At 39.4% G+C, this 117,386-nt stretch overlaps 4 protein-coding genes, 1 long non-coding RNA gene and 4 other non-coding genes across 16 annotated transcripts; 1 reads left to right on the top strand and 8 right to left on the bottom strand.

The window, feature by feature from the left end:
* Nucleotides 1-13,088: 13,088 nt before the first annotated feature.
* LOC113463228 lies at nucleotides 13,089-27,194 on the bottom strand. 2 transcript variants are annotated; one of them, XR_003387100.2, is made up of 2 exons: nucleotides 26,784-27,194; nucleotides 13,089-14,810 (listed from the first exon to the last, which is right to left on the bottom strand). It is a non-coding gene; the product is annotated as an uncharacterized LOC113463228 (long non-coding RNA). The 2 variants fall into 2 exon arrangements; XR_005512184.1 differs by lacking the exon at nucleotides 13,089-14,810 and adding an exon at nucleotides 17,991-18,297.
* LOC113463230 lies at nucleotides 26,107-26,186 on the bottom strand. Its single transcript, XR_003387104.1, has one exon. It is a non-coding gene; the product is annotated as a small nucleolar RNA R16 (small nucleolar RNA).
* LOC113463229 lies at nucleotides 26,291-26,376 on the bottom strand. The gene has a single exon (XR_003387103.1). It is a non-coding gene; the product is annotated as a small nucleolar RNA R16 (small nucleolar RNA).
* A 22,056-nt stretch (nucleotides 27,195-49,250) lies between the features above and the next one.
* On the bottom strand, nucleotides 49,251-51,197 carry LOC103714789 (polyol transporter 5-like). Of its 2 annotated transcripts, none has more exons than XM_026807571.2 (2): nucleotides 50,897-51,197; nucleotides 49,251-50,786 (listed from the first exon to the last, which is right to left on the bottom strand). In XM_026807571.2, exons 1-2 carry the CDS (start codon nucleotides 51,039-51,041, stop codon nucleotides 49,357-49,359), a joined length of 1,575 nt encoding a protein of 524 aa, XP_026663372.2. In that variant the 5' UTR covers nucleotides 51,042-51,197; the 3' UTR covers nucleotides 49,251-49,356. The 2 variants fall into 2 exon arrangements, with proteins under 2 accessions (XP_026663372.2, XP_008800420.2); XM_008802198.4 differs by having other exon boundaries at nucleotides 50,891-51,194.
* Nucleotides 51,198-55,929: 4,732 nt separating this feature from the next.
* LOC103714790 lies at nucleotides 55,930-57,484 on the top strand. Of its 5 annotated transcripts, none has more exons than XR_003387102.2 (4): nucleotides 55,966-56,406; nucleotides 56,528-56,715; nucleotides 56,816-56,974; nucleotides 57,057-57,484. XR_003387102.2 is itself a non-coding variant. In XM_039127410.1 (3 exons), exons 1-3 carry the CDS (start codon nucleotides 56,185-56,187, stop codon nucleotides 57,188-57,190), a joined length of 783 nt encoding a protein of 260 aa, XP_038983338.1. In that variant the 5' UTR covers nucleotides 55,930-56,184; the 3' UTR covers nucleotides 57,191-57,484. The 5 variants fall into 5 exon arrangements, 2 of the variants coding, with proteins under 2 accessions (XP_038983338.1, XP_038983337.1); XR_003387101.2 differs by having other exon boundaries at nucleotides 55,975-56,406; nucleotides 56,852-56,974; XM_039127410.1 differs by having other exon boundaries at nucleotides 55,930-56,715; nucleotides 56,857-56,974.
* Nucleotides 57,485-58,397: 913 nt separating this feature from the next.
* Nucleotides 58,398-59,893, bottom strand: LOC120111189 (2-keto-3-deoxy-L-rhamnonate aldolase-like). Its single transcript, XM_039127748.1, has 2 exons — nucleotides 59,625-59,893; nucleotides 58,398-58,476 (listed from the first exon to the last, which is right to left on the bottom strand). The coding sequence occupies exons 1-2, from the start codon at nucleotides 59,891-59,893 to the stop codon at nucleotides 58,398-58,400; spliced, it is 348 nt and encodes a 115-aa protein (XP_038983676.1).
* A 13,524-nt stretch (nucleotides 59,894-73,417) lies between these two features.
* Nucleotides 73,418-73,499, bottom strand: LOC113461037. Its single transcript, XR_003382984.1, has one exon. It is a non-coding gene; the product is annotated as a small nucleolar RNA R16 (small nucleolar RNA).
* Nucleotides 73,500-73,603: 104 nt separating this feature from the next.
* On the bottom strand, nucleotides 73,604-73,690 carry LOC113461038. The gene has a single exon (XR_003382985.1). It is a non-coding gene; the product is annotated as a small nucleolar RNA R16 (small nucleolar RNA).
* Nucleotides 73,691-91,940: 18,250 nt separating this feature from the next.
* Nucleotides 91,941-93,843, bottom strand: LOC103723637 (polyol transporter 5-like). 2 transcript variants are annotated; one of them, XM_039127408.1, is made up of 2 exons: nucleotides 93,593-93,843; nucleotides 91,941-93,482 (listed from the first exon to the last, which is right to left on the bottom strand). In XM_039127408.1, the coding sequence occupies exons 1-2, from the start codon at nucleotides 93,735-93,737 to the stop codon at nucleotides 92,071-92,073; spliced, it is 1,557 nt and encodes a 518-aa protein (XP_038983336.1). In that variant the 5' UTR covers nucleotides 93,738-93,843; the 3' UTR covers nucleotides 91,941-92,070. The 2 variants fall into 2 exon arrangements, with proteins under 2 accessions (XP_038983336.1, XP_038983335.1); XM_039127407.1 differs by having other exon boundaries at nucleotides 93,587-93,842.
* Between the last annotated feature and the right edge of the window lie 23,543 nt (nucleotides 93,844-117,386).

Here is a 117,386-nt window from a genome sequence, read left to right as displayed (position 1 = left end):
AAAAATGTTGCCGACGCAGGTGGGGCTCTTAAGATTTCCCAAAATTGAATGTAGCCCGGCTGGGGTTAGACACGCATCCTTTAATCGAAGCTTGGGTGCTTCGATTCTTATGGTGGATCTTCGCCTATAAATGAAATGAGATTCGCCTTTTAATGGGATCGAAAAGGCATCATAAGCCCATTGGGTCAGCAGTGGGATCGGAAAGCATGTCTCCATGTGCCATGGAGGACAAGGGCAAGGATGCTTGTTCCTTAGGATACGAGTCTTCTACTATCACGGGATTTGAAGTGGTTGAGTCCTCGCTGAAGGACCTAGGTTAGGGACCATCGTGTCGTCCTTCGAGGAAGCTGTGGCGGGAAACAACAGTGGGACTCCTAGATGTTGTAGTCTACAGAAAGTTCGGTCACCATCAGATTGCCCATGCTTTTGTATGGATAACTCGATTTTTCATTCTTGGGTAAAAATGCATTGAGTTGGTTTATAGCTACTGTAGCTAAGAATTGACTGGCCCTAGGCACCGCGGCGAGAAACATGACGACGCTAGAGAGCTCGGTGGTTGGCTTCTTTGGTTGAAATTAGAGAAGGTAAGCGGTGCTCAGTCGCTGCAGTCGAGATCCTCGTCAGATGGCAGCACTCCGACCTAAAATAGCACATACCAAAGAAGTCCTCTGGCTCATACGTATCCGATGGAAGACCCTCCAATGCTTAAGTTAGTATGGTAATCAAGGGATAGGAGGAGGTTTTCTTTTAGACTATTAGGGTGTTCTTCTTGCTTACCTCCTTTGCCCCCTTTTTGTGTATGTCCGGTGGAGGAGCCTACCTACCACTGAAGAATTAGAACATGTGGGTCGACTAGAAGTGACTGGCTTAAGTACGACTTAGACATCGAGCGTAAATACTTTGCACGTGGATGACGTCCTGCTTGTCACATTGGTGAGATCTTGATGTTCACTGGGTCCTCTAATTAGGATGCGGCTGACTGTGGAGAGCTCTTGATATGCAAGCTTGACAGTATGGCGCTGGGCTCGCCTAGTAGCCGCTTTCGATCCACCACGTATTGGCATCGTTGTGTGTTTTAATTAGTTGGACCTTCTGGTGAGCTGTAGCCAGTTTGGAGGAGTATCAATAGCCTCCACTATAACTTGAATAATGAATATAGACTATCTCTTTCACTTCGTCCTCTTTTTTTTTTTTTTGTTTCCGTTCCTGTTTGTGCTTATAGTGCTTCTGTGTATGGCAATTATGCTCACTGTTGATTGGTTCCTAGCCACTTTGATGCGCCTCCCTTGTCAATGAGGACATCAGGTTGGCTAGATAGGAGACCAGTCGTGGGATTGGTGTTGCAATTTTAACAACTTCTCAAGATTTCTCCCATTTTTGACCTTCGGTGCACGAGGCAGCCTTCTGCTTGGGCCGTTTTCGACCTAAAGAGGTCGGTTGGTAGGCCGATCCTTCGGTGCTAGGGTGGATTTTCTGCTTGGGATAATTTTGAACTTGAGAGGTCAGTTGGCACGCCGAGCCTTCGGCGTGGGGGTCAACCTTCTGCTCAAACTATTTTCGACTTATTGAGGTCACTTGGCATGCGGAGCCTTCGATGCAGGGGTCGGCCTTCTGGTTCGGCCATTTTCTACCTAAAGAGGTGGTTGGCATGCCGAGCTTTCGGTGCTGGGGCCAGTCTTCTACTTGGGCCACTTTTGATCTAAAGAGGTTAGTTGACACGTCAAGCCTTCAGGGTAGGAGCCAATCTTCTGCTTGGACCGTTTTCGACCTAGCGAGGTCGGTTGGCACGTCAAACCTTTAGCGTAGGGACCAATCTTCTAGCAACCACCATAGAATGCTTTCTTCAAGAGGGACAGAGCAGGAGATCTTATTAGATAATTTCAACTTATAACATCGCTCTGTCGAGCTTTATTCATGGTACATCTGGAGGTGGCATAATTTTACATCCGAGGAATGGTTGTCCCATCTAAATATTTGAGATGATAAGCTCGAGGTCGGACGACACTGGATATTTTGTATGTCCCTCCAATTAGGTGAGATTTTGCCTCACTCGGTTGGCTGGGAGACTTCAGCCTTCCTTAATACCAGGTTCCTAGGCCGGAAGAGCTTAACTTTCATCCGAGAATTGTAATGTTGGGCTACTCGGTGCTGGTAGGTAGCCATGTAGATCCAAGCTCATTTTCTAGTTCCTTCAACAGGTCAAGGTTGACTTGTAGATGCTCTGAGTTCTCCTGCTCCTCCAGAAAGTCTACCCAGTGCGATGGTAGTCCGATCTCCACTGGGATCATAGCCTTGACCCCACACGTGAGAGCAAAAGGCGTCTCTCCCATCAGAGTTCGAGGTGTGGTTCGGTAGGGCTAGAGGATATTGTAGAGCTCGTCAGCCTAGAGTCTTTTAGCCCTGTCCAGTTGCATCTTCAATCCCTGCAAAAATGTTTGATTGGTTACTTCAGCCTCTCCATTTGATTGGAGATATTCCATCAAGGTGAAGTGGTGCTCAATGTGTAGGTCGGTGCAGAATGCTCTAAAGCGGGTGTTGTTGAATTGCTTCTCGTTGTCAGTGATGATAGCATGGGGAAGACCAAAGTGGCATATGACCTGCTTCCATACAAAGCCCCGAGCCTTCTCCTCGGTGATGTGAGCTAGAGGCTTGGCCTCGACCCATTTGGTGAAGCAGTCGATGGCCACTATCAGAAGCTTTCTCTATCCAGCTGTATGATGGAATGGTCCCCATATGTCCATCCCCCAATGGGTGAACAATTAGGGTGCATTGATTGGGGAGAGGGACACAGACTGTTGTCATTGGATGTTGGCGTGTATCTAGAATCAGTCGCACTTTCTCATAAAGTTCGTGGCATCCTTTTGAACGTTTGGCCAATAGTAGCCTTGACGTAGAATCTTGTAGGCCAGTATTCTGCTGCCTAGGTGGCTTCTGTAGATTCCTTCATGAACTTCGCGCAGTGTATAATTGGCTTCTTATAGAGATTTTTCTTTAGCAGGACATAGCATGCAGGCTAACTCTTCAGCTAATGTGCCCCTCGCCGCTCCTGCGGAAGTTTGCCATCTTTGAGGTAGTCCATGATCATGTCCATCCGGTTGGGCTCGAGATTGGCTTGCAGCATATAAATTGGTTCTCCTCAATGCTTGGGTGATCGAGCACGTCAAGGTAGGTGGCTTGATGGAGGTCGGAGTAGTCTGAGGTAGCCAACATCGACAACAGGTCGGCCCATGCATTTTCTGACCTTGGGATTTGCAAAATCTCAATCGCTTCAAAGGCCGAGGAGGCTTCTCGAACTTTCTGCAAGTATCTTTCCATAATCGGGGACCTTGCTCCGATATCTCCTCAAACCTATCCCACTACTAGTTGGTAATTGGTGAAGACCTTCAAGTGTTGGACCCGAGGTTGATAGCGTATGTGAAATTCTGTAAGTTCCACCGCCTATTTAGCCAACCTCCCTGATAAATCCATCTGCTTTAGGATTTGCCTCAGCAGTTGGTCGAATAGGACGATGAGTGGATAAGCTTGAAAATATGGACGAAGCTTCCTTGTTGAGATGATGAGTGCATACACTACCTTCTCCAATCAGGGATATCTAGTCTCCATGTCTCGAAGGATTCGACTCATATAATATGTAGGAGTCTAATCACCGGCCTCCTCGCGGATGAGCATTGAACTTATGGCCGTCGAGGAAATAGCCAGATAGAGATCGAGTACCTCACCAGGGTTGGTTTGGAGAGGGGCGTTAGGGTGCTGAGATAACTCTATAGTTTTTTAAATGTAGCTTGACATTTGCTCGGCTAATAGAACCCCTATGGTTGCCTCAAAATTTTGAAAAAGGCAGGCTCCTCTTAACTGACCTCATGACAAATCTGCTTAATGCCGCCATTCGTTCGACGAGGCATTGTACCTCCTTGTTCTTTGGGGGCACCATCTGGCATGATCTTCTCAGGATTTGCTTCAATTCCTCGTTGAGACACCATAAACCTGAGGAATTTTTTGGGGGAGACTCTAAATGCACACTTGCTTGGATTGAGCATCATGCGATATCTTCTCAAAGTTAGGAAGGTCTTGTCCAGATCAGCAATATGATATTCGGCCCATCTGCTTTTTACTAGCATATCATCAACATAAACCTCTATATTGCGACCCACCTGGTGCCTAAATATATTATTGATTAGGTGTTGGTAGGTGGCTCTAGCAGTTTTCAATCAAAAGGGCATAACTTTATAGCAATAAAACCCTTTATCTATGACAAACAAGGTTTTCTCCTCATCCTCTCGTGCCATCTGGATCTGATTATAGCCCGAGAAAGGGTCCATAAAGCTGAGGAGTTGATGGTTTGAGGTGGCATTGACCAGTTGGTCAATTTTTGGTATAGAAAAATTATCCTTCGAGCAGGCTTTGTTGAGATCGGTGAAGTCGACGCACATTCACCACATCCTATTCGGCTTCTTGACTAGCACGACATTGGCCAGGCAGTAGGGTAGTCTACGTCTCGAATGAAATCGGGGCGGAGAAGCTTTTCTACCTCCTCCTCAATCATCCTCTGCCTTTTTAGGGTGAAGCTCATTTTCTTTTGCTGAACCAGCCGGTGAGTAGGGTCCACACTCAGCCTATAGGTGATAACCTCCAGGTCTATACCTGACATATTAGAAGCTGACCAGGCAAAGACATTAGCATTACCGTGGAGGAATTCTAGGAGATGCACTCAGATGACATCATCAAGATGGGCTCCAATTTGCACTATTTTGCCCGGCACCACCACATCAAGAGGCACAGAACAAAGGTCTTCGAATGGCTCCCAACGTTGTTGCCCTTGGCTATCTCAAGAATGTATGCTTTTGTTCTCCCTCAACTTCTTTTCCTTGAGCGTAGCCATATAGCATCTTCGAGCAAGTGCTTGGTCACCTCGGGCCTATCCTACACCACTTCTAGTTGAGAACTTTATCAGTATGTGGTAGGTGGAGACCACGACATGCAAGACATTTAAGCCTGATCGTCCCAAAATGGCATTGTAGGCTGATGGAACTTTAATGACCAAAAAATCCATCATGATGTGGTTTATTGTGGGGCTTGTCCCGCTGTGACAGGGAGAGTGTTGACCCCTTCCACGAGAACTAAGTCTACAGAAAAGCCAACTAGGAGGAAGGTGATCCTCCAAAGCCTATCAACTGGTTGATTCATTCTACAAAAGGCCTCGTAAAACAAGATGTCCGTCGAGCTTCTATTATCTACTTGAATTCTTTTTACATCATAATTTGCAATAGTAATGAAAATTATAATGACATCATCATGAGAGATTTATACCCCTTCTCCATCGGCATCCGAGAAGAAAATGACTTCCTCTGCCCTTGGTCTCTTCATCAACAAGCTCCCCATATAAACAGCTCGTGCGTAGGCTCTTTGGACAGACAAATTAGTTTCACCAGCAGTTGTTCTGCTGGCTATGGTGCTAATGACTCCAGTCGACTGTTGGTTATCGGACTTCACCTCAGGAGAGGGTTACTTCCAACCAAGACATCAATCTCATTTTTTAGTTGGAACCTATCCTCGGTGTTATGCCCATAGTCACAGAGGAACTAGCAGTACCACATCAACTCCTTAGGAGCCATAGACTTCATCTTCCACGGCCACTCACATTATTGCTGTTGTGGATTTCCATGAGAATCTCCTGGCATGGAGTGTTCAGAGGTGTATATCTCCCAAACCTCTGAGTAAGGCTTCTCAATCGGCGGGGGGCATCTTCATCCCCTATGGATTTCTTAGCACGGGGCATAAAGTTGTCCCGGGCCCGCTTATTATTATTCTTTTGGTTGGGTCCGCCCCTAGCTAATTCTCGTAGTGTCGTCATGGCCTCCTCGGTGTTGATGTACTCGTTTGCCTAGGCCAATAGCTTGGCGTAGTCTCTTGGGAATCTTTTTTCTAAAGAAAAAGGAAGTGAGAAGTCCTCAGTCCACTTCTTATGGCAGACATTACGATTGAATAATTTAGGCCCCGTACTTCTAAGGTGGATGCATTAAAGTGGCTGACGTAATCTCATAATGACTCATCATTTTACTGTTTGATGGCGAAAAGGGTGTTTGAACTCCTCCTTGGCCTCTTGCTATTCATGAAGTGGGCAGTGAACATCCGATCAAATTGCTCAAATGAATGGACCGAGCCTATCTATAGCCCGATGTACCACAACCGAGCCATCTTTTGAAGGGTAGCTGGGAAAGCTATACACAACACGACACCACATTAGAAGAACCCTAGAGTGTCATGAGATCTTTGAAGCTTACTAAGAACCCTGGAGCATCTTGAAAAGAGGGGGAACAAGCTCCCCCATTATCTTCATCGATAATAGGGGTTCAGTGGTGAACTCCACATCTTGGTCTTGATTAGCCTGATGCTGCCACAGGTCTTCGAGGTGCTAGCACATCTCCTCGATCTTATGGTTAAGGTTGGCCTCTCTTCTAAAAGCCTCATTAGGTCGGTAAGAGGAGGAATGCCTATTGGTTGACTCCTTCCAAGAGGGAGAGTCAGTGGATCGAGATAGGTCCTCTTGCACATGACTCCATGGCTAGTTATTGGGGGCTGCATGGATCCTTGTCGGAGTTGTAACGACGGGAAGGCTGGTTGGGAGGCACCTATCCCCCACTCTAAGGTGAGGAGCGTCGACTCGAGCATTCTAGGTCCTCTCAGTGATCCTGTTTGTGGGCCTTTTGCAGCTGTGGCCGCTGGGGGATGGTTGGCTACTGCATGTGCTAAATCACAGTTGTTGGTGCTTGGATCTATTAAAGAAGTATTTGAAATTGTTCAGATGTCACCACCGGAACTGTCTGTGGCTCTAGCGAGGGTGGAGCCCTCCGCGGGCTCTGTAAGAGCTGTCGGACCCCTCTAGTATGCTTGGCTAGGGATTAAAAGGTGCTGGTTGCGCCCTTCGAGACTTCATAGTGATGGAGCACCAACAAGCCTTATGGCAGGCCTAGTGAGACATTATGTAGTCATCGTCAAACTAGTTTCAGTAAGATAGCTGCGTAGTTTTCATCATGCCACTGTAGAAGATTCAAGAAAGTAGCTATAGAGAAAGCAACCGCTATACTATGGCCACTTTTGGATCGATATACAGGCGAGAAAAGAGTGGATTGATCAAGGATGAGATGTGCATATCAATGAATTTTCAGCTTTGCAAACAAAACGGGTTGAAATACTTATTTTCGTGATTGAAAGCTGATACATTCAGCCATAATATATTTATGCATATCTTATGTAAAAGGAAACTAATCCTATCCTAATGGAGAATGAATTGGTTCTACTTGAAAGTACCATATAAAGAATTAGAATTTGAAGCTTTAGCTCATCAGGAAATAATAGCCGAAGACGATATAATAGAGCCCTGGAATTCATTGACTGAGGCATTATAACAGTGATGCTGGCAAGGTCGCAAGAAACTAAATTATCGAGGGATGTTTCAATCGATACCTGGTCGATGTTTGAGATTGTCGATCCGAGCAAGCTAGAGAAATTGTTAGTGAGGTTGGCAAATACTTGCTGATATTAATTCCTGATCATTTTCGCAAGAGTATAGGGTGAAAATATAATAACTTTATAGAACTAGCCATATTATCACAAGAGTTGGAGGGCAACTTTCTTGAAGCATGCTTTCAAAGTTTTTCTATTTGATTCGTATAGCATATGCCGGGAGACAACATGATAATGCGAGGGCCAATTCAGCTTGGTAACTAGCATTATGAATGATCAAAGATCCTTATGTAGATTATGAATAGAATACGTCTCAATGCTATACAAAAAAAGGGCTAAAAAATCAAAGAAGTGGTGAATTCAATATAAAAATGAAATAACTAATAATATTATATATTATCTAGTAAGAAGTTCCATATGAGTTTCGACCAATAAGCCGATATAGATAATGATATTTCACTATGATGGATTCCATTCTACCAACCTTTTTATAATTTTTTAGTTTTTTCCACTCTTCTTGGAGAACTTTGGATTCTAGTTCACAGGTTTCTCCAAGAATCGTACCTTTCAGCAAATGTCAGTCAACTCTGTGTCGAAGGACTCGATTAGGTTCCTCTGACTAGCATTGAGGATTGTGAGCCTGATCTGCCAAGGGATAGGTAGAATGATGAAGAATGATGGTGCCGAAGCCATTAATATAAAGATAGTCAGAAAATTCTTTGAGTGATATCGATGCAGAAAATTCTTTGAGTGATATGCGAACCGTTTCAGTACACAGGGGTATTCCATGAAAAGAAACATGGAAGAAGTATCAAGCTTGGAAAAAATAGGAAAGATATGAGTAGATTACCAAAGCGATACTTCAATAAAAAGGGAATAATAATCGATCGGCAAATTGGGATTATGACTCCGTAGATACTGATAGTATGATGACAGACATCTCCTTGGCCTCTTGATTATACACCAACAAGATGTCGAAGGCATTATTTACATCTCAACTCAGCAATCCAGCTAGCAGCTAAGAGCAAGCGTCACAAGGATCATGCAGTGGAGGGTTATGTGACTTTTGCTGAATTGGATAGAGTTCTAGCCGTGATAAATTTCATCTAGTGAGAAAGTATAGTTTGAAGGAAGAGGGTTTGGTCATGGTGTTGATAAGCAGGATGAAAGCATAGGACCCGACCATCACACAAGATGAATAGTTGGCAAGAGTAGGTCAAGTGATTTAATCAGTATCCAAGATATTCCTAAAGTATAGAAGACCATATTATAGGCCGAAGTGAAGAAAGACGACCAATGTAAGATATTTGAAAATCTGAAAAAATATGATTATTAGCCTAACAATTGTCGGGCAACCATGCTGGCAAACATGAATAGTGATGGATAACTAGTGTCATATATTAAAACCATCAGAGTGTACAATTATTATCTATTAGTATAAATAAATAGAAATTGTACTTTGTAATAGAACTTCGGCAATCAATTTAATGTATTCTATCTTATTTTAGTCTGTCGTATTTTCTACCTTAGGAGTAAGAGTAACTTAACTTTCAATATGGTAGCCCAACACTATATCCTTATCGTAGCCCGATGCTATGCCCCTCCATTGTAGCCTAACGCTACATCCCTTATCTATCTCCATTGAATGGTGGTGTGAAGGTGGCAAAAATCTACGAAGGTCAAACATCTAGACCTATGCTATTCTCTAGCATCCTAACTTCGATCAATTTTCGGCTGATCCGATATTGGTGGTATGCTTGCATGCACTAACTCGCACTACTTAGCTTGTCACCATTCTTTTCTACTATATCTAGATGGGACTTTTTCGGTGGATCCTGCAACATGTCTAGATAGAACGTAAAGAGCACCAACAGTTATATATATTATATTAACTTTTTGTTATGCATATTATAATAATCATTATGTCAAAACTGTTATTGATTGTATATATAATATAATAACTATTATTTGTCTAACAATGTGTGGCATCAAAGTTTTACTATTAATATAATTTTTACAATGGTAGTGTAATAAAATATGTACATAAAATAATGAAAGAATAATTATGGTAATTTCAAATAACTATTTGTTTAATGTTTTCTCTTTTTTTTCTTAGAAGGTATAAGCTCTAACAGGAAAAAAGTGTTAAAAATTTGAAATTTTAACTAATATTTAATTTAAATATACTATAGCAAAAATGACTTTTTCTCACTCTTAACTTCCGACGCAAAAGAGAAGCGTCAGCAATTTGATCACTGTGCCAAAATTTGCCGACGAATTACACGATGCTTTTGAGTGTCGTGGGAATCCTAAGCCTTTGACGATGCTTATAAGCATTGTCAGAAGCCAAAACTAGCCCAGCTAATACGACACTTTCTAAAAGTGCCGTCGAATGCTTAGGCTATAACGACAACGCTTTCTGAAGCGTTGTTGGCGGCCCACTAAGCTAAGATGACGCTTTCTAAAGAGTCGTTGGAGGCCATTCCACCAATGTAGGCTAAGACGATGCTTTCTAAAGTGTCGTCGGAGGTACCACAGTCATCTACCTGCCCACGGAAGTGCGACGACGTTTTAGAAAGCATCGTCGAAAGCCACTTCCAACCCGTCGTAGAAAGCATCACTAAAAAAGCGTCGCTAAAAACCGACCTCTAGCAATGCTTACAAAAGTGTCAGCAAATATTTTTTTAACCCCTACTTATCCGACGCTTTTGCGATGCTTTAAAAGACATCGGCGGAAAAATTGCCGACGCTTATAAGCATTAGTATAGGATTTAAAAAGTGTCGAAAAAGATAAGATTTTTTATAGTGATAGTATAAATGCAAATAATAAAAGTCGTTTGTGTTATACAAGGACATTGAAATACTAAATATTCCGTTCTACTAGCTATTTTATTTTTCTCTCTTTGAATATGTGATGCAACGGAGGGGGCGAAACCATTGCGGCAGCTTTTTTATTACGGTCATTACTTCAAAACCTTGGTTATTAATAACAGCCAAATAATGCATCGATACTAGTAGCATGTCTGATATTGCCTGTCAAAATTCAGGCCGGGAGTAGTGGACGAGGTGTCAAATAGAATATGGTCAGTAGGACTCGGACGAAAAGATCCATTTGGATGTAGGAGACCGACCTAAAAATAAGAGTGAAAAGATTGAAGGTCGTCTAATTTTATCCGATGAAGAATCTTTCGATATTTAAGTCAGATAAAAATTTAGAGGAACAAGGAAGGCTTAAAAAAAAAAGAAAGGGCATAAAATTGCAAAAGCAAGCATACTTAAGGTTCCCCAAATATAAATTATATATAACGAGAGTCGTGCCTATTAACTGCTCAATATCCATCTGCAAGTTACGCACGCCATTGGGTTTAACCGCATAGAGGGCCCTATGGCAAGCTGCAAACAACAAACGAATCTCCCGGTGCCTTGTCTAATTCCATGTTGTTAATTGAAGAGCTACCAGTCGTAGTGCTTTCTGTCCTTTTCTTTTCCACTCCCACCATTCGTGGAGAAGATGTGGCTTATTTTTGCTTGGACATAAAGCTTGAATGAAAGGCTACCATGCACAGATACACGACCCGTTTTAGATGTCTATTTACATCCAAGTAGGCTGGCAGCTTAGTTTCCAAGAGAGCATATTTCAAAATTCTTTTTCAGAACAGCATATTTTAAATTTTTGTGCTGCCAAGGGAGCATTTATGAAATTCTTATATTTACAACGAATTTTAGTCATGCAATATAACTACGGCTGATTCTCTATAAATTATGTGTCTTGAGGATTTACATATCAGCAATCACATGTTTAGTCCTTGCATTAACCAAAAAGAAGCTTTAATCGGCATAACAATGTGAACCAATCGAGTGCAATATTGGTGGTCCAAAATAGCAGCAGTGGCGGTCCCGTATATCCATTAATTTGGACAACAATATTTTTTCATGTCTAGGTCCCAACATCAATAATGCCATGAGAGCGAGAAGCATTAGCAATGCAGGACATCATTATCTATTTTACTAAGGAGCAGGATTAGGAAAACACTACAATGCCATGCTTGCACCTAGTTATAATAGTCATTTGTTTCTTCTAGAAAACAAAGATTAGAGATGACGAGTCATATGTTTCATTAAAGACCTCGTACCAATCATTTTAGTTATAAGCCACCCAAATAAATTGAACACTTAGCTAATATTCAAATCACAAAGACATGATAAATAAGTCTTATGAATTTTATCCTTATCGCAATAACCGCCCGCACAAGAAAATGCTGAATCATATGTCTATCAGTATATCCTCTCCAAACATGGCTAATGAGCCCTATCTCAGTTAGTTAGCATCAATCTTGTGGTAAATTCAGATAGTAAACTTTCTTATTTTATCTTTCAAAATATAAAATAAAAAATAAATTAAATTTTTTTTTTTGAGATTTATGTTTATTACAATTACATCCAATAATTTATAAAATCTATACTAACATCTAGTTAGATTAAGAAAATTAGTAAAACCGTTGACTTATATAAAAAGTCAAAATTGCCATTGGATGAAAAAGGGATGCATGCATTTTTCTTATATCCTTTAGGTGACTGTTATAACATTTAAGGTTATTTTGGTCATGTTAAATCTTTTTCTGATGTGGTATTTGGATCCTATTTAAAATTAACAGTTTGACTAATATTCTATTAAGTTATAAGTTAAAATATTGCATAAAAAAATAGACTTTAAGAGGATAAGCAAATATTTTTTTAAAACTATTAGATGTATGTGTAATTTATCTCTAATCTCAAAAGAATTTTTGTAGTTTATTCAAATAAAAAAAAGTTTATAGTCTTATGCAATGCTATCTAGATGCTAAGTTATGGCCGTCTTGCGTCACTCTCTACTGCTAAATCCAAGTCTATATTGATGCCAAGTTATGGCCGCATGATAACTCACCTTTATCATGCAAGATTAGGAGAGTACAGGTGCAAGGTTCAGGGATGCATGTGACTTCAAGATGAATACCTAATATTGGTTGGGACCTACAAGGCCTTTAACTCACCTAGAATAAGACAATTAGGGATTTAAGCTAAGGGCTAAAAAAGATGATTAGTAGCTAAACCTCATGTCTAACGTCTACCAAGATCGCTCTAGAATCTATCGAACCTGACATGCAATCCACCATGCATAGAGATAAATATTCAAAGTGCACCCTTAAGGGATTATGCTTTTACTGATTAATATATGGATTACGATGACTTAAAAGTTATAGGTACATTTAGGATATGACACCAACATAGTAGAGGAAACGGAACATTTTGAGTAGTCTTGCATGCTAAAACCAATTTATGTATCTCCAGACTTTTCTAATGGCATTTATGTTGCCAGCCAAACCTAATTATCTGATGGCTATTTAACTCGATATAAGGTGACTCAGAGACAAAGTAGGAGTTCTAGACCAAATTTCCAACCGACAGCATGCTGACTTCTTGTTAGACTCGGCAGCGCTGCCACCGCTTCAATTTGTTATCTTTTTAATTTGAGTTCCAATTGACATGATTGTGGAAAGTTATTTGATACTCAAAGTCTATCTATGACGACTGCTGTTATGATATCTTTGAAATCGACATACACTAGATTATTTTTCTTTCTGCAACTTGACTTAATAGACAAAGTCTATGGATCGGTTGGTTATCACATAGCTCAAGTCATTTGGATGTCAAATAGGTCTCTCATAATGCCTGAGATAACACGATTTTCTGTCTGTCCATTACATCATAAATTTTAATTTTTGGTCTTTTGTCTCATTCATTTGAGACCTTTTGTTACAACTTTGATACAAGATGGATCATGTGTCCAAACTAGCGAGTCCCAGAGCAACATCAAGTAGTTTAAGCTTTTTGTTTTGTAATTTTTGTTTGGCTCTTGTTGTACTGGGCATTGGGGATATAAAGGTCCTATTGCTCCAAATCTGACTATACACCTATTTTCTAGAGATCTGACGTGTTTATGACCAATGTAACCAATATGCTCACTAAGAGGGCTCGTTCCTTTTCTTTTTAGAGTATTTTAGGTTCTTTTACGAGGACCCCTCTCATAAAGATATATACTTCAGTTTCCTTTCCTCCGGTCTTCCAAACCTACCTAACTAGTAATCCCAGAGGATGATATGTCCCCAGCAAAGAAAAAAGCTGTAGGACTTCCCTAGAGGGATTTTTGGTCTCCAGAGATCTTCGTGTCAACTTCATTATATATAGATCAGTCAATATAATAAGTGTTCTGCTGTACACTACTATCCTAACTTTTTTGCTCGTCAATTTGGTCCAGTCCCTCTACTCTCTGAATGCTTCCCTTTCTGATCAGCTTCTTAGATTGCATTAGCGGATTTCTTTTGTGAGTAGTTATGCTTAGACTATCATTTTGTCCCTCTTGACTTTTGGCTTGCTATGATTAGAGAGTTCTCTCTGAATGCTTCGCTTTCTGATCGACTTCTTATCTCTGAATCGCATTAAATTGCATTAGCAGAATTCTTTTCTAAGCAGTTTTACTTGGACTATCATTTTGTCTCTCTTGACCTTTGGCCTACTACAACCAAAGAGTTTATGGGTTGCTGGGATGCTCAAATTACCAATATTCGGCATGAAAATACCATCTCCATCTTAGACTGCATTGATATTGACTGTCCTCTTGACTCGATACATTATGCTCTCTCTAATTCACAAGAGATTGGCAGTAAATCTCTAGCATTTGTAAGAAAATTGTGGTTCTTGCCAAAGGTAAAAGTATTCTTTGGACCAAACTAAGTTGAATTGTTTGAATGGATGGTTGCAATCATTTTTTGATCGATCCCTAACCTATTGACAGTTTCTTTTGTTCGGTTGGTCTCAAAGACTGAAGTTACCGCCTCCCAAAGAATAAAAGTTGTGGTTCACAAAGGGGCCCATAAAGACAGAAGGGGCCACATATTCCAAGTTTGTACTATTGGGTATTAGGAAAAACTTGGAAGATGAATCATTTGACATCACTGCGGACATTATGGACTCGCCGCAGGCCAAATTTTTAGAAGATTGGGCTCTCTCGATCGGATTAACTCTGCGGTCTCCACTGATCTTTTCCTTGAGAGACTCAAGTGTCAAGTACCTTTCGATCTTTGTGATCGATGTTATAGCTGATATTCCAGGGCACGGTGGTATCCCGTACATCCTCGCTCCCATTCCAAGCTTCGGTTTGTACCCTTGCTGCTCCCATTGAACTCGGTAATACTAGCTCACCACGATCTATATACAGCCTCCGCATGAACAACCTTAATGCTTCAACTTCACCATTCCTCGAGAACCTACTCCAGTTGAAGGGCCAATCACATCAATCACTTGAACATCTGATCAAGGCCATCCAAGTGGCTACAAGGTTTAAGATGGGCATTGTGAACCCCAATCCAACAACTATAAACATAACCTTCAACCTGAAGTTTGTAAAATCAGTATTCAAACATCCTAAAAGAAGAAATCACTGGATTGCATCAAAATAGTGTAAAATGGTTTTTTTTTTGTGTAGCTCATTAAAGACAAAACCTACCGAGATATGATCTTGTTCCTATTGAGCCTAAAGCTCAACCTAACTAAAAAACATGAATCAAATGACTCCAACACTTCTCATTGCAAACTTCATGTTAACAATATCAATCTTGCTATGCAAAGCTTCAAACCGCTTTCCCACCCATCCTTAGTAAACATATCTACCAACTAATTATTTATGGAAAGTGGAAACAAATTGATTTCTTCATTTGAGATTGATGAACCTCAATATGATTTGTCCTTGCATGAGATACCGGATCCCTTGCTAATCAGATAGCACTTTCATTATCAAAATAAAGGGGAACAATATAATTGATCTCTCGACCTAAATCCCTAGACAATTTAGTGAGCCAGGCTGACTCCTTAATTGCTGTCATGAAGGCATAATACTTTGCCTCTACAGAAGATAATGCAAAAGTAGACTGTATCTTACGACACCAAAAAGAATTCATCAGCATAATTAGGGATAGACCTACATGTATCCACTTCATCAGCATGATCTCCAACTGTAAAGCTAGTAAACTTGATTGAAGAGTTATTAGTATATAAAATACTATAACCAACAGGCTTAGCAATATACCTCAAGATTCATAAAACTGTATCAAGATGTAGCCATCTAAGACTTCATAAATATTCGCTAACAATGCCACTAACATAAGAAATATCTAGCCACATGATAATTAAACAAATCAAACTGCCCACAACCTGTTTGTTCATGGTAGGATCATCAAGAAGCCTGCCTTGTTCTTTGCTCAACTTTAAATTTGATTCAGTTGATGTCCATATATACTTGCAATTAACCAATCCATACTTCTTTAATAAATCAAGAGCATATTTTCTATGACAAATAAATAGCAATCCTTGAGCTTGACTATTTCAATTCCAATTCTAAGAAAATATTTTAATTCAGCAAGTTCTTTCATCTCAAATTATACAAATACGTTCATGAACAGTATGGACCTCATCAACATCATCACCCGTGCCAATCAAGTCATCAACATAAAAGTAAACTATCACCACACCCTTATTAGTAAACTTCACATATAAACTAAAATCTGCAGAAAATAGAGAATACCTACAAAATAATAAATATTTTCCAATTTTTTTCATACCTTGAGACTACACAAAGATTTCTTAAGATTGCAAAACAACTCAAGACAAAAGGTGTCAACAAAACTAACAGGCTACAATATATAAATATCCTTGTCAAAATCACCATATAAGAAAATACTTTGTAGATCTATCTACTATAAAGACCAAATCTTGCAAGCTACTAAGGAAATAAGTACTTTAATCATAGTTAATTTTACAACTAGACTATAGGTTTCATCAAAATCAACTTATAGTTTTGTCAGAATTCGCTTGCTACAAGCCTAAGTTTGTAATATTCAATAGAGCTATTACTCTTCCTTTTCACCTTATAAACCCACATGTAAGAAATAAAAAAAATACCACTAGGTAAAAAAACTAATCCCATGTCTCATTTTTCCTAAGAGTTGAAATCCCTTCGTTTATGCAACCTCCCAAATGCAAACACTTTGGTCTCATCGTATGAAATGCATTCTATTTGATTAACAATAATAGAAGCATAATAATAAGCAACAGAAGCATAATTTCTATCTCCATGCATGTTAACTGGTTTCTTCTTTCTCTTGCTTCGTAGCAATGGTGATGGATTTTCAGAAGCTTCATGTTTATCTTCAAGTAATTTCATCTCTTCTTTTCTCTAACAATATGTTCCTTTTTTCCCCAGAATTTTAGACATTTATACCAAATTTTCATGGAGTTTTATGATATAGCTACTAGAAATAGGCAAAGATAAAAAAGAATCTGCCTATTGAGTTGGAGAAAAAGAAGCTGGAGAAGAAGAAGGAAGTTGACCACCTCATTTTTCTGAAGCAACATCCTTATGAGATACGTGGTCCTCATCAGCAATTACTTCACTATCTCAAGATTAATGTACTACCAACCTTTCCCAATCTTATCATAACTAAGAAACATACACATGACAAACTTATTATAAAACCTATTTGAGGTTACATCATAATCATGTATAAAGTAAATACATCCAAACACATTAAGATAAGAAATATCAAGGCGCTCCCCGAATAGTTTTTCATAACGGAGTAATATGGTCAATACTTCTTAAAGTTGTCCTATTAATAACATATACTATTGTCTCCATGCACTCCGCTAAAAATTCACATTTTACATTCTTTGTATGAATTATATCAATAGATATATATTCTTCCATTTAGAGTAGTTGGCCAAGTAAACTCTTTACGCATTCCATAACTAAGTAGATAGTTGAAGAATTCTTTTGAAATATATCTACCACCACCATCAGTTCCTAGATAGTCAATTTTTAATTTACAGAGATTTTCAACCATACTTAAATTGATAAAACTTCTCAAACACTTCTAACTTTTCTTCGACAAAAATAGATTTAGGTATATCTAGAGAAATCATCAATAAAGACAATTGCATACCTTATGCTAGTGAAAGATCGAATGCTAATCCTACCAGTGAGATCTGAATGTATCAATTATAGTGGTTGAGATGATCTTATTCAGCTTTTTCTAAAGGGTAGCTTATGCATCTTCCATATTGGCATCAAGTGTAGATAGTGCTAGTATTCACTTTCAGTTTTGGAAGTCTATTTTAACCAGTCCATTGCTTTGCATATCTTGAAGTCTGTCAAAATTGATGAGCGAATCTAGCATACTATAAATCGGTCATATCATGCTTGAGAGTTTGATCCATATAAGAATTGCCAGTAGATATAACATAAGCTTATTTATTTTCCTGCCTTGAGTAATAAGCTTTCTAAAATCTTTAACATTAGCATAAATCTCCATAATACTAGGCCCAAATAAAATAAATACTTTTGTCTATGGTGTATAAAATAGAAATCATTTTTTTTTAATACCAAGTACATAATAAACATTACTTACAAAAAAAAATCCACAAGATTATGTGAGAGATTGATCACCAATACTTTTGATAGGATAAAGTGAATCATCGGTAGTTGCAATAGTCCTATAATCAGTATATTCATATGGAGAATCAAGTATCTCTCTATAGCTAGTAAGATAATTAGAATACCTAAGATCATTAATCCAGTCATTAGCAAAATCAATATCTGTCATATGAGAAGATACAACAATATATACATACTGACTATCAAGACAATTGACATTAACAATAGAAGTACTAAGAACCCAACTATCAGCTCCCTTTTCTCCTCTGCTCCGATGTTGAGGATTAAACCTTAGATTGTTTGAGCTTCACCTGCAAATCTTGAATATCATTACTAAATTTTCTACATCTATGATAATTCTCCTTGAATTTACACTATTTCTTCTATTTAGGATTTTGTCCTCAAATTCTTCAACTAGTCTTTTTTCTAATTTTTTGAATTTGTCATTTTATATTTTATTTTGATTTATGCTATCAGAAAAAAAAATCTCTTCTTTTAGAGGGGATATAGACAAACCATGCATCTGAGTATTAAGTTCTTCCTGATTAATATGTATATTTTTAAGTTATGCTAACGTAGGTTGTTTAGTCCATCAATAAATAGCAAGCATATAAGAACTATATATTTTATTCAAACCATGAACCGATAGTCTATCCCATTTATTTGTTTATCATAGTAAGACTTTTCATCAAGCATTCTAAGCTTATCAAACAATTTCTTCTTTTAAAAAAATACTAGAAGATATTAAGATTACCTTGTTTGAGATCATCAATCTCAATCTCCAAAAACTGAATCCAAACCTCATGAGATATTAAGTGCATAGCTGTAAGAATATTCAATACTTTTTTTGGCACCTCGAAATCTTGAATATGCTGATGATTATTTTTATCCACATTGATTTGGAGAAGATGCATAGCTTTTCTAGCTTAGGCCCTCCACTGTCTCCTTGCTTTTTCATTGCCAAGAGTTTCTAGTGGTATCATTATGTCTTCGTCTTCATGATCTCCTAAAACTCTTGCTCAATCATATAATACTTGATGCAAGACTTTTAATAGTTATAATTAGTGCTATTCAATTTTTTGATCCTTATGAGAGGCATGATAGTAGCATCAGTCATAATGACTCATCTATTGAATTACACCAACAAGAGTTCACACTAATATTGATGCATAGTGAACCACTAGAAGCCCTTTAACTATATCGAGCTACGAATATACAAATCACTAGTCATAAAGGATATGGTTCTAATACCATGTAGAATTTCATACTTTTCGATATAAATCAACATGTCAATCCTAGATCCAAAACAAGGATAAATTAAATCAAGCAACAACGATAGAAGAAAAATATAAAAAATATTGGAGAGAGGAGAAAGACTTTTTTATTCAAGGAAAATATTTGAAAATCTAAATATACTCTCAATTCTCTCTAATACACCTTGCACAAGAAACTTTCCTCAACAAAAAGCCTCATATTACTATCCCCTTACAAAAGTTGAATTTAAAAAAGCTGACATCCAAGAGTCTTCCCATTGTATTTGATTGTGTCTATTGAACCTAAGTATCAACCTAACTAACATGAACCAATACGATCATAAGTTAGAATTATTTAATTAATATCTTGGGAGTTCATGATGCCTTTAACATAATTCGCTATAACATGTTAGAAGAAACTTTGAAACTAGATTGTGTTTTTGAAAGGCACCATATGCAATTTTTACTGCACCACAAAAAGTATCAGAAAGCTACAATCCACCAAAGTTTTTCGTATCATTGCACTTGAAATACTATAACAACCCAGAACCTTACTTAGAAAAGCTAGACAAAATATATTATTTTGATTCTTTGGCCTTGCATAAAGATCTAAAAATTACCAAATGCATAGCCGTTGTGAGAGTAAATACACGACCGCATGGATCCTCATATACTTGCTCCGTTTAAGCTCCAACAACCTTACCAAGCTAAAAGTCAAATTCTATTCACAAGTATCACAAATTCAATCACAAATACAACGATCAACTTATGGCCAGCTCAAATGGGTAGAAACTGAACTGTCAAGACGACAGTGATACTACTGGCCAACCTCGCGAAAGAACGCGGTTGAGTTCATCAAGAGGTGTGCCGATGTCAACACCATTCAAACACCCAATGGCGACCAACGATGCCACTGACGCCGATCAGCACCCCTTGCTTGTTCGCGCGATGGGGGATCGACATCCTCGAACTTTTTTCAGTGGCAACTAGGGAGCGCAAGTTTCTCTTTGTACTGGTGGACTATTTCACCAAATGGGCAGAAGTTGAACCAATGGCTTGGCTTACCGAGGCGAAAGCTCGAGACTTCGTCTCGCAAACTATTATTTGCAGATTCGGGCTCTCTTGAGTAATCATCACAAATAATGGGCATCTGTTCGATAATGCCCGATTCAAAAGATTCTGTACCGAGCTCAAAATTGACTACCGATTCACTTCGGTGGCGCACTCCCAATCTATTGGAGAGGCCGAAGTAACTAACCAAACAATCCTAAAGAGACTGAAGGTGAGACTGGATTGGGCGAAAGGGCCATGGGCTGAAGAGCTCTACAGCGTCTTGTGGGCATACCAGACCGTCTCGAGTCCCTATTAGAGAGACGCCCTTCAACATTGCCTTTGGAACGAAGGTAGTAATCCCACTGGAGTTCAGACCTTCATCGCTTCGGGTGGAAAGCTTCGACGACCAAATAAATTCAGATCAGCTCCAGGCAAACCTCGATATGCTGGAAGAAACTAGAGAACAAGCTTAAATCCACATGATGGCATACCAGCAGAAAGCAGCTCGGTAGTACAACTAAGAATCAAAGGTAAGCTCTTCCAACTTGGTGACCTCGTCTTGACAAAGATTGAAGCATCCCGACCAGAAGAGCTCAGAAAGCTGAGCCCAAATTGGGAAGGCCCATACCGAATAGCCGAAGCTATGCGGCTAGGAGTTTATAGACTGAAGTAGCTCTACAGCATTCTGATCCCATGGACTTGGAAGTCAACATCCTTCACATCTACTATTAGTAAAGTTCATTGCAGTCTGAGCTTATTTCCAATAAAAACCCCCTTGTCTTTTTCTTTCAAATTGAATGACTATGGCAAGCATATTCAACCTGGGACACCCCGGGGATGCTTAGGCCTCGCCAAAGGAGACACCTCGGGGACGTCTAGGGCCTCCTCAAGTCTGAGCCCACTTGAAATTTCTCTAGGACCATAGTCCAGATATGAACTAAAGGGACACCTGGCACTGACTCAGGACGTCCTTCAGCCAAGCCCACTCAAAATTCCTCCAGGACCATAGTCTAGAAATGAGCAACAAAGGAGACACCTTAGGGCGACTTAGGATCTCCTGAAGCCGAGCTCACTCAGAATTCCTTTAAAGCAAGACTCTAGATATGACCAACAAAAGAGCCACCCCGAACCAACTTGGGACCTCTTCAAGTCGAGTTCACTCGGAATCCCTCTGGAGCAAGACTCTAGAGATGACCAACCAAGGAGACACCCCAGGCCGACCTGGGACATCCTCAAGCCAAGCACACTCGAAACTCCTCTAGAGCAAAACTCTAAAGAAGACCAACAAAAGAGACACCTCGAGCTAACTTGAGACCTCAAGCTAAGCTCACTCGGAATCCCTCTGGAGCAAGACTCTAAAGATGACCAAGAAAGAAGACAACCCGGGCCGACCTGGAACCTCCTTAAGCCAAGCTCACTCGAAATTTCTTTGGAATCAAAGTTCAGAGAAGATCAACAGAGGAGACAACCCGAGCCGACCTAGGACCTGCTCAAGTTGGGTTAGCTCGCAATTTCTTGAGAGTCGAACTTTGGGAAGATCAACCGTGAAGCTGAGCTCCACACCGCTCCTTCATAGATGAAATTAAACATAAGGAAAAGAGTTTGGTGCGACGACCCAAACTCAAATCAAGAAATGAACAACAACAAATAAGGGACAAAGTCAGGTACTTTAGAAATTTTCTTTACTTTCATTATCTTTTAGTATATACATTAACCTCGGTAGAAGCCAAGCAAAAAGAGCTACAAGAGAATGTCAAAGCTTGGGGCGACGGCCTAAACTCAAGTAAAGAAAACAAACAACAAGAACAAAAGTCGATGTCAAGTACTTTGGAAAATTCTTTACTTTTATTAGTTTTGAGTTTTTACACTAACCCCAACAGAGGCCAAACAAAAAAAAAGTACATCAAGCTCGGTTTACCTAAGCGAAAAAAAGAAAGAACAAAAGAAATGGAAAAGTTTCGCTCATGGTGGTAAAGAAGATGAAGAGGAAGACGAGGAAGTGAACAAGAAGATAAAGGGAGGAGGCCGAGTAGCCAGGAAACGGATACCAACTAGAAATCGAAGAATGAGAAGGACGCCGAAGTCGAAGACAAGAAACTTTGCCAGAGCACCACTCAAGAAGCTTGGACACTTGAGCGTTCGGGCAAAGAAACAAATAAAGCAAGAAGTATAAACTGAAGGAAGGGGTCACCCTTATACATAGGCGCAAAAGGTCCTAATCAGAGAACCGATTCGGCTACCTGGGTAGATCAAGCCATGTGTCAGCTTAGGTTACAGTGCGGATGATTTACGAAAATCACCGCATTAATGGCGTCTCGAGATAACCCTACATTAATGGCGCCTCGAGAGAGCCCATATCCGACGATGCTTCGAGAGGGCCAATTGACACATTTATTGCCCCCTAACGAGAGCCCTATCCTCGATTGAGGCAACGACTTGACCTTTGTCACCCAAACTGGAATGTAGCTTGGCTACGAAAGTGGAGAACAAGTGATAAAAAAAAATATTAGGCACCTCAACCGTGGACCAGACTGACCTCGACAACCTCAATACAAACTGAGGTAGGTGGCTACGGTTCCAACCGAGGAAGTAACCGACCGAGGTGAGCAACTTCGCTTCTGACCAAAGAGCTAATCGACATGTGCCAACAAGGACTGACAGACCTAGCAATCGACTGTCTTAACAGCAACTAGCCTTACAACAGCTCTACATTCGGTGCGCGATCAATACCGTACACCACCAACCGAGGTTGTACTACTAGCCGCCATCTAACCATCGGCGCACGCGGACCCAAGTAATAACAAAACTGAATCCCCTTTATAAAGAGGCAGTCCGGAGGATCTCGAAAATGACATGCAAGAATAGCATAATACGATTCTTCTCCCTTCGATAATGTTGTCTCTCTATTCTAACTTAGATATTGAAGGATTCCGTACCGGATACTTTTCGGCAAACAGACTTCTTGCAGCCCAATCTAGGGGGAGGCCAACTCCAACACACCTCAACCACTTCTTTCAGCTCAATTTTTAGCCGACCCCAAGGTCATTCCAAGCTGGGCTCCAACAACAATCCAAATTCTGCGACAACAAAGAAACATATTGCTAAAAAGGCCATCTTTGAGTAAAAACATTTCATTACATAATTTATTTTTTTGTACATCAATTTATTAAGCAATATTGAAGCATCTTAAAAAAAACAGAAAGCATATTGCTAAAAAGGGTTGTGGTTCTTGCCTATCATCTTGAAATATTTTCTTTTGTGAAATGAGTTTTTTGTTTTGTGGGTTAGCAAGGGTTGGCATTAGCAGCCAAAACCCATAGCACCGGCAACAAAAGACTTCAAACTTGCTTATAGGAAAGGACGAGAGATCCGAACTGATCTCTCGAAAGCTCAAATGATCGGTGCTGGAAGAGCACATTAATAAGAACCAAAAAGCCCACCCTTATGCCTTTTTTTTATTTTGCTGAAGCGGATGTCTCACATAAATCAAGTATGAATATGCCAAAAAAAAGTCAATAAATAACAAGTCCCGAAGTGCACCGGGTAATCTCCTCTCCTCTAGCCACAAGGTCTTCCTAGACTGGTTAGCCACATACGAGGCTACCCAATCTGCTACCTCGTTAGCCTCACGATACACGTATTTTACATGCAGTGCCATCCCACTACTGATCATAGCCTAGATATCCTTGAGTTGCGTGTGGTGCTCGCGCACCCCCTCCACACCATGCTAAATCTAACCAATAACTATAACCAAATTGCCCTCGAGCATGACAGCACGGGCTCGCAGCTCGCGCCACGTATAGCACACGCCAGTCTAGGCTACTCGCAATTCCACTCCGAGAACCGATATGTCGAAGATCTGGCAGCCCAGCTGCAATTATCCTAGAATCTGGACCTCTGATGATGAAGCCAGCCCCTCCCCTACTCCCGCCATCCAATACACATCCGTCGAAATTTACCTTGAGAAAATTTATCCTTATATCTTGAGTGCTCAACTTTGCCTCTAAAAAATCGGTATACTTAGAGAGATCTCCCTCGTTATAGGAGAGAAGAATGACCGCACCAACGACCACAAGAAGAAAGACAGAGCAGCTGGGCAATGGTACTAGTCATGAAAGACGGTTGTGAATTAGTCTCAATGTGTGTGGAATAACATGTACCCAAGGAAGATACTAAGATAGGAGTTTCTAGTAACAACTAGTAATCTTTGGTCTGGCGATGGTCCAAGGAATCGAGGATATTGGGAACTAACAATTATTTCTTATGGTCTTTTAAAGCTATGTAATTAGTTTTCAGGACATGCCATGTGTGCGTGCAGGGACTGGAGTAGAACACAAAAACAGAAACAAAAAAAAGGGAACCAAATCGGAACAAGTCAATCAAGCTTTCGGCTTTTATTTTCAAAAACTGAAGAAAAATGAAACTATTAAGCAACACATACAATGTTATCCTTCTGTTTTTAAATTTGTTCGTACAAACTTGAGTGCTTTTGTTGACAAAGCTTCATAGCAGAAGTTCTCTGCAAATGCTATCTAAGAACAAATATTTACAGTTTCCTTCATCCATCACACATATGAAATTTTGCTAATAGTTAATAGCCTTAAACTATTAAAAGAATGTCATAAAATAGGAAGCTAGTCAATGAAAATAGCAATTAGATTTGAAAGCGTTTTAACCCTGAGATGTTGCAGCCCGCATATGAATACTGACAGATGCAGACAAAATGAAATTACAGAAACCGCAACCTGTGGGTAAGCCACTATTTCCAAATGTAGCTCAAACAAAAATTCAACTGCATTAGAAGGCAAGCAAGTATTTTCAATTCTTTAGTTTACCTTAGTTTCCCTATACAAAGACAACATCATATACCAAAACCAAGTGAAATAAAACTAACAGCAATAAAACAACACTCTAAGCACAAGGGCACTAGTCCTTTTTCCATTTTTTAGCACCCTAAATAAAAGTACACAAACAAATACAAAAGTATAATCAAATGCAAAAGCATAAGTGTGCTCAGAAGAAATAATCAAATCATAGAGAAGCCTCATATGCCGAGACCTATAATTCAGCTTCTTCATCACAGCTGAAAAATCATACCTCAAAGAATGGTTACTTTGTTAATACAAAGCCCATACACAAAAAAGAAGTGAAATGTAAATATTAAGGATAGATCTCTCATGTTTTTCATAATCCATATGCAGTAACCTAATTATTAACCAGAAAATATATAAATATTATACAAACTCATGAAGGAGATTGCTACCAATCCATCACAACCATCAAGATTCAATAGCTGCCAACTGGCCACCAACAATGTAGTTTCCCATAAAAATGTTTGGAGAGAGAGCAGAGAAAGTCGGAGTGTCTAATTTAGATTGTTAAACAAGGAGAGGAGAAATGATGCCAAGAGGTATCTGCTAACTAATTTTTCTTCAAATCTCTCTCTATCTTAAGTTAGAGATAATTCCAACTTAAAAAAAAACATTTTGTAGAATTTTACCCAAAAAACATCAGGACATGAATTAATCTCAAACATGGAAAGAGGGGGAAAGGAGCTTTTCTTGCAGCTAGGATCTGCCAACCAATAGATGACTATCAACAAATAACTAAACCGCAAGCGTGCATTAATGAAAATTTAATCATCTGAGATTGTTTCTGGAGAAACACAGTTCTGCAACACTCAACAAGACTCAAGAGAATGAACACGACAAGGCTAAAATCAATAAAAAATTAAAAAAAAATATAAGAATAATCCGTTGCAAAAACAAATATAAAAGAAAATTTTTGATCCAATAGTCCAAATGGACAATCATGTATGGCATCAGATAATAAGCGGAGACTAAGTCCACACAACCCTTCAGTGTGTAGGATAAATAATTGCATCAATTGCCATCCCTCCAGAATTCTATACAAATTCCAAAGCTTGCAATGTTGTAAAAATGTTAGCATATAAAGTAAAACTAATGAACACATAGCTCAAAAGTGCAGTAGTAAAAAAAGAGGCATCAGATAATAAGCGGAGTTTTAGTCCACACAACATTTCGGTGTGTAGGATAAGATTTCGCAATCACATCGCTTGCCAACTTAACAAATTTTTGTTCTTAATACATGAATTTTTTGCTGCAAAAAATAGGAATTTTGAGTGGACCATTTGACACCAGAGCAACCAAGTATTATGCATTGGGCTGGTAAGCCAGCCATTTAGCTCTCTGCACCCGTTATATCTCCCCAGACAAAGAATAAACCATCTGAGAAGAGAGTAACTGGTGCAATTCCTTTGCTACAAAACTTATATAACCAAAAAAAAAACTATCTCAAGATCAAAAAGTGGTGTCAGTCGATAGCTCAGTAGATGCGTATTTAATCAAAGACACAAAATAGATCTCAGATGTCCAGAGATAGAAAATTTTCGGCATCTTCATCATAGCATATCAACAAACACTTTATATGAAATTAAATAAGATAAGTTAAGAGAAGAAATAAGGAAATACCGATCTCTCAGATGCTTTCCTTGAAACAACAAGGAAGACAGAGATTGCAGACATTCAACATGGCATCAGTTTCTGACCGCCCGTCTGCTTCGATTCTCGTCATCGAGAGCTCAAAAGATTAGAAGGAGAAGAAGAAGTGGAAATAGAAATAGATACACGAAAGAAGAAGAGGAAAAAGAAATAGATCCACGAAAGAAGAATAGAGATTTTTGATGGAGAAAAAGAGCCACAAGAAGAACAAGAGGGAGAGGAATGGGAGGCTGCGGCGTCCGGCAGGGGTTTAAAACACGAACTAGGGTTTCGATGCAAGGGTATCCAGCCGCATTCTGAAGACCAGGAAGTACCGGGCTGTGGAATGATGCTCCAAATTTTTGGCTCAAAATGGGCCTTACATGATCCTTCTCCCCTTGGGCAGAAGTCAATTTTTTTATTTATTTATTTGCAAATTTTGTTGGGTAGGGTTGGTTTTAGTTTAGCTTTTTATTTTTTTTTTATAAAAAAAACTTTTACACTTCTAAATAACCTATACTAAAATATTTCATGCAAAATAATTTTTTAAGTTATAAAATAAATAATTGGTAGTTGTACTGTTAGCGAGGTATGAAAGCTTAAAAATAATAGGATAAGACATTGTGAATAAGAATAGTTACTAGAAAAATGATTCAAGATGCCCCGTCTAGTTAGTTATTATTTTTTATTTTTTTCTTATGAGACAAGATCATACTCTGCACATCTTGGCAAGCTAGTTTTACTTTTTCGTAGGTACCATTCTATCTTTGCAGCATATATTGCTTGACGAATAAAATTTATGTATTTGTGTTAACTCTTTTAATAAAAAGAATAAAGACTCAATTCGAGCCATTTATGATATTTATTATTATATTTGACACACTACTTTAAAAATTGGACCGACCAAGTAACTTGGAAAAGAAGCTTAGTCAAGGATCATTAAATCATCCATTGGATCAATCTAAGCCAACCAATTCCATCTAATATATTAATTATTAATTATTTATATATAAAATATTAAAATCATAAATATATATAGATTTTTTAGAAAAGTGTGAAATAAAATATGCATGCTTTGTTGACATAGTTCTAGGTTGTTTAACAAATGAATTTTGAAAAATTTATATTTCATGGAATGTAAAAAGTAAGTTTCATGAGGAGCCTTCTCAAGCTTTTCATAAAACTTGTCTTACATAAATTGAAATTTATTAGTATCATTTTAAAAATACTTAGTTGCTCATAGACAACTTCTGTCTCTAAAAGTCCTAGGATTTCTCTTCTTCTCAATCTCTTATAGAGTAAAGTTGGACCTTTTTAGGCAACCATAATGTTCGATAAGACACAATAAATTTGCAGTCCTATTGCAATAAATCAAATAAAAGATTAGTAGAAAGTGGACGGAAGAAGCTTTTGGAATTTGATGAGGCAAGGTATGAGCAAGGAGGGGAGGCCAATTGTGGTGAAGAGTGGTGGGAGATGATGCCATCGCCGTCATTGGCAAGGGAGTTCAGGGAGAGGAGGGCATTAAGAGTGTGAGAATTAGACATTCATATTGATGTGAGAAATTTTGAAAGCAAGGGGTGGGAAGAGGGATAGCGGATTGCATCGTTACAGTTATCAGGTTGTTACTACTATGATTGTGAGGGATTGAAGGCTTAGAGGAGACTTAGGGTGGCCAGTGGGGAAAGAAAAAAGGTGGGAAGGTGGGGGGAGGGAGAGAGAGAAAGAAAAGGGGAGGGAAGGGACAAATTGTTGGTGATTGTTGGCTTGGTACCATGATCTAGTAAGCATGGTGGAGTGAAAGAGGGTGACAAAGAGATAGAGATAGAGAGAGAGAGCGAGAAGGACCTACTTGTTGATGCTTGCCGACGTACCACAATTTTTGGCGTGGATGACAAAGGCGAGGGGGAAGAGAGAAAGTGAGGGTTCCTTGCTGCTATCTTTTGCCTATCACCAAGCTTCAAGGTGAGCACGATGAAGGGAGCGAAAGAGAGAAAACAAGGGCGTGGCTACTTGCCATTGGCCATCCTCAAGGATCCAGCAAGGGAGAGGGATGGGAAGAGAAAGATAGAGAGAAGAGAGGATAAGAGGGAGAGGGCTCAAGCCTTAGCTCGAGGTGTGATACTTATTGAGGCGAGGTTCTTGTTGCTTGCCATCGACCATCCAAAAATCCATGTCGATGCTAGAGAGAAGAGTCTTCTTCAAAGAGGGAAAAAGCAAAGCGAATGATAAATAGAAAGTATTCAATCAAATCCTAATTACCTAAATGATAAAGTTTTATTCGGTTTGAAAATTGGTTGGTTCCCTTGAACCCAGATGATTTGAACAAGCTGGTGGTTCAATGGTCATTTAAAACGAATCTCATAAAATGCACTGATTTTTGTGGCAATCCAAGTTTAGGCGGTTATCTAGGTCAAATGCCAATCAGTTGACAATTCCACCAGTTCAACCTGATTGGTCTAGTTTTTAAAACATTCGACAACGATGGCATTTGATTCTCTCCATGTTGAAAGAGAGTTTGTAAATGCACATATAAAGAGATAAGTACAAAATGGAATTGCTCGTGCAATCTGCATGTGGTTAAAATAGAAACACAATGAGCAGATGATTTTACAATAAGCAGACTTTGTCACAACAAAAAAGAAGTTGTTGGCATAGGCCACACGGTTGAGATAAACCTTAACTAGGTCAATACACTCTTGCAAGTTAATGGGTTAACTCACGAACCATGAGCTTGGATCAAAGAAAAATGAGGCGTTAAGCAGAGAGACTGTCAACTCTAAAGGATGAATTTTGATGATTACAAAACACTTGAGATAATATTGTGTATTAATGATTGTTGCCTTAATTGTGAAGTTTTATAAGTCAAGAAAAATCAGAAGAAATAAAACACTGCAAAATCATTAGTTTTTCATAAATACTATATTGGATATGTTCTAAAAGAAAATGATCTTAATCCAATCCATGGAGATCAAAGATGAAGTCTAAAGTTTTCTGTTTGAAAAACTTGAGTCGACCCCTAAGCAAAAGAACAAGTTTGAGTTGACTCTAGCATGTTTTCTTCAAGTGGCACAGTCAATGAGTCGACCCCTTCAAAACATAAGTCGACCCTTGTGTAGTTCAAGAAAAAAAAGTTTCCACAAAAGAAAGAAGAAGGAAAAAACTAAAAAGTTCATCATCCTCACCAGCATTCATCTGAAACTTGCTACTGTGAGGAAATCAGTCGAAGCTTTTCATTGCATCAAGAAGAGCTGGCGTTCTAGCATTGGGACATTCTTCCACAGCCAACTTCTTCATTGGCTTCAGCTTTTATTTTTTATCGATTCATTCTATATATTCTGAAGCTTTAAGTTTTCTGGTTACATCATTCATTTATTTCGATTAATTTTTGATGTAACAGTTTCATTCATCTGAAACTTGTAAAGGCTATTCCAAGCCTTGATTGGAAGTTGTTGAATCGAAAGTATTTAGCAAGAAAAAAAGTTTTTGGTTGGCTTGTCTGAAAACCAACTGGATTATTTGTAAGCCCAAAAAAATAAATGGTGTAAAGTTTTTGGTTGGTTTGTCTGAAAACCAATTGGGTTGTTTGTGAGCCCGAAAAATAAACGGTGATAGGTTTTTGATTGGTTGCATGGAAAAACCAACTGGGTTTTTGATTGTGAGCCCGAAAAACAATCAGGCTGTAATCTGCTGGGTTATAGTGAAATCTCAAGCTAGACTTGGGAAGTGGATGTAGGTGCTGGGAGTGCACCGAACCACTATAAATTCTGTTATTTGTGTGTGTGGTTTATCTCTCTTCTTCCACTGCATATTTCTAACTGCTTTCCTCATCTTATTCACTGCTTTATTTGTGCGACTTTAATTCCGTTGCTAAATCTACAAGTTAATAGAGGATAATTGTAACTCATTCACTTCACGCTATTAATTTTAAAAGATCCAATTCATCCCTTCCTCTTGGGCTGCACCGTTGGGCAACAAGTGGTATCAAAGCCTGGTACTCACAGTAACTTTTTGATCTAACAATCAAGAGTTAAAGGTCATGGCAGCCATCATGGGATCCTCTATTATCGAAGGGCAATCTACCAACAGACCACCTCTTTTTAATGGTACAAACTTTACCTATTGGAAAGCTCGTATGCGTATTTTTATTCAAGCAATTGACTATGATTTATGGATTGTTATTATCAATGGACCTCACACACCAACTAAGATTATAGATGGCATCACCTTATTCAAACCTGAAATTGAATGGGATGACCATGATAAAAGAATGGCTCAGCTGAATGCGAAAGCCATGAATGTTCTTTACTGTTCTTTAGATGCAAATGAGTTTAATCGCATATCTATTTGCATGAGTGCTAAAGAAATCTGGGATAGGCTAGAAGTTACACATGAAGGCACTAACCAGGTCAAAGAATTTAAAATCAGTATGCTAGTGCATAAATATGAATTATTTAAAATGAAAAACAGTGAGTCTATAACTGAAATGTTTACTAGATTCACTGATATTATAAACGGCTTGAAAAGCCTTGGTAGATCTTACTCTAACAGTGATTTTGTTCGAAAAATTCTTAGGTCTCTTTCTAGAGCATGGGAAGCAAATGTCACTACCATCCAACAAGCCAAAGATCTCAACTCTCTTCCACTGAAAGAACTGCTAGGTTCCTTAATGACTCATGAGCTTTCAATGAAACAGAACCTTGAGGAGGACGAACCCAAGAAGCGCAGAACCATTGCTCTTAAGTCCATTCTACATGAAGATGAGAGCGAAGATTCTGAATATAATAACAATGAAGAAATGGCCCTGATTATAAGAAGGTTCAAAAAGTTTTTCAGAAGAAATAGAGAAAACGTCAAGAAAGGCATGTAATCAAAGGGGAGCAAAGCAAGAAAAATAATAAGGAGAAATATGTTTGCTATGAATGCAAAAAGCCAGGACACTTCAGAACAGACTGTCCCTTATTAAAAAAAGGCTCCAACAAGGTTAAGGAAGAAAGCTATACTGGCTACTTGGAGTGACAGTGATGACTCCAACTCTGGAGAAGAAGAACAGCAACAAGAAGCTGCAAATCTGTGTCTAATGGCACATGAAAATAAGGTATATTTGAATACTGAATATGATTTCACTTTTGATGAACTTCAAGATGCTTTTTCTAAGCTAATGATTGAATATAAAAAACTTAGCTTAAAAAATAAGGAACTGAAATTAAGAACCAATCATTGGAAAAAGAAAAATATTTTGCTTCTAAAAAATGAAAAGGAACTGCATGAAGAAAATCAGAAGTTAGCTAAAGAAGTTAGAAAACTGAAACCTATAGTAGACAAATTCACCCTAAGTTCTGAGAAATTAAATCTAATTCTTGAAAGTCAGAAAGCTGTCAATGATAAAGCTGGTTTAGGATATAATCTTTGGAGAAAATAGAAATCAATAAAAAACATATTTGTAAAGCCAACTTATGTTCAACCGAAATCTGCACTATTTAAGTTAGACAAACTGAAACAGAAATACACTGCATGCAATTCTATAAGCCAAAATCTTATGAGCAATGTTTCAATTAAGAAGATATGGATTCCAAAGGGAACCATCATTGCTAACATTCAAGGACCCAAGAAAGCTTGGGTACCAAAGATAAAGAATTAAATTTCTGTTTTGCAGGTATGTCTAGCATCCCAAGCATCAAACAGAAAATGATACTTAGATAGTGGGTGCTCTAGACACATGACAGGGGATGAATCCTAATTCAGTCCCTCAAAAAGAAAGATGGAGGAATGGTTACCTTTGGTGATAATGAAAAAGGCAAAATCATTGGTATTGGTAACATTCAGATCACTCAAACAATTTTTATTGAAAATATTTTATTGGTAGATAGATTAAAATATAATTTACTAAGCATTAGTCAATTCTGTGATAAAGGATATGTTGTGACTTTTGAATCATCTATGTGCTTAGTTTCTAGTACTAATGACAGTGGTGTAATATTTACTGGACATAGACATAAAAATGTGTATTTGGTTGATTTAGAGCAAATACTCATGAAAAATATGGATTGTTTGGTAGCTATGAAAACCAAAAATAGTGAGGCTAGCTGGTTATGGCATCGAAAATTAGCTCATGCAAGCATGGACTTAATTTCAAAGCTTATTCGAAAAGAACTTGTTTTTGGATTGCCTAAACTGATTTTTGAAAAAGACAAAATTTGCACTGTATGTCAATTAGGAAAACAAACCAGAACTTCTTTCAAATTCAAAAATCTTGTCTCCACAACTAGACCTTTAGAGCTTGTGCACATGGACTTATTTGGACCAACTAGGACTGCAAGCCTAGGTGGAAAACTTTATGGCTTTGTATTGTGGATGATTTTCCTAGATATACATGGGTTTTATTTTTGACGCACAAAAATGAAGCATTTTCAACATTCACTAAATTGTATAAAAAGATTTCAAATGAACATGGACTGTAAACCATCAAGATTAGAAGTGATTATGGAACTGAATTTGAAAATTATGACTTTGAAAATTTTGCACTGAAAATGGTATTGATCATAACTTTTTTGCACCAAGAACACCACAACAAAATGAAGTTGTAGAGAGAAAGAATAGAACTCTTACTGAAATGGCTAGAACAATGTTATGTGAAAGTAACTTACCTAAGTACTTTTGGGCTGAAGCTATAAATACAGCCTGTCATGTCCTTAATAGAGTTACTATTAGATCTATTCTAAAGAAACCCCTTATGAGCTTTTGAAGAACAAGAAACCAAATTTTTCATATTTTCATGTTTTTGGTTGCAATTGTTTTGTTCTAAATAATGGTAAAGACAACTTGGGAAAGTTTTGGTTCTAAATCAGATGAAGCTATTTTTCTTGGATATTCTTCATCAAGCAAGGCATATAGAATATTCAACAAGAGAACTTTAGTTGTAGAAGAATCAATACATGTTATTTTTGATGAATCTAATGACCTTTCTTCAAGAAAGAATGTAGATCTCGATGATAATGCAGGAGAACTCAATAAAGAAATCAAAGAATTAACCCTAAGGGATGTCTCTGCATCTGAAAATTCAAAACATGATGAAAATTAAGAAGAAGAAGATCAAATGCTTAAAGGTAAAACTAGTCTACCAAAACAATGGAGGTATGCGCATAGTCATCCTAGAGACTTAATTATTGGTGATCCTTCACATGACATTAGAACTAGATCTTCTATTAGAGATGTTTGTAATCTCCTTGCATTTGTTTCTCAAATAGAACCAAAATCTTTTGAAGAAGCTGAAAAAGATAACAATTAGTTAATGGCTATGCAAGAAGAACTAAATCAATTTGAAAGAAACAATGTTTGGAATTTAGTTAGAAGGTCTGAAAATATTTCTGTAATTAGGACAAAATGGATTTTCAGAAATAAATTAAATAAAGATGGAATTGTAATCAGAAATAAAGCTAGATTAGTTGCTAAATGATATAATCAAGAAGAAGAAATTGATTTTGATGAAACTTTTGCACCTGTAGCTAGACTTGAAGCTATTAGGCTATTACTTGCATTTGCATGCTTTATGGATTTTAAATTATTTCAAATGGATATCAAAAGTGCATTTCTAAATGGTTTCATAACTAAAGAAGTTTATGTAGAACAGCCTTCCAGATTTAAAAATCATAAACTTCTAGATCATGTTTTTAAATTGAACAAATCACTTTATGGCTTGAAGTAAGCTCCTAGAGCTTGGTATGATAGATTAAGCAACTTTTTAGAAAAGAGTAATTTTTCAAGAAAAAATGTTGATAAAACTCTGTTTGTTAAAAAGAAAAATGCTGATATTCTGATTGTTCAAATATATGTTGATGATATTATATTTGGTGCTACTAATGAAAGTTTATGTGAAGAATTTGCTAAGCTCATGCAAAGCAAGTTCGAGATGAGTTTGATGGGTGAACTCAACTTCTTCCTTGGACTTCAAATCAAGCAAACAAGAAATGGAATCTTTATCTGCCAAAGCAAATACATAAAGAAAATCTTAAAGAAGTTTGGTATGGAAGATTCAAAATCATTAGGTACTCCTACGAGCCTCTCTTGTAAATTAGAAAAAGATGAGCATGGTAAATTCTTTGATTCAAAGCTGTATAGAGGAATGATTGGATCTTTACTTTATCTTACAGCAAGTAGACCTGATATAATGCATAGTGTTTGTATGTGTGTAAGATATCAAGTAAATCCTAAAGAATCACACTTAATTGCTATTAAAAGGATATTAAGATACTTAAAAGGAACTCAACATTTAGGTTTATGATATTCTAAGACATCTATAATTGACTTTTGGATATTCAGATGCTGATTTTGCTGGTTGTAGATTAGATAGAAAAAGTACAAGTGGAACTTGCCAATTTTTTGTAACAAACTTAATCTCTTGGTTTAGCAAAAAGCAAAATTTCGTAGCACTATCTAAGCTGAGGCTGAATATATTGCTGCAGGAAGTTGCTGTGCCCAAATCCTATGAATTAAGCAACAACTCGAGGACTATGGCATAAAACAAAATAAAATTTCTATAAGATGTGACAACACTAGCGCCATAAATCTAACTAAAAATTTTATACAACACTCAAGATCTAAACATATAGAAATCAGACATTATTTCATAAGAGATCATACTCAAAATGGAGATATAAAAATGAAATTTATAAATACTGATAAACAAATTGCAAATATTTTCACTAAACCTCTTAATGAAGAAGTCTTTTATAAATTTAGAGATGAATTATGCATTTATGATCCATTTTGATGACTGATTATGAATGTTAAATTGCATATTTTGACTGACTATTATTGGTTGAATTTTAGTTGATTTGATATGTGGTTTGCAATTGATTTTTAAATTTTATTTAAAAAATATTTTGTCTCTTGAACTGTTTGAGGAGACGACTCATGTGAATGAGGAGTCGACTCATGTAGTAAGGGACGACTTTTAAGTTAAAAGAGTCGACTCCTAACCTACAGGAGACGACTCTTAAGTTAAAAGAGTCGACCCTAACCTACAGGAGACGACTCATAAGTTGAATGAGTCGACTAAAGTGGAACTATTTGAAATGGATTCTAAGAACGCACTCTCTCTGAAACGTTAAACCTGAAACGTTTCATTCCCCTTAGAACGTTTTCAATCTTCAAACACTCTTTCAAACAAAAACCTCCAAAAACCCTAGAAAACCTTTCCGAGGTTCTGATTGATCTTCCAATGGTGAGAAGAAAGCAACTCATATCCGGACCAAAGCGAAAAAATACCACTTCGCAAAATGAGAGGAGAACGAAGGCTAGGGCAGAGAAAGCTGTGAATCCACAAAGACAAAAAACGGCGACACCTCAGCCCGATTCGGCCCCTCTGTCACCTTCGTCTTCCGTTTCAAAGCAAGGTCCCCTCTCCATAAGAAATGTCTCCACCGGAAGAAGAGTGGATTTCGAGTTTTTGGAGAAGGAGAACTTCCCATTATGTCAAAATCTAAAGAAGATGGGTTGGGAATATCTGTATTCACTGAATGTGCCAACCTATCCAACTTGGTACGAGAGTTCTACAACAATGCCAGATTTGGACAAGGTCAGATCTCGTCCAAGGTTAAAGATGTTCCTATCTTGATTTCAGAAGAAATTCTTAGGGATGCTCTTCGGATTTCCAATGATGGAGAGAATGAAGATCATTTAGAGAATAGGAACGAAGGGATAAGCACCATTCTGAATAGAGAAGTCACAGAAGATTGGACTAAAGTCACTGCCAATCAACTGAATGCAGAGATGCGTTTGTTGCATCACATGATTAACAAGATTCTATTCCCAAAGATTGAAAAATTTGATCATGTCTTAGAAAGAGACATACTGGTAATGCATCATGTTATTCAAGGATTACCACTGAACCTACCCTACTTAATGATTAGATACATGGAAGCTCAAGGACAGAGAAAAGGAGCTTCACTTCCCTATGGTATGGTTCTGAATTAGTCTTCACTTACTTCAATTTGAACTTAGAAGGGAAGACCAAGAAGGAATTACTGTATTCAGATGTCTACAATGACAAATCACTGAAGAGAATGGAATTTGTCAAAACTAAGGGCAAATGGATTCATAAAAGAAAAGAAATTCAGGATGAAAGTGGTCAAGATACTCCAACACCACTTAAAGGCAAAAGAATCCCTACTCAAGCACCTCCAAAAGAACCTCCAGTCAGTCAACCTCCACCAATACAAAAACCATCAGATCCTCCACTACGACTTGAGAAGTGGCAGTTAAAAGCTATTGGTGACAACATCATTAAAGCACTGATTAATTCTGGAGTCTATTTTAGCAAAGTACATGATCTCACTAACTTGACCCAAGAAGTAAAGGCTGAACCGCAAGGATTAAGGCAATTGGCAGCTAATCAGCAAAGAAGAATTACTGAAATTGAAGAACAACTGAGGACTCAAGAAAATTCTGTTCAAGATTCTATACAAGAACTGAAAGAAGAACACACTCAGCTTACTGGTTCTATCTCTACACTAAACAACAAGATGGATAAGTTGATGGAAAAGCAAAAGAAAGATCAGTCTGGACCTTCATCTTCAAAACCTTAAACCTAGACTGAACCTAGACTGAACCCCTATGTTTTCAAAACATAACTTTGTATTGAGCTTTGTTTTATATCTTTTTGGCACACTTGTATGCTGACTGATACCAATTGATACCAATTGTATCTTTTTCATTTATCAAGTGTACTTCATTTATTAATTGCAATGAATACTCACCTTTCTTGAAATATACGTTTTCTTGAACTGTATGTTGCTCTGATACATTAAAAATATATTGAGTCTGTTACCCTCTCTCCTTAACACAACTGTTAATTAATCCCTAATGTTTAGGCTCACAAAAAGAAAAAAATTGAAATTATTTTTTTTCTTTCCTTTTGTTGATGACAAAAAGGGAGAGAAATGTGAAAAGAATTCCAATCTTTACACTAATGGTAATATATAGGGGAAGATTTAAATGGTGTATATATATATATATATATATATATATATATATATATATATATATATATATATATATATATATATATATATATATATATATGGAATGGTAATAGTACTGCACTACCAAGAAAAATCTTAAGAAAAGAAGAAGAAAAAGAACTCTGCATAATTTAAATGTTTGTAACTGATAGGGGAAGATTTTCTTCTCAACTTGTTGAAATTATGCATATATCTCTGAATGTCATATTTGCTTTAAACTTCATTATAAATTCTTATAATTGATCTGAAATTTATTACAAAATTCTTTTAGACTCAATGGTTTTGTCATCATCAAAAAGAGAAAGATTGTCAATCCTAAAGGATGAATTTTAATGATTACAAAACACTTGAGATAATATTGTGTACTAATGCTTGTTGGCTTAATTGTGAAGTTTTATAAGTAAAAAAAAATCAGAAGAAATGAAGCACTGCAAAATCATTAGTTCTTCACAAATACTTTATTGGATATGTTCTAAAAGAAAATGATCTTAATCCAATCCATGGAGATCAAAGATGAAATCTAAAGTTTTCTGTTTGAAAACTTGAGTCGACCGCTAAGTAAAAAGGACAAATTTGAGTTGACTCTGGCATGTTTTCTTCAAGTGGCACAGTCAATGAGTCGACCTCCTCAAAACATGAGTCGACCCTTGTGTAGTTCAAATCATAATTGCTCGTGCAATTCACATGTGGTTAAAATGGAAGTACAATAAGCAGATAGTCTTACATCAAGTGAACTATTTTTCAACAAAAAATAGTTATAGATATAGACTACGTAGTTTGGATAAACTTTGACTAGGCTAATAACATTGATTAGAACTAAAGAATCAATTTTCTCGGTCTCCCACATCCTTCTAGTGATCTTGCAACTGTGATCCATGTTCTAAAATCTCCACATTGGAGAGATACCCATGTTGTCTCTTCCTCCATGATCTCCTTATCCTCATCGCTCATCTTTGTGGAAATAGTTTCCACATATTATAACGATGAAGATTAGCATGACTCAAAAGAAAGGTTAGTTGAAGAGGAGGAGGTCAAGGGAGGAGGAATTAAGGCTCACAAGGCCAATCCAGCCTAAAGGTAGGCAATCTGGGTAAATCAAATTGCAATCTCCAATTTGTAGCAAACCAGCCATTCAAAAAATGATGCAGACCGCACATCCATTGAACCACATTTGAATTTGGTTTGGATAGTGCAAGTGCACCAAGTGTTTCAGTTGTTCTTGTGGTGTTTGGCTCGTGGCCATCTACCTACAGCTTTGAGTAGTAGTAGTACATAACTTTGTCACCTCACTTGCACTCAATGTCATGCATTGTTTAAAGATCTGCAAGATCTTTTCTTTAATTGTCCTCCCTCAGCACCATTGTGGGTTTATGCAAGGGAGGCAATGAGTGTGGCTGCAAGCCATTGATAGTAACAGTTCCCCTCTTTACTATTACAATTTGGTTTCCCTCAAGGTTCACTATGCTATAACCCCTCCCATGGCACCTCTCTGACCCACTCTCAAAGACTTGCTTCTTTAGTAAGATGGTATCTCCCTCATGTTGGTGTGCTTAAGGAGAAATTTGATAGGGCTAGAGGGTGCAATTGTTGTTCATTACCATCAAGGTCGACTGCAGGACATGGGTGCTTAATTGGTAACACCTCTAAGCATGTCGTTTTAGGAAAGTAAATTGCATTAGCCATTCAGATTCTACAGGCAAATGCTATTTAACTAGAATATGACGCAACACAATTTCTTATGTAAATAAGAGGCAGTCTTCCACTAGCTAGCCATGTATATATGATTGTATCTTTAGTGTTTGCCTATCTCTTTAATCTATATTTAGTTGTACATATATTTGCTGAAAAGGGAGTCAAGCAGTAGTGTGAGCTGCAAAACTTGCTACACGAGGTGAATTAACATAGGTTGGAATGTTGATTTTTCTTTAACTGTTGCTTTATCGACTTTAACTTGCTAGTATTTTGGATTGTAGCTATTCATGCATGTAACTAAGTGATTCCTCTCTAATTACCAAATTAGAAAGGGGGAAGAAAATGTAAACTATTAAAATATTTGCAGAAGAAGAGAAAAATAAGAGAAAATGAGAGAGAAAAGTGATTTTATTTTTCTCTTCTATCATATTTGGTACATCTTGGGGTTATATATATTTGTGTACAGACTCCATACAAAAAAATAATATAAACTAATATAGAATCACACTAACAATGGTAAATATTACTCACTGATACAAATTGTTATATGATCATTAAAATCACTCTAATAAGATTATGTTAATAAAGAAAAATAATATAGGTTGATACAGAATCACGCTAATAAAGAAAAATATTATGGGCGATGCAAGTTATTACGTGATCCCTAAAATTATACTAACATTGTGGAGTGATTGAGTATTTCCTAATTGATTTTGATGAGCTCAAAGCATTTGAGTATGTCTTATGTTGTTCTAATGAATTCAATCTAGTGTTTCAGGTAAATCTTTATGAATTTCTATCTAAGTGCCTTGAGCTTTGGTTCAGAGTATTGTGGTTAAGTATTGAACTCTATTTGAACCAAAGTCTGCATCACGAGTCGACTCCGGAACTGTGCGAGTCGACTCCGGGACACTTGAAGTTTCCGGCACAAGCTCGAGTCGACTCTGGAACTCTCCGAGTCGACTCCGACTGAGAACAGACAGAAAGACAGAACGATGGATTTTAGACTCTGTTAGCGAGTCGACTCCAAAAGGTTACGAGTCGACTCCAGATGGTCCCGAGTCGACTCCAAAGGGTAACAGACAAAAAGACAGAATGATGGATTTTAGACACTGTTAGCGAGTCGACTTCGATGCTTGGCGAGTCGACTCCCAGAGGAAAGCAATTTGAAAGGTAGAGAATCAGTTTTGGAGACCCTGTGAACGAGTCGACTCCAGGTGTTCCAGAGTCGTCTCCCAAGTTAGCCGAGTCGACTCCTAGTTTGGCCAAGTCGACTCGTGAGAGAAATACAGAAAGTTGGATTTCTAGAACCTTGAGAACGAGCCGACCCCTAAGTGCCCAGTCGTCTCCAGCTATTGGCGAGTCGACTTCAGTTTGGTCCGAGTCGACCCCAGAATAAGGCATGCACTTTAATTCAAATTTGGAACAGTGGCCGAGTCGTCTCCAGTAAAGCGCGAGTCGACTCCAGTAATAGCCGAGTCGACTCCAGATCGCGCGAGTCGACTCCGATCCTAAGGAGATGAGCATGATAGGAGAGCTGAACTACTTTCTTGGACTTCAAATCAAACGATCTAGAAAGGAATTTTCATCAATCAAGCTAAGTACATCAAGAAGATGCTAAAAAAATTTGATATGGATGAAAACAAGTCAATCAGCACCCCCATGAGCTCATCATGCAAACTAGATAGAGATGAATCAGGTAAAAGTATAGATCAAAAGCTGTATAGAGGTATAATTGGTTCATTATTATATCTTACAGCAAGTAGATCTGATATCATGTTTAGTGTATGCATGTGTGCTAGGTATCAATCTAATCCTAAGGAATCACACCTAATTGCAGTTAAAAGAATTTTTAAGTATCTAATAGGAACAAAAAACATAGATTTATGGTACTCTAAAGAATCAAGTATAAACTTAATAGGGTACACTGATTCTGAGTTTGCTGGTTGTAAACTTGATAGAAAAAGCACCAGCGGGTGATGTCAATTCTTAGGAGAGAACTTAATCTCATGGTTTAGCAAGAAATAAAACTCGGTTGCACTATCTACAGCGGAAGCCGAATATGTTGCTGTCGGAAGTTGTTGTACACAAATTCTATGGATCAAACAACAATTGGAAGATTATAGCATTAAACAAGATAAGATTCTCACAAACTGTGATAATACAAGTGCCATAAATCTAACTAAAAATTTAATTCAGCACTCAAGAACTAAACACATTGAGATAAGACATCACTTCATAAGAGATCATGTATTAAATGGTGATGTGATGCTTGAGTTTCTTTGTACTGATGATCAACTTGCTGATATCTTCATAAAATCCTTGAGTGAAGATCAATTTTGTATTCTTAGAAGAGGGTTAGGAGTGATTGATCCATTTCTTTGATTCTTTTCTCTCATTTATTGATTTTGATCATTAATTTATATTTTATATAGTATCCCACGCCATTGATCATCAAATCATTTCTTAAGCTCTAAAGATTACCTTCTCTCTCTCCTCTAGCACGGTTCTGACTGAGACTTTGGTGTGTGGCAGAGCTCGAGTCGACTCGTGCGCGAGTCGACTCGCGAATTACCAGGAGTCAACTCGAGGTCAGAAATCCGTCTTTTAACCCTAAACACGAGTCGACTCGTGAATTACCAGGAGTCGACTCGAGGTCGGAAATCCATCTTTTAACCCTAAATGAACCGACTTTTCTCCAAACTTTTCTTTTCGGCCGTCATTGTCCCAAAACCCCAGAGTTGTCTCCCACGGTCGTATCGGCCTCCTCCCTTCATTTTTTCTCCTATTTCTCTCCCATTTCACGTCTCTTCCTCCTTGGGTAGGTCAGGATGTGTCCAAAGAAAGCCACCGTGTCTCGCCGGAAGAGACTTCTCGTTGCGAGCGGCGCCAAGAGACGATCCAAGGCGAGGAACGAACTGGTAAGATCACCTCCTTCAGTTCTCTCTCCGCCTCGGTTGGTCCCTCACGCTCGTGTGCCGGAAAAGTTGCCTCAACCGGGAGGAAAGTTGATTTTGACTTCCTCTCCCAAGAAGGGTTAACCGTAGGGCATCATCTTAGGGCTCAAGGTCTAGATTTTTTTTGTTCTCTTGATCTTTCCACATACCCTGAGTTAGTCCGAAAATTTTATGGCACCGTCACATGGGATGGCGGCAGTCTTCAAGGGAGGGTAGCCAATGTTTCCGTTTGCATCTCGGAGGACCTCATTGCCCAAGTCCTCCACCTCTCTCGTGAGGGTATAGCTCCCACTCACCCCTCTGATAGATCCAAGGCCCTTACGGCCATTCTAGGGAGAGTACCCCTATCCTCTATTGAAGAGGTCTTCGCAAATCAGCTCTCCGCTGAGATGCGCCTTCTACTTAGCATTATTTCTCGCACCCTTTTTCCTAAAACGGGTAGGTTTCATTTTATTTCTGAGAGAGACCTTGCTATTATGTTCCACATCCTACATGACGTCCCTCTTAACTTTCCTAAACTCATTTACAGTTATATTTGTGATCCTTTAGAAAAATCTAGACTGAGTCTTCCTTATGGTATGCTCTTCACTCTGATCTTTAGGAAGTTTGAGGTTCCTATCCCTGAGGGGGGACCCTCCCGTTTACTTCGTTACACTGATTATATGGACGAGGGGACTCTCCACCGAATGGGATTCCATAAAGTTGAGGGTACATGGGTTAGAAAGAATTATTCTGACATACCATCTGACCCCGTTGCTCCTCACTCTCCCACTTCTGACCGTGATCCGGATACCTCCACTAATCCCTCTACCTTCCCATTCACTGATCATGCTGGCCCTTCATCCACTATGCCACAGTCTGCTCCCACCTGTGGTCCTTCCGTACCACAGCTGAGTACAGAGCTGCTTGATTCCTTGGTAAGGAGGATTGCTGGTGAGGTGACTGCCCAGTGTGCGTCAGCTTTTGAAAGGCTGCACCACTGGATTGACGCTCTTGAGGAGAGTGTCAAGTCAGTTGAAAGGAGCTAACTCAGACATCAGGAGAGCATCGCTGAGCGTTTCGAGAGCATCCTCGCCCGTGTGTCAGGATTGGGGCAGCCTGAGCAACTCGACATCTCCGAGTTTGCAAAGGAGGCCTCAATTCTAAAGGGGAGGATGGAGGCTTCCACAGCTGAAATTTGCTCTCAGCTGGCAACTTTTTATGAGCTGCAGCGGTCAAAGTTTGGTACTTTGATCGATGCAATGGTGAGGCTCCTACCTGGCTTGGAGGTCCGTTTTGGTGTGGGCGAGCCAGCGCCTCAGCCTTCTCCTCCCAGGCCTTCTGCTCCTCCGGCCAGAGCCTCCTCACCTGATCTGTCACAGCCTTCATCATCGAGGCCGAGCTCGACTTCATTTGCCACTTAGGCACGACCATCATCATCTCGGCCGTCGTCTTCTACTCAGCCGGATCAGCGTGGACGACGTACTGCGCAGAGGAGTGCTCGCCCTTGTCCTCCCTCCCCTAGAGGATGATTTTGTATTTGCTGCATAGTGTATTTTGTGTTGATTGTATGCATTTTGTGTTTTTAACACTATGTATCTCTTTATTGTAGATGTACTTTCTGAACATCTCTTATATATTCAAATTTACAGTGAATGAAAATGCATATCCTTTTGTCTCATTTACTATGCTTCTTGTATGTTTTGACTTCTTGATACTTCACCTTTTTGCTACGATGACAAAAAGGAGGAGAAAATATGATATATTGTATGTAAAGGGAATCACTAAACAAGAAAACATTTAAGCAAAATCGTCAGTTTTTTTTCCTTCTATAATTAAGAACCTAAGTTCAAGTTTAGAACACTAAAAGAAAATTCAGAAAACTTGAACAAAGCTCAAACAAAATTGAATGCACATGTTGAGGAGGAGAATCTGAAATTCTAAGAAAGCAAACTCATTAAAGACATATAAGCCAAACAATTGATTGTATGATTTGAAGGCTTATACAATTCCAAATGAAAGGGGGAGCTTTAATTTCAGAGTTTACTGACTCATACCTTTCAATTTTGGATATACTAAATGACTAAATATTTGAATTCATTTCAAAACTTTATCTTGAATCATTCCTTGAATGAGTAATTCACTTTACAAATACTCAATATTTTGTCATCATCAAAAAGAAAAAAATTGTGGAGTGATTGAGTATTCCCTAATTGATTTTGATGAGCTCAAAGCATTTGAGTATGTCTTATGTTGTTCTAATGAATTCAATCTAGTGTTTCAGATAAATCTTTATGAATTTATGTCTAAGTGCCTTGAGCTTTGGTTCGGAATATTGTGGTTAAGTATTGAACTCTATTTAAACCAAAGTCTGCATCACGAGTCGGCTCCGGAACTGTGTGAGTCAACTTCGGGACACTTGAAGTTTCCGGCACAAGCTCGAGTCGATTTCGGGACTCTCCGAGTCGGCTTCGACTGAGAACAGACAGAAAGACAGAACGATGGATTTTAGACCCTGTTAGCGAGTCGACTCCAAAAGGTTGCGAGTCGACTCCGATGCTTGGCGAGTCGACTCCAGATGGTCCCGAGTCGACTCCAAAGGGTAACAGACATAATGATGGATTTTAGACCCTGTTAGCGAGTCGACTCGAAAAGGTTGCGAGTCGACTCCGATGCTTGGCGAGTCGACTCCCAGAGGAAAGCAATCTGAAAGGTAGAGAATCAGTTTCGGAGACCCTGTGAACGAGTCGACTCCAGGTGTTCCAGAGTCGTCTCCTAAGTCAGCCGAGTCGACTCCTAGTTTGGCTGAGTCGACTCGTGAGAGAAATACAGAAAGTTGGATTTCTGGAACCCCGGGAACGAGCCGACCCCTAAGTGCCCGAGTCGTCTCTAGCTGTTGGCGAGTCGACTCTAGTTTGGTCCGAGTCGACCCCAGGACAAGGCATGCACTTTAATTCAAATTTGGAACAGTGGTCGAGTCGTCTCCAGTAAAGTGCGAGTCGACTCCAGTAACAGCCGAGTCGACTCTAAATTGCGTGAGTCGACTCCGATCCCAACGGATACATTGTCAAGAATATGCAGATGGGTCAGAACGGCTCTAATCTCCTCTTTAACGGCTATTTTTTGAAGAAAATCACTTAAATAGCTAGAGTGAACAGTAGTAGACAAGAAGAGAGTTACTCCATTTGAGCATTAAAGGTTTTCAATCACCAAGAGCATCTCAAGAGTGAATCCAAGCAAGAGAAGGAAGAAGTGCATTCAACTCAAACCAAAAAGGCTTCCTTCGCATTCAAAGCTCTACCGACTGTTCCCCATCCTCCGACTCATTCAAGAGGAGACTCAGAAATCGAGAAGCCCCAGTTCCTCATCTTAAATCTGTTTGAGGGCTTCTAACTTAATCTTATTTATATTGTTTAATATTTGCTTTTCAGAAGCTCTACTTGTGAACTTTAAACTCTTCCCTTTTATACTTGGTTCAATCAGAGGATTGAATCAAGGGTTGCAAGGTTTGTTGGTGAGTCAAAGATAAAACCAACAATGTAAGGTTGTGGTTGGTGAACCGGAAAAAACAAACTGGATTTGATTGTCACCCCGGAAAAACAATCATTTGGTTCTAGTTGGTGAGCCTGTCAAAACCGACCGAGTTTGTTGTGATCTCGTGAAAACAACAAGTTTGGTTGTGAGCTTGCAAAACAACCGGCTGTAATTCTAGAAATTATAGTGAACTTCCAAGTGCGGCTTGAAAAGTGGACGTAGGAGCAAGTGTTGGCTCCGAACCACTATAAACCTCTCTGTGTTTGTATTGTTTTTTGCTTCTTTCTCTCTCTTCGTTCATTGCATCTAGTGATATAACTAATCCACTTGCAATAGATTTAGTTAATCACTCACTTTATTTTTGATTGGTCAATAATTAATTAAAATCCATTTCACCCCCCCCCCTCTTGGGTTGTCTCCTTGGGCAACAAACATCCTGCCTCAAACTCAAGATGGTACTACATGTGCCAACTTGAGTTTGAAAACTAGATCACAAATGTACCAAAATACTGGCAAACTAGATGAAGAGCTAGAGTAGTAGCTCAGAAGCTGATATGGTAAACTAGGAGCTGACATAGTAACTCAAAGACTGACATGATAGTAGATCAAAAGCTAACGTGGTAGCATAAAGCCTGATTTGATAAAACATGAGCTATGATAGTAGCTCGGAAGCTGATATAGCAGATTAGGAGTTGACATAACAACTCAAAAATCGATATGGTAGGCTGATATGTCTAATTGATGTAACAGATTGACATGTCTGTCGATGTGGCTGATTGACTTGTCTGATGATGTGGCAGTGATAAGATATATAGAAAATGACAATTGCAGCAAGGACAGAGCTCAGAGAGAAGGCAACCGAAGGTCAATGATTCTCGTAGACGGAGGCGCCATGAAAAATAAGCAAGAGATCTTGAACTAGATGGTGAAGGTGCCAGAGGCAGCAAATAAAATCGAAGATGGAGGGAAAGGAGCCGAATGACTGTGAGGATAGATAACTGAAGATCTGATGTTGAGGAGAAAAGCGGTGGAGAGGAGCTGCGGATCTATAGAAAACAAAGAATATTTGGGTATTAATTTAACAGAAATAGAGGATATGCAGATTTACTAATTATATCAATATAATTTATTAGAAAATAAAGGATCTATAGATCCACCAAAAAATAGAAAATTTTTGGGTGTTGATTCATTCGAGAATAGAGATCGATAAATCAGCAAGAGGGGTCTTCAAAGCTTCTAGACATGGTAACGACAGCTCCAACAAAGGCGGAAGAGTGGTGGAGATAGATTAGGTAATCGGTGGCTCTAGTACCATGTTAAAATATTTGCAAAAAACGAGAAAAACAAGAAAAAATGAGAGAGAAAAGTGATTTTATTTTTCTATTCCATCATATTCGGTACATCTCGGAGTTATATATATGTGTGTATAGATTTCATACATGAGAAATAATATAAACTGATATAGGATCACACTAACAATGAAAAATATTACTGACTGATACAAGTTATTATGTGATCCCTAAAATCATTCTAGCAAAATCATGCTAATAAAGAAATATAATATATGTCAATACAAAATCACGCTAATAAAGAAAAATATTATGGATGATGCAGGTTGTTACATGATCTCTAAAATTATGCTATCACAGACCTTACTAGAGCTTAGAAATCCTAGCTAGAAAAGTTTTTACTAAAGCAAACTTGATAAACCAAGGAATCCTAGGAAAAAAAGGATAGATCGATACGCAGCCATTCGAGGAAGGAAAGTAGAAGAAGATAGTGTAGGGGTTTGGGAATGTGAGTAGGTGAGAAGGAATAACGTAAGAATAAGATTAGATAACGAAGAGAATGGTCGAGGTTAATAACAATGGCCGGCCAGATTGAGAAAGAAATAAGGAATGGATATCGAAGTGTTAGGAGTCTTTTATTTTTTTAATATCTTCTTGTCGATATGCAGGCCTAGTCTTTTGATACTTTTAGGAGCATGGAAAAATCACATGAAAACCAAATGTTACTCTGCAAAAAGGGCAAATAGTCTTGCAATAGAAAAAAAAGAAAAAAATATATTTTGACCCCTTAAGTTTGGAAGATTCTCACATAGATCCTGTCATCTTTAATAATTTTCAAAGTAATCCTTCAAATTTTCAAATCATTCCAAAATATTAGAATACCAAGTATGTATTAAAATTTCACAGTACTTAACGAATATAGTTGCCAAATAATAAATAACTTTTTATTAAATGCTCCGCTATCTAAAATATAGAGACAAAGCTCTACTACTTATAGTAATGCCAAACAAGATTTTAGTCCGCACACATGTATTATATGAAAAAAAGATAACTCTACTCGGCCTAAACATAAGTCAAACAATCTCGTTCCGCTCCATCCATACAAATTACTTAATATCTTAAGCGTCCATCAAATTACTCAAACTCAATATTTCCCGCTGATAATTAGCTTAAAATCATCGAAATATACACTAATATGCCGTAAAGATATGTTATTTAAGCCAATATTATTAATAGGTTTGGGGGTTGCACATGGGCTGGCTCATCGACAATATCTAATACCATCTGGGGTCAGGCCATGGGCCAATACTCGAAAAACAAAGATCAGACGGACTTACACTGCACTACCTAGAAGGCTAGAATCCACCAGCCACATGATTTACTCTAGAGAAGGGGGCATTCTTTTATTATTTTTCCAACGTTTTTGATAAGAAAAAAGCGACCCCTATGGTTAGGAAAACGCCCAAGGACGTGAAAAAAAAGGGACCACAATGGTTAGGAAAATGTCCAGGAACAGCAATGATCCAATTTGCTCCCACTTTTTTTTATTTTTATTTTTGGTGAGTCCAATACTCAACTTGCCAGCCCAACCAAGCCAGCCAAAACGTTCCCATCGACCACTGTACTCGTTCTTGGCTGACTCCTTAATGACTAATCTCTCCTTCACATTATTTAACCTACTCAGGATTGCTTGGCTCGTTTGCTAGACGACCGTCAAACAGAGGAAGCCACTCGTGAACTAGCTCATCTTCACGTACCATGAGATATGGCTCCCGTTTATCTCGATCAATTAACAAATGACCCAAGTTGGAACTGGCTAGATTTAACTTACATAGATTCAGCTTAATATGTATGCATGTATGTATAATTATATCATTAGTTATCATAATTATATGAGTTGCTGTGAGCTCGGCTGGATAACAAACAAGCCGAACTTGATGAGCTAATTACAATCATTTTCTAGCATCAGCTGAAAGGAAACTAATAAAAGAGAACATAAAGCACCCTGCATCAAGTGCTTTACGATTTTATTTTTCTTCAATGATTCTTGTTCGCAATGTTCAAGTAACAAAGTAATTAGAGAGTAATTGCGTTAAACCTCAGTCTTCGCATTGCTATCTTCTCCACCTCGGTGCACTACTTCCGCCTCAACCTTCTCTTCTTCTCCACCCTCCGGCTTCTTACCGAAGAGCACCTCCATGTCCTCCAGACTCCTTCCCCTCGTCTCCGGCAAGAAGAAATAAAAGAAGAGCCACCCGGCCGCCGCAATCCCGGCATAAAAAAAGTAGCTCCCAGCTATGGTAATCGTCTTGTAGAGCGATATAAACGTCATGCTGATCACCCCGCTCACAATCCTGTTGGTGGCTGTCCCCAAGCTCGCTCCCTGCGCCCTCAGCCTCAGTGGAAAGATCTCCGAGGTGTACACCCACGCGATCGGCCCGAGGCCGATGGAGAACGAGCCGACGAAGGTCAGCACCGTCGAGATCGACATCGCAGCCGCCCATGTCAGCTTCTCGTGAGGATGGTGTTCGATAACTGACAAACTGGAAGCAAGAATCACGAGAGAAATAACCATTCCTCCTGCGCTGCTTAGGAGCAACGGCCGCCGCCCGACACGGTCCAGCAAGAACGTCGCCACCAAGATCGCCGCCGTCTTCATGAACCCGACGGCCACCGTGGCGCCTAAGGAATTGGAATCCGACTTGAGCCCGGCCTTCTCAAACACTCGAGGACTGTACAACACCACCGAGTCGATGCCCGAAGCCTGCTGGAAGAACTGTAGTCCGATGGCGGCGATCAGTATACGGCGCACCGACGGTGTCGGTCGGAGAAGCAGGTCTTTCCACACGCCCTCGCCATGGTTTTTCTTCGATACTGCGACGACTTCGTCGTTACAGTTTTCGGGTATTCCAGCGGCCTCTTTGATCTCCAAGAGCCGGAGTTGGGCTTCCTCCGGCGTGTCCGAGGTCTTGGCGAGGACCCGTTCGGCCTCACCAAGCCGGCCCTGCATGACGAGCCACCGAGGCGACTCGGGCATGGCGAGGATAGCGATGGCTACGAAGATCGGCGGCACCGCACCGACGCAGAACATAATGCGCCAGTTGAGGTGATCCGGCAGCTTGGCGAAGGCTAAGTTGGAGACGTAGCCGAGGAGGATGCCGACGTTGATGAATACCTCCGGGAAGGACGTGAGGAAGCCGCGGGATGAGGTGGGGGCGATCTCGGCGGTGTAGACGGGGGCGATCATGAGAGCGTAGCCGATGCCGACGCCGGCAACAAGGCGGCCGACCATGAGGATGGCGTAGTTTGGGGCGAGGCCCATCAGGAGGGCCCCAGCCAAGAAGATGGCAGCCGCGAAGATAATTGTGTAGCGGCGGCCAATCCAGTCGGAGGTCCGGCCTGCGGCGATGGAGCCGACGAGGGCGAACGGGTTGATGATGCCGGCGAGGATTTCGACCTGGGTATCATTTATTTTCAGGTATTTTTGAATGAAAACAGAGGCACCACTCATCACCGCTCCATCTGTAGACAAGTAGTAGAAGAATTAGAAAAGACTAGCAATAGAAACAGCAAAATACTGCTGCTGACTTCATAACCGTCACACTTAAGAGAGCTAGTGTTCTTGCCATAACCCGAGAGGATTGAGATCATCGAAGCAAGCGTGGCACAGGCCAAAGCGTATTTGTTTCTTGGAGGCTTCTTTGGCTTCTCCAAGGCTAAAGTTTGATTGGGAGGAGGATCAGAAATTGCTGGGGCCTTGGCTTTCTGGTCATCCATTTCTCTGAGGGAGGAGAAGAGATACTGCGCTAGTAGAGCGAGGGACTGGACTGACTTGTTTTCAAGAATATGATGGCTTAAAATAATTGGATATGGAGGCCGTGTGAGTTTGAGAGTCTTGAAGACTTGTCTTAGTTGTCGTATCCGCGTGTAAAATGACAGCAAGATGACCACAAAAGTCGTCGCAGGTGCTTGACCTTTTGGCGCAAGGTTAGAACTCAGTAACATAGGCGATAAAACCATATTAGTATTCAAATGGCATTCTCTGAATTAATATCTCACGTAACCAAGACGAAGTATGACGCTCGTATATGGGATTTGTTTGTCCAACATAGTGTTTCTCTAAATAGATGATCAAAAAGATCATTTTTTAAAAACGAGCATGATAATATAAATCATAAAAGAATTTGTTGCTGTTGAGAACTGACTGCCCTAGGCACAGTGGCCAGAAGTATAATGTTGCTAGAGAGCTCGATAGTCAGCCGCTCTGATCGGAGATGGAGAAGGCGAGCGGCGCTCGATTGTTGCAACCGAGATCCTTGTTGGATAAAACAACACAGAGCAAAAAAGTCCTTTGGCCGAAAGGTATTTGACGGAAGATCCTCCGATACCTAAATCAGTGTAGTAATCAGGAAATAGGAGAAGGTTGTCTTTCGGTCTATTAGGGCGCTCTTATTACTTACCTCCTCTATCCTACTTTTTGTATCTCAGGCGAAGGAGCCTACCTACCATCAAAGAATTAGGGCATGTAGGCAACCAAAAGTGATTGGTTTGTGTACGACCTGGATATCGAGCATGAATACTTCGCATGTAGTTGATGTCCTGCTTATCATATTGATAGGATCTCCATGATCATTGGGTCTCTCGGTTAGGATGAGGCTAATTGTGGAGAGCCCTTGATATGTAAGTTCGACGGTATGGCGCTGGTCCCACCCAGTGACCGCTCCCGATCTATCACGTATTGGCGTCATAGCGTGTTTTAATTGGTTGGACTTTTTGGTGAGTTGTAGCTAGTTTGTAGGCATCTCATTTTTTTTCCTACTTCCACAACTGAGCCGAGCTATCTTGCTCGAGCTGCAAAAGTAGTTTTTCTAGAAGTACAGCTTTAATGAAAATCGTCGAGGAGGATGCAGCTTTAATAAAAATCGTCGAGGAGGATGCAGCTTTAACAAAATGCCTTCTCAAGCAAGTGCTCGGATGAGAGATAAATGATTGTATTTGTCATTGGTGGTCTCTTTTTTCTTCTTCTCTTGCTTTTTTTTGTGTTGGCTCGGTTGTGAGCCATTGTTTTATACTTCTCTTCTTTTTCCTAATGAGAGAAATGAAAGTCTGCTCACTTTTTATTTACTTGATGGCTCGATTTGTGCACTTTTCATCTGAAGGGTTGTTTGGTTAGGTACAAGGCTGCTCGGTAATCTTGCTATTACACCATTTGTTTTTCGAGATGGTTGTCGAGGTTCCCATCTTGGTGATGCATTGGTTCCTGCTTGGCAGTTGCCCTTCATTTCTCAAGATGGTTGCCAACATTGCCACCTCGATGATGAGATGGTTCCTAGTTGGCAGTGGTCACGGGGTAGGATCTAGTTGTTCCCTCGAAAAGCTGCATGTGTCCTCATGCTGACTTGTGGCCAAGGCCAATGCACCTTTCCTCAATAAGGCCCAAACTTTAGTAAGGAGGAAATCTCAAAAATGTTGCCGAGGCAGGTAAGGTCTCTTAGGATTTTCCAAAATTGAATGTAGCTCGGCTGGGGTTAGACACGCATCCTTTAATCAAAGCTTGGGCGCTCCGATTCCCGCAGTAGATCTTTGCCTATAAATGAAACGAGATTTGCGTTTTAATGGGATCGGAAATGCATCATAAGCTTGTCGGGTCAGCAGTTGGATCGAAAAACATGTCTCCATATGCCCTGGAGGACGAGGGTAAGGCTGCTTGTTTCTTAGGATACGAGTCTTCTACTGTCACGGGATGTGAAGTGGTTGAGTCCTCGCTAAAGGACTTAGGTTGGGGACCATCGTGCCATCCTTCGAGGAAGCTGTGGTGGGAAGCAACTGTTGGACTCCTTCTAGATGTTGTATTCTACAGAAAGTTCGGTCACCATCAGATTGCCCATGCTCTTGTATGGATAACTCGATTTTTTATTCTTGGGTAAAAATGCATTGAGTTGGTTTATAGCTACTGCAGCTGAGAACTGACTGGCTCTAGGCAGCGCGGCGAGAAACACAACGATGTTAGAGAGCTCGATGGTTGGCTGCTTTGGTCGAAATTGGAGAAGGCAAGTGGCGCTCAGTTGCTGCAGCCGAGATTCTCGTCAGATGGCAGCACTCTGACCTAAAATAGCACAGAACAAAAAAGTCATCTGGCTCGAACGTATCCGGCGGGGGACCCTCCAATGCCTAAGTTAGTGTGGTAATCCAGGGACAGGAGGAGGTTTTCTTTCAAACTGTTAGGGTGCTCTTCTTGCTTACCTCCTCTGCCCGCTTTTTGTGTATGTCCGATGGAGGAGCCTACCTACCACTAGAGAATTAGAACATATGGGTCGACTAGAAGTGACTGGCTTGAGTACGACTTGGACATCGAGCATGAATGCTTTGCATGTGGATGATATCCTTCTTGTCACATTGGTGGGATCTTGATGTTCACTGGGTCCTCTAATTAGGATGTGGCTAACTGTGGAGAGCTCTTGATATGCAAGTTCAACGGTATGGCGCTGGGCTCGCCTAATGGCCACTTTCAATCCACCACGTATTGGCATCATTGTGTGTTTTAATTAGTTGGACCTTCTGGTGAGCTGTAGCCAGTTTGGAGGAGTATCAATAGTCTCCACTATAACTTGAACATTGAATAAAGACTATCTCTTTCACTTCGTCCTCTTTTTTTTTGTTTCCATTCTTGTTTGTGCTTATAGTGCTTCTGTGTATACCAATTATGCCCACTGTTGAATGGTTCCTATCCACTTTGATGCGCCGCCCTTGTCAATGAGGACATCAGGCTGGCTAGATAGGAGACCGATCGTGGGATTGGTGTTGCAATTTTAACAACTTCTCCAGATTTCTCCCAATTTTGACCTTCGGTGCACGAGGCGGTCTTCTGCTCGGGCCGTTTTCGACCTAGAGAGGTCGGTTGGTAGGCTAATCCTTCGGTGCAGGGGCGGATTTTCTGCTTGGGACAATTTCGACCTTGAGAGGTCAGTTGGCATGCCAAGCCTTTGATGCGGGGGTCAGCCTTCTGCTCAGACCATTTTCGACTTATTGAGGTCACTTGGCATGCGGAGCCTTCGATGCAGGGGCTAGCCTTTTGGTTTGGCCATTTTCGACCTAAAGAGGTGGTTGGCATGTTGAACCTTCGGTGCAGGAGCCAGTCTTTTACTTGGGCCACTTTTGATCTAGAGAGGTCAGTTGACACATCAAGCCTTTGGGGCAAGAGCCGACCTTCTGCTCGGACCATTTTTGACCTAGCGAGGTCGATTGACATGCTAAACCTTTAACACAAGGCCAACCTTCTGGCAACCACCATAGAATGATTTCTTCTAGAGGGACAGAGCATGAGATCTTATTAGATAATTTCAACTTATAAGATCGCTCCGTCGAGCTTTACTCATCATACATCCAGAGGTTGGCAAAATTCTACGTCTGAGGAATGGTCATTCCATCTAAATATTTGAGGTGATAAGCTCGAGGTTGGACGACACTGGATATTTTGTATGTCCCTCCCAATTAGGTGAGATTTTGCATCACTCGGTTAGCTGGGAGACTTCAGCCTTCCTTAATGCCAGGTCCCTAGGCCGGAAGGGCATAGCTTTTATCCGAGAATTGTAATGTCGGGCTACTTGATGCTGGTAGGCAGCCATGTAGATCCAAGCTCACTCCCTAGTTCCTCCAACAGGTCAAGGTTGACTCGTAGATGCTCTGAGTTCTCTTGCTCCTCCAGAAAGTCGACTCGGTGCGATGGTAGTCCAATCTCCACTGGGATCACAGCCTCGACCCCATATGTGAGAAGAAAAGGCGTCCCTCCAGTCAGAGTTCGAGGTGTGGTTCAGTAGGCCTAGAGGACGCTATAAAGCTCGTCAGCCTAGAGTCTTTTAGCCCCGTCCGGCCACATTTTCAGGCCCCGCAAAATTGTTTGATTGGTTACTTTGGCCTCTCCATTTGATTGGAGATGTTCCATCAAAGTGAAGTGGTGCTCAATGTGCAGGTCGGTGCAGAATGATCTAAAGCGGGTGTTGTTGAATTGCTTCTCGTTGTCAGTGATGATAGCATGGGGAGGACCAAAGCGGCGTATGACTTGCTTCCATACAAAGCCCCGAGCCTTCTCCTCAGTGATGTGAGCTAGAGAATTGGCCTCGACCCATTTGGTGAAGTAGTCGATGACTATTATCAGAAACTTTCTTTATCTAGTTGTATGACAGAATGGTCCCCATATGTCCATCCCCCAATGGGTGAACAATCAGGGTGCATTAATTGGGGAGAGGGACACAGACGGTTGTCATTTGACGTTGGCGTGTATCTAGAATCAGTCATACTTTCTCATAAAGTCAGCGGCATCCTTTTGAATGCTTGGCCAATAGTAGCCTTAACGAAGTATCTTGTAGGCCAGTATCCTGCTGCCTAGGTGGCTTTCTGCATATTCTTTCGTGAACTTTGCGTAGTGCATAATTGGCTTTTTATAGAGATTTTCCTCTAGCAGGATATAGCGTGCAGCCTAACTCTTCAACCGATGTGCCTCTCGCCACTCCTATGGAAGTTTTCCATCTTTGAGGTAGTCCATGATCATGTCCATCTAGTTGGGCTTGAGCTTGGCTTGCAACATATAAATTGGTTCTCCTCAATGCTCGGGTGATCGAACACGTCAAGGTAGGTGGCTTGATGGAGGTCGGAGTAGTCTGAGGTAGCCAACATCGACAACGGTTAGCCCATGCATTTTCTAACCTTGGGATTTGCAAAATCTCAACCGCTTTGAAGGCCGAGGAGGCTTCTCGAACTTTCTGCAAGTATCTTTCCATAATCAAAGACCTTGCTCAAAAATCTCTTCAAACCTATCCCACTACTAGTCGGTAATCAGTGAAGACCTTCAAGTGTTGGACCCGAGGTTGATAACATATGTCAAATTCAGTGAGCATCACCACCCATTTAGCCAACCTCCCTGATGAACCCATCTGCTGTAGGACCCGAGGTTGATAACATATGTCTCCGAATCCCTTCTCCAATTCCTCAACCGCACCGAGCTCCCCCTCCTCCTACGCCGCCGGGAACCCCACCCCTTCTTCTCCAAGTCGGAGCTGACAGTATTGAAGGGGGTGCGCTCGGAGACGGCTCCGGCGTTCTGGCCGCTTATGCGCCGGATCTCGCGCCATTAATGTCCGATGAGGTATGGTTTGGGGTTGGTTCTTTCTCTGTTTTGAATGCTCAACCCTGCTTCCCAGAAATACAACTGCCAGATATGCCTCTCTCCTTCCTTTTCTTCTTCCACCGCTCTCCCGGCTTTCCAGGTTCACGCCGTCTTCGGCTTTTCTTGACTTGGATCTTGAGCTTGATGAGCTCTCCAACCCCTCCATCGGCTCTGTCTTCCTCCCCCTCGAGCATTCCGGCAACACGCGTCGAGGACCGGCGCTTGGTGGATCCGACCGCCGCGATAAGAAGGCAGCGAAGAAGGATGCCGTGCCCTCCTAGGTCTCAGGTTGGGTCTTGTGCCCCTTTTCCTTTTCCTTTTGTTTTTCCTGTTCTTGGATCTGTTATAGATGAAGTTTTGCTTGAGATCGGCTTAGCATTGCTTTTAGGTTTTCATGTATGTTTCCTGCTGTTTGGCTGCCAAGATAAGGGTTTGGAGAAAAGGGGGATGAATAGCCTCATCAGCCTCACCTCCAAAGCCGAGATCCACTACGAGGGCGTCCTCGTCTCCATCAACCTGGAGGAGTCCACCATTGCCCTCCGGAACGGTACGCCACTTTTGATTCTCATGATACAGTGGATGTAATTAAATGGAGTTGGATTAACTTTTAATTTTTTTTTTTTTTTTAGGATTCAGTACCTCATGGATCCAAATTTATGAGTTTGAGAGAAAGGATCAGCAGAAGCAAATAATTTCTTTGCAGAACTATTCAATAGAAAATGTGTATACATTTCAAAAAATATTTATTTTTTTTAAAAAATAATTATAATAATATTTCAAAATGTTGTTATAAAAAATATCAGCTATTAAAAATACCGGATAGGTAAATTTTTAAAAAAGCCGCTATTGGGTGGCTTTTAGCGGCGCTTTCAAGCTTTTTATTCTTACCTACCCGATGTTTTTTGCGATATTTTCAAAAGCATCGGCGGAAAATTTACCAAGGCTTTAAAAAGTGCTGGAAAGAATAACATTTTTTACAGTAATAGTATAAATGCAAATAATAAAAATCATTTGTGTTATACAAGGACATTGAAATACTAAATATTCCATTCTACTAGCTATTTTCTTTTTCTCTCTTTGAATATGTGATGCAATGGAGGGGGCGAATTCATTGCGGCAGCTTTTTTATTACGGCCATTACTTCAAAACCTTGGTTGCTAATAACAGCCAAATAATGCATCGATACTAGTAGCATGTCTGATATTGCCTGTCAAAATCCAGGCCGGGAGCGGTGGACAAGCTGGCGAATAGAATATGGTCAGTAGTACTCGGACGAAAAGATCTATTTGGATCTAGGAGACTGACCTAAAACTAAGAGTGAAAAAATCGAAGCTCGTCAAATTTTATCCGATGAAAAATCTTTCAATATCTAAGTCAGGTAGAGATTTAGAGAAACAACGAAGGCTTCAAAAAATAATAATAATAAAAAAACAGCATAAAATTGTAAAAGCAAGCATACTTGAAGGTTCCCAAATATAAATTATATAGAACGAAAGTCGTGCCTATTAGCTTCTCAATATCCATCTGCAAGTTATGCACGTCATCGGGTTTAACTGCATAGTGGGGCCCTATGGCAAGCTGCTATTGGTCAACTTTATTATCTAGCAACCGTGAAATCTTAGGCATATCATCTAGAATTGCAAACAACAAACGAATCTCCCGTTGCCTTGTCTGATTCCATGTTGTTAATTAAAGAGCTACCAGTCGTAGTGCTCTTTGTCCTTTTCTTTTCCACTCCCACTATTCGTGGAGAAGATGTGGCTTATTTTTGCTTGGACATAAAGCTTGAATGAAAGGCTACCATGCACCGATACACGACCCGTTTTAGATATCTATTTACATCCAAGTAGGCTGGCAGCTTAGTTTCCAAGAGAGCATATTTCAAAATTCTTTTTCAGAACAGCATATTCTAATTTTTTGTGCTGCCAAGGGAGCATTTATGAAATTTTTATATTCACTACGAATTTTAGTCATGCAATATAACTACAGCTGGTTCTGTATAAATTATGTGTCTTGAGGATTTGCATATCAGCAATCACATGTTTAGTCCTTTCATTAACCAAAAAGAAGCTTTAATCGGCATAACAATGTGAACCAATCAAGTGCAATATTGGTGGTCCAAAATAGCAGCACTGGCGGTCCCGTATAGCCATTAATTTGGACAACAATTTTTTTTCATGTCTAGGTCCTAACATCAATAATGCCATGAGAGCGCGAAGCATTAGTAATGCAGGACATCATTATCTATTTTACCAAGGAGTAGGATTAGGAAAACACTACAATGCCATGTTTCTTCTAGATAGCAAATATTATAGATGACGAGTCTAATATATGTTTCATTGAAAACCTCGTACCAATCATTTTAGTTATAAGCCACCCAAATAAATTGAAGACTTAGCTAATATTCAGATCACATAGACGTGATAATAAGTCTTATGAATTTTATCGTCATCACAGTAACCTCCCGCACAAGAAAATGCTGAATCATATGTCTATCAGCATATCCTTTCCAAACATGGCTAATGAGCCCTACCTCAGTTAGTTAGCATCAATCTTGTGGTAAATTCAGATTGCAAACTTTTTTATTTTATCTTTCAAAATACAAAATAAAAAATAAATTACAAAAATTTCATTGAGATTTATATTTATTACAATTACATCCAATAATTTATAAAATCTACACTTACATCTAGTTAAATTAAGAAAATTAGTGAAACTATTTACCTCATATAAAAAAGTTGAAATTGCCCTTGGATGGAAAGAGTATGCATGCATTTTTCTTATACCCTTTAGGTGGCTGTTATGTCATTTAAGATTATTTTGGTCATTTTAAACTTTTTTCTGTTGTGGTATCACTATAAGAAAAACAAGGTTTGGCGACGCTTTTTAAGGCCTTTACCGACGCTTATAAGTGTCGGTCTCTTTCCTTTTGACGCTTTTAAAAGCGTCACCAAAGGGTCGGCTATGTCAGAGTGGAAAAAAGAATTGCCGACGCTTCTAGAAAGCGTCGCTAAGGTGGTTTTTAGCGACGTTTATTAGCGACGCTTTTAAGCGTCGGTAAAAACCCATTTAGCGACACTTTAAAGCGTCGTTATAAATATTTTTTTAAAAAAAATTTAAAAAAATATTTTGAATCAGAGCCTCGATTCCTCCCCAATTTTCTCTCCGCCTCCTTCATCGCATCCCTTAGATCCCACAGATGCCCCATGCTCGCTCTCAGATCCAGCGGCTCCATCTGCACCACGTCAACCCCCTCGACGCCGGCGATCGCCTCGATCTCCGCCAGCCCCGCCGCCGTCTCCACCTGGCACATCACCAGCAGCTCCTCGTCAACCCGCGCCAGGTAGCCATCGTCGATGCCGTAGGCGGAGGCGCGCACCACTGTTTCGGCTGACCCACGGACGCCGCGCGGCGGGAAACGGTAGAATGAGACGGCGAGCTTGGCGGCGCCGGGGGACTCGATCATGGGGAACATGAGGCTCTGGGGGCCGGATGGCTAGGGTGCGATCGCCACTTGTTGCCATTGAAGCGGGCTTCGAAGAAGAAGGCGACAGAAAGGAGCCACAAGTTGCTGTGCACCGGCTCCTTTCTGTCGTTGTGTCCCTCGCGAAGTTGATCCCGAGCGCTGGCTCGGGCAGCTCCGGCGGCACCTCCTTCGCCGGCAACGTCACCTCCCACATCCCTCCAGGATGCCCATACAAGCACAAGTTCTCCTTCTCTGCATCAAATCAACCCACACCCAAATCCCTCGATTCTAAGAACCAGATCCAACACCAAAACAACCCTGATCTCAAACTTCTACCGATCTTTACCAAAAAAAAACTCACCCGGATCGCACATCGCATAGAACTCATCGACATCTGAGGGTAGAACAGAACCCAAGAAAATATGAGAAAACAACCAAAAAAAAGTCGAAAAGATCGAGCAAAAGAGGGTTTGGAGAAGGGTTTGGTCTCTGTACCTCCATCTCTATGAAGCATTGGTGACCGATGTTTCTGGAGAGAGAGAGAGAAGATGAGGAATGGGCGAGAGAGATGTGGGTAATACTACTGGTTAAATAGATGCTTTCCGATCTCTGGAATGGGTTAAGGGAGGAGGGCTGAGAGAGAGGAGGGCGGTGGCCGGGTAGAGAGAGAGAGAGAGAGGCGTGTGAGGATGGCTTCCGACAGGGGGGTGTTTGGAGGGGGGTTGTTGGCTTCCGACGACGCTTTTTAGCGTCGTCTTAGGCCTGGGACTACATCGACGCGTATTAGCGTCGTCTTTTGCCGACGCTTTTTATAAGCGTCGCCAACTTTAGACGTTAGACCGAAAATTGCCGACGCTTGTAAAAAGCGTCGGCAAAAAAGCGTCGGTAAAACCGACTTTTTCTGTAGTGTATGTTGATCCTATTTAAGATTAGCAGTTTGGCATCGGCAAAAAAGCGTCGGTAAAATCGACTTTTTCTGTAGTGTATGTTGATCCTATTTAAGATTAGCAGTTTGACTATTGTTCTATTAAGTTATAAGTTAAAGTGTTGTATAAAAAAATAAACTTTAAGAGGATAAGCATGTATTTTTTTTAAACTATTAGATGTAAGTGTAATTTATCTCTAATTTAGAAAGAATTTTTGTAATTTATTCAATTAAAAAAAAGTTTATAGTCTTATTCAATGCTATTTAGATGCCAAGTCATGACCGTCTTGTGTCACTCTCTAGTGCCAAATCCAACTCCAAATTGATTTCAAATTCGTCTTGTGTCACTCTCTAGTGCCAAATCCAACTCCAAATTGATTTCAAATTGGACCAGCTGCACAAATTTAGTTGACTCAAGCGTCCATATAATTGGAACCTAGTGTCCATGCCATTGTCGAATGGCTCGTGGTTTCCTTCACTGACGGGAACGTGCCCGATAAAAACAGCCACGCCTGGCGCCGAAAGATCCACATAAGCGCGATTGTTGAATAAAGATGGCCCCCCTCTTGAATTTTCTCGGCAAAAGGAGCTCGACGTCAGATACTTGGGTTGGGAGCTACGGTTCCTTTGGGCAGTCCGGTTAGGTTTGGTTAATTTGGCAGGTTTTCTTATAGCTACTACTTTGATAAAGGTAAAGCCTCAAATAGGCCACAGATTCAGACACCCCTTAGTTAGGAATCAAAGAAATTATACCTTACACTGAACATACCATATGGTCGCGGTGTACCATTACCAATATTCGACATGAAAATACCATCTCCATCTTAGACTGTATTGATATCAATTGTTCTCTTGACTTGGTACCTTATGCTCTTTCTAATTCATAGCCGATTGGCAGTAAATCTCTAGCATTTGTAAGAAAATTGTGGTTCTTGTCAAAGGCAAGAGTATTCTTTTGACGAAACTAAGTTGATTTGTTTCAATGCATGGTTCTGATCATTTTTTGATCGATCCTTAATCTTGTAGTTCTATTGATGGTTTCTTCTATTTGATTGGTCTCAAAGACTAAAATTTCTGCTTCTAAAAGAATAAAAGTTATGGTTCACAAGTCCAAACCTGCTCCTTTTGGACAGTGGTAGAGTGAGGGAGCCCATAAAGACAAAGGGGCCACATGTTCCAAGTTTGTAGTATTGGGCATTAGCAAAAACTTGGAAGATGAATCACTTGACATCACTGCTGACATTATGGACTCGCCGCAGGCCAAATTTTTAGAAGATCGGGCTCTTTTGATCGGATTCACTCCTCGGTCAAAATTGATCTTCCTCGAGAGACTCAAAGGGCGGGTACCTTTCGATCTTTGAGATCGATGTTGCCGCTGATATTCCAGGACCATACATCCTCTCCACCATTCCAAGCCCCGGTTTGTACTCTTGTTGTTCCCATTGAACTTGGTAATACTAGCTCACCACGATCTATATACGGGCTCTGCATGAACAAACTTCATGCTTCAGCTTCACCATTCCTTCAGAATCTACTCCAGTTGAAGGGCTAATCATATCAATCATTTGAAATGCAAACTCCAACTCAATTGAAGCACCAATGTTATGCATCTGATCAAGGCAATCCAATGGCTACAAGGTTTAAGATGGGCATTGTGAAGCCCAATCCAACATACAAACATAACCTTTAAGCCGAAGTTTGTGAAATTAGTATTCAAACATCCTAAAAGAAGAAATCACTGGGCTACATCAAAATATTGTAAATGGTTTTTTTCTTTTTTTTTCTATGTGTAGCACATTAAAGACAAAACCTATCGATATATGATCTTGTTTCTATTAAGCCTAAGGCTCAACCTAACTAAAAAACATGGACCAAATAACTCCAACACTTCTCATTGCAAACTTTATGTTAACAATATCAAGCTCTGTAAGCAAAGTTTCAAAACGCTTACCCACCCAGCCTTTAGTAAACATATCTACCAACTAATTCTTTATGGAAAGTGGAAACAAATTAACTTCTTCATTTGAGATTGATGAACCTCAATATGCTTTGTCCTTGCATGAAATACCAGATCCCTTGCTAATTAGATAGCACTTTCATTATCAAAATAAAGGGGAACAATATAATTGGTCTCCCAACCTAAATCCCTAGACAATTTAGTGAGCCAGGCTGACTCCTCAATTACCGTCATGAAGGCATAATACTCTGCCTCTACAGAAGATAATGCAAAAGTAGATTGTATCTTACGACACCAAAAATAACACTAAATCCCAAGCTGAAAGCATAATTAGTGATAAACTTACATGTACTGACCTCATCAGCATGGTCTCCACCTGTAAAGCTAGTAAACTTGATTGAAGAGTTATTAGTATATAAAATACTTTAAGCAACAGACTTAGCAATATACCTCAAGATTCATAAAACTGCATCAAGATGTGGCTGTCTAAGACTTTATATATATTGGCTAACAATGCCAGTAACATAAGAAATATCTAGGTCCATGATAATTAAATAAATCAAACTGCCTACAACCTATTTATTCATGGTAGGATCATCAAGAAGCCTGCCTTGTTCTATGCTTGCAACTAGCCAATCCATACTTCTTCAATAAATCAAGAACATATTTTCTATGACAAATAAAATAGCAATCCTTGAGCTTAGCTATTTCAATTCCAAAAAAATCTTTTAATTCACCAAGTTCTTTCATCTCAAATTATACAAATAGCTGTTCATGAACAGTATGGACCTCATCAACATCATCACCAGTGCCAATCAAGTCAGCAACATAAAGATAAACTATCACCACACGCTTATTAATGAACTTCACATATAAACTAAAATCTGCAGAAAATAGAGAATAGATACAAAGTAATAAATATTTTCCAATTTTTTCATACCTTGCTTTGGATGCTTACTTGAGACTATACAAAGCTTTCCTAAGATTGCAAACAAACTCAGGATAAGAGGTGTCAACAAAACCAAGAGGCTACAATATATAAATATCCTTGTCAAAATCACCATATAAAAAAATACTTTTTAGATCTATCTACTATAATGACCCAATCTTGCAAGCTACTAAAGAAATAAGTACTTTAATCATAGTTAATTTTACAACTAGACTGTAGGTTTCATCAAAATCAACTTATAGTTTTGTCAGAATTTCCTTGCCACAAGCCTAACTTTGTAGTATTCAATAGAGCTATTACTCTTCCTTTTCACCTTATAAACCCACTTGTAAGAAATAAAAGAAACACCACTAGGTAAAGAAACTAAATCCCATGTCTCATTTTCTTAAGAGTTGAAATCCCTTCTTTTATGGCAACCTCCCAAATTCAAACACTTTGGTCTCATCATATGAAATGCATTCTAATTGATTAACAATAATAGAAGCATAATAATAAGCAACAAAAGCATAATTTCTATCTCTATGCATGTTAACTGGTTTCTTCTTTCTCTTGCTTCGTAGCAATAGTGATGGATTTTCAGAAGCTTCATGTTCATCTTCAAGTAATTTCATCTCTTCTTCTTCTCTAACAATATGCTCCTTTTTTCTTAGAATTTTATACATTTATACCAAATTTTCATGGAGTTTTATGATATAGCTACTAGAAGTAGGCAAAGATAAAAAGAATCTAGCTATTGAGTTGGAGAAAAAGAAGCAGGAGAAAAAGAAGAAAGTTGGCCACCTTGTTTTTCTGAAGCAACATCCTCATGAGATATGTGGTCCTCATCATTAACTGACTTAAAATCACCAATTGAGAAATAGGACCAATCAAAGGACCACCAAAAAGAGCACTCATCAAAAAACCATGTTTAGAGATATCAAACTTCATTGTCTAAAGATTAATGTACAACCAACCTTTCCTAGTCTTATCATAACTAAGAAACATACACATGACAAAATTTTTATATAACCTATTTGAGATTTCATCATAAGCACGTATAAAGTAAATATATCTAAACACATTAAGATGAGAAATATCAAGGCGCATCCCAAATAGTTTTTCATAACGGAGTAATATGGTCAAGACTTCTTAAAGTTGTCCTGTTAATAACATATACTGTTGTCTCCATGCACTCTACTAAAAATTCACATTTTACATTCTTTGCATGAATTATATCAATAGATATACATTCTTCCTCTCTGCTACATCATTCTATTTAGAGTAGTTGGGCAAGCAAACTCTTTACATATACCATAACTAAGTAGATAGTTGAAAAATTCTTTTGAAATATATCTACCACCGCCATCATTTCATAGATAGTCAATTTTTAATTTACAGAGATTTTCAACTATATTTAAATTGATAAAACTTCTCAAACACTTCTAACTTTTCTGCGACAAAATAGATTTAGGTATATCTAGAGAAATCATCACTAAATACAATTTCATACCTTATACTAGGAAAGGTGGAATGCTAATCCTCCCACTGAGATCTGAATGTATCAAATATAGTGGTCGAGATGACCTTATTCAGATTTTTCTAAAGGGTAGCTTATGCATCTTCCATATTGGCATCTAGTGTAGATAATGCCAATATGGAAGATGCATAAGCTACCCTTTAGAAAAATCTGAATAAGGTGTAGATAATGCCAATATTCACTTTCATTTTAGGAAATCTATTTTAACCAGTCCTTTGCTTTGCATATCTTGAAGTCTGTCAAAATTCATGAGCAAATCTAGCATACTATAAATCGGTCATATCATTCTTAAGAGTTTGATCCATATAAGAATTGCCAGTAGATATAATATAAGCTTGTTTATTGAGTAATAATCTTTTCAAAAGTTTTAACATTAGCATAAATATCCACATATCAAACACAAATAAAATAAAACATTTTTGTCTATGATATATAAAATAGAAATCAATTTTTTTAATACCAAGCACATAATAAATAATATTTATAAAAAAAAATCCATAAGATTATGTGAGAGATTGTTCACCAATACTTTTGATAGGATAAAGTGAATCATGAGTAGTTGCAATTGTCTCAGAATCAGTATAATCATATAGAGAATAAAATATCTCTCTATAGCCAATAAGATGATTAGAACACCCAAGATCATTAATCCAGTTATTAGCAAAATCAATATTTGACATACAAGAAGAAACATAAATATATGCATACTAATCATCAAGACAATTGACATTAACAATAGAAGTACTAAGAACCCAACTATTAGCCCCCTTCTCTCCATGCTTCGATGTAGAGGATAAAACCTTAGATTGTTTGATCTTCACCTGCAAATCTTGAATTTTGTTACCAAATTTTCTACATCTATGACAATTCTCCTTGAATTTATACTAATTCTTCTATTTAGGATTTTTTCCTTCTCGAATTCTTCAACTAGTCTTTTTTCTAATTTTTTGAATTTGTTATTTTATATTTTATTTTGATTTATGTTATTAGAAAATAAAATCTCTTCTTTTAGAGAGGACATAGTCCAACCATGCATCTGAGTATTAAGTTCTTCCGGATTAATACGTGTATTTTTAAGTTATGCTAATTTAAGTTGTTTAGTCCATCCATAAATAGCAAACATATAAGAACTATACTTTTTATTCAAACCATGAACTGACAGTCTATCCCATTTATTTGTTTATCATAGCAAGAGTTTTCATCAAGCATGCTAAGCTTATCAAACAATTTCTTTCTTCTAAAAAAATACTGAAAGATATTAAGATTACCTTGATTGAGATCATCAATCTCAATCTCCAAAAAATTGAATCCAAACCTCATTAGATATTAAGTGCATAGCTGTAAGAATATTCAATACTTTTTTTTGGCTCCTCTAAATCTTGAATATGCTGATCATAATTTTTATCCACATTGATTTGGAGAAGATGCATAGATTTTCTAGCTTTGACCCTCCACTTTCTCTGCTAAGAGTTTCTAGTGGTATCACCATGTCTTCTTGTTCATGATCTCCTAAAAATCTTCCTCAATCGTATAATATTTGATGCAAGACTTTTAATAGATATAATTCGTGCTATTCAATTTTTCGATCCTAATGAGAGACATGATAGTACACACTAACATTGATGTATAGTGAACTACTAGAAGCTCTTTAACTATATCGAGCTACGAATATACGAATCACTAGTCATAAAGGATATGGCTCTAATACCATGCAGAATTGCATACTTTTTGATATAAATCGACATGTTGGTCCTAGATCCAAAACAAGGATAAATTAAATGAACCAACAACAATAGAAGAAAAATATAAAAAATATTGGAGAGAGGAGAAAGAATTTTTTATTCAAAGAAAATATTTGAAAACCAAAATATAGATTCCCTCTAATACACCTCACACAAGAAATTTTCCTCAACAAAAAGCCTCACATTACTATCCCCTTACAAAAGTTGAATTAAAAAAAGCTGACATCCAAGAGTCTTCCCATTGTAGTTTGATTGTCTATTGAACCGAAGGCTGAACTTAACTAACATGAACCAATACGATCATTAGTTAGAATTATTTAATTAATATCTTGGGAGTTCATGATGCTTTTAACATAATCCTCTATAACAGGTTAGAAGAAACTTTGAAACTAGATTGTGTTTTTGAAAGGCACTGGATGCAATTTTTATTGTACCACAAAAAGTATCAAAAAGTTACAATCCACCAAAGTTTTTCGTATCATTGCCCTTGAAATGCTGTAACAGCACAGGACCTTACTCAAAAAAGCTTGTCGAAATATATTATTTGGGTTCTTTGGCCCCAATATAAATATTCAAAATTTACCAAATGCATAGCCGATGAGAGAGTAAATACACGATCGCATAGATCCTCACATACTTCCCCCATTTAAGCCAACAACCTTACCAAGCTAAAAGTCCAAATCTATTCACAAGTACGACAAATCCAATCACAAACACCACTATCAACTCATGGCCAACTCAAATGGGCAGAAGTTGAACTGTTAAGAAGGCAGGAATACTATTGGCCGACCTTGCAAAAGGACGCGGTCGAGTTCATCAAGTGGTGTGATCGATGTCAACGCCATTCAAATACCCAACAATGACCAGCGGTGCCACTGATGCCGATCAACGCCCCTTGCCTGTTCGTGCAATGGGGGGATCAACATCCTTAAACTTGTTTTGGTGGCAACTGGGCAGCACAAGTTCCTCTTTGTAACGGTAGACTACTTCACCAAATGGGCAGAAACTGAACTAGTGGCTCAGACTACCTAGGTGAAAGCACGAGACTTCATCTGGCAAACCATTATTTGCAGGTTCGGGCTCCCCTGGGCAATCATCACAAATAACATGCGTTGGTTCGACAATGCTAAATTCAAAAAGTAATGGACCGAGCTCGGAATCAACCACCGATTCACTTTGGTGGCGCACCCCCAGTCTAATGGAGAGGCCGAAGTGACTAACCGAACAATCCTACAGGAACTAAAGGTGAGGCTGGATCGAGCGAAAGGGTTGTGGGCTGAAGAGCTCTACAATGTTTTGTTGGCATACCGAACAACGTCTCAAGTCCATACTAGGGAGATGCCCTTTAACCTTGTCATTGGAACAAAGGCAGTAATCACACTTGAGATCGGACTTTCGTCGTTTCGGATGGAAAGTTTCGACGACTAGACAAATTTAGATCAGCTCCGGATCAACCTCGACATGTTGGAAGAAACTAGAGAATAAGCTCAAATCCATGTGGGGGTGTACTAGCAAAAAGCAGCTCAGTACTACAACTCAAGGCTCAAAGGCAAGCTATTCCAACCTAGTGATCTCGTCTTGAGAAAGACTAAAGCGTTCCAACCAGGAGAGCTCAAAAAGTTGAGCCCAAATTGGGAAGACCCATACTGAATAGCCGAAGCTATGCGACCGGGAGTGTATAGACTAGAGCAGCTCAACAGCATTCTGATCCCATAGACTTGGAACTCGACAACCTTTACATCTATTATCAGTAAGGTTCATTGTAGTCTAAGCTTATTTCTAATAAAAATCCACTTATTGTCTTTGTTTTTCAAATCGGACGACTATTGCAACTGTACTCGACTTGGGACACCCCGGGGATGCTTGGGCACCACCAAAGGAGACACCCCGAGGACGCCTGGGGCCTTCTTAAGACCGAGCCTACTCAAAATTCCTCTAGGCTCATAGTCTAGAGATGAACAACTAAGGGGCCACCCGGAGCTAACTCGGAACTTTTTTCAGTTGCGCCCACTCGAAATTCTTCTAGGACCATAGTCTAGAGATGAACAACAAAGGAGACAACCCAGGCCAACCTAGGACCTCCTCAAGCTGAGTTCATTCGGAATCTCTCTCTTGCTCCATATATGACCAACAAAAGAGACACCGTGAGTCAACCTAGGACCTCCTCAAGTCAAGCTCACTCAGAATCTCTCCAGAGCAAAACTCCACAGATGACCAACGAAGAAGACACCCTTGGCCGACCTGGGACCTCCTCAAGCCGAACTCACTCAGAATCCCTTTGGAGCAAGACTCTAGAAATGACCAATAAAGGAGACACCTCGGGACAACCTGGGACGTCCTCAAGCCAAGCTCACTCAGAATCCCTCTGAAGCAAGACTCCAGGGATGACCAACAAAAAAGACAATCCAGGCCGACCTGAAACCTCCTCAAGCCGAGCTCACTCAGAATTCCTTTGGAACCTAAGTCCGGAGAATATCAATAGAGGAGACAATCTGAGCCGACCTGGGACCTCCTCAAACTGAGTTAACTCACAATTTCTTGGGAGCCGAACTCCAGGAAGATCAACTGAGAAGCTGAGCTCTACATCGCTCCTTCTTAGATGAAATTAAACGTAAGGAAAAAGAAGGGGGGAAAGTATGGTCAACGGGAAAGTAATGAATGCCTCTTGTTTGATTGGAGTTTTCAAAGAAGAAAGAAGGAAAAATTGTATTCCCATGGAAATATGATTCCCACATTTCATGAAAAAGTCTTTTCCATGAGAAACATTGGAAAGTTACTTTCCCATGAGGCGAGAATTACTCCATTTTTACTTTTTCCCAAAAAATCCCTTCAGCATTAAAGAAGCATTAAAGAGGCATTAAAAACCTAATGTTTATTAAGGGCATAATAGGATTTATACATAACTTTCCTACGAAAGTGGATGGCCAACCAAACATAAACACTTTGAAAATTTGTCACTTTTCCATGGTCAACAAAACATGTCAAAAGTACTTTTCTAGGCATCATCTTTCTAGAAATTTGTTTCCTAGGAATTATATTCCTAGAAGGGAAATGCTTCCAGCGAATCAAATGAGCCCTAAACGTAAGGGAAAGAGTTCAGTGCAACAACCCGAACTAAAACCAAGAAATGAACAAGTAAGGATAGTCAGGTACTTTGAAAATTTTCTTTACTTTTATTGTCTTTTGGTATATATATTTACCTCATTAGAAGGCGAGCAAAAAGAGCTACAAGAAAAGATCGAAGCTTGGGGCGATGACCTAAACTCAAGTAAAGAAAACAAACAACAAGAACAAAAACTGAAGTCAGGTACTTTAAAAAATTTACTTTCATTAATCTTGAATTTTTACACTTATGTCAACAAAGGTTGAAAAAGAGAGTACATTAAGCTTTGTTTACCTAAGCAAAAAGAAGAAAAAAAAAAGAGATGGAAAGGCAGGATTTCACTCCTCACCTTCCCCACCTTCGCCGCTGTCGAGGTTGCCATCGCCACCGCCGATCTCACCCTCCTCAAGGTCGTCGCCATCTCCATAGCTATTGTTGCCGTTGCTGTCAGCCCCGCCTTCTTCGCTGCCTTCCCCGCCCCCGCCTTTGCTGACGACGTCGTCGTCGAGGCTAGAGAAATCCATCCTCGAGACGAGCCGTTGAGCTCGAGCTCAACATTTGTTGAAGCCCTTCTTGAAGGCATCGGTCACGTTCTACAAGGTCTCCCAAGGGTCGTCAGAGCTGAATCGGACTCTTGGACTGACCATCCTGGAAAGTAGGTCTTAGAGGAGCGAGCAGGAGTTGAAGGGCCCTACTCGGGAGCTGACAAGCTCAAACTTGACCAAGCCAAGCCACGAGCCTTGAGGGGAGACCGACGTGGAGACATAGCAGTAGCAGAAGGTTGGGTGAGAACAACCCCCTCCGGAGGAGCCGATCTCATCGGCGACACAACCTCAACCTCAGGGTCGAGCTCCATAGCCCCCCCAAGGTACCTCAAGAAAGACTTCAAGAACCAAAGCCTCAGCAACGACCTCGATGGTAGCTTCGCCATCGGGGGTCAAGGAGGACTCCCTCTTCAACATTTTTCCTAAGGGTGGCTTGCCCTTAGCAACCGCAGCTGACCTCTTCTTTATCTACCTCCTCTGACGATCAACACGAGGTCGGTCTTTATGGCAACGAGAGTTGCAAAAATAAGAATAACATCAAAAAAGAATGAAATGCTAAACTTGGATGATATTCATTTTCCCTTGTGCGAGGACGAACACCTCGTAGTTCGAGCCCGATCAAACCTCGAGCTCAACCGAAGGCTACCAAGCCTAGGGAGAATGGCCTAACGACACGGTTCCCTCTGAGGCGCTAACTTCGGCTCTGCTCATGGTGGTAGAGAAGATGAAGAGAAAGACAAGGAAGCGAAGAACAAGACAAAGGGAAGAGGCCGAGCAGCCAGAAACAAATACAAAAAAGCTTGCCTGTTCTCTTATTGAGACATTCAAAACTTTCTCTTTCACGACTGGTACCATTGCCTTCCACTCTGCCTTTCTTGTGGTTCTTGGTGGGGCCCTTCTTCACTCCTATAATGAGGGAGATCTCTCTTGGCATACTGATTCTTAGTTCTGCTTCCGAGGCATAGCTGAGCGCTCAAGGCATAAGGGTGGGCTTTTCAGTTCTTATTAATGTGCCCTTAGAGCACTAGCACCGGTTTCCTTTCCTATCAGCGAGTTCCAAAGTCTGTGCTATGGGCTTTGGCTGCTAACACCCACCCTTCCTAACCCACAAAAAGAAAACTCATATTACAAAATAAAATATTTCAAGAACATCGGCGAGAACCGCAGCCCTTTTTAGCAATACGCTTTTAATTTTTTTTTAAGATGCTTTAATATTGCCTAATAAATTGTTGTATGAAAAATTTAATTGAACATTTTTTACTCGAAGGTGGCATTTTTAGCAGTATGCTTTTCTGTTAGCGAGGTTTGGCATTAGCAGCCAAAGACCATAGCACCGGCAACAGAAGACTTGGAACTCGCTGATAGGAAAGGGAAAGAAATCAAGACCGAACTCTTGAAAGCTCAAATGACCGGTGCTGGAAAAGCGCGTTATAAGAACCGAAAAGCCCACCTTATGCCTTGAGTGCTCAGCTACGCCTCGGAAGTGGAACTAGCTGAAGAATCAGTATGCCGAGAGTAGATCTCCCTGGAGTGAAAAATGACCCCACCAAGCACCACAAGAAGATAGGCAGAGTGGCGAGGCAATGGTACCAAACGTGAAAGAGAGCTGTGAATTTGTCTGAATAAGAGGCGAGCATCATGCGCAAAATTGCATGGAATAACATGTGCCCAAGGAAGATACTAAGGAGTTTCTGGTAACAACCAGTAATCTTTGGTCTGCTAATGGTGCAAGGACTCGCATTCGGAGGATATTGGGAACTAACAATTATTTCTTATGGTCTTTTTCAGCTATGTAATTAGTTTTCAGCACATGCTATGTGCGCGTGCAGGGACTGGAGTAGAACACAAAAACAGAAACAAAAAGAAAGGAACCGACTCAGAAGAAGTCATTCAGGCTTTCTGCTTTTATTTTCAAAAACTCAAGAAAAGTGAAACTATTAAGCAACACATACAATGAAATCCTTCTGTTTTTAAATTTGTTTGTACAAACTTGAGAGCTTTAGGAAGCAAAGCTTAATTGCAGAAGTTCTCAGCAAATGCTATCTTAGAACAAATGTTTACAGCTTCCCTCATCCATCACACGTACGAAATTTTGCGAATAGTTACTAGCCTTCAACTATTAAAAGAATGTCATATAATAGGAAGCTAGTCAATGAACTTTCTTGATTGACAACATAGCAATTAGATTTGAAAGCGTTTTGACCCTGAGATGTTGCAGAAAACGTAACCTGTTGCTAGGCCACTTTTTCCAAATGCGGCTCAAGCAAAAATTCAACTGCAGTTAGAAGGCGAGCAAGTATTTTTAATTCCTAGTATTTTCAATTCTTTAGTTTACTTTGTTTAGAACAAAGACAACATCATATACCAAAACCAAGTGAAATAAAACTAACAGCAATAAAACAACACTCTAAGCACAAGGGCACAAGACATTTTTTCCATTTTTCAGCACCCTAAAAGTACGCAAACAAAAAGAAAAGTATAATCGAATACAAAAGCATAAGTGTGCTCAGAAGAAATAATCAAATCATAGAGCAGCCTCATATGCCGAGACCTATAATTCAGGTTCTTCATCACAGCTGAAAAATCAAACCTCAAAGAATGGTTACTTTGTTAAAACAAAGCACACACAAAAAAAAGAAGTGAAATGTAAATATTAAGGAGACTCAAGAGAATGAACAAGACAAGGCTAAAATCGATAAAAAAATTAAAAAAAATAAAAGAATAATCCGTTGCAGAAACAAATATAGAAGAGAACTTTTGATCCAATAGTCCAAATGGACAATCATGTATGGCATCAGATAATAAGCGGAGTGTAAATCCACACAACCACTTCAGTGTGTAGGATAAGATAATTGCATCAATTGCCATTCCTCCAGAATTCTAAACAAATTCCAAAGCTTGCAATCTTGTAAAAATGTTAGCATATCGAGTAAAACTAATGAAAACATGACTCAAAAGTGCAGTAATAAGAAGAGGGGCATCAGTTAATAAGCGGAGTTTTAGTCCACACAAAATTTCGGTGTGTAGGATTAAGATTTCACAATCACATCACTTGCCAACTTAACAAATTTTTGTTCTTAATACATGAATTTTTTGCTGCAAAAAATAGGAATTTCGAGTGGACCATTTGACACCAGAGCAACCAAGTATTATGCATTGGGCTGGTAAGCCAACCATTTAGCTCTCTGCACCAGTTATATCTCCCAGACAAAGAATAAACCATCTGAGAAGAGAGTAACTGGTGCAATTCCTTTGCTACAAAGCTTATATAACCAAAAACAAAAAAATATTACAAGATTAAAAAGTGGTGTCAATCGATAGCTCAGAAGATGCGCATTTAATCAAAGACACAAAATAGATCTCAGATGTCCAGACAGAGAAAATTTTCGGCATCCTCATCATAGCATATCAACAAACACTTTATATGAAATTAAATAAGAAAAGTTAAGAGAAAAAAAAAAGGAAATACCGATCTCTCAGATGCGCTCCTTGAAACAACAAGGAAGGCAGAGATTGCAGACATTCAACATGGCATCAGTTTCTGACCGCCCGTCTGCTTCGAATCTCGTCATCGAGAGTGCAAAAGATTAGAAGGAGAAGAAGAAGAAGAAAGAGAAATAGATACACGAAAGAAGAATCGAGATTGTTGATGGAGAAAAAGAAACACAGGAAGAAGGAGAGGGAGAGGAATGGGAGATTGCGGCGTCCGGCAGGGTTTAAAAAGGGCTCCCCCCTTGGAGGCCTAAAACACGAACTAGGGTTTCGATGCAAGGGTATCCAGCCGCATTCTGAAGACCAGGAAGTACTGGGCTGTGGTATGATGCTCCAAATGTTTGGGCTCAAAACGGGCCAGATTGTGTTGCCTTATCGACACCCAAAGGCGCACATGATCCTTCTCCCCTTGGGCAGAAGTCAATTTTTTTTTTTTTTTTATTTCCAAATTTTGTTGGGTAGGGTTGGTTTTAGATTAGCTTTTTATTTTTTTAAAAAAAAACTTTTACACTTCTAAATAACCTATACTAAAATATTTCAAGCAAAACAATAGAATAAGACATTTTGAATAAGAATAGTTACTAGAAAAATCGTTCAAGATGGCCCCATCTAGTTAGTTTTTATTTTTTTTATTTTTTCTTATGAGACAAGATTATACTCTGCACATCTTGGCAAGATAGTTTTGCCTTTTCGTAGGTACCATTCTGTCTCTACAGCATATATTGCTTGATGAATAAAATTTATGTATTTATGTTAACTCTCTTAATAAAAAGAATAAATACTCAATTCGAGCCATTTATGATATTTATTATTATATTTGACACCCTATTTTAAAAATAGGACCAACCAAGTAACTTGGAAAAGAAGTTTCGTCAAGGATCATTAAATCATCCGTTGGATCAATCTAAGCCAATCAATTCCGTCTAATATATTAATTATTAATTATATATATGTAAAATATTAAAATCATAAATATATATAATTTTTCAGAAAAATGTGAAATAAAATATGCATGCTTTGTTGACATAGTTTTAGGTTGTTTAACAAATGAATTTTGGAAAATTGAGATTTCATTGAATGCAAAAAGTAAGTTTCATGAGGAGCCTTCTCAAGCTTTTCATAAAACTTATCTTACATAAATTGAAATTTATTAGTATCATTTTTAAGGATACTTAGTTGCTCATAGACAACTCATGTCTCTAAAAGTCCTAGGATTTCTCTTCTTCTCAATCTCTTATAGAGTAAAATTGGACCTTTTTAGGCAACCATAATGTTTGATGAGACACAATAAAACTGCAGTCCTATTGCAATAAATCAAATAGAAGATTAGTAGAAAGTGGACGGAAGAAGCTTTTGGCATTTGATGAGGAAAGGTATGAGAAAGGAGGGAAGGCCCATTGTGGTGAAGAGTGGTGGGAGTGTTGGATCCTATTTAATTAAACCCTGATCCCGTTTAATTAAAACCCACATCTTGACAAGTGTCCCTTGAATTTCGTAAATCCTGATAATCACAAGGGCATTAAGGTATTTTCACAGCAGTGAAGGGTTACCTTGATGGGGGGTGACTCTTCACGGGTGTAACCACCTGCAACGTTTGGTCCCTGGAGAGGGCCATAAATAGCCTGTTAGACCCCTTCTCTAAAGCACGCATTAAGAGCTCTCTCTCCAGAAGATCTTTCGCTAATTTCTGTCCAGATCACGCTAATCTTTGTCTAGATCAGAGCAATCTCAATTGCTGCGCACGCATCTCAGAGTTCAATGCAAATGGATTTAGCGAATCAAGGTATGATTTATAATTCATTAAGTTAATCATTCCATCAATGGTATCAGAGCAGGTGGATTGGATTCCAAAATAAATCATATCCATTTGATCTGTTGGGTGAGAAAAATGGAGACCCCGATGTTATTTAAACATATGAAAAAGTTTTCTCTGGGCGATGTGGGACTAAACTCTTCCCATCTTTCCCCTTCTTCCATTTTTACTCAAGAAAATAAGGAAGGGAGAGCCGCTGCCATGGCCGCCGCTGCGGCGGGTCTCGGTCGCGGCCCTCCCTGTCCAACTGGTGGCCAACAGGGCCACTGTCCAGCGGCCCGACTCCCCGGCTGCCGCTGCGACCCGCCCCCCGGCGAGCCGGCAGCGGCTGCAACCCGCCGTGGCCGCCATGGCCACCGTGGGCGAAGAAAAAAAAAAAAAATTGGCCGCCATGGCCTGCGGCCCGCCGCTAAGCGGCCCCGGCCACTGCCAGCGGCGCCAGCCGCGCCACCCACGGCGCCCGCAGCACGGCCTCCGGCCGACGCCCCTGCGGCCCGCGACCGCGGGCTGCGGCCGCACCCTGCGGCCGAACCCCGCGGCCTCCGCGGCCGACCTCGGCCTCCGGCCCCGCCTTGTGGCCGCCCCGCGGCCTGCAGCCGTGCCTACGGCCGGCGGTGGCGGTTGCGCCGCCGTCGTTTAGGAGAGAAGGGGCCCACTGGTTTTGGCCCCCTTCTCCTCTTTTCATTTGGGGAAGATGAATAGTGTTGGGTTTCAGGTTTTAACCCGAAACCCGAATCTGGTTAATTAAAAAAAAAAAAGGGTGAAGGGATAACAGGTTTCGGGTTATTGGGCTTCGCCCGCAACCCGAAACCCGAATCCTTTTGGCTTAAATTGGGCCTTTTACAGTTAAACCCCTGAAAATATGTTATTCTGAAAAAGGGGCTTTTGAAATTCATATATGGTCCCCAGCCGAAAGTTGAATTATCAAAAGGGTCCTAAAATATTTTTATGTGGTCCCTTTGCTAAAGTTTCATTGCAGAACAGTACTTTGACAATTATATATTACTCCATGTAATGAATTTATTGCATAATTGATCAATTTATATGCTTTCTTATTATGATACATGATTATTTAAATTTATTCATATTTTTCATGATAAAAGGATGATATATACATGAGACGAGCCAAAGCATCTTATGTAGGAAAAGACATATAAATGATTAAATTTTTGCATATTTGTGGTGACGAGCCAAAGCATCCCATAAATTTTAGAATGCTTTAGTTTAATTTAATCAATAAAGAGTCTTTTTATCATCATCTCATGAAATTGAATAGTTGCATCATATATAATGAACCGGCCCCAAAGGGAAATCATTATACAAAGTTAATGATGGGATGAAATAATATTATTAGTATGATATTTATGATGAAATCTTGTTGCCCAAAGGCCTTGAATTCTTCATTAACATTGAACAATATCTAGTAAAATTTTATCCATTAAATAACGGTGTCTAAGAAAAGCTTGTCAAAAAGGCATACGTGCCTAAGAAAGGCTGGTACTTAAGTGAGCCTAGTGCTCCACCACCGATCTGGAGCTGATCTGGCTGTTATTCTTTGAATTTTTCCAACTAGATATATAAAGTTCATTAAATATCATACTTAATGCATTAGTTTTATCGTAAAGGGGTAAATCATGTAAAGTTAATTTTGATTTACTCACTAAATTGCTAATATGGGTTAGTGATTTAGATAAGGTTTTAGCGTAATTATAGCATGCATATTGATAGTAAGCATATGTTTTGCAGCTTTGTTTCCGACAGTTTTTTCACAATCTACATCATGCATCCCAATACTTAATGGTTCAAATTTCTCGGAATGGAAAGAAAGGCTGACATTTACTTTAGGGTGCATGCATATTGATCTGGCACTTCGTGAGGACATGCCACCTGTCCCCACGGAGGAAACTACGCCAGAGGAAAAAAAGTTGTATGAGAGGTGGGAGCGGTCAAACCGCTTAAGTCTTTTACTCATACAAAATCATATCTCCAGAAAGATAAGGGGCTCAATTCCAGATTGCAAAACTGCAAAAGAATTCTTAACAGCAGTAGAAGAGCAATTTGTGAGTTCAAAGAAAGCCCTAGCCAGCACCTTAATATCAAGGTTTGCTTCCTTAAAGTATAATGATAATGGTGGCATACGCGAGCACATTATGGAATTACGTGACATCGCTGCCCAATTAAAATTATTGGAAGTAGACATGTCAGAAACTTTTCTTGTGCACTTTGTCCTTAATTCTCTGCCTATGGAGTATGCACCATTTAAGATCTCATACAACACACATACAAAAAAATGGACTATGAATCAACTTCTAGCCATGTGTGTTGATGAGGAGCAGAGAATAAAACAAGAGAGGCAAGAGAGTGTTTATCTCACCTCTCATAAGGGAAAAGGACATAAAGAGGTCGGCGGTACCAGTCATCATATTCCTGTTAAGAAGAAGAAAATGAAAGTGTCAGCCAAAGTGACTGACAAAAGACAAATAAAGTGCTTCTTCTGTAAGAAACAGGGACATTTGAAAAAGGACTGCATCAAGTACAAGAAATGGCTCGAAAAGAAAGGTACTTTTCTTTCCTTAGTGTGTTATGAATCAAATTTTATTGATGTACCTCATAACACATGGTGGATTGACTCTGGTGCTACTATCCATATATGTAAAACTTTGCAGGGATTGTTGAACAAAAGAATTCCAACGGAAAGTGAGCGAAGCATTATAATGGGAAATAAGATGCGTTCACATGTGGAAGCTGTTGGAACGTTCAAATTGACCTTAAAGACTGGCCATATTTTGTACCTAGAAAATACCTTTTATGTACCTGGATTTTCTAGAAACCTAATATCTATTTCAAAACTTGTTTCTTTTGGATATACCGTTTCATTTGGACGGTCATTTGTAAACCTTTCCTTGAATAATATTATTGTTGGTAATTGCTTGTTAGAGGATGATTTATTTAAATTAGACCTTGATACATCCTTTGAACTATCCCTTTTATCCCTGCAAAATAAAGATCATTATGGATTAAAACGTAGCCTAATAAATGAAAATTCCTCTATGTTATGGCACCGAAGATTAGGCCATATCTCCATAAAAAGAATCAAGAGATTAGTAAATGATGGAATTTTACCAACTCTTGACTATGATGATTTTGAAACTTGTTTAGACTGCATCAAGGGAAAGCAGACTAACAAGTTTAAGAAAGGTGCTATAAGAAGCATAAATTTATTGGATGTCATACATACAGATATATGTGGGCCCTTTTCGACCCCATGTTTTACTGGTCATAAATATTTTATCACCTTTATTGATGATTACTCACGCTATGGGTATCTCTACTTGTTGTATGACAAGGCTGAGGCATTAAATGCCTTTAAGCTTTTCAAAACAGAGGTAGAGTTACAACTTGATAAAAAGATTAAAGTTGTGAGATCAGATAGAGGTGGTGAATACTACGGTAGGTATACTGAAACAGGACAAAATTTAGGTCCATTTGCTCGATTTCTTCAAGAGCAAGGTATAGTTGCACAATACACTATGCCTGGTACTCCTGATCAAAATGGAGTTGCGGAAAGAAGAAACCGAACATTAATGGAGATGGTAAGAAGTATGATTAGTCACTCAACTCTCCCAATTTCTCTGTGGGGTGATGCCTTAAAAACCGCTGCGTATATTCTAAACAGGATTCCTACTAAAGCTGTCCCAAAAACACCCTATGAAGTTTAGACAGGTAGGAAACCTAGTTTAAGACATCTACACATTTGGGGGTGTCAAGCTGAGGCAAGGGTGTACAACCCACAAGAGAAAAAGTTGGACTTTAGAACCATTAGTTGTTATTTTATTGGTTATCCAGAAAAGTCCAAGGAATACAGATTTTATTGTCCTAATCATACTTTGAGGATTGTGGAGACAAGGAATGCTAGATTCCTTGAAAATGACCAAATCAGTGGGAGTATAACACCTCAAGAAATTAATTTTGAGGAAAAGCAAACTCCGTATGATGTGCAAGATTCAAATAAGCAGCCAATGATTCCTCTACCTATCATTGATAATGATTTGGAGGAGGATGAGTCTACTATTAATGTTCCACTTGAATCTGTGCCAGTTATCACTGAGAATGTTGCTCCTCCATCTATAGAACCAGTGGATCAAGAAGTAACTTTAAGAAGGTCATCAAGGGTAAGGAGATCTCCAATTCCACCAGATTATATAGTATACCTTCAAGAAAGCGATTGTGACATAGGGAAGATAGATGATCCAATAAATTTCTCACAAGCCATAAGTTCGGTAAATTTCTCCAAATGGCTAGATGCTATGAAAGATGAGATAGATTCTATGGCTAAAAATAATGTTTGGAATCTAGTTGAACTACCTCCTGGAGCTACTGCAGTACGCTGCAAATGGGTTTTTAAAACCAAAAGAGACTCCAAAGGCAAGGTAGAGCGACATAAGGCCAGACTTGTTGCCAAAGGATTTACTCAAAAGGAGGGTATTGATTATCATGAAACCTTCTCTCCAGTTTCAAAGAAGGATCCTTTAAGGATAATTATGGCTTTGGTGGCTCATTTTGACTTAGAGCTGCACCAAATGGATGTGAGAACTGCATTTCTTAATGAAGATTTAGAGGAAGAAGTTTACATGAAACAACCTGAAGGTTTTGTTTCAGAAGATCAGAGTCAAAAAGTTTGCAAGCTAAATAAGTCTATATATGGACTCAAGCAATCATCCCGACAGTGGTATCTTAAGTTCAATAACGTCATTTCTACATTTGGCTTTGTAGAAAACGTTGTTGATAGATGTATTTATCTTAAGATCAGTGGGAGTCGATTTATTTTTCTAGTCCTATATGTAGATGACATTTTGCTTGCTAGTAGTGATTTGGCATTGCTTAGGGAGACTAAGCAATTTCTCTCCAGTAATTTTGATATGAAGGATATGGGTGAAGCCTCATATGTCATCGGCATTGAGGTTCATAGAGATAGATCTAAGGGAAAAGTTTATCTATCTTAAAAAGCCTACATTAAGAAAATGTTGGAGAGATTTGGTATGGAAAATTCCAAACCAAGTCCAGTGCCTATTACTAAAGGTGAAAAGTTGAGCCAATCACAATCTCCGAGGAATGAAATTGAAAGGGAGCATATGAAAGCATTTCCATATGCTTCACTAGTTGGGACTTTAATGTATGCTCAAGTCTGTACCAGACCTGATATAGCATATGTTGTGAGATTACTGGAGAGATTTCAAGCTAATCCAGGAATGGAACATTGGAGAGCTGCAAAGAAAGTATTAAGATATCTTCAAGGAACTCAAGATCATATGCTCACATACAACAAATCCGATCTTTTGGAGATAGTTGGATACTCAGACTCAGACTTTGCGGGATGTCCAGATAGTAGAAAATCAACATCAGGTTATATCTTTCTACTAGCTGGTGGTGCAGTCTCGTGGAAGAGTTCGAAGCAAAAGGTGACAGCTGCTTCAACAATGGAAGCTGAGTTATTAGCATGCTATGATGCAGTTACACAGGCTATTTGGTTGAGGAACTTTATCACGGGCCTACAGATCGTGGACACTATTTCAAGGCCCATAAAATTATATTGTGATAATTTAGCAGCAGTTTCCTCAATAAAGAATAACAAGATATCCAATGGAAATAAGCACATGGAGGTGAAATATCTTGTTATAAAGGAAAAATGTGAAGACCATAAAGTTTCAGTTCAATACATCAATACTGTGCTTATGTTGGCAGATCCTTTGACCAAAGCAATAACCCCGGGATTGCATAAGGAGCATGTCAGTCAAATGGGTCTTTTCTGTATAAATTAATTGATGTATTATTGTGCACATTTTAGATGGTTGTAAATCACATATATTGTATTTTCTGCTTTAATGAATTCATATGGTTTATGCATACTATGGTAATATAGTATGAAGCAGAAATTGTGACCAAAGAATAAATTTTATGAGAAGTTCATTCATAAGGGTTTGGTTATGATGGTTTAGTAATATAGTGATCATGGAAGGTTATACGCCGATCAAATAGGTGTTATTTCCGCCATGGTTCGTATTATTATTCTCAAAGTAGTCAAACATAAAGTTTGCCCGACTTGATATCAGAATAAAAGGAATACGTGTATAAAGATTATAAAATTCAAGTGCTAAGGATATTTTACTTGTCAATATGGTCCAAGTGGGAGAATGTTGGGATCCCGTCAAGTTGTGGCCCACATTGACAAATGGCGTCAATATGGTCCAAGTGGGAGAATGTTGGATCCTATTTAATTAAACCCTGATTCCGTTTAATTAAAACCCACATCTTGACAAGTGTCCCTTGAATTTCGTAAATCATGATAATCACAAGGGCATTAAGGTATTTTCACAGCAGGGAAGGGTTACCTTGATGGGGGGTGACTCTTCACGGGTGTAACCACCTGCAACGTTTGGTCCCTGGAGAGGGCTATAAATAGCCTGTTAGACCCCTTCTCTAAAGCACGCATTAAGAGCTCTCTCTCCAGAAGATCTTTCGCTAATTTCTGTCCAGATCACGCTAATCTTTGTCCAGATCAGAGCAATCTCAATTGCTGCGCACGCATCTCAGAGTTCAATTCAAGATGGATTTAGCGAATCAAGGTATGATTTATAATTCATTAAGTTAATCATTCCATCAGGGAGATGATGCCATCGCTGTCATTGGCAAGGGAGTTCAGGGAGAGGAGGGCATTAAGAGTGTGAGAATTAGACATTCATATTGATGTGAGAAATTTTGAAAGTAAAGGGTGGGGAGAGGCATAGCGGATTGCATCGTTACAGTTATCAAGTTATTACTACTATGATTGTGAGGGACTGAAGGCTCAGAGGAGACTTAGGATGGCCAGTGAGGAAGGAAAAAGATGGAAAGGTGGGGGGAGGGAGAGAGAGAAAGAAAAGGAGAGGGAAGGGACAAATTGTTGGTGATTGTTGGCCTGGTACCATAATCTAGTAAGCATGGTGGAGTGAAAGAGGGTGACAAAGAGATAGAAAGAGAGAGAGAGCAAGAAGGACCTACTTGTTAATGCTTGCCGACGTACCATAATGTTTGGCGTAGGTGACTAAGGCGAGGGGGAAGAGAGAAAGGGAGGGTTCCTTGCTGCTATCTTTTGCCTATCACCAAGCTTCAAGGTGAGCACGATGAAGGGAGCGAAAGAGAGAAAACAAGGGCGTGGCTACTTGCCATCAGCCATCCTTAAGGATCCAGCAAGGGAGAGGGATGGGAATCGAAAGATAGAGAGAAGAGAGGATAAGAGGGAGAGGGCTCAAGCCTTAGCTCGAGGTGTGATGCTTATTGAGGCGAGGTTCTTGTTGCTTGCCATGGACCATCCAAAAATCCATGTCGATGCTAGAGAGAAGAGTCTTGTTCAAAGAGGGAAGAAGCAAAGCGAAGTGATAAATAGAAAGTATTCAATCAAATTCTAATTACCTAAATGATAAAGTTTTATTCGGTTTGAAAATTGGTTGGTTCCCTTGAACCTAGATGATTTGAACAAGCTGGTGGTTCAATGGTCGTTTAAAACAAATCTTATAAAATGCACCGATTTTTGTGGCAATCCAAGTTTAGGCGGTTATCTAGGTCAGATGCCAGTCAGTTGACAATTCCACTGGTTTAACCTGATTGGTTTAGTTTTTAAAACATTCGACAACGATGGCATTTGATTCTCTCCATGTTGAAAGAGACTTTGTAAATGCATATATAAAAAGATAAGTACTGTTGCCCAATAGATACAACCCAAGAGGGGGGGTGAATTGGGTCTTTTTAATACTTTTCGACTACTTCTAAACTTTTCAATTAATTAAGCTAAGTTGTATAGATGTACAGTGGAATTTAAACTTAGCAACAGTTTGATTCTAATCTGATCAAGATTAAAACTGTTAAGCAGCGGACTCAATAAACAATTAGTCAAGATTTCCCCAAGCAAGCATTTCAATACAATAAATCTTAATGATGTTTTATTAAATGAAACTTGATTAAACAATTTGAATATACTTGCAACTAAAGGATGCGCGGATAGGAGTTAAGCAAGCAATTCAATTAGATATTTATCTAAGAAAGTAAGTGAGAAAATTAAACAATGAAAGAAAGCATCACAAACACAACAAACGTATAGTGGTTTGGTGCACCTCAGCACCTACATCCACTCCCCAAGACCTCTTGAAAATTTCACTATAATCCCTCAGATTACAGCCGGTTGTTTTACAAGCTCACAACCTAACTTGTTGTTTTCATGAGATCACAACGAACTCGGTCGGTTTTCACAGGCTCACCGACTAGAACCAACCGATTGTTTTTCCAGGTTCACAATCAAACCCAGTTGATTTTTTTCGGTTCACTAACCACAACCTTACACCGTTGGTTTTATCTTTGGCTCACCAACAAACCTTAACCTCTTGATTCAATTCCTTGATTGAATCAAGTTACAAGTTATTAGAACAAGAGTTTAAAGCAAATACAAGCTTCTTAAACAAGCAGACATAGCAAATATAAACAAATAGAGTAAAGAGAAGAAGCCCTCAACCAAGTTTTGCAAATGAAGGAACTCGACTTCTTCTTTACTTGACCCTCTTCTGATTTCGCACAAGGTAGAGGATCACTGAGGCAGCACACAGTTGGAGAGGAAGCCTTGGGATTCACTCGAATGCTCTTCTTCTCTCTCTTTTGCTTTGAATGGCCCTTTTGTGCTTTTAGGAGGTTTCTCTTAAAATCTCTTTGAAATTTCTTCCCTATGTGTTCTCTCCCACTTTCTTACTGTCTTTCCTTGCTCTTCCCTTGATTTTATAGCTTTGGATGGCGTGGGAGCAAAGATCTAGCCGTTACAGACAAGAGTAGAGCCGTTATGACCCGTTTGCACATTCTGACAGTATATCCATTGGGATCGAAGTCGACTCGTGCGATCTGGAGTCGACTCGGCTGTGACTGGAGTCAACTCGCGCTTTACTGGAGACGACTCGCCCGCTGTTCCAGATTTGAATTAAAGTGCATGCCTCGTCCTGGGGTCGACTTGGACCAAACTGGAGTCGACTCGCCAACAGCTGGAGATGACTCGGGTACTTAGGGGTCGGCTCATTCTCAGAAATCCAGAGAACCCATTTTTTGATTTTCTTCCTCGAGTCGACTCGGGTTAACTTGGAGTCGACTCGGCTGACTTGAGAGACGACTCGAGATCTTCGGAATACGTCACGCTCTCAGAGACTGAAAAACTGATTCTCTATCTTTTAAACTGATTTCCTCTGGGAGTCGATTCGGACAACCTGGGAGTCGACTCGGCTGATATGGGAGATGGCTCGTAGTCTTCGTGAGTCGGCTCGCTGACAGGGTCTCAAAAACTAACGTTCTGTCTTTTTATCAGCTTTTTCCTGGAGTCGGCTCGTGAACAGTAGGAGTCGACTCGAGCACTATTCCTTGAAACTCCAGAGTGCCAGAGTTGACTCTGAACTTTCAGGAGTCGACTCGAGCACTGTTCTTTTGAATTTTTCTTGGAGTTTGCTCTTCTAACTTGAATCCTTTAAACTTGAACCTTGGGCCAATGAAGTGTGGCTTTCTTCCAACTTTTTTTGAGAGCTTTTGATGCCTTCTTTTATTCTTCCAACTTGCTATGTTCCTTGCAAAATAAATTATCTTTCTTCTTGCAACACAACCATTAGTAATTATACTTCAAGATTTTGTGATCATCAAAATCAATCTTTAAATCAATCTTTGGGTCAGCAAGTACAAAATGGAATTGCTCGTGCAATCTGCATGTGGTTAAAATGGAAACACAATGAGCAGACAATTTTACAATAACCAGACTTTGTCACAACAAAAAAGAAGTTGTTGGCATAGGCCACATGGTTGAGATAAACCTTAACTAGGTCAATATGCTCTTGCAAGTTAATGGGCCAACTCACAACCCATGAGCTTGGATCAAAGAAAAGTGAAGCGTTAAGCGGAGAGACCCTTAGTAATGATCTGCATAGGAAATAAAACAAATTCAAAGTTGTTGGCAAGCCACATGTTCATGAACAAAATGAAAATCAGTCTCAGTATACTTGGTGCAGGCATATATAGAATGTTGGATTAGTGGTGAGAAAGACAGCACTAAGATTGTCACACTGGAGAACTGGTGAATCATGGAGGTAGACACCAAGTTAATGAAGCAAATGTTGGATCCAGATGAGATCGATGGTAGCATTGGCTAACCCTTTGCATTTAGATTCAATATTGGAGCGAGCAACAATGCATTATTTCTTGGCACTCCAAAAAATGAGATTAGGACCAAGAAACATAGAAAATCCGTTGATAGAGTGACGGTCATTTGGGCTCCTAGCCCAATTGGGATCAAAGGAGGCATGAAGTTGTAGGAAAGAAGACTTAGTGGTCAAGAGGCCATGGTGAATAGTGCGTTTCAAGTAACGATGAATATGTTTGACAACTTTCCAGTGGAGAGTAGTAGGGCAATGCATAAACTGACAGATATGATTAACAGCAAAGGTAATATTACGTTGTGTTAAGGTAAGATACTAAAGTGCTCTGACAATGCTACAATATCGAATAGGATTACCTATAGGATCACCATCATAGAGGACCAAGTGGGAGCTTGTAGCAATAGGAGTGGACACAGGCTTAAAGCCAGCTATGGGTTTTTATTGGCATGTGTAAAGCATGTTGGTTTATTCAAAAAAATCATATTCTTTCTATTGATACCATATAGAACGGTATGCTATCCAAAGTAGGTCGGCCATGCCGAGTTAAGAACTAGAATAAATACTAAAAAAATCAAGCAACAATAGTAAAAAAGATTACAGAAGAAAAAATAAATTTATTCAAAAAGAAATAAATGCCGAAACAATGAGTTTGGCTCCTTTCGCAAAGAACCCTCAAGCCTATATTCTCATAACCTTTTTCTTACCACAAAAGATGTCTCACTAAACTTTCTCTCAACTATGTCACCATCTCCCAGTAGATCTCGAAAATATCACTATCCCACTTCAACTAAAAAACAAACTCAAAAATATTATGCCTAAGGTTCAACTTAACTAAAATAGGCCAGCACTAAACGACAAACTATTCTAACTAAAATGTTAGAATAAGAAATAAATACAAATTAGAAATAGAATTCTAGTGTAGGTAGGACAAGTAATGGACTTCCAACATTATTTATCTAGTCAAAGAAGCTGATGCACCATTTTGGAGAAGAAGTCGAAGTCACAGCAGAGCACGAGATGCAAATGCAGTAGTATACAAAAGTAGCAGAACATGCAGAATATGCAAATGCAACAAAGCATGAAAATATTGAGGAGAAAGATAAAAGAATAGACATAAAAGAGCCACAGGATCAAAAGAGGATCAGTCGTGCTTCTGATACTATGTCAGTGATCGGATTTAAATCTCTCCATGTTGAAGGAGAATTTATAGATGCCTTATATAAAAAGATAAGAACAAAACATAATTGCTCATGCAATCCACATGTGGTTAAAATGGAAATACAATAAGCATATAGTTTTACATCAAGTGAACTATTTTCCACCAAAAAAAGGTTATAGATATAGGCTAGGTAGTTTGGATAAAATTTGACTAGGCCAATAACATTGATTAGAACCAAAGAATCAATTCTCTCGGTCTCCCACATCCTTCTAGTGATCTTGCAACTGTGATCCATGTTCTAAAATCTCCACATTGGAGGGACACCCATATTGTCTCTTCCTCCATAATCTCTTTGTCCTCATCGCTCATCTTTGCGGAAATGGTTTCCACATATTATAACGATGAAGATTAGCATGACTCAAAAGGAAGGTTAGTCGAAGAGGAGGAGGTCAAGAGAGGGGGAATTAAGGCTCACAAGGCCAATCCAGCCTAAAGGTAGGCAATCTGGGCAAATCAAATTGTAATCTCCAATTTGTGGCAAATCAGCCATTCAAAAAATGATGCAGACCGCACATCCATTGAACCACATTTGAATTTGGTTTGGATAGTGCAAGCGCACCAAGTGTTTCGGTTGTTCTTGTGGTGTTTGGCTCATGGCCATCTATCTACAGCTTTGAGTAGTAGTAGTTCATAACTGTGTCACCTCACTTGCACTCGATGTCATGCATTGTCTAAAGATTTGCAAGATCTTTTCTTTAATTGTCCTCCCTCCGCACCATTGCGGGTTTATGTAAGGGAGGCAATGAGTGTGGCTGCAAGCCATTGATAGTAACAGTTTCCCTCTTTACTATTACAAATTGGTTTCCTTCAAGGCTCACTATGTTGTAACCCCTCTCATGGCACCTCTCCGACCCAATCTCAAAGACTTGCTTCTTTAGTAAGATGGTATCCCCCTCATGTTGGTGTGCTTAAGGAGAAATTTGATAGGGCTAGAGGGTGCATTTGTTGTTCATTACCATCAAGGTCGACTGCAATACATGGGTGCATACTTGGCAACACCTCTAAGCATGTAATTGTAAGAAAGTAAAATTCATTAGCCATTTAAAATCTACAGGAAAATGCTATTTAACTAGAAGGCGACTCAACACAATTTCTTGTATAAATAAGAGGCAGTCTTCCACTAGCTAGCCATGCATATATGATTGTATCTTTAGTGTTTGCCTATCTCTTTAATCTATGTTTAGTTGTCCATATATTTGCTGAAAAGGGAGTCAAGCAGCAGTGTGAGCTGCAAAACTTGCTACACGAGGTGAATTAACATAGGTTGGAAAGATGATTTTTCTTTGCCTGTTGCTTTATCGACTTTAACTTGCCAGTATTTTGGGTTGTAGCTATTCATGCATGTAACTAAGTGATTCCTCTCTAATTACCTAATTAGAAAGGGGGAAGAAAATGCAAACTATTAAAATATTTGCAGAATGAGAAAAATATAAGAGAAAACGAGAGAGAAAAGTGATTTTATTTTTCTCTTCTGTCATATTTGGTACATCTCGGGGTTATATATATTTGTGTACAGACTTCATACAAAAAAAATAATATAAACTAATATAGAATCACACAAACAATGGTAAATATTACTCACTGATACAAGTTGTTATATGATCCTTAAAATCACTCTAATAAGATCATGTTAATAAAAAAAAAAATATAGGTTGATACAAAATCACGCTAATAAAGAAAAATATTATGGGCAATGCAGGTTGTTATGTGATCCCTAAAATTATACTAACATCCTTCCTCAAATTCGAGATGGTACTATAGGTACCAACTTGAGTGAAAATTAGATCACAAATGTACCAAAATACTGGCAAACTAGATGAAGAGTTAGAGTAGTAGCTCAGAAGCTGACATGATAAATTAGGAGCTGATATAGTAACTCAAAGACTGACATAATAGTAGATCAAAAGCTAACGTGGTAACATAAAGCCTAATTTGATAGAACACGAGCTATTATAGTAGCTCGGAGGTTGATATAGCAGATTAGGAGTTGACATAACAACTCAAAAGCTGATATGGCAGGCTGATATGTCTGATTGATGTAACGGATTGACATGTCTGTCGATGTGGTTGATTGACTTGTCTGATGATGTGGCAGTGATAAGATATATAGAAAATAACAGTTACAACGAGGACAGGTGCTCGAAGAGAAGACAACCGAAGGTCAATAATTTTCGTAGACGGAGGCCCCATGAAAAAGGAGCAAGAGATCTCGAACTAGATGGTGAAGGCATCGGAGGCAGCAAATAAAATTGGAGATGGAGAGAAAGTAGCCGAACGACGGTGAGAAGAGACAATTGAAGATCTGATGTTGAGGAGAAAAGCAGTGGAGAGGAGCTGTAGATCTATAGAAAACAAAGGATCTTTGGATATTAATATAACAGAAATAGAGGATATGCAGATCTACTAATTAGATCAATATTGATTCATTAGAAAATAGAGGATCTATGGATCCACCAAAAATAGAAAATTTTTGGGTGTTGATTCGTTCGAGAATAGAGATCGATAAATCGACAATAGGGTCTTCAAAGGTTCTAGACATGGTAATAACAGCTCCAACAAAGGCGAAAGATTGGTGGAGATAGATTAGGTGATCGGTGGCTCTAGTACCATGTTAAAATATTTGCAAAAGAAGAGAAAAACAAGAAAAAAATGAGAGAGAAAAGTGATTTTATTTTTCTATTCCATCATATTCGGTACATCTCGAAGTTATATATATTTGTGTATATATTTCATACAAGAAAAATAATATAAATTGATATAGGATTACACTAACAATAAAAAATATTACTGACTGATACAAGTTATTATGTGATCCCTAAAATCATTCTAGTAAGATCATGCTAATAAAAAAATATAATATAGGTTAATACGGAATCACGCTAATAAAGAAAAATATTATGGGCGATGCAGGTTGTTACGTGATCTCTAAAGCAAACTTGATAAACCAATGAATCCTAGAAAAAAAAGGATAGATCGATACACGGCTATTCGAGGAAGGGAAGTAGAAGAAGATAGAGTAGGGGTTTGGGAACGGGAGTAGGTGAGAAGGAATAACGTGAGAATAAGATTAGATAACGAAGAGAATGGTCAAGGTTAATAACTATGGCCGGCCAGATTGAGAAAGAAATAAGGAATGGATATCGAAGTGTTAGGAGTCTTTTGTTTTTTTAATATCTTCTTGTCAATATGGAGGCCTAGTCTTTTGATACTTTCAGAAGCAAGGAAAAATCACATGAAAACCAAATGTTACTCTGCAAAAAGGGCAAATAGTCTTGCAATAGAAAAAAAAAAAAAAATATATTTTGACCCCTTATATTTGGAAGATTCTCACATACATCTTGTCATCTTTAATAATTTTCAAAATAATCCGTCAAATTTTCAAATCATTCCAAAATATTAGAATACCAAGTATGTATTAAAATTTCATAGTACTTAACGAACATAGTTTCCAAATAATAAATAATTTTTTTATTAAATGCTCCGCTATCTAAAATATAGAGACAAAAGCTCTACTACTTATAGTAATGCCAAACAAGATCTTAGTCTGCACACATGCATTATATGAAAAAAGATGACTCTCCTCCGGCCTGAACATAAGTCAAACAATCTCGTTCCGCTCCATCCATACAAATTACTTAATATCTTAAGCATCCATCAAATTACTCAAACTCAATATTTCCCGTTGGCCTTCCGCTTAAAGATGGATTGGCGGGTTCCGAAGAAGACTGATAATTAGCTTAAAATCATTGAAATATACACTAATATGCGGTAAAAATATGTTATTTAAGCCAATATTATTAATCAGGTTTGGGGGTTGCACATGGGCTGGCTCATCGACAATATCTAATACCATCTGGGGTCAGGCCATGGGCCAATACTCGAAAAACAAAGATCAGACGGACTTACACTGCACTGCCTAGAATCCACCAGCCACATGATTTACTCTAGAGAAGGGGGCATTCTTTTATTATTTTTTCAACGTTTTTGATAAGAAAAAAGCGACCCCTATGGTTAGGAAAACGCCCAAGGACGTGAAAAAAAAGGGACCACAATGGTTAGGAAAATGTCCAGGAACATCAATGATCCAATTTGCTCCCACTTTTTTTATTAAATTTTTGGTGAGCCCAATACTCTAAATGATTAACAGAGTCCCTGTCCAGAAATCAAATCAACTTGCCTGCCCAAGCGAGCCAAAACGTTCCCATCGACCACTGTCCTCTTTCTTGGCTGACTCCTTACTAATCTCTCCTTCACATGATTTAACCCACTCAGGATTGCTTGGCTCCTTTGCTAGACGACCGTCAAACAGAGGAAGCCACTCGTGAACTAGCTCATCTTCACGTACCATGAGATATGGCTCACGTTTATCTCGATCAATTAACAAATGACCCAAGCTGGAACTAGCTAGATTTAACTTACATAGATTCAGCTTAATATGTATGTATGTATGTATGTATAATTATATCATTTTAATTATCATAATTATATGAGTTGCTGCGAGCTCGGCTGGATAACAAACAAGCCGAACTTGATGAGCTAATTACAATCATTTTCTAGCATCAGCTGAAAGGAAACTAATAAAAGAGAACATAAAGCACCCTGCATCAAGTGCTTTACGATTTAATTTTTCTTTAATGATTCTTGTTCGCAATGTTCAAATAACAAAGTAATTAGAGAGTAATTGCGTTAAACCTCAGTCTTCGCATTGCTATATATCTTCTCCACCTCGGTGCACTACTTCCGCCTCACCCTTCTCTTCTTCTCCACCCTCCGGCTTCTTACCGAAGAGCACCTCCATGTCCTCCAGACTCCTTCCCCTCGTCTCCGGCAAGAAGAAATAAAAGAAGAGCCACCCGGCCGCCGCAATCCCGGCATAAAAAAAGTAGCTCCCAGCTATGGTAATCGCCTTGTAGAGCGATATAAACGTCATGCTGATCACCCCGCTCACAATCCTGTTGGTGCCTGTCCCCAAGCTCGCTCCCTGCGCCCTCAGCCTCAGTGGAAAGATCTCCGAGGTGTACACCCACGCGATCGGCCCGAGGCCGATGGAGAACGAGCCGACGAAGGTCAGCACCGTCGCGATCGACATCGCAGCCGCCCATGTCAGCTTCTCGTGAGGATGGTGTTCGATAACTGATAAACTGGAAGCAAGAATCACGAGAGAAATAACCATTCCTCCGGCGCTGCTTAGGAGCAACGGCCGCCGCCCGACACGGTCCAGCAAGAACGTGGCCACCAAGATCGCCGCCGTCTTCATGAACCCGACGGCCACCGTGGCGCCTAAGGAATTGGAATCCGACTTGAGCCCGGCCTTCTCAAACACTCGAGGACTGTACAACACCACCGAGTCGATGCCCGAAGCCTGCTGGAAGAACTGTAGTCCGATGGCGGCGATCAGTGTACGGCGCACCGACGGTGTCGGTCGGAGAAGCAGGTCTTTCCACACGCCCTCGCCATGGTTTTTCTTCGATACTGCGACGACCTCGTCGTTACAGTTTTCGGGTATTCCAGCGGCCTCTTTGATCTCCAAGAACCGGAGTTGGGCTTCCTCCGGCGTGTCCGAGGTCTTGGCGAGGACCCGTTCGGCCTCACCAAGCCGGCCCTGCATGACGAGCCACCGAGGCGACTCGGGCATGGCGAGGACAGCGATGGCTACGAAGATCGGCGGCACCGCACCGACGCAGAACATAATGCGCCAGTTGAGGTGATCCGGCAGCTTGGCGAAGGCTAAGTTGGAGACGTAGCCGAGGAGGATGCCGGCGTTGATGAATAACGCCGGGAAGGACGTGAGGAAGCCGCGGGACGAGGTGGGGGCGATCTCGGCGGTGTAGACGGGGGCGATCATGAGAGCGTAGCCGATGCCCACGCCGGCAACAAGGCGGCCGACCATGAGGATGGCGTAGTTTGGGGCGAGGCCCATCAGGAGGGCCCCGGCCAAGAAGATGGCAGCCGCGAAGATAATTGTGTAGCGGCGGCCAATCCAGTCGGAGGTCCGGCCTGCCGCGATGGAGCCGACGAGGGCGAACGGGTTGATGATGCCGGCGAGGATTTCGACCTGGGTATCATTTATTTTCAGGTATTTTTGAATGAAAACAGAGGCACCACTCATCACCGCTCCATCTGTAGACAAGTAGTAGAAGAATTAGAAAAGACTAGCAATAGAAACAGCAAAATACTGCTGCTGACTTCATAACCGTCACACTTAAGAGAGCTAGTGTTCTTGCCATAACCCGAGAGGATTGAGATCATCGAAGCAAGCGTGGCACAGGCCAAAGCGTATTTGTTTCTTGGAGGCTTCTTTGGCTTCTCCAAGGCTAAAGTTTGATTGGGAGGAGGATCAGAAATTGCTGGTGCCTTGGCTTTCTGGTCATCCATTTCTCTGCTGTAGAGATGCGTTTCTTTGAGGGAGGAGAAGAGATACCGCGCTAGTAGAGCGAGGGACTGGACTGACTTGTTTTCAAGAATATGATGGCTTAAAATAATTGGATATGGAGGCCGTGTGAGTTTGAGAGTCCTGAAGACTTGTCTTAGTTGTCGTATCCGCGTGTAAAATGACAGCAAGATGACCACAAAAGTCGTCGCAGGTGCTAGACCTTTTGGCGCAAGGTTAGAACTCAGTAACATGGGCGATAAAACCATATTAGTATTCAAATGGCATTCCCTGAATTAATATCTCACGTAACCAAGACGAACTATGACGCTCGTATATGGGATTTGTTTGTCCAACATAGTGTTTCTCTAAATAGATGATCAAAAAGATCATTCTTTAAAAAAGAGCATGACAATATAAATCATAAAAGAATTTGTTGCTGTTGAGAACTGACTGCCCTAGGCACAGTGGCCAGAAGTATAATATTGCTAGAGAGCTCGATAGTCGGCTGCTCTAATCGGAGATAGAGAAGGCGAGCGGCGCTCGGTTGTTGCAGCCGAGATCGTTGTTGGATAAAAAACATAGAGCAAAATGGTCCTTTGGCCGAAAGGTATCCGACGGAAGATCCTCCGATACCTAGATTAGTGTGGTAAGCAGGAAATAGAAGGAGGTTTCTTTCGGTCTGTTAGGGTGGTCTTCTTACTTACCTCCTCTGCCCTACTATTTGTATGTCAGGCGGAGGAGCCTACCTACCATCAAAGAATTAGAGCATGTAGACGACTAAAAGTGACTGGCTTGAGTACGACCTGGATATCAGGCATGAATACTTCGCATGCGGTTGATGTCCTGCTTATCATATTAGTGGGATCTCCATGATCACTGGGTCCCTCGATTAGGATGAGGCTAATTATGGAGAGCCCTTGATATATAAGCTCGACGGTATGGTGCTGGTCCCACCCAGTGGCCGCTCCCGATCTACCACGTGTTGGCATCATAGCGTGTTTTAATTAGTTGGACTTTTTGGTGAGTTGTAGCTAGTTTGTAGGCATCTCATTTTTTCCCTACTTTCACAACTGAGCCGAGCTATCCTGCTCGGGCTGCAGAAGTAGTTTTTCTAGAAGTACAACTTTCATAAAAATCGCCGAGGAGGATGCAGCTTTAATAAAAATCGTCGAGGAGGATGCAGCTTTAACAAAATGCCTTCTCAAGCAAGTGCTCAGACAAGAGGCAAATGATTGTATTTGTCATTGTTGGTCTCTTTTTTTCTTCTTTTCTTCTATTTTTTTTTTGTGTTGGCTTGGTTATGAGCCATTGTTTTGTACTTCTCTTCTGTTTCCTGATGAGAGAAATGAAAATCCGCTCACTTTTTATTTACTTGATGGCTTGATTTGAACTGATGCACTTTTCATCTGAAAGGTTGTTTGGTCAGGTACAAGGCTGCTCGGTAATCTTGCTATTATACCATTTGTTTCTCAAGATAGTTGTCGAGGTTCCCATCTTGGTGATGCACCGGTTCCTGCTCGGCAGTTGCCCTTCATCTCTCAAGATGGTTGCTAAGGTTCCCACCTCGATGATGAGATGGTTCCTAGTTGGCAGTTGTCACGGGGTAGGATCCAGTTGTTCCCTCGAAAAGCTGCATGTGTCCTCATGCTGACCTGTGGCCAGGGCCGATGCGCCTTTCATCAATAAGACTCAAACTTCAGTAAGGAGGAAATCTCAAAAATGTTGCCAAGGCAGGTAAGGTCTCTTAGGATTTTCCAAAATTGAATGTAACCCGGCTGGGGTTAGACACGCATCCTTTAATCGAAGCTTAGGCGCTTCAATTCCCGCAGTGGATCTTTGTCTATAAATGAAACAAGATTCGCCTTTTAATGGGATTGGAAAGGCATCATAAGCCCATCGGGTCAGCAGTAGGATCGAAAAGCAGGTCTCCATGTGCTATGGAGGACGAGGGTAAGGCTGCTTGTTTCTTAGGATACGAGTCTTCTACTGTCACGGGATGTGAAGTGGTTGAGTCCTCGCTAAAGGACTTAGGTTGGGGATCATCGTGCCATCCTTTGAGGAAGCTGTGGCGGGAAGCAACTGTTGAACTCCTTCTGGATGTTGTATTCTATAGAAAGTTTGGTCACCATCAGGTTGCCCATGCTCTTGTATGGATAACTTGATTTTTTATTCTTGGGTAAAAATGCATTGAGTTGGTTTATAGCTACTGCAGCTGAGAACTGACTGGCCCTAGGCACCACGGCGAGAAACACAATGACGTTAGAGAGCTCGGTGGTTGGTTGCTTTGGTCGAAATTGGAGAAGGCAAGTGGTGCTCAGTTGCTGCAGCCGAGATCCTCGTCAGATGGTAGCACTGTCGGATTACCTCCACATGCGTTACGACGATCGCAGCAGAAAGACACGCGCGAGGTCTTTCATCTCATGAACGTTCTAGGGAACGTAGACTTCAAAAATTTTCTAGAGTTCTCTAACTCAGATTTATGAAATCTAAAGAAAAGATTAAAATTAGAAGACTAGATTAATTTCAAATCTACTACAATTTCTAATTGTATAGAATTTATAAAGATCTAATCTTTACCTTTGAGCGAGTAGAACTTCACCGCTATCTGATGATCGTAGGATTTCTGGTTCTCTTGAAGCCGCAAAAGCATCCGGCCTCTACAGGTATCCACACGAGGTATAAATCACTCCAAAATCTCACCAGGGTGCTAGGTCCCTTGTAGAGATCACCTTCGATGGCTGAATTCCTCTCCTTTTAATCAACTCCTTGATTACTTTGAGAGGAAGAAGGAGGAGGACGACGAACGTCGAAGAGGAGGAAGAAGAGGATGGCGGCTCTTCTTCTTTTTCTTTTCCTCACGCCAAGGAGGGAGAAGGGAGAGAGGGTGGCGGCAGCAGGAGTGCTTCAATACATCTATGCCTCACGCCTGTTCCCTTTAAATAAACATCTCATGCCCATACAAATAAGAAATAATTTCAAAGATCAATCATTCCTTGATTCATCCCTCCAAAATCAGCAACATTCCTTACTTAATTCTATCACAACCCTTATTTAAAAGAGTTTGGAGAGAATCCAAGGGATAAGCTTATGCCATATCGCAATCCGCGTGAACGAGGAGGAGGAGGAGGGGCATCCACCCCTCCACATGGCATGGGGACCATTAAGGATAATAATGTTATTTTGATGATTAACACAACCATTGAGGTCATATCAAATTAGATATGCAAATTAACTCGATACATCATTGATAAATGACATATCCTCGATACATTCACGATGCATTAGGAATATATGGTCAAAACCACTCTCAAGAATTGATAACGAGATAAAATTTGTAATAGAGAATGGTAGAAAACTCAAGAATCCATTTTGGTAAAGTTTCACGTTAAAAATACCTAAAAGGGCAATTCAGTAATTTCTACTGTTAAGGGTATAAAAACTCTACTATGCCATGCATCGTAATTTGCTTGGAATATCATATTGTTGTTTTAATGTGTATAACTAATCTTTAAAGTGCAGAAAAATATGGTTAGAGTCGACCCCAATTAGTTTGGAGTCGACCTCGATACATTTAGCATGTCTTGGAACGAAGTGGCACGCCTTTGGAACACTTGGCACAGAGTAGGAGTCGACCTTAGAAGAAATGGAGTCGACTCTGGCATAATTTGGCACACTTTGGCACATTCTGGCACAAATGGCATAGATCTCGGGTCGACCCCAGCTCGGGTCGACCCCAGAAAAGCTCGGGCCGACCCCAGCTTCAGCCACTGCAAAAACAACTTTCTGAAATTGACTAAGAGGGCCGACCCCAGAAAAGCTTGAGCCGACCCCAGCCTGATGAACAGTAACTTGAGCCGACCCCAGAAAAGTTTGAGCCGACCCCAGCTTGATGAACAGTAACTTGAGCCGACCCTAGAAAAACTTGAGCCGACCCCAGCCTGATGAACAGTAACTTGAGCCGACCCCAAATTTGCTCGGGTCGACCCCAGCATGGCTGACAGCATAACGGCTAGTTTTGCAGAAGTACTTTTTGAGCTTTCAACGGCTATAAACGGCTAATTTCTCCATTCCAACGGCTAGAAAGTCATCTTTGGAGGTTGTAGAAATATTTAAGAGCCACTATTCATCAAAGGAGAATAAAAGAGTGCATTCAAGAGAAAAGCCAAGTTTAGAGAGATTCATCTTTTTGCTTCATCCCAAATCCAAAAGAAGTGTGTTGAGCAGAATTCAAGTGTCTTCAAGAGCTCAACCAATTCATTGAAGAGTGAAGCAATCTCAGCAAAGAAGAGAAGAGAATCTACAAAGCGATAATTATTTTCTTATCTCTTCTTTTAGTGCATAATTGTCTATTTGCTCATTTAGGAGCTTTAAACTTCCTTTCTATTTTTCTTTGTAAGGTTGTTGGTGAGCCCGTAAAACCAACGGTATAGGTTTGTTGGTGCGCCCGTAAAACCAACAGTATAGGTTTGTTGGTGCGCCCGTAAAACCAATGATTAGGTTGTTGGTGAGCCTGCAAAACCAACATAGGTTATTGGTGATCCCGGAAAACTAAATTGTAAAGGTTTTGGATTGTGAGCTCGAAAAATAATCCAACTGTAATCCGAGGGATTATAGTGAATTCTCAAGGAGAGGCTTGGGGAGTGGACGTAGGTGCTTGGGGTGCACCGAACCACTATACATTGTCTTGTTTGTGTTGTGCTTGTTCTTGAATTTATTCTTGCTTTATATTTGATTCTTGCTCTAGGGTAAGTTCACACAAATAACTTAAGAAAGCTTCCACCGCTCTTAACCAGAAAATTTTTAAAGCACCAAAAATTTAGAAAAACCCAATTCACCCCCCCTCTTGGGTTGTCACCTTGGGCAACAAGTGGTATCAGAGCAGGTGCTCTATAATTTCTTGCCTTGTGACTTTGACCTAACCGTCAAAGAGCCAAAGATCATGACAACTCAATTAGATAGTTTTCTAGGAGATGGACAATTAATTGATAGACCTCCATTATTTAATGGTATAAACTACACACATTGGAAAGTACGCATGCGCATTTTCATTCAAGCACATGACTACGATTTATGGAGTATCATAGTCAATGGGCTACACACAAATACTAATCATGATAAGGAAATGGCTCAGCAAAATGCAAAAGCTATGAATATTCTATATTGTACATTGGATGATAGTGAACTTAATAGCATATCTTTTTGCATAACTGCTAAGAAAATATGGAGTATGCTTGAAGTTAAATATGATTGCACTAATATTTCTAGTGAATTTGAAACTAGCTCCGAAGAAGAACAGCAGCAAACTAAAATTGAAAATCTATGCTTTGTGACACATGAAGATGAGGTATGTACTCGAATACAAAGTGATTTCTCATTCAAAAATCAAGTACATACTGAAGCTCAATCTGATTTTACATTTGATGAACTTCATGATGCTTTTTCTGATTTATACTTAGAATACAAGAAGCTTAATTTAAAGAATAAGAAGCTTAGTTTAAAGAATAAAAAGCTACATCTGAAAATGTCAAAAGAAAGAAATTCTACTGCTGAAATGAAAGACAAATTAAATTCTGAGAATGAACACTTAGGTTAAATTCAGAAGAATTGATTCAAAAAAATCAGAATTTAATTGAAGAAAATCAAAACTTAAGTGAAAAAGTTAACCAACTAAAATTTTTTATTAACAAATTCACTGTAAGTTCAGAAAGATTTAAAACGATGTTTGAAAGCCAACATGCTATTTTTGATAAATCAAGACTTGGCTGGACTTCTTTACTTAAACCCCTAAATAAAAGGGTTATCAATTCACCAAGCAAACCATCAAATAAGAGAACTTATTTCAAACATGAAAAGATTGGGTATAACAACTTTGCCTATAGTTCCAATACTATTAAAACAAATGGTAAAGTTGTTACTATTAAACAAATTTGGGTTCCAAAAGGAACCATATGCACTAACCATCAAGGACCCAAGCAAGTTTAGATACCTAAAATGAAAATATGAGGGTGTAGATATAGGTGTGCCAAGTTACCCATGGAATAAATGGAACTCTCATACAAATGGGTGCGTTGACACATAATTTAACATAAGTCTCAACTTATTCATTAAATCTAGTATTAGGTTTAACATTCTACATCATATATTAAAATTACGATACTCTCTGCATCAAAGCTTTAAATGCCTTATATGTATGTTAAATTTTTATCTCAACGATCTTAGCATAAAATTTCTCTAGTGCTTGCATGATAATAAGAAAACAATGAATGAATATGTATAACGTTCTCCTTTAAGTTTTTCAAAATCTAAATTTCTTATCTAGTATAAATGTTTGATGCTGATTTCATGCTAAAACTTTATTGAGCATAATACTTATGAAATCTTATGTTATCCTTTGTGAAGGTATGAATGTAATTCATCATGTTATTATTATACCATTCATTCCTTATATAATTATCTGAAATGTATTATGATTTGCTTTATAAGTCTCATATATGCATCATAGGTTAAATCATAATTATCTCAAATTGGTTCAATCATAAATGATTAATGTGTTATGATCATAATAAGAAACTTACTTAAAAATTTTTATAATAACAAATCGTCTTCCCTCTTACAAGTAATGCTCAAGACTATTCTAAAATTTAAAATCAATAAATCTGATCATTAAAATATTTCATTGAGCATTATCATTGTATCCATGATTAATATCTTTCTCTAAAATTATCTCGAACTCTGCTGATTATTTTTAACCTATCATGTTTAATCTGAGCATAAAAATCTTTTAAAGCATGAATATTAATTCCTTTGAACTATCTCTCATAAGTCAAAAATAAAATCTTATCTGCTCTAAAAGAAGATTGTTTATCTCTCTGAAACATGATTACTTGTGTTGAAAGTTGAATCATAATCAGAATTTTGATAGAAACAATTGTTTAAGATAATTTGATTAAAACCTAACTTGTATATCTTATTGATAATTATCTTAAGCAAATAAAATCTAAGCTAACTTGATTTTGAAAATAAGAAATTGATTTGACCTTGATGAATCTTCCTATTGACTCACATGCTTGTCCTTGAACCATCTTACTTAATGAAACTATCTCTTTAGTTCAAGTGACTTGTGCTTGCTTATATTTAGGCAATTTCTTGAGTAGAATGACTCAATATTCAATTATTGTCATATCTTATTTTGAGTCATCTAGTTAAAAAAAATATGTTGTATGAATGTTTTGTATCTTGAAGAAACTAATAACTTTCCTTCAAGAAAGAAAAAGATTTTACTAATAATGCAGGATCTATGAGCAAGAAATGAGAGATTTCAACTTGAAGGACACCTCCACGTAAGGTACAATAAACATTCACATGCAAACAAGAGAGAGGATCTTCTTCAGCCAAAAAATTTACACATAAGAAATCTAGTAGGTATTTGACTTGAAGAATGCAGAATGAATCGGTAACTTCAGATACTTCTCTTGTAAATTAACTGAGCAAAGTCAATAATTTAAATCTGATTGTGGCATGATTAAAGTCTTTAATTACTAATTTCTTGATATCATGCCTACAGATGTATTGACTAACTTATGCTTTTGGAAATTATTTTATGGTTTGCCTAAATTGAAATATACCTTTGCCTATGTAATGCATAACCATGAAATACACAAGTTTATGCTTCAAATTTTGATTTAAAATAACTTGTGATAAACTATGAATTCTTGAGCATAATGAAAATGTTGTTTACATCTATATGATACATTAGATTATTTCTTTATTATGCTCTTTCATGTAAATTACTTGAGACTAACAAAAAGAGAGAGAGATAAAAAAAAGAAAATGAACATTATTCAAGGAAAGTAAAAGCAAATACTCCAATCTTAAGGAAAAGCAAAACAAGCATAATATATTCGGTACATTTATGATACTTATGTGAGCATTCTTTTGGAAGGAATAAAATCCGTAATTAATTACATTTAAACAGGGAGAGTTTGGAGTGAACATCTTTAAAGGGAACGGTTTAACCTTTCTATATTGCTCATCATAGTAATGGTGTCAAGAGGGAGGCTAGTGGTAGTACCTCGTGCCCCTTCCAACTCTACCGGATAGGGAGCAAATAGAGTATAGAGCATAAAAAAGTAAAACCAAAAAGAAATAAAGATCAAAATGTTCATTGACTGCTTAAAGAAAAAAAATTCATAAAAATGAGGGAATGAATGACAAGATAAATAAAAATATATATAAGAAGGATTGTTGCTCACATTGATAATCTTAAAGTAAAAACAAATGAAACTAACGAAATTTGGAAAAACAAATGAAGTTTCAATCATCTTAAAGCACACTTTGACATGCTTGTTTTTAATGCTTTAATATATAATGTTATGATTTAATGCATATTATGTCTTGCATGTGACATGATGTTTTGAATTATGTATTTAGATAACAAATATCTTCTTTAAAGTATAACTTGTAATGCTCCATGCTTGAACAACTTGTTTGAAACATATTTCTACCAATAGCAATTTTATTTTCCTTTTATGACATTTATAATTTGAAATAGGCTTTAACCTTGCACACAAGTTTTTGCTTCACCTTTGAATTCGAAATAACTTGTATTTCAAAGCCTAATGAAAATTGTTTTCACTTGCATTCCATACTTATCAATGATATTTCTGATTTCTCTTGTACCCTTCTGATCAAAACTCTTCTTATTAAATCGGTTCCAATGCTTGAATATTTGAAAAATTACATAAGAATTCTTCTAAAATATTTTTGAAAGAAATTTCAGATTTGTCGATCATGATCACCTTTGAAATCTAAAAGTTGAATATATTTGCAAAAAGGAGAAGAGAAGGATACTTCTATTTTAATGAATATCTTCAAAAAAAATTAAAAGAAAAGAATAATATGAATTTGCAGAATATATTGATTCTAATTTATCCTTCAATCTGCCTAACATTAGTACATAATGTCCTCCAATTTGTACCAAAATACAATATGAATTACAAAGATTCTGGATGTGCTCTAATGTTTTTGAAATATGTGTTTTCAATCTTATTAATTTAAGATGAGCTACAATGTAGAAGATGCATATCTCAAATTATAATCTTGAAAGCTTTCTTAAAATTTTTTATGAAATTCAGAATCTGATTTTGTAATGAAGGCTTAAACTTAATTTAAAAATACTTCTACTGTTGCATTTTTGTAACTTTCATTATATGCTTCAATGATTGCAACATTTTGGAGAATAACTCAATATGATTTCTATATGAAAACTACAGTATAAGAAAAATAGAATTAATTTTAATGCTTTGATTGTTTGCTCTGATACGCATCTGAAATATATCATTTTCTATCTTATAAGTTTACCGAAATTGGTCTAAATGATGTATTTTTCAATGATCTTGATTGCGAGCAAATGTTTCTAAATATATAATTTTATTTTGATATTAAAAAAAAAAGATTTATTGTGCTTCATGTATACATTGCTGAGAAACCATGACTAAGAAATTGAAATTTATAAATATGCACTTGAATGATCTTCTATATATATTTTTTCTGCATAATTAATTGCTTCTATCATTAAAAGAAAAAGCTATTTTTAAGAAGAGAGTGAATGATCCTAAAGCTTGAAATATTTCAACTTACTCAAATAATTTTTAAAGGAAAGAAAATGTAATTTCTTTTGAAAGAAATTTGAGCTTCAAAAGAATTATTTTCTGATTAATACTTCAATGCATATTCTCAAAAATTAAGAGGAAGCATAACTTGTTCTTGAAAGTTTAAATAGAATGATTGCTATATATTTTGAAGAACTCTACATTCTTGATATCACAAAATTTCAGTTTTATTCAAGCTTATCATTAATATCTGAAATTCAATAAAAGAAAAGAATGTTTAAAAAAAAAAAAGAATGCATCTTTTGAGAGGGAGCTTTAGATATTCAACATCTTTGCATGCTGTATCTTATTCAAAAGCCACTTACATTTGATGCATACCTTGAATGTTTTATATTTGATTCATGATCATTCTTGTTAATTTCTAAATTTAACTGTTTTACTTACAAAGCATGAATTGATATCAAGAGCCTTACATACAAGAAAGAGACATGAATTTCTTAAAGCTAAATCATTAAAGATTACTCTATGTAAATTTGGCAAAAGACTTTTAATATGCTTTTAATGTCTAATTAGTTTCAAATTGATATCAATTTAAGCATATTTTGGTATTAGACTTTGTGCTTCATTGAATATCTTTTGAAAGTTGGATTTTCATCTATACTTAATTGGTAAATCACTTGTTTTGAAAACTAAGTGAAAAGGATTCCATTTGTCTTAGTATTGGAAATTTACTTTGGAATCTACTAATGAGCCCTTATTGGCTTGCACTTTAGTGTTTCAATCCTGAGCCAATTCATTTTAATTGATTTTGATGCTACGATCTTTAGAGAAGAAAGTCTTTAAAAAGAGCTCTAAAAGAACTTTCAAAGCTTTGGATTCTATGTATTCTCTAAGATGTATTATGAATTGCATAAATTTATATTTTGGTATCTGTGCCCCAATACTTTTATATCATGGAAGAACTTTAAAATTATTAAGAATTAATAATTCAACATGATCATATGTTTATTCGAGTATAGAAGTTTTGATCTTTATCTGCTATTATATTATAATCTGAAAATTAATTAGGTTGCTACATACTTAATATATTAGAAAAAGATTTTAAATGAAAAAATATTTCATATGATATTAAAGATCTTGCAAAACAAAAAAAAAATGATGTTAGATTTTCATTCGCGCTTTCTTTGAATATCATTCTTGATACTCCTTGAAATAACTTGAGAAAGACTCCATCTACACTTGATTTGAAAACTATCTTTGGAATTTATATTTAGAGATCTCTTCTGCCTCGTATCTCAAATATCTCATTCTTAAAGCCAAACGTTTTATCCTTGATTTTGATAATGCTCATAATGCTTTATATTTTGAATTGAATATAAATCAGTTTAGATTGAAATATATTGATTATGTTAAAGCTGATTAACTCTAAAATATTATCATGAAGTATGCTCTTAAAGTGTCTCCTAGACTTTATATTTATTTTGACTTGTATTTACTCTTTGTGGTAGTTTGTATTTCTTCTCTAAAACATTGTACTTTTGGCATAGATGAAATACAATGTTTCTCTTGAGTTATGATCTTTGTGATAGTCTTTTCGATACTAACCCTTTCATTTATTCTTTTTGATGATAACAAAATGGAGGAGAAAATATAAGGGAGAAACTAGAAACAAATTCTATAAGAAAAACTGTATAGGGGAGAAAATATAATAGGGAAGAAAATATAAAAGGTATATATTATATACTTAAGGGGGAGACATATGACAAAAAGAAAATCTAAATTCTGGCACATAATCATAGAGATTTTCCTTGCCTCGATACAAGAGTAAGGGGGAGCAAAGCTAAAACTCATTTGGCATCCATTTGGATAGGATAGGGGGAGCTCTTAGATCATTTATACAAACTCTAAATAAGACTACTTTGAAACTCTTGAACCAAAAGTACTTCATGAATGTACTCGATTTCAGTGGCTTTTTTGAAACTCTCTAACTTTTCATATGAATGCCAATTTGCTTACACTCAATGTTTTGTAATCATCAAAAAGGGGAAGATTGAGGATAATAATGTTATTTTGATGATTAACACAACCATTGAGGTCATATCAAATTAGATATGCAAATTAACTCGAACATCATTGATAAATGACACATCCTCGATACATTCACGATGCATTAGGAATATATGGTCAAAACCACTCTCAAGAATTGATAACAAGATAAAATTTGTAATAGAGAATGGTAGAAGGCTTAAGAATCTATTTTGGCAAAGTTTCACGTTAAAAATACCTAAAAGGGCAATTCAGTAATTTCAACTGTTAAGGGTATGAAACTCTACTATGCCATGCATCTTAATTTGCTTGGAATATCATATTGTTGTTTCAATGTGTATAACTAATCTTCAAAGTGCAGAAAAATATGGTTAGAGTCGATTCCAATTAGTTTGGAGTCGACCCCGATACATTTAGCACGCCTTGGAACGAAGTGGCATGCCTTTGGAACACTTGGCACAGAGTAGGAGTCGACCGCAGAAGAGATGGAGTCGACCCTGGTACAATTTGGCACACTTTGGCACATTCTGGCACAAATAGCACAGATCTCGGGTCGACCCCAGAAAAGCTCGGGCCGACCCCAGCTCGGGTCGACCCAGAAAAGCTCGGGCCGACCCCAGCTTCAGCCATTGCAAAAACAACTTTCTGGAATTGACTGAGAGGGCCGACCCCAGAAAAACTTGAGCCGACCCCAGCCTGATGAACAGTAACTTGAACCGACCCCAGAAAAGCTTGAGCCGACCCCAGCCTGATGAACAATAACTTGAGCCGACCCCAGCCTGATGAACAGTAACTTGAACCGACCCCAGAAAAGCTTGAGCCGACCCCAGCCTGATGAACAATAACTTGAGCCGACCCCAGATTTGCTCGGGTCGACCCCAGCACGGCTGACAGCATAATGTCTAGTTCTGTAGAAGTACTTTTTGAGCTTCCAACGGCTATAAACGGCTAGTTTCTCCATTCCAACGGCTAGAAAGTCATCTTTGGAGATTGTAGAAGTATTTAAGAGCCACTATTCATCAAAGGAAGTAATCTTGGTGGAATAAAAGAGTGCATTCAAGAGAAAAGCCAAGTTTAGAGAGATTCATCTTTTTGCTTCATCCCAAATCCAAAAGAAGTGTGTTGAGCAGAATTCAAGTGTCTTCAAGAGCTCAACCAATTCATTGAAGAGTGAAGCAATCTCAGCAAAGAAGAGAAGAGAATCTACAAAGCGATAATTATTTTCTTATCTCTTCTTTTAGTGCATAATTATTTATTTGCTCATTTAGGAGCTTTAAACTTTCTTTCTATTTTTCTTTGTAAGGCTGTTGGTGAGCCCGTAAAACCAACGGTATAGGTTTGTTGGTGTGCCCGTAAAACCAACGGTATAGGTTTGTTGGTGCGCCCGTAAAATCAACGGTTAGGTTGTTGGTAAGCCCGCAAAACCAACATAGGTTATTGGTGATCCCAGAAAACCAAATTGTAAAGATTTTGGATTGTGAGCACGAAAAACAATCCAACTATAATCCGAGGGATTATAGTGAATTCTCAAGGAGAGGCTTGGGGAGTGGACGTAGGTGCTTGGGGTGCACCGAACCACTATACATTGTCTTGTTTGTGTTGTGCTTGTTCTTGTATTTATTCTTGCTTTATATTTGATTCTTGCTCTAGGGTAAGTTCACACAAATAACTTAAGAAAGCTTCCACCGCTCTTAACAAGAAAACTTTTAAAGCACCAAAAATTTAGAAAAATCCAATTCACCCCTCCTCTTGGGTTGTCACCTTGGGCAACAACCATGAAAGGAAAGGAGGGGCAGACGCCTCTCCTTTCTTTGTGCGTGTGAGAAGGAGGAGGGGCGGATGCCCCTCCTTTTCTTATTTGCTCCACACGCATGAAGGAAGGGCTCTCTCCCTTCCTTCCATGCATGGGTTACCTAATCCAATTAGGATTTACATTGTCCCACCTGATTAATTGAATTCTAACCCAATTAGAATCCAATGTGTCCTCCAAATTGATTTATGTGAATCCTAATCCAACTAGGACTTGAATTGGACTTCATGAATTAAGTTTTTTATCTAATAAGAAGTTCTAATTAATTAGGCCTTCCCATCCTTTTCCAATAAGGTTAAGCCTAATTTAATTAGGTTTTAATTAGGTCCAATTATATCAATTAAATTGCAATCTAATTGCAAATCCTTCATCTTTAACTCACTAACTCTTAGCGGGTTAATCCAATTGACAATCAATTTTAATGTGATTCTAAATCGCTATCCAACTATCGGAACGATCAAAACCTCTAATGTGTGTGATTCCATAGATTCTATTCTGACTGGTAGTGAGATATATTATGATCTCTATCATAATATCATCGGAACTCCTTTCAATGAGTTGAAACGATTTCAATTCTACTCTAAGGGTTCACTGATCACCAAGTGAATGTCTTTGAGTCTTACAATCCACTAATGACACCTAGCAGCATATAGTGACAACCCAGTAGAATGGAAGGGATGAACCTCTAGATGCAGTTAGCGTATGATACAGTACCTTTATCATGGATTCTGACATGATGGAGGTTACGGATAACTCGTCAAACCCCATCGTCTGTCTTATGTCATATTTATTGGACTCAAGTTCGAGATTGGAAAACTCTTTTTCCAGAACTACCCTGGCCAAGGTCTTTCGAACTTAGTCTCATAAATCACATAGGATCACTCTTAATCTATCAAGGTTGATAGATCCCATCTAGATGCAATCCTAATCCAACAGTGAACCTACTGCAACCTCACCGTACCACAAGAATCCTTGGGGCCCATGTTTATGTGCTAGTCAAACTACAGCAACCTCACCGTGATTAGCTGAGGCATCGCAGATCTAGGTACTAGTCATACAACTGCAGTATCAAGTAAGTCACTGATGAGTCGATAGACATCCAAGTGACTTTTTGCTTTGGTCACACTCAATACCCTTGTTCTCTAACAAGCAATTGCACAATCATCCCAGTATCTCCACACTATGGACTTAAGACTCGTCCAAGGAAAGTGAACTACGCACTAATCTCCTCGGATCGATCACCGTCCTTCGTAGAAGCTATTCAGGAATTAACTATTAATCACACATGCTTTAAATTCTCAACTCTTGAGAATATATGTTATTATTTTATTAATTTCTAGGACGATTCATGGACACATAATAGCATGAATGAATAAAATGCCTGATTTTATTAATTAATAAAAGATCAAGTACAAATTTCATGCCTCCAGAATAATTACAATGTGTCTGCTAAATTGGCTTCTAGGGCATACTCCTAATAATCTTCAACTTGCACTAAAGCTAACCAGACATATATCTAAGCCCCATCTTCTCAAGATGTGCTTCTATCTTTTGCTGACTCAGCTGCTTAGTTAATGCGTCCGCCACGTTATCTGTGGAGTCTACTCTCTATACCTCTACATACTTCTTTTCAAGGTCCTCACGTATCAGGTGATATCACCGCTCTATATGCTTAGACTTCTGGTGAGACCTTGTAGGCTCAAGTGTGGTGCATTCAAAGAAAAACAACAAGTTTCTGGGCTGTGAACAGTATTGGAGTCGACTCCAAATCAGGAGTCGACTCCGGCACGCTGTGAAGACTTGGCACAATGCAGGGGTCAACCCCAGGACTTCAGGGGTCGACTCTTTAAGAGCGACAGGAAAAAGTCCAAGAGCTATTTTCTGGGACAGCTTCAGGGGTTGACCCCAAGACAGCAGGGGTCGACCCCAAGACTGCAGGGGTCGACCCCAGGACTGTTTTCACGGGATTTTCAGGTGTGAAGTGGGCCAAGTTAAGGTTTTTCAAGTCTCAAAGGGTCTAAGTCATTCTTGGGCTAGGTTTAGGCTCAAAGGGGGAGAGCATGTAAGTCATGGATTTGGGTTGAGTGCTTTCTAATGTGGCTTAGGGGAAGATTGAGTTGGTGTATGATTAAACTAAAATTGGGTACCTATATAAAGGCTTGATGTAATCAGTTTTAGGGTTATCACTTGTATTATTACTTGAGCAATAAAGGAGCCGCCAGAAAACTTTCTCCCACATTCTCTCTTCTCTTCCTCTTCTTCTTCACGAAAACCCTAGTTTGTGATTATGATTCTTCATCTCTTCTTCCTTCTTTCCCCACGCGGCTTGACGCCCTAGGGGACGCCCTAGGTTAGCAGATATCAGGGATCCACACGCTTCCGCACAGCGCCAACAATTGGTATCAAAGCGAGGTTTTGGCGTGGGAAAGAAGAAACGAAGGAAAGACATCAACAGAAAAGCTGTCTGCTCATCTCCCTTCAAGGTAATTTCTCAAATCAGATTTGTGTTTATTTGTGATTGTGGTCTGGCCAACCATGAACAATAACATGAAGGTGGAGTTTGAGAAGTTTAATAGAAAGGAAAGCTTCTCTATGTGGAAGGTTCGGGTGGAGGATCTCTTGGTGCAGAACTATTTGGATTCAGCCTTGGAAGACAGTTCGGAGGGTATGACAGATAAGGAATGATTTTTTTTGGAGAAAAGGGCTTGCGCTGCCATCCTAGGATGCTTGGCGGATTTAGCCTTGTACAGCGTCCTAGAGGAGAAGACACCCAAGGAATTATGGACAAAGTTGCATACCATGTATATGGGAAAGAATATGTGCAAGAAGTTGATGTTGAAGAAACAATTATACAGCCTTCGGATGCATGAAGGTGGAGATATTATTCTTCATATTCAAAGGTTTGACCAGGTTTGCAATGACTTGCAGACCCTTGGGGTGAAGATGGAAGAGGAGGATAGTTCTCTACTCTTGCTTTGCTCGCTGCCAGGTTCTTATGATCCTTTGGTTACTACTTTGCTGTATGGAAAGGAGACGCTGAATTATGAAGACATAATTTCTATGTTAAGATCCAATGAGCAAAGAGAAAGATTGACAAAGGATGGAGTTCCTCAGGAAGGTCTTACTATCGGAGAGAGGCCTGAGAGAGGAAAGAAATAAAGCAAGCAAAGGGGACGATTAAAGTCCAAGAAAGGCAAGAAAGAGTTCAGATGCTACAAGTGCAATGAAGCAGGACACTTGAAGCGGAATTGTCCACTTTGGAAGAAGCTTCATGGAGAGAAGAATGGCAAGGATTCAGTCAGTGTCGTGGCTGATCTTAAGGTGGAGGATGACCTTTTGGTAGTTTCGGATGATCACAGGAACAACACGGATATCTGGACAATGGATTCAGCCTGCTCTTATCACTACACACCAAATCGATCTTGGTTTGCTACATACACCAATATCGATGAAGGAAGTGTGACATTAGGAGATGATCATTCTTGCAAGGTGGCCGGCATTGGGACCATCAAGGTGAGGATGTTTGATGGGATGGTGCGGACTCTTATCAATGTAAAGCATGTCCCGGATCTGAAAAAGAATCTAGTGTCACTTGGCTACTTGGAGAAGAACGGTTATAGCTTTAGGTGCCGTTCCAGAAGTGGTATTTTGAATATATCCATAGGAGCCATAGTTGTGATGAAGGGGAGGAGGTTGGAGAATAATTTGTATAGGATGGAAGGGTCCATGGTGTGTGGGAGATTCGAAACAGCAGCAGTGGCACAGGGCCAGCAGGAAGCATATCGTTTGTGGCATTACCGCTTGGGCCACATGGGAGATCGTGGTATGAAGATGCTGAGCAAAGATGGACTGATATCAGATCTGGATGAAGGAGTTCCAGAGGTGTGTGAGCCTTGCCAGTTGGAAAAGCAACATAGGGTGAAGTTTGTTACCAGTACTACACGCAACGGTGGTCCCCTGGAGCTAATGCACACGGATGTTTGGGGACCGGCCCCGGTCACAGCCAGAAATGGGGCAAGGTATTTTCTAACCCTTATTGATGACATTTCAAGAAGAGTTTGGGTGTACTTCTTGAGGAAAAAGTCAGAGGTCTTCTCTAAGTTCAAAGCCTGAAGGGCAGAGGTAGAGAAGGAGAAGGGTTGCTGCGTGAAGTGTGTGCGATCCGACAATGGTGGCGAATTCACAAGTAAGGAGTTTCTGAAATTTTGCAAAGATTGTGGGATCAAGAGGCAATTTTCAGTAAGGAAGACTCCTCAACAGAATGGGGTGGCCGAAAGGATGAACAAGACTCTCATGGAAAAAGCTAGATGTATGAGATTGCAGGCAGGGCTTCCCAAGGTGTTTTGGGTGGATACAGTAGACACGGCCTGCTACTTGATGAATCGATCTCCTCATACAAAGCTAGATGGGAGGATTCCAGAGGAGCTATAGTCTGGAAAGAAGGTGGAGGTTGGCCATCTTAGAGTATTTGGGTGCACAGCATTTGTGCATATTGATCCCAGTGAGGGAAGCAAGTTGGATGCCAAGTCACGAAGATGGTGTTTATAGGATATCCGCGTGGAGTCAAGGGTTATCGGCTGTGGGATCCCTTGGATAAGAAGACTACTATCAGTAGGGATGTGGTCTTTGATGAGAATTCAGTCCTAAAGATGCAAAGGGTGGAAGAATAGCGGGGGGAGAGCCAACCGGATAGGGTTCGACAGCTAACTTCTTATTCAGTTTTACCTTTTGCAGGTGCACCAGAAGGACATGAAATTCAGGTAGAGCACCAGTCAGAGGTGCCTCCACATGTGAAGAGGAGCGAGATGCTAACTCGGAGACGAGATGTGCAAAGAGAGGAACAAGATCCCAGCAGAAGCATTGGAGTCGCATTGCACAAGCCTAAGCGGATTGTTAGGCAGCCGGAGAGGTATGGTTTTGGCGAAACCATGTCTTATGCATTGGTTGCTGTGAATGGAGACCTGAAGACCTATGAGGAGGCATTGGCATGCCAGGATAGCGATAGCTAGGTCCAAGCTATGGTAGAGGAGATGCAGTTTCTCTAGATAAATCAGACTTGGCGGTTGGTGCAGTTGCCAAGTGGAAAGAAGCCCATTGGATGCAAGTGGGTGTTCCAATGTAAGGAAGGACTTTCAGATAGAGAAGGCATCAGATACAAGGCCAGGTTAGTGGCTAAGGGATACTCTCAGAAGGAGGGCATTGATTATAATGAAGTATTCTTCCCAGTTGTTCGACATACTTCTATTCGGATGCTGTTGAGCATTGTTGCCATTCAGAATTTGGAGTTGGAGCAAATGGATGTTAAAATAGCCTTCCTTCATGAGAATTTGGAGGAGAAGATTTATATGGAGCAGCCAAAGGCATTTGGTGAGCCAGGGTCAGAAGAAAAGGTTTGTTTGCTGTAGAGATCACTCTATGGGTTGAAGCAATCATCAAGGCAATGGTACTTGCGGTTCGACACATATGTGAGGAGCATTGGATGTGAGAATGACCCTTGTGTCTATGTGAAGACTCTTGAGGATGAGTCTAGATTATATCTACTCTTGTATGTAGATGACATGCTGATTGCTTGCAAGAGTAGAGAAATTGTGGAAGACTTGAAGGTAACCTTATCTCGGGAATTTGAGATAAAGGATTTGGGTCCAGCCACGAAGATTCTAGGCGTGGAGATTCTCAGGGACAAAACCAAGAAGGTGCTGCATTTATCTCAGAAAGGTTACATCAGAAAGGTCTTGCGGAGATATGGCATGGATGGAACGAAACCGGCGGCATTACCAATAGCTGGTCATGTCAGTCTTTCGAAGACAAAGTCACCACAGACTGAGGTGGAGGCTGAGGATATGAAGAGAATTCCATATGCTTCAGGAGTTGGGAGTATGATGTATGCCATGGTTTGCTGTAGACTAGATCTTGCACATGCAGTTAGCCAAGTCAGCAGATTCATGGCTAACCCGAGCAAGGAGCATTGGAGAGCACTGAAAGGTGTTTTCAAATACTTGGTGGGCACAGTTGGAGTTGGCATTTGCTACGGACTGGAAGGTAGCAACGAGAAGAATTCCAACATGACCAAGGAGAACCAGAGCCGGATGATTGGTTTTGTGGATGTTGATTACGAAGGAACATGGACACACGGTGTTCTACCACAGGTTATGTGTTTTGCTTTAACGGAGGTCCAGTGTCATGGAGATCAAGCTTGCAACCAATCACAGCATTGTCTACAATGGAAGCGGAGTATATTGGCATCACAGAAGCTGCCAAGGAAGCTCTATGACTGAAGGGATTGGCATTGGAAATGGAATTTGCACAGGGGGCTGTCAGGGTGCATTGTGATAGCCAGAGTGCATTGTGTTTGGTTCAAAACTCGGTCTATCATGAAAGGACTAAACACATTGACATCAGGTACCACAGAATTAGGAAGTTGGTGGAAGAACGTGAAGTGGAGCTTGCCAAAGTTCATACGAAGGAGAACCTGGCAGATGCACTGACCAAGTCTCTTCCAAGGGATGGCTTCATCAGGTGTGTGGCGCTGATGGGATTGATGGACCAGGAGAAGCTTGCGGAGGCTTTGGAGCACCAAGGTGGAGATTGTAGGCTCAAGTGTGGCGCATCCAAAGGAAAACAACAAGTTTCTGGGCTGTGAACAGTATTGGAATCGACTTCTGGAGACTTGGAGTCGACTCTGGCATGCTGTAAAGACTTGGCACAGTGCAGGGGTCGACCCCAGGACTTTAGGGGTCGACTCCTTAAGAGCGACAGAAAAAAGTCCGAGAGCTGTTTTCTGGGACAGCTTCAGGGGTCGACCCCAGGACAGCAAGGGTCGACCCCAGGACGCAGGGGTCGACCCCAGGACAGCAGGGGTCGACCCCAGCATTGCAGGAGTCCACCGAGCACTGCTTTCATGGGATTTTCAGGCGTGAAGCGGGCCAAGTCAAGGTTTTTCAAGTCTCAAAGGGTCTAAGTCATTCTTGGGCTAGGTTTAGGCTCAAAGGGTGAGAGCATGTAAGTCATGGACATGGGTTGAGTGCTTTCTAATGTGGCTTAGGGGGAGATTGAGTTGGTGTATGATTAGACTAAAATTGGGTGCCTATATAAAGGCTTGATGTAATCAGTTTTAGGGTTATCACTTAGATTATTGCTTGAGCAATAAAGGAGCCGCCACAAAACTTTCTCCCACATTCTCTCTTCTCTTTCTCTTCTTCTCCACGAAAACCCTAGTTTGTGATTGTGATTCTTCATCTCTTCTTCCTTCTTTCCCCACGCGGCCTAACGCCCTAGGGGACGCCCTAGGTTAGCGGATATTAGGGATCCATATGCTTCTGCACAGCGCCAACAACCTCAGCTCTTTAGCCAGTGCTATGGCGCCATTATTGTTGCAGTAGAGTATGATGGCATCTGATGACATCATGCCTAACTCTTCAACAAACTTTTTGTACTAGAATGCTTTCTTTGCAGCTTTATAGGCGGCAATGTACTCAGCTTCCATGGTAGAATCTGCAATGATTGGTTGTTTGGAACTCTTCCGATTTACCGATCCACCATTGACATCTTACTTAGTTTCTCCCTCATCTTTTAGCAAAAAGCCGCTCCACGGTGGTAAAGTCTCATCTTTTGTGTTTGCCGAAGTGACAATAGTAACATTGAACCCTCGAATATGCTCGAAGATCTCGAAATGATCTTCCAGTTCCGGGGAGAATTCGCAAAACTCCGTTTCCATCGAAAATTTCATGGGGTTTTCCCGTATTTCGACCGGAGAATCTAACATAGACATTACTGTCGAGATTCTGACCAAAAAATTAGACATTCCATACCCTCGGAGAGCGCTTTGTCGTGCAAAGTCACTGACATATCCTGTGTCTTTTTCGGACCCCAAGAATGGATTGGATCGAAACGACTTTCCTGCTTGGAAATAAGGGCCCCTTTCTGTCTGTATGAATCTCTGACTGCGCGGAATCTCCATAGCCAATTTTCCGCCCTATTTCCTAGGAAGATAAGAATCAAAAGGATCGAACTACCTACTCATTATTCGGAGGTGAATCATAGAACACCAAAAGCTTTGGTATATTATGGACCTAACATCGGTCACATCCCTCACGACATAAGATTGAAAGATCCAAACCTTCCTCTTCGAAGCGGAAACGGACATGGAGCAGTTACAGTCATTCAATGGAGATGTTCGCCTTTGGAATGAAGATGGATGAACAGGCACGTCGAGCTTGGAACTGATGAAATATGGGAAAAACATGGAACCGGTCACAACACAGGAACGGGGGGAATGACTACCTGTAATAAAGCACAGGCTAATACGAGCCGACCGCTTATCATCACATAGTTGCCCAACTTATATGAGATTCTTTGTTACTTTAGGAACATATAAGACATCAGACAGAACTATTGTGCCAGCACATGCATTTTGAATAGCTACTGTACCCTCTGAATTGACAATGGAGAGTTGTCACTCGTATACAAAAAACTCTATGCAAGAATCTGTGTTGAGGTTGACGCGTCAAAGGACTTTGACCTTCAATGCGGAAATTGTTCCTGGACCACTGTTTTTGTGGAATATGATTGGAGGCCTTCAGTCTGCTCCCTGTGTAAGGTTTTCGGGCACTCTACTGCTTCATGTGCCCTAAACCCTAACCCTAATTCCTTCAAGTCAGATTCGGTCAAACCAATTCCAGATGCTGGTCCTAGCTCTAAACAGTCTGCTGAGGAGGTCTTTTTTGATGCGCAAGTTGTAGATGATACTGTACTGAACTACCTAAGGCTACAGTCCTTACTTATTTTGATATGTTTCATGATAGGGTTTACGATCTGGTGGGTTCACTTGCCGGACAACGAACAGAGATAGAATCAGATCGATTCCCGAAATGCCTTTTTGGATCTTCCTCAATGTCCCGGCTATTCACGGAACGTGAGAAGCAGATATCGATTCGTTTTTCCAGGTACTTCCGACTTGGGTTACGCCTGTCTTCCTGAGCATATGATGATTTGGGATCGCATAGCAACTTGTATCAATCAGTAATATTTTTCATTGTTAGTATGATCCTATATCAGTTTATATTATTTTTCTTGTATAGAGTTTGTACACAAATATGTATAATCTCGAGATGTACCGAATATGATGGAACAAAAAAATAAAATCACTTTTCTCTCTCATTTTCTCTTGTTTTTCTCTTCTTTTGCAAATATTTTAATATGGTATTAGGGACACCGATCACCTAATCTATCACCATTGTCACGACCCCCGCCCCGCTTCTGGCGGGCCGCCGCGACGGTCCTAGGGTGTGGGTAGGCATAAGGCCACCAGCCACCACGTAGAACCCTACTACCTATCAATCATCAATAAATCCTAAAAATTTTGGCATGATGCATGCACAAAATGATCACCTTTCCTATATTGACCTGTCAGGATTATCTTAATACATACAACAACTCTACCTGTCAGAGCAGCACATATAACCTGCTACAATATAAACCTGGACAAGATATCACAATACATCATCACAGGCACACAACTGATCTGCACATATATATATATACCTGTTTTCAAATCCATCCATGGTCAAACCCATATCCACAACATGATCTATGACTATAACTATACACTATATACAACAGAATGTTTATAATACACCAAAAGGTATAAACCTCTATCTACATTATACTATGGAGCGGCACAGCTAGCACGTAATCTCTAACCCTGCTCCTCTCTATAACAATACCTGCCCTGCAATCAAAAACACCAAACTGGGGAGTGAATATATGAATACTCAGTGAGTGAAGTAGAGAGTACTATGCATATGAGACAGAATATAATCATGGCTCGAGATGAAATCTCAAGATCAATAACAAGATGAATATGAACTCAACATAGAGAATATGGAGTAAATCATCAATATCACCATAATCAATATCAACTCATCTGAAGCACATATGGAATAATCAAGTAAACATATATGCTACTCATGAATATGCTCGACAGATCATAACACTGAAATGTGTAAATCAGGATGTCAATATGCGAAGTCATCACTAGACAGCTGTCGGAAGGTGGGTCATACGCCCCAGGCGAACCACAACAACTCCCTACTGTCACATGCATATGCAGGATAAGACATCACACTGATCATATAAATGCTGGTCAGTATCTAGAACAAAAATCCATAAAAATATCTCACATCTGT

This window comes from Phoenix dactylifera, chromosome 6, assembly GCF_009389715.1.
Source record: "Phoenix dactylifera cultivar Barhee BC4 chromosome 6, palm_55x_up_171113_PBpolish2nd_filt_p, whole genome shotgun sequence".
Classification (NCBI taxonomy): domain Eukaryota; kingdom Viridiplantae; phylum Streptophyta; class Magnoliopsida; order Arecales; family Arecaceae; genus Phoenix; species Phoenix dactylifera.
This window is presented reverse-complemented; position numbering and strand designations above follow the sequence as displayed.

Excerpts from the sequence above, each read along its gene's own strand:
- LOC103714790 (XM_039127409.1), top strand. The coding sequence starts at position 56,185 with ATGAACCCATCTGCTGTAGGACCCGAGGTTGATAACATATGTCTCCGA. Across the intron at positions 56,975-57,056 it reads CACCATTGCCCTCCGGAACG|GATTCAGTACCTCATGGATC; the intron begins GTACGCCACTTT and ends TTTTTTTTTTAG.
- LOC103714789 (XM_008802198.4), bottom strand. The coding sequence starts at position 51,041 with ATGGATGACCAGAAAGCCAAGGCCCCAGCAATTTCTGATCCTCCTCCC. Across the intron at positions 50,787-50,890 it reads CTCAATCCTCTCGGGTTATG|ATGGAGCGGTGATGAGTGGT; the intron begins GCAAGAACACTA and ends ACTTGTCTACAG.
- LOC120111189 (XM_039127748.1), bottom strand. The coding sequence starts at position 59,893 with ATGATCGAGTCCCCCGGCGCCGCCAAGCTCGCCGTCTCATTCTACCGT. Across the intron at positions 58,477-59,624 it reads AGAGCGAGCATGGGGCATCT|GACTAAACATGTGATTGCTG; the intron begins GTGGGATCTAAG and ends GGTTAATGAAAG.
- LOC103723637 (XM_039127407.1), bottom strand. The coding sequence starts at position 93,737 with ATGGATGACCAGAAAGCCAAGGCACCAGCAATTTCTGATCCTCCTCCC. Across the intron at positions 93,483-93,586 it reads CTCAATCCTCTCGGGTTATG|ATGGAGCGGTGATGAGTGGT; the intron begins GCAAGAACACTA and ends ACTTGTCTACAG.